Source organism: Rhinatrema bivittatum, chromosome 4 (assembly GCF_901001135.1).
Source record: "Rhinatrema bivittatum chromosome 4, aRhiBiv1.1, whole genome shotgun sequence".
NCBI classification, from domain to species: Eukaryota; Metazoa; Chordata; class Amphibia; order Gymnophiona; family Rhinatrematidae; genus Rhinatrema; species Rhinatrema bivittatum.
The window spans coordinates 227,979,070-228,123,248 of record NC_042618.1 but is presented as its reverse complement, the minus strand read 5'-3'; the positions used below and the strand labels follow the sequence as shown (position 1 = coordinate 228,123,248).

At 44.8% G+C, this 144,179-nt stretch overlaps 1 protein-coding gene across 1 annotated transcript; it reads left to right on the top strand.

Moving 5' to 3' along the window:
- Window positions 1–53,101: 53,101 nt before the first annotated feature.
- Window positions 53,102–136,219, top strand: LOC115090565 (cystine/glutamate transporter-like). The gene is made up of 12 exons (XM_029599808.1): window positions 53,102–53,443; window positions 54,769–54,895; window positions 57,134–57,249; window positions 58,424–58,549; window positions 77,761–77,860; window positions 90,158–90,202; window positions 95,473–95,596; window positions 100,450–100,553; window positions 104,717–104,813; window positions 105,861–106,010; window positions 134,292–134,466; window positions 134,592–136,219. Exons 1-12 carry the CDS (start codon window positions 53,236–53,238, stop codon window positions 134,654–134,656), a joined length of 1,437 nt encoding a protein of 478 aa, XP_029455668.1. The 5' UTR covers window positions 53,102–53,235; the 3' UTR covers window positions 134,657–136,219.
- The last annotated feature ends 7,960 nt before the right edge of the window (window positions 136,220–144,179 follow it).

Below are 144,179 nucleotides of genomic sequence, written 5' to 3'. Positions count from 1 at the left end.
CATCAAACCTAGAAATGGCATTAAATTGCTTAAAATCTATACAAAACCTGGTTGAGCAATCTGTCTTTGGCACTACCACTACTGGATTAACCCTCTTGCTCCTTGAATCCTCAATCACTCCAAGTTTGGGCATTATAAGAAATGGAGTTTGAATGTTGCTATCACATTAATAATGATAAATATAAATGCTTTATATGGCCTACCCTACGCTGATATAAGCTTATGATCAGGACGGTGCTATAAACAGAGTAGGAAGAACTGACTGCTAGAATTATACTCAAAACTTTGCTAAACATGGTAGAGAGAGCTAAAGTGAATATAAAAAATTATAACTTTTATGTAGAAATTATAATAAAGCATAATCTTTGTTTGTTAGAAATCATTTAGTCTGTTTACTAGCCTAGGTATGGGGCAAATGAAAACTGGTTGTGTCAGATGTTAAATTTATATGTAAACGCGGAAACACCATTTTCCAAGGAGGAGTCAGCGTATACCTCCTGCTGGACAGGGAGCATGGAAACAATGTTACCAGTTCGGGTAAGGGAACCTGGAGTTAAGAACCAGGCACACCGCAATAACCTGTGGGAAGAGATGGGAATGAAGAGGTGGGATCCCCTAGAACACCTGCCACCATTTGATCCAATAGTTAATGAAAACCCGCTCCCTAATGCCCCCCGTACTTCCCCCTCCTTATGCAGCAGGCGCATTACCCTTAAAAGATGCACCAGTAGTGCTAGTACAAAGGCAAGAAGGGGCAGGATTGATAGTAGGAGGGCCGGATGACTCTGACCACGGTCCTGACATATGGGACAAGGTAGAAGAAGCGACAAGTGAGGCAGAAAGAGAGATAGAAGAAGAGGAGGAGTGGAGAATAAGGGAGAGAGAGAGAGAACCTCCCGTATTAGAAAAGGAGGTATAAAATCCTTTTCTCAGAACCCCAAATTTAGGATCTACAAGGAAGGCTAGAAAACTGAAGAAACATGAGGTACACATGTGTCCCCTTAGGGAAGTACTGGTAGGAGGAAGGAATATAGGGTACGTCAGTAGCCCGCTCACTAGTGCAGAAGTCAGAAGTTTCCAGAAGAAAATGAAATCCTTGCTGGAAGAAAAAGCTATGATTAGAGCAGCCGGAATGAAAATATGGGAACGGGAACACCAAGGAGATGAAGAGCCCCGTGGGGAACAGAAATACCCCTTCAGGATCCAGGGTGGAATCAGAATTTACCAGAAGATAGGAGACATATGAGTGACTTACAAAACCTAATAGTAAGGGGAATAAAAGAAGCAGTCCCTCGTAGCCAGAACGTGGAGAAAGCATTTGAAATTCAGCAGGAATGTGGCAAAACTCCGTCAGCATTCCTGGAAAGAGTTAGGGCCCGGATGAGGCAGTATTCTGGTCTGCCAGGGGATGATCTCCTTAGTCAGGGGTTATTAAAAATAAATTTTGTCACAAAAGCCAGGATTCAGAGGAGGATGGGACACTAATCAAGCAGGGTGCTATCAGTGTGGACAGAAAGGGCATTTCAAGAGAGAATGTCCTCAGATAAGGAGAGAAGAAAGAGTCTTCTCGGTGATGGAAGATGAAAGTGAATAGGGGAGTCAGGGGTTACTTACTTTTAGGTCCTGCCGAGAGCCCTTGGTAAATTTGGAGGTAGGACCAGAAAAAGAAGAAAGAATCTTTTTAGTAGATAAAGGAGCTGCTAGATCCTCAGTTGTAAGCTTACCAGCAGGGGCCAGGATAACACCCAATAAACTAATAGTTTCTGGGGTGAAGGGAGAACAATTTTCAGTCACAGTGCTGGAAGAGATGAATATAGAAAGCCAAGGAAAAAGAGTGAAAAGAAAACTTCTCTATATACCAGAAGCAGGTTGTAACCTGCTAGGTAGAGATTTGTTGACCCAATTAGGACTCGGAGTACATATTCAAGTGGAGGGAGACCAGATGGTCGTCCACATGAATCCACTTACACCCGAAGAAGAGGCTGAAATAGAACCAGAGGTCTGGGTGCGAGACGGCAACAGGGGAGGGTTAAATATAGCACCCTTGCAGATTAAGCTGAAGGAAAGGGAGGAGGTTGTGTGCAGGAGACAATATCCCATTTCCCTAGAAGGGAGGAAGGGTTTGCAGCCAGTGATCAATAAGCTGTTACAGGATGGGCTAATCGAGCCCTGTATGTCTCCATTTAACACCCTGATTCTTCCCGTATGAAAACCAGATGGCACTTACAGGCTGGTACAGGGTTTGAGGGAACTAAATAAGATTGTACAAGTGCGCCATCCAGTGGTTCCAAATCCCTACACATTATTAAGTAAAATCCCTAGAGAAAATAAGTGGTTTACTGTAATTGATCTACAAGACACATTCTGGGCGTGCCCACTAGCCAAGGACAGCAGGGACATGTTCGCATTTGAATGGGAGGACCCCACACAGGGAGAAAACAGCAGTATAGGTGGAAAGTGCTTCTCCAGGGGTTTATGGAATCCCCAAACTGTTCGGACAGGTTTTAGAACTGTTATGAACTCTGCCCGCGGGTCCCCCCCGCGATCAGGCTCACTTACCCACGCTGTGTCTTCAGCCGACGCGGCAGGACGTCGCCGTCGGCCTTCCCACGCGGCCGGAGCAGCGGACTGAAGTTTCTTCTGCGGCCCAGAGGCCGCCCTCCATTGTCCTCTTCACCGCAGCCGGAGCCGCGGACTTTCTGCTTCTCCCACGGGACCCGGGAACGCCCCCGAAGTCATCTTCCTCTTCGCGGCGCTAAGGCCGCATCCCCGGGCTGGCCCGGCAGCTGGAGCCGCCCCCGGGGCTCCCCGCAGTGGCTGGAGCCGCTGCCGACGTCAGGACCTGCTCCTCAGGCCCTGCCCTGCTTCCTGCGCAACTACGTCAGTGCAGGCCGCTGTCCGCGGTCCTGCACAGCTTCCTGCTCTGTCCTAGGCGCGCGGCCACGTCTTCCTTCAGCATTTAAAGGGCCAGACACAGGAAGTGTCTTGGCCCCACCTTGGTGACTGTTTTCTGTACCAGCCCTATAAAGGGCTGCTTCGTCAATTGTCCAGTGCCTTGCATCTTGGTGACTTCGCTCTGGAGGCTCCTGCCTGCCACAGCCTGTGTAAGGTCTTCTTGTCTTGTGGAGCTCCTCATCTTGTGATGTCTTCTCGTCATGCCATGTCATGTCTTCGTGCCTGAGGTCCTTGTCCAGGTGTCCTGGTGTCTTGATCTTCTACGTCCTGGTGTTCCTGCCTTCCTTGATGTTCATTCCTATGCCTCGTCTTCGCTCTCGAGCCTTCTGGTCCGGTAGGCCGGGGGTCCCTCAGATGAAGTACTACTGAGTGGACTAGCCTGCTGGTGGATGGTTGTCCTGTGCTCCTGAGCCATCATGTCCTGGTTGTGTGTTCCTGCGCTGTCCCGCTCTCCTCGTGGTCCATGACCAGTCTGCAGGGGCTGTGTAGGGTGCGCAGTGGGACAGGGTGGTCCGCGACTCAGTCCCGCGGGTGGCCTGAGTAGGGCGCCCTAAGAGACAGTGCCAATGTCCGCCTTCCTTGCTTCTCATCTCGTCTGGATTCCAAAGTTCCTCATTGTGTCTGTACTTCAGCGTCATGTTTCTGATGTCGTTGCATCGACCCTGGTCCGGGATGCCGTTGCATCGACCACTGGTCCGTGATGTCTTCGCATCAGCCTTGGTGTCAAGTCTCGTCTGCGATGTTGTTGCATCGATCCTGGTGTCACGTCTTCATAGTCCTGGTGTCATGTCTTCAACCCAAGTCTTCATGCCATGTGATGTCGTCGCATCAACCCAAGTCTTCGTGCCATGTGATGCCGTCACATCAATCTTCTTGTCTTCGTGTCAAGGTCCGTCTTCCCTCAACCTCAGGCCAGGCCTGCTGCTCCATGCTGCTCGCAGCAGGTCCGAAAGGGCTCGGAATGGTCGGAGGACCATTCACCTTCCAACATCTTCGGATGTTGGCCTTGGGAGCTTGCTGGCCTGGCGGAGGGTAGACCGTCAGCCATGTGGAGCCACTGTCAACCCTTGGCTCGGCCCTGAAGGTCTGGGTTGGGCTGAGGCCCAGGGGCACACGAAACACCCCGCTTACGTAACAAGAACAGGTTTTAGAAGCGTTCATTCTGCCTAGAGGAGCACATTTATTGCAGTATGTTGATGATTTGTTAGTCTCAGGCAAGAAGAGAGAAAATGTTAGGAAGACCACAAATCTGCTGCTTAACTTCCTGAGCCAGCAGGGGTTACGGGTTTCTAAAATGAAGCTTCAGTACGTAGAGAAGGAAGTGAAATATTTAGGACATTTGATTAGTGAGGGACAGAGGAGGATAAATCCTGAAAGGATACAGGGAATAACAGAACAGCTGGTACCAAGTACCAAGAAGGGATTGAGGAAGTTCTTAGGACTGGTAGGATACTGCAGGCTGTGGATAGATTCATATGCCCAGAAAGCAAAGCCTCTCTACGCAAAACTGGTGGGGGATGGGAATAGTGTGCAATGGACAGCAGAGGAGGAGCAAGTATTAGAAGATTTAAAGAAAGATTTAATTACTGCCCCAGTGCTGGCTCTGCCATTGCTCGAGAAACCTTTTCATTTGTTTGTAAATATAAATGAGGGAGCAGCATTAGGAGTTTTAATACAAACATGGGCAGGAAAGAAACATCTGGTAGATCTGGTTTCAGGGGGGTGGCCAGTTTATGTTCAGTTGGTTGCCACGACCGCTCTGCTAGTAGAAGAGAGTAGGAAACTCACGTTTGGGAGAGCACTGATAGTGAGCACTCCACATTCAGTCAGATCAATTTTAACACAGATGGCTCACAGATTCTAGAATACTGAAGTATGAAGCTATTTTAATGGAAAGGGATGATCTGGTACTAACCACAGATGCATGCATAAACCCTGCAGAGTTCCTCTTGAAAAGGGAGGGAAGGGAAACAGATGTAACCCATGATTGCCTGGATATAATTGAGTACCAGACGAAAGTAAGGCGGACCTGTTTGATAAGCCCTTATACACAGGAATGAGGCTGTTTGTGGATGGCTTATCTAGATGTATTCAGGGAAAGAGGCACAGCGGGTATGCCGTGATAGATGGAGAAACCGTAGAAACAGTAGAATCAGGAAGACTGCCTAGTACGTGGTCAGCTCAAACTTGTGAGTTGTATGCTCTAGACCGAGCATTACAACTGATGGACAAAGGGGAGGGAACTATATATACAGACTCGCAGTATGCTTTTGGTGTAGTGCATACCTTTGGAAAAATTTGGAAAGAAAGGAGGCTTATAAACAGCCAAGGTAAAGAGCTGGTATATGAAGAACTAGTCATTCAAGTGCTGGAGCATTTGATGCTTCTGCAGGAGTTGGCAATTGTTCATGTACTGGGGCACCAAAAATCTACTACCCCAAAGGCAAGGGGTAATAGATTGCGGATGAAGCCGCTAAGAAAGCGGCAGAACAAAAAGGGTGCATAAGTCTGTATACATTGATACCTGCCCTGATCCCGGTTAAAACCATGCCAATATTTACTGAAGAAAAACAGACAAAACTCAGAGAGATAGGGGCAATTCAAAGTGAAGCAGGGGCTTGGCTCCTTCCAGATGGACACCAGATGTTGAATAATCAGATCACACGAGAAATGATGGCTATTCTGCATCAGGGGAGCTCAGGCTATGTGTGACATGATCTTGAGAAAATATGGCTGTATAGGGATCTATACAGTAGCAAAACAAATATTTGATAGATGTTCAGCGTGTCAAAAGATAAACAAGAAAATTCTAAGAAAAACCTTGCCGGGAGGGAGAGAACCTGGCCTGAGGCCCTTCCAAAGTGTGCAAGTAGATTTCACTGAATTGCCCCCTTCTCAGAGAGTTAAGTTCTTGTTGGTGATAGTGGACCACCTCACGGGATGGGTGAAGACCTTTCCCATGCCGTCAGCCATGGCACAGGGAGTTATAAAGGTCTTCCTGGAACAAATCATATCATGGTATGGGTTGGTAGAAAATATTGACTCAGATCAAGGTTCTACAGGGAGTCATGGAAGGGCTAGGGCTCAAATGGCACACACCTTGGCATCCCTAGCCATCGGGAATCAAACTTTGAAACAACAAATTTCCAAATTAATGCTGGAGACTAAATTGCCCTGGACTAAGTGCTTGCCCCTGGCCTTGCTAAGGGTAAGGACCCACCTCAGGAAAGATGTGGGAGTATCTCCCTATGAAATGATGTTTGGCTTGCCATATTTAGGGGGAAAAGAGATTCCCTCCTTTGAAACTAAGGATCTATTTTTAAGAAACTATATACTGGCACTGTCCTCTTCTTTATCTTATCTAAGGTGTAAAGGACTACTGGCACAGACACCCCCATTGGACTTCATGGTGCACTGGTTTCAGCCAGGAGACTGGGTGCTGATAAAAGTGTGGAAAAAATCTAAGCTGCAACCCAAGTGGGAAGGTCCGTTCCAGGTTCTGCTGACCACCGAAACCGCCATCAGAACGAAAGCAAAAGGGTGGACACACCACTCCCGAGTCAAGGGACCCTTGGAACCGTCTTCTGACTCCCGAGTTGCCTGTCCTCCCTGCTGGATTGTGGAAACCACAAATGATCTGCTCAAGATAAATATTACTAAGAAAGACTGAACGAACTATTAACCTATACATGGATGATGACGAGTTGCTAGATTCTCTCTTGGGTTGGGATTCATCGCTAGAGACCCTCTTGAACTGGGACCTTTTCAGTTGGAATCCAGCCCAGACGATAATCCCCTCTGGGTTCCCGTAACCAGGTTTGACACTATATGTGGGCCTTTGATTAATGGGTGGTTGATTGGGCCTTTATACACTGTGTGGCAGGGAAACTTTGAAGCAGAAACAATCAGGATAGATAGAGGAACAACGCCACTAATAAGGCCAGGAACAGGGGCATTGGTGACTTACTGGTACATCACATACCCGGCAGGAGACATCCTTGGTATTTCTTAAGGAAGCGAGGGATAAGGGAACTTTAATTCTTTGAAATAGTTCGTATGAATGGTTCACATCTTTTGGAAACAATCAGTAGGGAATTTTAAGTAAAATTGGTGGGAGGAACCTGTTGATGAGCCTATGTGGAACCAGGAAGGGTTGAAAATAGGGGTTATAGTTTTGTCAATAGCAATATTACTACTCATAGTAGTAAATTGTATGTGGGCAAAACTACCAGACAAGTTAGGATAAGAATTGTAGAACATCATTCTAATATTAGTACTGGCTGTGAAACGGCACCCCTGGTCATACATTGGCAATCGGCAGGGCATTCAGAAAATGATTTAAAATTCTTTGTAATTGACATGTTACTTCTACCCCCCCCCCCCTCCTCCCCGGGTGGTAATTTTTCTGAGATGCTGATTTGAAAAGAACAAAAGTGGATTTTTAAATTAGATTGCCTTCATCCTAAGGGTTTAAACAATGAAATCGAGTGGCAATATTTCATATAACCAGTCATACAATGCTCTGTTTTATTACTGTATTGTTTATCTGTTCTCTGATTGTTCAGATTTCTTCTGTTTTGATTGGTGTAAAAATCTCGCGCCAAAACTGTCTGCTTTAAATGCAGAGTTCTGTCAATCCTTCCCGCTCTCCTTGCCTTGTCAGCTGTATGAACACCATTCTGCATTTAAAGGTATGCTTTATCGGCGTAAATATTGACATTATGTACCCTCCCCTTTGGTATAGTTTCTACAAATGTGTAATTTTTGGTTTTTATATTTCAGTTTCATAAATTTATCCTGTCCCTCCCGACGCAGCCTTCAGGTGAAACACGGGGTCTGTGTCAGGGGAACCTAAAAAGAACTATTTCAGTTTTGGCATTTGAGCAATGGGGTTGCCGTATTGAAAATAAAACAAAATTATTTTTTTGCATGAATTCAAAGTTTGGACCTTTAAATTCTTTGCATTCCTTTGGCGTTTGACATTGATATATTTGGAGTGCAGTACTTTGCTCCGATTTCTTGTGATTTTGGATTTCTATACCAAGAAGAAACAGCCTGGAACGACACCAAATGCACCCAGATGGCCCTTCGGTTTCCAGCCCTGAAATCACAGCAACGGCGAACGCCTCCAATTTTCTCTCCAAGCGTGGGAAAGCACATTTCTTGCATCTCAAGGCAGGCAGTATTGCATTCCCAACATTTAGGAGAATTGGAAGGTTGTAAGGCTGTGCAAAATGTGTCAGGGGAAAAGGAAAGGCAGACCTACTCCAATCTAAAAATCACCAGATTGGACTTGTGGTGGTACTGTGGAGAAAGAAGATTGTGGGCAACGTTACCCCCCCCCCCCCCCAATGGGCTGGCACATGCGCAGTGGTACAATTGGCAATCCCCTTCACCCTGGCATTCAAAACAGACAGAAAAGAAGGAAGTAGGGTAAAAAGAGAAATACTTAAGGAAATTACGGATAGAATGGAAGGGAAAACACCGAAGGGAGAGGAAAACAAAGTAAGGGATCCTTTGATGAAGGAATATACTTAGATGCAATAGGAGTTCCCAGGGGGGTCCCTAATGAGTTCAAAACCAAAAACCCAGTAGCTGCAGGATTTGAGTCTATCATCCCATGGGTCACAATCAATAAAAATGTAGACTGGATCAATTTCATCTATTACAACCAGCAACAGTTCATCAATCATTGTAGGGAGGCGGTCCGAGGCATAATTGAACAGCTTGCAGCGACAATTAGAATGACCTGGGAAAATAGAATGATCCTAGACATGATGCTAGCAGATAAGGGAGGGGTATGTGTAATGTTGAGAGGAGAATGTTGTACATATATCCCTAACAATACAGACATAAGAAGAAGAAAGAAAATGCCATACTGGGTCAGACCAAGGGTCCATCAAGCCCAGCATCCTGTTTCCAACAGTGGCCAATCCAGGCCATAAGAACCTGGCAAGTACCCAAAAACTAAGTCTATTCCATGTAACCATTGCTAATGGCAGTGGCTATTCTCTAAGTGAACTTAATAGCAGGTAATGGACTTCTCCTCCAAGAACTTATCCAATCCTTTTTTAAACACAGCTATACTAACTGCACGAACCACATTCTCTGGCAACAAATTCCAGAGTTTAATTGTGCGTTGAGTAAAAAAGAACTTTCTCCGATTAGTTTTAAATGTGCCCCATGCTAACTTCATGGAGTGTCCCCTAGTCCTTCTACTATCCGAAAGAGCAAATAACCGATTCACATCTACCCGTTCTAGACCTCTCATGATTTTAAACACCTCTATCATATCCCCCCTCAGTCGTCTCTTCTCCAAGCTGAAAAGTCCTAACCTCTTTAGTCTTTCCTCATAGGGGAGTGTTCCATTCCCCTTATCATTTTGGTAGCCCTTCTCTGTACCTTCTCCATCGCAATTATATCTTTTTTGAGATGCGGCGACCAGAATTGTACACAGACCCGGATGGATCAATCACTAGGACCCTACATGGACTCACTGCATTGTCTGAAGAGATTGCTAGGAATGCAGGAAGGGAGGAAACCCCAGTAACAGAAAGGTTTGAGAGTGTGTTTGGAAAATGGAAGCATGTGATAGCACAAATATTGATCACCTTGGGAATAGTAGCAGGAGTCTTGGTTGCTGTAGGCTGTTGTCTTATTCCTTGTGCGAGAGGCCTAACAGAAATTGATTGAGACAGCACTGGCCACAAAGATGCCCTTGGAGCCAATGAAATTGCTAGAGGAAAATATGGAAATGACTGCTGAACAAAGAATATATCAGGAATTGGTAGGAGAACAGGGAATTTACCAGGAGATGAAAGAAATAGAGTCTAAGGAATCTGGTGATTACAGAGGCCCTGAAGAGGACCCTGAGAGGCACATGTGTATATGTGTGTGATAGCAACAAAAAGTATAAAAATAAAGAGGAGGGACTGTAAGAAATGGAGTTTGAATGTTGCTATCACATTAATAATGATAAATATAAAATGCTTTGTATGGCCTACCCTATGCTGCTATAAGCTTATGATCAGGACGGTGCTATAAAAAGAGTAGGAAGAACTGACTGCTAGAATTATACTCAAAACTTTGCTAAACATAGTAGAGAGAGCTAAAGTGAATACTGAAAATTGTAACTTTTATGTAGAAATTATAAGAAAGCATAATCTTTGTTTGTTAGAAATCATTTAGTCTGTCTGACACAGTCATTGCAGAAAAAGGGAACTTAAGCTGTGCAAAACTGCTGGAAGCCGGCTAACCAGAAGGCTTCATTAAAGATAACAGAATCAAAACACATTCTCCAGAAATTCCCTCCTATAGAAACACAATACCTGAGTAAAAAACCCTTTGTCATTAAGACATGATGCTAGCAGAAAGATAAACAGGCCTAAGTAACGAACCAAAGTGTACATTTGCCTGCACAGCTCCTGAGAAGTTACCTCTTTCTGCAGAAACTGTTAGCTATGATATTAAGAAACATTAAGAAAGGCAATGTTGAAAGCAGCCCCCATACCCTCCCCGTCTCTTGTTCCAGAGGAAACAGGTGCAAGCTGCTAGATTTAGGGAAGAACCGAGAAAGCAGCCCCCTCCTACCCCCCTCTCCTAACCTCCCCCTTAAGCCCCCTCTAAATGTACCAAGACACAGAAAAACAAGTTAACTGGAAGGCTTAAAAGAGGAACTAAAATGGGTATATAAGGCCCTCTGCATCAATAGCATTACCGACACCTGCTGGTGTTGGATTTGTGTGCATCCATTTGCAAATGCTGAATAAAGACTTCTTTTGCTGAATATTTTATTTGTTCACTGTCTTATCATTCCCAAGAGGGAATAGTGTTGTCTTACTTCCCACAACATCTCCTCAATTTGTTCCCATATTTCCCACCTCTTGGCCACTGGGAGTTTATATTGTTTCTGCTGAACTATCTTCCCTGGTGTCGTAGCAATCTCATGCTGGACCAACTTGATCTGCCCTTGTATGGGAGAGAATACATCTCCAGCCTCTTTGACTAACTGCCGTAACTCGCTCTGTTGCCTGTTGGTTAGGTTTTCCCCAATCATTATCTGGCCAGGGTTCTAGAGAACCCCGATCTTGGGACCTAATTCTTCCTCCACCCTCCCCTTCCACCCCAGGTAACTAGCAGGGCCTCTCTCTCCTTCCAAGGGTTTAGCACATTTATATGGTAAACCTAGGTCTGCCCCCGGACCTGCAACACTTCATAATTTAACTGTCCCAGCCGCCTCCTTATTTCAAAGGGCCCTTTCCACTCAGCTACCAGTTTATTTGGTGAGTCAGGCACCAATACAAAAACTTTCCCTCTGAGCTGGAATTCCCATTTCCCTAACCCCTTTGCTTTTCTTGTGCTTGCAGCAGACTGGTCTGAGCCAAGTGTGACAGATGCGGTCCCTCAACTCGCTCACAAAACTGGCCACATTTGTTTCCCTCATCCTTCTACTTTCCCATATCTCCTTTACCACATTTAATATGCCCCTGGATTGTCTCCCGTACAGCAATTCGAAAGGTGAGAACCCAGTCAAAGCTCTGGGCACCTCCAAAACTGCAAAAAGCAAATGTGGTATTAACTGATTGCAATTTCCCCCATCTCCCTGTATACGCCTCTTCAGCATGGTTTTTAGGGTTTGATTAAATCTTTCAACCAGGCCCATCTGTTTCGGGGTAATATACAGATGTTTTCAGAAATTTCAGACCAAACTTGCTCCAACAGTTTTGACATAAAGTTGGTACCCTGATCTGTTAATATCTCCTGTGAAAATCCTACTTAGAAGAATATTTTAATTAACACAGTTGCAATTATGTCCACTGAGATGTAGCATAAGGGTACTGCCCATGGGAATTGGGTAGCATAATTGTGCATTACCAGAATATATTGGTGTCCCCTTGCGCTCTTCTCTAGTGGCCCAATTATTTCCACAGCCATTCATCTACAAAGGTCCGTAGCCACTGTAGTGGGACCAAGAGACCTTTCAGGGACATCTGTATTTAGACTTCCTGGCACTCTGAGCACGAGGCACGGACCTCTGATGGGTTCCAGGCCAGAAAAACCTGGCCAACAGCCAGTTGAGGGTATTCTGTCCCCCTAACTGTCCGGCAAGGGGATGGGAATGAGTCAAAATTAACATTCCTTTCTGAAAGATTTTTGAGACCAACAACTGCTTCTGTACCATCTACCCTTCAAGTCCCCCATGTATTCGGTATAATAAAGCATTGTCCAATTCAAAATAAGGGTACTGTGGGGAAGCAATTTTACTGACTTCTCCCCTTTACTGTCTACTCCCTTTCTCAGGGATCTGAGAAATATAGTCCAGTGCTTACAGGTTCTTTGCTTGCATTGGGGTGCCTTAGATTAGGCCTTGCCCTAGTATTCAGGTTCTTACAGCTGTTACAGCCTCCATGGAAAATCCTGGCTGCCTACCCCCACCACAGACAGTAAGGCCTCTGAACTATTTACTTATTACTCAATATAAAATCATGTACCAGATCTACCCTACCTTTCCCCCCATCCCCACCCCATTCATCTGAACAAAATTTGGAAGGGTTGCATCGATAAGGGTGCCGGTATGCAAATCCGTGGTGGGGCCTGTCAATAAATTGCTTTTTTCATTTGCAATTTCTATGGGTATTACTGGAGCCAACTGTGAGAACTGATAAAACTTCACCAAAAGCAACAAACATGAATTTGTCAACCAAGAATTGTGACTATAAAGGAGGAAAAGACCTCAGAAGTAGATGGTTGATGAATAAACTCCTAGCTGGGGACTGATAAGCATCAGTCAGAAAAACCTTCTTATTAACATATGACTCGTAAACATAATCCAATAAAACTCTTCATTTTTTCTTTTTTGCATGATTTTACTTTTGGTAAAATGAGTTATCACACTATTATTAAATGATTGATTCTGTCTTTAGCATGTTTAGTCTTTCTTGAAAAATACTTAGAGCTGAATATTAAAGGTTTCAGAATATTGTGTCCCAGAACAGAAATGCTGAGAATCCCTCACTAGTTTTGAACAATTCTGTCTCCAGCGCATGATAGTAAATACTCATCGGTGTCTTTGCCCTGACATTTTTAAAGTGGAGCCAGCAAGGAAGGCACAGCTGGGCGATTACCCATGCCACTTTCTGTGTTAAGGGCCCAAGTGGAAGGAATAAATGGGGTCCAGGGAATGCCCGGCCTCAGCATATCTGTAGGGGGCAGGGGTGGGGAGACCTGGGAAGGCCCCAGTTAGTTCTGGTGGCAGTGGGGGTTGGGGTCAGGAGGGGCATTGGGAGGCCCTGGCTTACTTGCAGAAAGTGGAGGGCAGAGGGGCCCAGGGAGGCTCCAGCCAGTTCTGACAGCAGTAAAAGGGGGGGGGGGGAGCAGAGATGCCCCACTTTCTTTTTTTTTTGGGGGGGGGGAGAGGTCTTTTATAAATTCAATATTTCAGTTCAGCTAGCAAACCAGAATAACAGAAATCTTAAACAGACTGAAACCCTTAATAAAAAAAAAAACCCGAAATGAAAAAATGAACCTAAACTAAAAATTCCCCCTGCACATCCCTGTTCTTAAGGGACAGTAACACGACAATCAGTTTTCATGAGAGAACTCAAAGCCCCGAGTATTTATAACTATCTATCCCAAATAGTCAATTTCTTATCATTTTTACCTTGCTTCCATGTAAAAAAAACCTCCTTTAACATTGGGTGCTTTTCTACGGTTCAAATAATCTCAGGTATCAGGCACCCAAATCTCTTTCTTGTTTGGTAACTGCTAGTTCTTTGCCTCCCAGAGGTGCCATACCCTTGGATTTCTGCAGGCCAAATGAATGACTTTGTGTTTGGTGGATGAACACGTAGCTGCCATAACTTTGAACATATTTCAATTTTTTTACGTCATCTTTCATCTATCCTCCCTCAAGGCATGTTTACTCTGTTACAGGTTTTCATATCATCTGCAAACAGGCACACTTTATCCTTCCCCAGTGTTGAATGTATTTCAAGAGGACTGGACCTAACACCCAAAAAACCAAGGAGCCCCTGCATATCCATACATTGTGGCCTCCCGAGCAGCACATGAATGAAACAATTCAAGAGCTTCATAAAATATAAGCATTTGGAGTGCTGAAACTAATGGCATTTATGTTGTACGTATAGCCCCCTTTTTGCTGGGTGTCCTGAATGCAGGGGTGCACGGTTGTCCTGGGGCCACAAACACCCTTTCTCTCTCCCTTTCTCTCTCTCCACAGGCCTTGGGTGCCGGGGTCCTTTCTGGTGGTGGTGGGGAGGATAAACCCCCAAGGCCTGAAAGGCAAATGGGGGTGGTAGGAAGGGAGAGAAAAACAGTCTTTCAGTCTCTTTATCTCACAGATATACTCAAAATTGGGATGTCCTTGCTTTAGGGGCACCTTGTATTCTCACAAATGACACTGGACATTTTACTGCAGCCAAAAATATCTTCAGTCCAATTAGCAACAACAATCTCCAATTCAACTTCAGATGGCAGGCATTAAGAAACAGAACCAACCCTTCTGAGGGATAGTGCGGCCTGGGATCTCCAACCTCTTTCTCTGAAGTTACTGTGGACCTCTAGGTTAGAAGTCTCAAAAATTGCAAAAAATCAAAATATTTTCTACTTCTCACAGGCAGGCACTGGTGGCAAAGATTCCTCCCAAACAAACCTGGAATAAAATCTTCTCAAAGTCTACGCACCTCTTCTCTGGAGAGACACTACTATCTATTCTTTTGTATTACAGACAGAGAATCACAGCAATTTATCCTGATCTACTCTAGGCAGGATTACATCTTCCGGAGGCAGGACCAGGCTCCACTCAAGATCGAAATTCTTCACATAAATAGACTCTCCCATAAAAACTCTTAGAACATAAGTTTTGCCATGCTGGGTCAGACCAAAGGTTCATCAAGCCCGGTATCTTGTTTCTAGGCTCTAGGAGGTAGTGGGTATCCTAGCCCAAATCTCTTTTGCACAAGGTCTCCCAACAGTCTAGCTTTCTTCCTATATAATCACCTACTTTATTATTATTCTTTTTCTCAGATGTAGTTTTTTTTAAAGCTTTCAAGGCATTCTACATCACTCTCGCCAAAACCAGCTTCTCAGAGGAAGTGGTGTCCAAGTCTGAACTTGTGTGATGCAGTATGCCATTGACTAGACTATGCTCAGGGGATCCAGATAACGGTGCTCTGAGGATGGGGGGCACCCAGTGGCTGCGGTCACCACCTACTCCCCAAACCTGGATTTGCTGCTTGTCCCGGGGTGGAAAGGATCCACTGCTGGGATTGGGCACAAGGCTCAGGCATACCCAGCAACTGCCACCAATCTGACCTGACAGGTCTTGGAAAGTTTGCATCGACAAAGGTTTGTATGCATACCTATAGTGGAACTGTCAGTATATTGCTTCTTCTGTTTGCAGTTTATATGGATATTACTGGATCTAACTGTGAGAAATGATAAAACTTCACCAAAAGCATCAAACCTGAATATGACAACCATAAATTGTGACTATAAAGGAGGAAAAGACCTCAGAAGTACATGGTTGGTGAATAAACTCACAGCTGGGGACTAATCAGTCAGAAAAACCTTATTAACATATAAATGATAAATATTATCAAATAAAACTCTTAGGGGCAGATTTTAAAAGCCCAACGTGCGTAAACGTGCACATGTTATAAAAATGGGCGTAGATTTGTGCACGCCGGGTTGCGTGCACAAATCTACGTCCGCGCGTAGGTACTAAAATCTGGCCCTTAATTTTTTTTATTTTTACATGATTTTTCCTTTTTGTAAAATGTGTTATCACAACATTATTAAATGATTCTGTCTTCAGAGTGTTTAGTCTTTCTTGAAAAATACTTAGAGCTGAATAGTAAAGATTCCACAATATTGTGTCCTAGAGCAGAAATGCCGAGAATCCCGCACTATTTTTAAACAATTCTATCTCCAGCACATGATATGGAATACTCATCTCAGTCATTGCCCTGCCATTTTGAAAGGGGAGCCGGCACGGCAGGAATGCCCGGGCGATTACTCCTGCTGCTTTCTGTATTGAAGGCCCCCATGGAAGGAATAAATGGGGCAGGGGAGTGCCCAGTTCTAGCTTATTTACAGGGGACAGTGGTGGGGAGACCCTGGCTTATTTGCAATGGGTGGAGGGCAGAGGACTCCAGGGAGGCTCCAGGCAGTTCTGACAGAAGTATGGGGAAGGAGGGGAGCAGATATGCCCCATTTATTTTAGGGGGGTGGGGGGTCTTTTATAAATTCAGTATTTCTGTTCAGCTACCAAAGCAGAATAAAAGTAATCTTAAATAAACTGAAACCTTAAACCCCGAAATGAAAAAGTGAACCTAAACTAAAATTTTCCCCTGTACATCCCTGATCTTAAGGGACAGTATCACAACAATCAATTTTCATGAGAGAACTTAAAGCCACAAGTATTTATAATCATCTGTCCCAAATAGTCAATTTTGTTATCATTTTTAACTTGCTTCCCTGTAAAAAATACTCCTTTAACCCTGGATTCTAAAGCATTTTACCCACATACTTCAGAAGGTACAGATCTTCCTTTTCTATGGCTCAAATAATCTCAAGTATCTGATACCCAAATCTCTTTCTTGTTTGCTAACTGCTAGTTCTTCGCCTCATAGAGGTACTATACCCTTGGATTTCTGCAGGCCAAATGAATAAGAACATAAGGAATTACCATACTGGGTCAGACCAAGGGGCCATCAGGCCCAGCATCCTGTTTCCAAAAGTGGCCAATCCAGGCTACAAGTATCTGGCAAGTACTAAAACACTAAGTAGATCCCATGCCACTGATGCCAGTGATAGCAGTGGCTATTCTTTAAGACAACTTTATTAATAGCAGTTAATGGCCTTCTCATCCATGAAATTATTCAAACCTTTTTTAAACCCAGCTACACTAAGGGGCGGATTTTAAAAGGGCCGCGCGCGTAAATCCTTCCGTATTTACGCACGCAGGGCCCTCGCACGCCGGCGCACCTATTTTGCATAGGCCGCCGGCGCGCGTAAAGCCCCGGGACGCGCGTAAGTCCTGGGGCTTTCGAAAAGGGGAGGGAGGGGGCGTGTCCAGGGGCCTCCCCGAAACGATGCAGCGTTTCGGGGGCAGGCCCGGGGGCGTGGTCGAGGCCTCCGGACCACGCCCCTGGGACTGGAGGACAGAGCGGGGCTGCCGACAAAGGTAAGGGGGGGTTTAGATAGGGCCGGGGGGGTGGGTTAGGTAGGAGAAGGGAGGGGAAGGTGGGGGGAGGGCGAAGAAAAGTTCCCTCCGAGGCCGCTCCGAAATCGGAGCGGCCTCGGAGGGAACAGGCAGGCTGCGCTCGGCTCGGCGCGCGCAGGTTGCACAAATGTGCACCCCCTTGCGCGTGCCGACCCCGGATTTTATAAGATACGCGCGGCTACGCACGTATCTTATAAAATCCAGCGTACTTTTTAAAAATCTGCCCCTAACTGCACTAACCACTTCCTCTGGCAACAAATTTCAGAGCTTAATTGTGCGTCGAGTGAAAAATAATTCTCTCTGATTAGTTTTAAATGTACTACTTGCTAACTTCATAGAGTGTCCCCTAGTCTTTCTATTTATTATCTGAAAGAATAAATAATCGATTCACATTTACCCATTCTAGACCTCACATGATCTTAAAGACCTCTATCATATCCCCCCTTAGCCGTCTCTTCTCCAAGCTAAACAGCCCTAACCTCTTTAGCCTTTCCTCATAGGGCAGCTGTTCCATGCCCTTTATCATTTTGGTCATTTTTCTCTGTACCTTCTCCATCGCAATTATGTCTTTTTTGAGATGTGGAGACCAGAATTGCACACAGTACTCAATGTGTGGTCTCACCATGGAACGATACAGAGCCATTATGACATTTTCCATTTTATTCACCATTCCCATCCTAATAATTATTACTAACATTCTGTTTGCTTTTTTGGATGACCATATAGCTGCCATAACTTTGAACATATTTCAATGTTTTTACGTCATCTTTCATCTATCCTTCCTCAAGGCATGTTTACTCTGTTACAGGTTTTCATATCATCTGCAAACAGGCACACTTTATCCTTCCCCAGTGTTGAATGTATTTCAAAAGGACCGGACCTAACACCCAAAAAACAAAGGAGTCCCTGCATATCCATACATTGTGGCCTCCCCAGCAGCACGAATCAAATAATTCAGGAGCATTATAAATTATAAGCACTTGGAGTGCTGAAACTAATGGCATTTATGTTGTACATATAGCCCCCTTTTTGCTGGGTGTCCTGAATACAGGGGTGCACGGTTGTCCTGGGGCCACAAACACCCTTTCTCTCTCCACAGGCCTTGGGTGCCGGGATCCTTTCTGGTGGTGGTGGGGAGGATAGGCCCAAAAAACAAATGGGGGTTGGAGGGAGGGAAAAACAGTCTTTCTGACTCTTTCTCTCTCAGATATACTCACAATTGGGATGTCCTTGCTTTAGGAGTACCTTGGATTCTCACAAATGACACTGGACATGCTGGTAGTAACAGAAATCTCCAATTGAGCTTCACAAATTTAAAAAATGTACAGTACTACTTTTCTCAGATCTGCAGAGCTGAGTCAGTGTCTCTTCAGATGGCAGGCATTAAGAAAGAGAATGAACACTCCTCAGTGATAGAGAGTGCGGCCTGGGATCTCCAACCTATCTCTTTCTCTGAGGTTACTCTGGACCTCTGGGTTAGAAAGTCCGAAAAATTGCAAAAATCAAAATATTTTCTACTTCTGACAGGCAGGAACTGGTGGCAAAAATTCCTCCCAAACAAAGCTGGAATAAAATCTTCTCAAAGTCTACGCACCTCTTCTGGCAAGACACTATTTATTATCTGTCTATTTTTTTGTATTGCAGACAGAGAATCACAGTAATTTATCCTGATCTACTCTACTCTAGGCAGGATTACATCTTCTTGAGGCAGGACCAGGCACCACACAAAATCAAAATTCTTTCCAAAAATACTCTCCCCAAAAAAACTTTTAGAACATAAGTTTCGCTGGGTCAGACCAATGGTTCATTAAGCCCAGTATCCTGTTTCCAGTCTCTAGGGGGATAGTAGGTGTAGTAACCCTATGCTCTTTTGCATGATGTCTCCCAATGGTCTACCCATATATCACCTAATTTATTATTATTGTTTTAGTCAGATGTAGTTTTTTAAAGCTTTCAAGGAATTCTTGATCACTCTAGCCAGAATCAGCTATTCATCCCTGCCACTGGAGGAAGTGGCGTCCAAGTCTGAACTTGTGTGATGCAGTGTGCCATTGACTAACCATGCTCAGGGGATCCAGATGATGGCGCTCTGAGGATGGGGCGTGCCAGTGGCTGCCTAAATATCTGAGGCCACCACCCACTCCCCAAACTTGGATTCGGTTCTTGTCCCGGGATGGAAAGGATCCATTGCTCGGATTGGGCACAAGGCTCAGGCATACCCAGCAACTGCTACCAATCTGACCTGACAGTTCTTGGAAAGTTTGCATCGACAAAGGTTTGTATGCATACCTATGGTGGAACTGTCAGTATATTGCTTCTTCTGTTTGCAGTTTATGTGGATATTACTGATTTAACTGTGAGAATTGATAAAATTTCACCAAAAGAATGTTATGCATGCTGCCCACGGCGCAGCCCTCTCACCTTTCCACACGGACTCCAGCGTCTAGCTCCTCGTCACTGGCGGCGGTGGGCCACCAGCTCCGACCTCAGGTTCCCTCCAGTACCTCCGGTCCTGCCATGTTGCCCAGTGCTGCCAGCCAAGATGTTCCTTTTTGTTGGGCCTCTCCGTGTGGCCCTCGGAGAGACGCCGCCATCAGTGCTGCGCCCCCTTCTTAGGCACGCACGCATCAGTAATTCTTTTAAAGGGCCCACGGCAGGAACCTGGCTGCGGGCCCGGATGCTGACGTCAGACTCTTCAGCGTATAAAAGCTCAGGCCTCGCTCCATAGCGTTGCCTTTGCAACAGGTCTCCTCGTACTCAAAGTACTCGTTGCTGATCCTAGAATCGCCTCATTGTTGTGTTCCTGTTTCCTGTGGTTCCCGGTTCCTGTTCTCCTTGTTCCTGCCTCATCTATGTGTTGGACTGACTCTTTGACTTTGACCACCGCTACGCCTGACTACTCTTCAGATTCTCTCCAGCCCCAGACCTCCACTATGCCTGACTACTCTTCAACTTTTCTCCAGCCCTGACCTCTGCTGCATCTGACCAAGCCTGCCTTCTCCTTGCGCTGACCATTGCCTTGTTTGACTACGCCTGCCTTCTCCGTGCCTTGAACCTTGCTTTGAACGACTACGCTACAGACTCCTCTGTGTCCAGAGTCCTACATTGCTTGCCACAACTCCACTTGCCACCGGCTCTGATCCTAGCCTGTCAGTGACGCCTCCTCTCGCCTATCCTCTGGACGTGGACTTACAAGGCTTCCTTTGCTTGAGCGCCTCCAGCTATTCATTGTTCCTTTGGTGCTTAAGTTCCAGTACCGAATCCAGTCCAGGGTAGGACTATGCCATCTACTGGCTGCTGTCTCTGGGCTGAATCACTACTCATCTCTAGTTAACCTCAAGGCCCACCTAAGTCCTGCCGGCCCCAGCACCCAAAGGCTCAACCTGAGGGGAACGAGGGCTGGTATAGGTGAAGCTCCAGCAGCCTCTAGCTTCAGCCCACTCCACCTGCTTATGGTGGAGACCTGTAGCCCCTTGCCTATGGGTTGCGTCAACCCCACCTCAGCCCAAGGGTCCACCTCCGACGCAACAAAGCATCAAACCTGAATATGTCAACCATAAATTATGAATAATAAAGGAGCAAAGGACCTCAGAAGTAGATGGTTGCTGAATAAACTCACAGCTGGGGACTGATAATCATCTGTCAGAAAAACCTTATTAACATATGAAAGATAAATATTATCCAATAAAACTCTTAAGTTTTTTTTTTACATGATTTTCCTTTTTGTAAAATGTGTTATCACAACATTATTAAATGATTCTGTCTTCAGAGTGTTTAGTCTTTCTTGAAAAATACTTAGAGCTGAATAGTAAAGATTCCACAATATTGTGTCCTAGAGCAGAAATGCCGAGAATCCCACACTATTTTTAAACAATTCTATCTCCAGCACATGATATGGAATACTCATCTCAGTCACTGCCCCGCCATTTTGAAAGAGGAGCCGGCACGGTAGGAATGCCCGGGCGATTACTCCTGCTGCCTTCTGTATTGAAGGCCCCCATGGAAGGAATAAATGGGGCCGGGGAGTACCCAGTTCTAGCTTATTTACAGGGGACAGTGGTGGGGAGACCCTGGCTTATTTGCAATGGGTGGAGGGCAGAGGAGTCTGGGGAGGCTCCAGCCAGTTCTGACAGCAGTACGGAAAGGGAGGGGAGCAGAGATGCCCCAATTTGTTTTTTTAGGGGGATCTTTTATAAATTCAGTATTTCAGTTCAGCTAGCAAACCAGAATAAAAGTAAACTTAAACAGACTGAAACCTTGAATAAGAAACCCTGAAATGAAAAAATGAACCTAAACTAAAAATTCCCCCTGTACATCCCTGTTCTTAAGGGACAGTAACACAACAATCAATTTTCATGAGAGAACTCAAAGCCCCAAGCATTTATAACTATCTATCCCAAATAGTCAATTTCTTATCATTTTTACCTTGCTTCCATGTAAAAAAAAACTCCTTTAACATTGGGTGCTAAAGGATTTTTCTACATACTTCAGAACATATTTATTTTATTTTATTTATTTACCAGGTTTTCTATACCATCATTAAGATAAGATCCATTACAACGGTTTACACAATGTTCAAAAATCAATAAAAGTAAATAAGAGTTAAAATACAGTAAATAGAATAAATACATAATAAATACATTATAATAAAATATATTACTGTATTACATACAGATCTTCCTTTTCTATGGTTCAAATAATCTCAGGTATCAGACACCCAAATCTCTTTCTTGTTTGGTAACTGCTAGTTCTTTGCCTTCAGAAAGATACTATGTACACTTGGATTTCTGCAGGCCAAATGAATGATTTTGTATTTTTTGGATGAACACGTAACTGCCATAAATTTGCACATTTCAATTTTTTTGACGTCTTCTTTCATCTACCCTCCCTCAAGGCATGTTTACTTTGTTACAGGTCTTCATATAATCTGCAGACAGGCACACTTTATCCTTCTACGTCCAAAAAACAATGAAGGACAAAAAACTACCTACACTCACAACTACCTACACTCACAACTACCTACAATAAATAGCAAAAGAGAGAAAAATTATAAAGTTTATACAAAAGTTCTTTTAATCAGTTACAGAAAATTCTTACAAAATGTCTAATATACAGTTACATACTTTATTATTGCTGGATAGTATCCTCACCCCCTAAAACCATGATAAAAGCAACCATCAACATACACACACACTCATACTTGTTATTTTCTGGTATGGTAGTGAACCCTGAATCGTGGTGAGAGCTGTCTCCACCCAAAGGGAGGAGCTCTGTGGGGACTCACCATGATAGGTGTGGCCTCAGCTGAGACGGACACAGATAGCAATGAGACTTTATTGTACTGGAATGTAGATGAAATACCCACAGAGCGGGAAGATAGACACAGTCCAGAGTAGTAAGGTGACTCAGTGATGATATCCCTGGTAGTGGCCAGCGGAGCGGGGTACGCTAGGGAACTCCTCCTGGAGATGGTACACTTCTCAGGGTAGATCCGGTAGTGGCCCGCATCACCGGATACGCCGAGAATCGACACAGTCGAAGGAAGGGAAGCACAGGAGGGAAGCTCAGCTGGAGAGAAAGTACGCACTCTGAAGTGTAGAATATGATTTGCTGAGGCAAGCACGGAAGTGGCCCGAGGCACAGGGTACACCGGAGGTTCCATCAGCAAGATGGTGGTAAAGCGAGAAGCGTACTCACAAGGCTGAATCGAGGCTGACTCAACATGAGTAGATGAATTCTCCAGGCAGGAAGGCCCTCCGAGGAGCAGATAGCCAGAACGCAACAAGGCCCCTGAGGAGCGGATACCTAAAGCGTCCAAGTCCAGGGGCGGATTGTGGGAAAATAGTAGCCCGGGGGATTTTTCTCCATACTGGCCCATGGGTACCCAATTACATATACAATTTGGTGAGCCACCAAATACAGAATAAAGGGACCATAAAATATACACAGAAATACACAGACAAACTAAACTGGAAATCACAACAAGTTAGACTGTATGTAATGCAGCAATGGAAAAACAGAAAATACTATCATTCCTCATAAAACATCAAACAATAAAATCAAGAACTATAAAACATCAATCACAATAGGAAAATCATACTAAAAATATATATTTCAAAACTGCTGATGAATAGAACCTCCAGTAATTTAACTCATATACAAATTTTTGAAAATTTCCCTAACACCAATAAAATATTTCAAAAACAGCAGACATCAAATAATAATCAATAATTAAAACTAATAAGGATAGAAAAAAATCCCCGGTTCTCCATACCTGGGAACTTTTAATTCCAGTCACCTTGAGATGGTCATGAATTAGTTGTTCTCTAGCACAATGGTTCTCAACCTTTTTTCTGTCGGGACATACCTGACTGATGGCTCTTACATGCGTGACACACTGAACACATGACCATCATAGGGCTAAATGTAAAAGTACAGTTTGCATCCACAGGAACCCCCCTGACCCACAATTATGGATGTAAAGCAGAATTATGACATTCCCCGTACAACTCATCTTACAAAATATATATTGTGGTTTTAGTGTCATCTCAGTAATAGCAACACAAACTCCAACTACCAGGTTCAATAGCCCTACTTATGAAAAGACAGCAGTTTATTACTATTGCATGTCCTCTTGAGAAAATACAACAAATAAGACTGATACAGTAAAATACGTCACCTCGGTCACATACATAGAACTGACCTAACATACTACCAGGATCTGCAGTAATGCACATAAACTAATCCGCACACAGTTACACTTGTATTATGGAATGCACTCAAACAGTTACAACCCTACCTATGAAAAGGTAACACTACAAATATTAAATCAGGCCCTAAACACCAATACACTTCCTATTAGGAAAACAGAACTAGTCAAACAGCTATAGATCCCAACACAGAAATAATTGTATAACTATACTAATAAGCATAATAAATGTTTCCCAACAACTATGAACAGAATAATATCCAACAATTAAAAACTCATAAAATGTATTTAAAATTCTCCAAACACCAATAAAATATTTCAAACAGCAGACACATCACATACTACCCAATAATTAAAATGGTAGTCAATCAAGAAAAATGAACTTAAAAAGCCACCTTTACTTACCCTCTCCAGCAGTTCTCCTACTCCTTTCCCTTGCAGGCCACACCAGAAACAGCAGTAGCTGCTAAAGCTGTCCTCACAGTCCTCTTCCTTAGGGACACAACCAGTCTCTTCTCTTTCTCACATGCACACACCAGTCACACCCTCAGGACCAGTTTCTGTCTCTCACACACCAATCATCTCCTCAACCAGTCTCTTTCTCTCTCACACACACAAGCAATACATACCAATCATTTCCCTGATCAGTCTCTCTCACACATACACATGTCACCTCTCTGGCCAGTCTCTCTCAATCACACAATGCTCTCACTCTTTCTTACTTACACACAGGCTTTCAATCACACACATGCTCTATTTCACTTACACACAAGCTCTCAATCACACCCATGTTCTATCTCACTTACAAACAGACTCAATCACACATATGCCCTCTCTCACAGCCACAAGCCAGCCAAAAACATGCTCCATCTCTCTCGCACACACACATTTGACACACACAAGCACCCTCCCTGACTCATATACACCACACACATACAGAAGCACCCTCCCTGTCTCACATACACATTACACTCTCACAGAAGCACCTTGCTTTCAGACTTGCAGCACTTTTCACTTTTACTGAAAGTGATGCTCCCAACCGTTAATTAAGAAAACCACATTCCTATCAGAAGGCGAAATGACACCCTTCCTTCAGGTTCTGTCCTCCCAAGGGACAGCCACCCACACCGTACAGCTTCTCTTGTTTTACGCTTTCAGGCAATAAAGCAAGTGTCTTTCTTCAAACTATCAGTCGTATGATTATTCATGTGGGAGATATGGAACAGAAAGACATCCTTAGTCAGCTTCCCTTTTAAATGGGAAGATTCCAGTCTTAGTCATTTAAAAATATACATTTTCTAAAGGTTTAAAAAAAAAAAAAAAAAAGCAAAACCTTTTCAGATTGGAACTATTCTAGTCATCATGCTTAAATTATGCTTCAAAAAAAACCCAAGCAAACTCCACCTGGCGTCAGTATCTTAAATTTGTGATTTTGCTGAGATGAGCATTTTAAATACTTTATTTTTTTTTTTTTTGCTTTAGTATTTGTCTCTACCCACTTTGTTAAATTTTATTTTCCAGAAGAGGGATGCTTCAAATTCAGTAATTTCATCTTTCATCCAACTTTTCAAAAGTTGCACTACCAGTATTAAAGTTGAGGTATATGTATTATCACATTTCATTTTTTTAAACTGGCAGATTCCTTTCTCAGATACATATCACATACACATACACAGAAGCACCATTCCTTTCTCACATACTCACCACATACATACCACATCTCACAAACACACAGAAAGAAGATCAGTGCAGCCGGTCTAGCTGATCACGTGATCGAAGAAAGGAAGATCATTGCAGCCGGAGACCAGGCACCGAGACTTAGGGGGTGCCGCGGCAGGCAGCCAGCCAGCCAGCCCTCGACTCGCCCTGCCTCCCCCGCCAATGCCACCCTCCCGACGCCCCCTTGGTGCTCCAGCAGAGGGCCCAGGAGCGATCTGCCGCTCCCAGGGCCTCGGCTGCCACTAACCAAAATGGCGCCAGTGGCCTTCAGCCGCTACCATGTGACAGGGGTATTCCCTAGGGTGGTGAAGAGAGTCAGAGACCAAAGCATACCAGGGTCAAAGTAGGCAGCAGACTAATGGAATTGGAGACAGGCCAAGGTTGGGGCAGGCAGCTAACATGGATGGTCAGGTCCAGGCAAGAGATCAGATCTAGAGAGTCAGTCCAAGGCTGGACGAAGATACACAGAAGAAATCAGACAAGACAAACAAGACAAGGCTGCACAAGGAAGGCTGGACGAGGAAGGCTAGAGAAGACAAGGCAGGATGAAGCAAGGCTGGAGAAACAAGGCTGGACAAGGTAAGGCTGAAGAGACAAGGCTGGACTAGGAAAGGAATCAGGAACACTGTAGCAACACACATTGCTACTAGGCAGGAGATCCATTGCTGAGGCAATGACAGGGGGCATGGGCCACATGAGTAGGAAAGTCCTGCTAACATCATCACGGGATGCCATGATACCTTTTCTTCCAAAGGCCCCTTAAATATAGGTGTGCACCTAAGGGAAGGGACCAAAGGAGCTGGAAATTGGCAGCATCCAGCCATAGGAGGCAGTGTCCCAGCTACAGAGGAGCATGTATGACAGTACCCCCCTCCCCCAAAGCCCCCTCCCTGTCTTCTAGGCTTGGATTTATGGGGGAATTTCTTGTGGAATTCAGATATGAGTTAGGGGAGCTTGTAGAGTGGAGGCTGGTTTCCAAGAATACTCTTCGGATCCATAGGTTTTCCAGGAAATAAGATACTATAGCTGGTTCAGAATCTTAAAAAATCTGAAATTTCCTAGACCTCGAATTGAATGTAGCAACTTCGTTGGTCTGTCGAGGCAGTCTGCCTGGCCAAGAGAGAATTGCCGGTTTCAACAAAGAGACTTGGAAAGCATTGTGAATCCGTGAGATGCTGGCAATTTGAGCTTGTAAGTCACAAGACCCAATGGTTACTCAATAGGAAATGGACCCACAAATCGTGGTGCAAACTTTAAGGATGCCATCTTCAACTGTAGGTTTTTAGTGCTGAGCCAAACCAGGTGTTAGCGTTCAAGGGATGTGCTAGTCAGTTAGTGGACCCTTGGACCGGGCTGCCAGGGTTGACAGAATGGCAGGCCGGGAGGCGGAGTCAGAGGCTAGGTAGGACTTAACCCGGGACCCGGAATCCCCCCAGGAGGAGCCCGTAGGGACCCAGGCCCTTGGGACTTAGGCTGCGAGGAGGAAGTTCAGAGACAGATCAGAGGCAGGGCCAATGCTCCGTGGACAAGGTCAGGGCAACAGTCCAATGGAGAGAGTCCTGTAGCAAGACGGGGTCTAGGCCGGCAGCAGGCAGGCAGGGTGCAGAAGCAAACCGGGATCGAGGCAGGCGGCAGGCAGGCAGGCAGAGTACCGAAGCAAACCGGGATCGAGGCAGGCGGCAGGCAGGCAGGCAGAGTGCCGAAGCAAACCGGGATCGAGGCAGGCGGCAGGCAGGCAGGCAGAGTGCCGAAGCAAACCGGGATCGAGGCAGGCGGCAGGCAGGCAGGCAGAGTGCCGAAGCAAACCGGGATCGAGGCAGGCGGCAGGCAGGCAGGCAGAGTGCCGAAGCAAACCGGGATCGAGGCAGGCGGCAGGCAGGCAGGCAGAGTGCCGAAGCAAACCGGGATCGAGGCAGGCGGCAGGCAGGCTGGCAGAGTGCTGAAGCAAACCGGGATCGAGGCAGGCGGAGGGCAGGCAGGCAGAGTGCTGAAGCAAACCGGAGTCGTGGTGGGCAGCAGACAGGCAGACAGCGTACTGAGGCAGGCCGGAGTCGGGAACCAGGAAGACAAATGAGAACGTCACTGAAGCAGGTACAGGAACGGAAGGCAACTAGTATTCAGAGAACCTCGTTGAAAGGCGTTTAGTCGGAGACTGGACGCCAGTTAAATGCGGTCCGGGGCGTGACGTCAGCAAAAGGGGCCGTCCTGAACTTCCGGGTGCTGGACGCACATAAGGGCCTTCCTCGCGCACGCGCGAGGCAAGAAGGGGGGCGGAGCTTCTGGAGGCCTGGACGGTGTTCTCCATGTGGCGAGGCAGTGGCCTGGTGGCCTACTGGGCCGGGGACCCAGCGCGGTCCTCCGTGGACCGAGATGAAGGTAAGCGGACCCGACTCCGAACATGGGGGAGGCGGTCGGGACCGCAACACCAGGTCTCCTGGGCAGAGTTGAGGTGCTGGACAATGTTTCTTGTCTGCATGTTTTTTAAAACATTTCACCACTTGCTGTAGGAGAAGGTGTGTCTTCTGCCAAAGTTCTTGGAGCTCCTGTCTGGTCAGGTTAGTTACCAGGCAAGGGACAGAAATTGGAATAGGTCTTGGCATACGGGGATGGCATCCGAACACTACGTAAAAGGGTAATGACCCTGTGGAACTGTTCATGTGGTAATTATGGCAGAATTCGGCCCAAGGGAGGAGAAATACCCAGCTATCCTGCCATTGCCATTGCCATTCCACACATATTTGTGGAAAGGCTTTGAGACTCTGATTTATTCACTTGGTTTGTTCATTGCTCTGAAGATGGTAGGCTGAGTTGAAATACAATGTAATCCCAAATTTCTTGCACAAGCCTTGCCAGTAACAGCCCATGAACTGAACTCCCTGGTAGGGGTGTGAATCGTGTGATCGATCGTCTTAACGATCGATTTTGGCTGGGGGGGGAGGGAAATCTGATCGTCGTGGGGTTTTTTTTTTTTTTAAATCATTAAAAATCGTAAATCGGGGGAGGGCGGGAAAACCGGCACACCAAAAAAACCCTAAAACCCACCCCGGACCTTTAAAACAAATCCCCCACCCTCCCAAACCCCCCAAAATGTTTTAAATTACCTGGGGTCCAGTGGGGGGGTCCCGGCGCGATCTCCCTCTCTCTGGCCACGGCTGCGTTAAGAGAAATGGCGCCGGTGGCCCTTTGCCCTTATCATGTGACAGGGCAAAGGTAGCGCCGGCGCCATTTTGGTTCCTGACTCCCGACGTCACGCGTGCAGGAGATCGCCCCCGGACCCCCACTGGACCCCCAGGGACTTTTGGCCAGCTTGGGGGGGGGCCTCCTGACCCCCACAAGACTTGCCAAAAGTCCAGCGGGGGTCCGGGAGCGACCTCCTGCACGCAGGCCGTATTGCCAATCTTCAAAATGGCGCCGGCGCTACCTTTGCCCTCACTATGTCATACGGGCGACCTGACCTTTTCTGGAACCTCAGGTCTAGCTGTATGGCTAGGCTAATTAATCCCTCCAAGGTCTGGGCAGCCAGCTCATCTTTATTGCACTCCGAGAGTCCTTGCCTGACAATTGCAACCAGGCTGTCACTGCCCCACTGAAGTTCAGAGGCCAGGGTATGGTACTTCCTCACAGACCGAGGGTCTTGTCTAATCTGCAGGAGTTTGGATGCCTTGGAAACCGCGCAATTTGGCTCATCAAAGCTTTGCTGGAATTCTTGCAGGAAGCGAGTTAGATTTGCCAAGAGTGAATCATCCTTTTCCCATGCCAGGGTGGAACTGCCCAATAGCAAGAGAATATAAGTCACCTTGACTTGGTCTGTCAGAAACCAGGGTGCCTGCAATTTGAACTGCATCTGACATTGATTTAGGAAAACGCTACATTTCAGTAGATCTCCATTGTACCTCGGGGGTGGAGGCAGGTGAAATGTGAGAGTAGTAGATCATATTATGGGTGCCAAAGTAGAAATTGGAGCAGAAGGTGCCACCATGCCCTGAAGGTACCTGGCCATAGTGTTCAGCTGATCCTGCTGCTGGTGTAACTGGTGTGCTAAGCCAGCAATAGAGGAGGCCGGAGGCAAGCCTGTTGAGTTCAAGGTCTCAGCAAACTGTGATGGGTAGTAAGGGTGTGAGCCCTTTGTGCTGTGGCATAGTTGATGCGGCCTCACAGGTGAACCTATGAGGCCTACACCAACAGCTGGCAAATGCACCCTGTAGCAGGACAGTCTGGAGCTTCACCTTTACCAACCACCTCCCCAGCAGATTGAGCTCTTGGGTTCTGGTGGCCAGCAGGACACAGGCGGGTCCCTAGAGCAGTGAAGAGAGTCAGTCCAAAGGCACACCGGGGTCAGGACAGGCAGCAGACTAATGGAATTGGAGACAGACCAAGGTTGCACAGGCAGCTATCATGGATGGTCAGATCCAGGCAGCAGACAATCAAGGTCAGGTCCAGGCAAGAGGTCAGATCCAGAGCAAGGGTGTAAGAAGACACACAGAAGACACCAGAGAAGATGTACAGAACAAAGCTGGACAAGGAAGGCTAGAGAAGACAAGGCTGGCTGGAAAGACAAAGCTGAACGAGGCAAGGCTGGATGAGACAGGGCTGGACAAGGCAAGGAATCAAGAACACTGGAATGCTGTGGTAACATGCACTACTACTAGGCAGGAGGCCCATTGTGAGGCTATGGCAGGGAGTGTAGGTCACACTTAAGTAGGGAAGTCCGGCTGACATCATTACCAGGAACCGCATTACCTTTCCCGCCAAAGGTCCCTTAAATATAAGTGTGTACCACGTGCGCGCCTAAGGGAAGAGCCTGGAAGAACTGGAAGATGGCAGCATTGATGCACAAGCCGCGCAAAGCAACCCCAGTCACAGGAGGTGGCATCCCGGCCACGGCAGAGCTGGTGTTGCTTTGGGGGTGAGTGAGGTATCTTGCGGGGCATTCCTGAGAGCCACTGACTATGACAGGCACCTAGTATTCTTGCACCAGCTCGGGATCCCTCTCACATTAATGTCTCTCCAATGAGATTTCATCTGACTGGAAGAAGTCTCTGCTGTCACTATCATGGGTGCAGAACCAAACAGGCAATAGGATGCACATTCCCTATAGTTTGCCCTGCCCCTGAAGGTATATCAATTTGCTCACAAACACAGAGATCTAGGTGACTCCCAAAATGAACAAGAAACTTGAGGTAGGTTTCCTCTCAGTAGAAATCTTACCAAGATTCCTGATTGAAGTCCCTCATAGCTGCTCCAAGCATTACTCCCTCTCTGAAGATTCAGTGACTCTGACCTTGAGTCCCAGATCCCATCACTAAAGAAAGCCCAGAACTTTCTGCCCTCTTGGTTTAATTTCTTCAACTAAGCTTCAGGCACTACCCTTTGGGATATATCTGACTAGCAACACACTCTTCCTCTGACCCCATTGTGTGTGCTCTGGAAGTCCCTTACTAGCATGCTGCTAGTAAGGGACTTGTGTATATTCTTACACATATATTACGATGTAATTTATTCTATAGATAATTATGACAAGACACTGTCCTGAATTACACCCAAGTTACTGGAAACGCTACCCACAGCACTTTGTTATGCTTGACGGACCGCAAATCCATCCTGCGGCCTGTCATGCTTACCTCCAGCTTGGGCCTGTAGTTGCCACTTCCCAATGCTGGGGGCCAGCCTCCACGGTGAGATGTGGTAGTCCTCCGGACTCCTGTGGGGATTACCTGACATTGGCCTGCCTCTCCCAGATGCGGCGGGAAGCCATGCTGCGCTCCTTCTGTGCAGCAGGACACCAAAACCATAGGACCTTGCTCCCCTTGGGGCGCGTGCGCCAATCTCCTGCTATTTAAAGGACCAGCAGTGGGAATCCTGCTGGGGCACCTCCAGATGGCATCACAGCCACCAGGGATGTTCCTACAATGTCTCGGCAATAGGTTGTCTTGTCCTGAGAAGTGCATTGCCTCTGTGTTCCTGTTCCTGATTCTTGTTCTTGGTTCCTGATTGTGTTGAGTATGTTCCTGAGTCCCTGTGTCTGGTTCCTGCTTCCTTGCAATCTGGTTTGTCTTCTGAGCTCCTGTCTTCGTGGTCAGTTCCTCCTTTGTTTGTCTTCAGTATCTGTCTTGCTCCTGTGGTCCCTCATCTTTTCTGCCCTTCTTCGTTCCTCGTCTCTTGGATTGGACTTCTGGTTTTTGACCTTGGACCGGCTCCTGGCTTCATCTCAGATTTACCTTCTGGCTTTATTTTTATTTATTTATTTATTTAAGAATTTTTTATATACCGGGGCACGTTAAAAACATCACCCCGGTTCACAATGTAACGTAACGTAGCAACAGGCTTTACAATAATTTAGAATAGATAAGCATAGATAAACATTATTTAGCTTTACTATAAATTAGAATAGATAAACATTATGACAACTGTTCAACTTGGGATAGGTGGTTTATCAGGTGATTACGTGATAAACTCTTAAGGAGAGTAGAAGAGAAAGGGTGAATGGAATATGGGCGGGTAAGGAGAGGTAACTCTTAGGAGGGTAGAAGAAAAATAGGTTCTTTAACTATTCACAAGGTGACAGGTAAGAGGGCGGATATGGAGGGGTAGGAGGAGGATGGGGCTGTTGAAATGGGAGGAGGAGGATGGGGCTGTTGAAATGGGAGGAGGAGGAGGGGGGGTGGGAGGAAGGGGAACAGGGATGTGGGAGGGGGCGGGGATAAGGGGGGTTCATGGTTGTTAAGCATTAAGGTCCTCAGCTTGGACCTTAATGCTTCTTGACCTCTGCCTGCCCCTGGCCATGGCTTGTTCTTGCTCCTGACTGAACTTCGCCTGTCCAAACCACTGCCTGAACCACAACATCGCTTGAATGCTGCCCTCCTAGACCTCAGCCTGAACCTGACTACGCTTGCTCTTCCGGTGCTGGCCCATCGCATCCTCATCATGACTTATCTTCACCTGCCCAGCGGCCTGCACCTAAGTCGGTTGTGTTCGTGCCTATTCTCGCCCTCGCTCCACCCTCTCTACCTTTGTGGCGACTCCCTTCGGCTCAGACAGACAGATGCAGCCGCGGCTTCTCCCCGCATCTTGGTCCCGGTATCCCCAGGCTGGCTTGACGCTATGGATCCGCCATGTTCCTGATGATGTAAGGGTGTGTGCGCACTCCAGACTTTGTACCAGCAAGGGCGCGAACCTCGGGGGCGTCCCCCCGTAATGACGTCATCCATTTTCAGTTTAAAAGGTCTTTGTTTGCTAACTACTAGCGAGTTAGCAAGGAACTCCAACGGGACTTGCTTCGGCAGTCCACGCTACTTGCAACTACGTTCCGAGTCAGCAAGGGGAATTCTTCTCCACTGCTTGGCCTTTTCAAACTTACCAGGAGTACCCGCTCCTCGGGGCTCAACTCTCTCTGTTCTTGATTTCATATTGTTGGATGGGATCCGGTACTCGCTCCTCGAGGGCCTACGTTCCCAAAGACTCCTATAGCCTGGAGGCGATCGCAGACGTGAACACAGTGAGTCCTATTACAGACAGGAACTGGTACTCGCTCCACAAGGGCCATTGTTCCTAATCGCTAAGGCTCCCTTCAGTCTAAGACGTTATCGCAGGTACGGAGATCGTGAGTTACCATTGCAGATTACAGATAGGAATCGGTACTCGCTCCACGAGGGCCTATGTTCCTAATTCCTTTCTCATACTCTCTTCTTCCTCAGAAGATATCGCGTACCTATATCTTATGGATTACTATTACAGATTAACAGATAGGAACCAGTACTCGCTCCACAAGGGCTTACGTTCCTAACTCTCTTCTAGCCTCTCTTCTATTCCAGAAGCCATCCCATACACAGTTATTGTGAGTTCTATTTCAGACTGCTTATAGGAACCAGTACTCGCCTGCAGCTCCTGTTCCTGAATAATGAAGACTCTCTGTTGCTAAAGAAGACATTACAGAGATCAACAATTGTGAGTGTATCATCTACCACTGGTTATGCCCAGCATACCCTGTCTACTCACTACTTATAGTCTCTCCTGGGGGGATATGATAGAGGTGTTTAAAATCATGAGAGGTCTAGAACAGGTAGATGTGCATCGGTTATTTACTCTTTCGGATAGTAGAAAGACTAGGGGGCACTCCATGAAGTTAGCATGGGGCACATTTAAAACTAATCGGAGAAAGTTCTTTTTTACTCAACGCACAATTAAACTCTGGAATTTGTTGCCAGAGGATGTGGTTAGTGCAGTTAGTATAGCTTCTGGGATTGGATAAGTTCTTGGAGGAGAAGTCCATTACCTGCTATTAAGTTCACCTAGAGAATAGCCACTGCCATTAGCAATGGTAACATGGAATAGACTTAGTTTTTGGGTACTTGCCAGGTTCTTGTGGCCTGGATTGGCCACTGTTGGAAGCAGGATGCTGGGCTTGATGGACCCTTGGTCTGACCCAGTATGGCATTTTCTTATGTTCTTATGTTCTCCTTACAGCTCAGCAGCACAGAGATCGTAGTTCCAGTATCAGAGGGACTTCAGCCCTGCCGGGCACATCAACTCACTACTGCCACCTCTGGTGGTTCTACTTCCAATCTAATAAAGAACTATCTGTGTTTGTCTCAATACTCCAGCCTAGCCGGTGGTCCCTCTCAGGATCTCCACTTGAGGGCGCTGTCATCTGCCATTGGCCCAGGGATTCACTATTTCTACTAACACTAATAAGAGCGGTATTATCATCTGCCACTCTGTGGGAGCCAACCTACATCAGACATTACTCCTCTCTCTCTGCGGAAGCTGATCCATATCAGATAGCTATCTCCCCGTGGGGATCATACAGGTTGCTGGCTCATCTTTCTACAGGAACAAAGCATAACAGTTGCTACTCCTTCCCTCTGGAAGAGCAGAGCACTAACAGATTGCTACTCCTTAGCAAGATCCATAACAGAGTGCTAACTCCGCCCCCTGGTGGGGTGATCGCTAACAGATTGTTAACTCCTCCTTCAACGGGAGTATCCAGCAGCCAGATTCATAACATATTACTAACTCCTCCCCTCTGGGGGAGCAGATCTATAACAGATTGCTAACTCCTTCCCTCTGGGGAGCAGGTCTACAACAAAGTCGAGCTGGTCCCCGCACCCGAGGACTCAACCTAAGGGGAACGAGGACTGGTATTGGTGAAACTTCAGTTGGACCTCTTCTCCAGTCAGCTCTGCCTGCTGATGGTGAGGACCTGCAGGGCTCCTCCCTGCAGGCTGCACCAACTCACCCTCGGCCCAAGGGTCCACTTCCGCAGCACACTTGCTGTAAAAACAATGAGACCAATTTTCAAAGAGTTTGGGCTCCTAAATTGGCCCTTTTGAAAATTTACAGGGCTGAGTGCCTAATTTAAACTCCTAGTTTAATTTAGGGTTGCCAACTGGCTCCAGATTTTTAGGACAGGTTGATCCTGCTTTTACTCACCTGCATGCAGGTACTTATAGCCTTGCTTTTCTTAGGGAATGCAATAGAGAAATCAGAATAAGTCCCAGCATGCAGTGGGGTAAAACCAGGACTGGATCAACCTGTCCTGAAAATCTGGAGCCAGTTGGAAACCCTGGTTTCATTAGGTCCCAAAATTTAGGGTCCTAAAAATTGGGTGGCTACGGGGGCGGAGTTAGGGCAGAGAAACAAAGTTAGGAGCTTAGCAAGGATTTTCAGAACTAGGCAATAATATAGTATATTAAATCAAGGAAAATAAATAGCAGGCCTATATTTAAGAGTTCATCTTTTTCTGAATTTATGCCCCTAGTTTCCTAAATTTAGGCTTCTAAGTTAGGTATCTGGTTTTAAAAATCAGGGCTAAGCTCCTAACTTAGTTTCCTCATTCTAATTCCTCCCATGTATCCACTCACTTTTTAGGAGTCTAAATTTAGGAGCCTAGTGAAACTGGGAGCCCTAGTAAATTTTCAAAGGAGCCCTTGCTTCTACTCCATGGCTTCCTCACAGTCTTTTGGCCTCTGCCCCCTCTGGCAGTTTCCTGGTCCTCCATTCATTTGTCTTCTGGCAAACGCCTTTAGCTTTGTTTTCTCTCAGTAACGTCTTAATTTGTCTCACCTTCATTCCCCAATTGCTAACACATTCCTCTGTGGTCATTACTACCTTTCTCCTGATTGGTTCTAGGCTAAGACTCCCTGAAAGTACACATCTCAGCAGCCTTTTGCTTCCTTTTCCTCCTGGGCCTGCAAGCCTCAGCAACTTCCTGCTCTTGTTTTCGTAAGGCAGCATTTCACCTGGGGTTCTTTTTATGGTGCCTACTATCTTCCTGGCACGCTAACTGTCCTGTTTCTTCAGGTTGCTTCTGATTAAACCCTTAAGACATAAGAACATAAGAAGTTGCCATTCTGGGTCAGATTGAGGGCCCATCAAGCCCAATATTCCTTTTCCAACAGGTGGCCAATCCAGCATACAAGTACCTGGCAAGTACCCACACATTAAGTAGATCCCATTCTACTAATGCTGGTAATTCCCTAAGTTGGTGGCTATTCCCTAAGTTGATTTGATTAATAGCAGTTTATGGGTTTCTCATCCAGGAAATTGTCCAAGCTTTTTTGAACCCAGCTACTCTAACTGCCTTTGCCATATCATCTGGCTATTAATTCCAGAACTTAATTATACATTGAGAGAAAAAATAATTTTCTCTGCTTTGTTTTAAATGTGCTACTTGCTAACCTCATGGAGCGCCCCCTAGTCCTTGTATTATCTGAAAGAGTAAATAACCAATTTACATTTACCTGTTCTAGTCTTCTCATGATTTTATAGACCTCTATCATGTCTCCCCTCAGCCATCTCTTCTCCAAGCTGAACAGCCCTAACCTCTTTAGCCTTTCCTCATGGGGGAGCCATTCCATTCCCTTTATCATTTTCGTCACCCTTTTCTACACCTTTTCTAGTGTAACTGTATCTTTTCTGAGATGTGGTAACCAGAACTGAAAACAGTACTAAAGGTGCTCTCTCACCATGGAGTGATACAGAGGCATTATGACATTCTCTGCTTTATTCACCATTCCCTTCCTAATAATTCCTAACATTCTGTTTCCATGATTTTTCCCAGCACTAAAGTCAGGCTCACCAGTCTATACTTTCCCTGATCATCCCTGGAGCCCTTTTTAAATATCGGATTACATAGGCCACCCTCCAATTTTCAGGTATAAAGGATAATTTTAATGATGGGTTACTAATTATTACTAACTAGCGGAACCCGGCCACGCGTTGCAGTGGCAGAGTCAGGTTCTTAACCCTCCCTCCCCCTTCATCTTGCTCATTTACCTCAGTCACTCATCCTCCTACCCCTTGGTCACTCACCCCCCCTTCCCTCCCCTGTCCCCACTCCAACTCTCTCCCCTCACACTCACCTCTCCCCTCATTCTCCCTCCCCTGACACTCACCTCCCCCCTCATTCTCCACGCTGTGGCAGAGCCTGGTTAAGTTGAAAAGACAGAACAGAGCCCCCCACTGTTAAACACGCGCGGCTGAAAATAAGTACGGCCCCCCACCGTGCTCCTCCCCGGATACCTGTGTAAACTGCCAGCTGTTGATGAGGGTGTTTGCTTGGGTTTGTTCCGCCGGCTGCCATGTAGCAAAATTTCTCCGAGTGCCATGTAAGGTAAGTACGTCAGTGTTGAGGTGAAAGTGGCGCGTCAGGATCCCAGACCTAGTAAGGGCAAATGTCCACTGAGGATATGGCGCCGACGGGCTCTTGCCCTTACTATGTCACATGGTGTACCAACGTCATTGTTGTCTCCGTATAGCATAGTAAGGGCAAGGGCCGTTGGCGCCATTTTTGTTGCTGGCATCCGACGGCCCTAATGAATGCGATGTGTCCCGGACCGTTCCTGTGCTGCCGGTGGAGAAGCGCGGACTTGTTTCAGGTGTAGTGTGTGTTCGGAGTGCGTGGTCATTAATTAGAACAGGCATGTGCGTGGGTGGGTCGAAGAGGGTTTTTTAATTTCATTTCGGAGGGTGTGTGAAATGCGTGGCTTCCCAGTGTAGCAGCCTGGAATTCGTTGTGTTTTGGTGTGTTTTGGGAGGGTGGGTGAAGTAAGTGACATTGGCAGGCGTGTGTGTGTGTGTGGGGGGGGGTGATGAGTGTGGATTTCTGTGTGTTATGAGGGTGTGTGAATGAAAGACAATAGCCCTGTCTGGGGGGGTGGGGGGTGTGGTGTGTGAGTGTGTGTGAAAGGTGTAAGAGGTTGCACTTGCGCTGACAGCCACCAGATGTCACTGTTTTGTGTAACCAATTTTTAAACTTGTATTACCTGTCACAGGTGTGACCTATATGTAATGTAAGTGTATAAGATCCTTCCCGTATGGGAAGTGAATGTTGTGTGCAAATTTGAACGCATTCGGTTAAGTGGTTGCCAAGATTAGTGACGAGGTACAAACTATTTAACATTTTTATTTATATAGATAGATCTGAAATTTCATTTTTAATTCTTTCAGAACAATGGGGTGTATATCATGGAGTCCAGGTGATTTGCTACTTTTCAATTTGTCATTCTGGCCTACTACTTCCAGGTTCACAGTGATTTGGTTTTGTTTAGGAAACAGTGAAGCAAAGAATTCATTTAGTCTTTCTGCACTGGCCTTATACGCCCTAAGTGCCCCTTTAACCCCTCGATCATTTAATAGCCTAAACAATTCCTTCACAGGCTTTCTGCTTTGGATATATTTTTATTATGTATTATGAGTTCTTGCCTCTATGGCAGCTTTTTTCAAATTCTCTCTTAGCCTATCTTATCAATATTTTATATTTAACTTGCCAATGCTTATGCTTTTTCCTATTCAGATGAATCCTTCTTCCAAGTTTTGAAGGAAGTTCTTTTGGCTAAAATAGTCTCTCTCACCTCACCTTTTAACCATGCTAGCAGCCATTTGGCCTTCCTTCCACCTTATTTAATGCGCAGAATACATGTGAACTGTGCTTCTAAGATGTTATTTTTAAACAATGTCCACACCTGTTGTACACTCTTAACCCACTATAGCTGCATCTTTTTCTATTTTCATCATTTTCTCAGTATCCCTATTGAAAGTTTAGTGCTAGAGCAATAGATTACTAATTGTCCCCTTCCCAGTCATTAAGTCAAGTTTGATCATGTTATGATCACTATTGCCAAGTGGCCCCACCACCATTACCTCTCACGCCAAATGCTATGTTCTGCTAAGAATTAGATCCAAAATGGCTCCTTCTCTTTGGTTCCTGAAACAATTGCTCCATAAAGTTGTCATTTACTCCAGCCAGGAACTTTACCTCTCTAGCATGCCCTGAAGTTACATTTACCCAGTCAATATTGGGGTAATTGAAACTTTCCATTATTACTGCATTGCCAAATTAGTTAGCTTAAGAACATACGAACATAAAAAATTGCCATGCTGGGTCAGACCAAGGGTCCATCAAGCCCAGCATCCTGTTTCCAACACATCTCTTCTCCAAGCTTAAAAGCCCTAACCTCTTTAGCCTTTCCTCATAGGGGAGCTGTTCCATTCCCTTTAACATTTTGATCATCCTTCTCTGTACCTTGTTATGGTTTTGAGGTGTTTGGTGGATTCTTAGGTTCTGCAGTGATGGCCACTCCCATGGGGAGGAGCCCCCCAGGGAACTGCAGTACCAGGCTAGACTCAGATGCACAAACACAGAGATAGTTTTTATTGTACAGCTTGTAGAGTTCACCAGAGGTGGCAGTAGTGCGTAGATTCCTGCAGCAGCAGTCTTGGGTCCTCGGCTGAGGAGACCCGTCCCACAATGGTGGTATAGGGAGCTCCGATGCAGATTTCCAATGAGGAGCTGTAGGTAACAGGCACCAAGGAAGACAACTCAGGCCCTCGAGGAGCGAGGACCTGGATACTGGATAGGCACCTGGAAAGAAGCATAGGCCCCCGAGGAGCGGGTACCCAAGTTAGTAGAACCCCGGAAGGTAGAGAGAGCTTTCAGCAGCAGAAAGAAGCGGCAGAGCAGCTTAGACCTGACGAATCCAATCCCTGCTAACTCAAGGTCAGTCAGCAAATGGGCAGACTAAATACCTGGATGGTGTGACGTCACTCGAGGGGGATGCCCCTGAGGTTCGCGCCAACGCTGGAATAAAGACGTGGGTAGCACACGCACGCGCATCCTAGGAGGCCCTCAGGTGAATCATGGCGGAATGCCTTGCCATAGCCATTCCGGGGACGCCGGGGAGTGTGGCAAGCAGACGCGGCGGTTGTCATTTTCCTGAGGCTGGTGGAGAAGGCGAATATTGAGGTGAGGCATGTGGGATGAAGTCGTCTGAGTCCGACAGACTTTCTTCAGTGCAACTATATCTTTTTTGAGATGTGGTGACCAAAACTGTACACAGTACTCAAGGTGCAGTCTCACTATGGAGCGATACAGAGGCATTATGACATTTTTCGTTTTATTCACCATTCCCTTCCTAATAATTTCTAACATTCTGTTTCCTTGTTTGACTGCTGCAGCACACTGAGCTGACGATTTCAATGTATTATCCACTATGATGCCTAGATCTTTTTCCTGGGTGGTAGCTTCTAATATGGAACCTAACATTGTGTAACTACAGCCTGGATTATTTTTCCCTATATGCAACATCTTGCACTTGTTGTTACGATCCCGGTCACTAGCCTAGTGACCGGGCTCTTACCTTCCTCCGTGGTGCCGCGAACCGCCGGGTTTCTGGCCTCCAGGGCCGCATGGCAGCGGCGTCTCCTCGTGGAGACGCCGTCAGAAACTCCTCCCCCCAGCCCTGGTACGCGCGCGCGCGAAGAGCCGTGTTTTGAGGCGTCTGCACCAGGATGTGCAGACACGCCTCTTTTGACGTCAGCTGATTGAGCAGGGGATTTAAGCCGGGACTTTTGAAGTTGCAATTCGCCTTGCAACGAGGTTTCTCTTCGGAGTGCTAGTTGCTATCGTTTATCTGCCTGCCTGGTTCCTGACTTCTGCCTGCCTGACTCTGGTATCGTTTATCTGCCTGCCTGGTTCCTGACTTCTGCCTGCCTGACTCTGGTATCGTTTATCTGCCTGCCTGGTTCCTGACTTCTGCCTGCCTGACTCCGGTATCATTTGCCTGCCCGGTTCCTGATCTCTGCCTGCCTGACTCCGCTCTCTGCCTGCTTGTACCCCGGTTCATATCGCTTCCTTGGATTCTTCTGTTATCACCTAAGACCCAGCGGTCCGGGTCCCTACAGGCTCCTCCTGGGGGGATCTCGGGCTTCCAGGGCGAAGACTCCTAAGCCCTAGTGACCCGGGCCTCTACAGCTCCTCTGGAGGGGTCACGGGTTCCCAGGTGAAGATTCATCGTTTCATCTAGTCTGCCTCCCGTCCGTCTCCCTCCGGCGGTCGGCCCAAGGATCCACTTCCGGATTGGTCAATCACAACAGTTTGCAAGGCCATGGATCCGGCAGATCTCGCTGGGCTTCAGGTCATTCCTGGGTTGGCACAACGCCTGGTGCAGCAGCAACAGGTGTTGGATTCGTTAGTAGCCACGGTTGAGCGCATGGCTACTCGAATGGACAATGAACCTCCTGGACAGGCTCCGCCTCCGGTTCCGGCTCCAGTAGTCACATTCCAGACTCAGACCCAGCTGCCTGCTCCTTCTCGTTATGCTGGGGATGCCAAAGCTTGCCGTGGTTTTCTCAATCAGTGCTATGTGCGGTTCGCTCTACTTCCCAATCAGTTTCCTACTGATGCAGTCAAGGTGGCGTACATTTTCTCCCTGCTGGATGACAAGGCACTGAATTGGGCATCTCCTATGTGGGAGAAGAATGATGCCGCTCTCTCGAGTCTGGACCTCTTTGTGGCTGAGTTCAGAGCCGCGTTCGATGAGCCTGCTCGCCAAACTTCAGCGACTTCGGAGCTCTTGCAAATTCGCCAAGGACCACGTACACTGGCGGAGTACGCTCTGGAGTTCCGCACCCTGGCGCTTGAGGTGGGGTGGCGAGATGATGCCCTTCGGGGGATTTTTCTTGAAGGTCTAGCAGGCCGGATTAAAGACATTCTTGCTGCCAGAGAGCTCCCTGAAGATCTCAATGCTCTCATAGAGCTTGCGGGACGCATTGATCAGCGGTTGCAACAGCGGGCTAGAGAGGTACGCCCACTACAGCGCATGTCGCCACTAGCGCCGGTCTCGTCTAGACCTCTTGCCTCTGTTCCCCGGTCTACGGGGGCTACCGCAACACCATCTTCTGATGAGCCAATGCAGCTGGGAAGAATTACCCTGACTGAGGAGGAGAAGCGCCGCCGCAGGACCCAAGGTCTGTGTTTGTATTGCGGCGGGAAAGGACATTTCCTGTCTAATTGCAAAGAACGGCCGGGAAACGCTCACGCCTAGGAGTAAGGGAGGAGTGTCCCCTGGGCTGTTTGAACGCTGCTCCTCAATGTACGGTACCGGTAACTTTAAAATTTCCCGAGGAGTCTTTTGAAACTCGGGCTCTGATCGACTCAGGGGCTGGAGGAAACTTCATTGCTCAGTCTCTGGTTGAGCGCCTGCAAATAACTACTCAACCTCGGGAGCCCTCCTTGCGAGTCACCTCCATTCAAGGGACCCCATTGGCCGGGAGTATCTCCTTGGTTACAGCTCCGATTTCTCTCCAGACCGGCCTGTTCCACAACGAGGTGATCTCTTTCCTGGTCTTGGAAAAGTCGGTACATCCTATAGTTCTTGGCCTACCGTGGTTACAACAACACTCTCCTATAATTCACTGGGACAATTTACAGATTGCTCAATGGAGTCCACAGTGCTTCCAGTCCTGCATTACTACTACTGGGAGTTCTCCCATCACTCTGGCACATGCGGGGCCAATTCTTCCGGCGGTGTACAGTGAGTTCTCCGATGTATTTTCTAAGGAAAAGGCGGAGTTGCTGCCACAACACCGTCCCTTCGACTGTGCCATCGAGCTTCTTCCCGGTACTACACCACCCCGGGGTAGGGTGTATCCGTTATCCCAACCAGAGACTAAAGCCATGTCCGATTATATTAAGGAGAACCTCGCTAAGGGGTTTATACGTCAGTCTAAGTCTTCTGCAGGGGCAGGATTCTTTTTTGTAGCCAAAAAGGACGGATCTTTACGTCCTTGCATCGACTACCGTGGTTTAAATAGGATTACTAAAAAGAACCGCTACCCGTTACCCTTGATCCCAGAACTTTTGGACAGACTCCAGGGGGCTCGAGTTTTTACCAAACTGGACCTAAGAGGAGCCTACAATCTAGTGCGCATCCGTCCTGGGGATGAGTGGAAGACTGCTTTCAACACCCGGGACGGGCACTACGAATATCTGGTTATGCCATTCGGCTTGTGCAATGCTCCTGCCGTATTCCAGCATCTCATGAATGAGATTCTTAGGGAACTGCTAAACACTTGTGTCATTGTTTATCTGGATGATGTTCTCATATTTTCGCAAGATTTGGATTCTCATCGCCGACAGGTCCGGCAAGTTCTTCAGATTCTCCGAGACCAGCACCTTTACGCCAAACTGGAAAAATGTCTCTTTGAGCAGGACTCTTTGCCTTTCTTAGGGTATATCGTGTCTGCCACAGGATTTCGCATGGACCCAGAGAAGGTTTCGGCCATCAAGAAGTGGCCTCAGCCTACAGGATTAAAGGCGTTGCAACGCTTTCTGGGCTTCGCCAACTTTTACAGACACTTTATTCCAGGATACTCCCGGCTGGTGGCACCTTTGACAGCCTTAACAAGGAAAGGAGCGGATGTTCGCCACTGGTCTGCAGAGGCTTGTAAAGCGTTTCAAGATTTAAAGGACGCGTTTCTGTTGGATACTTGCCTACGACACCCTGATCCGTCACGTCCCTTCATAGTGGAGGTAGATGCGTCCAGTGTGGCGGTAGGTGCAGTACTTTCTCAGCACTCTAGTGCAGGAACTCTACTCCCATGCTCGTATTTCTCGAAGAGATTCACTCCTGCCGAAAACAATTACGGTATCGGCGATAAAGAACTTCTCGCCATCAAGTTGGCGTTTGAGGCATGGAGGCAGTGGCTAGAAGGAGCTCAGCACCAAATCACGGTGTACACTGACCATAAGAACCTGGAGTTTCTTTCCCAAGCCCAACGCCTCAATCCCAGGCAGGCGAGATGGTCATTGTTCTTTAGTCGGTTCGATTTTATCCTCAAGTACCGACCCGCCGCTAAGAACATCCGAGCCGATGCTCTGTCCCGTAACACCATCCTTGAGGAAAGGAGTGACTCTCCACAGTATATCATTGACCCAGCCAGGATTTCTCTTGACTGCACTAGTGTATCTCAGCAAGGACGAGTAGTAGTACCTCGACGAGACCGAAGGAAGGTTCTGGAGTGGGCTCACGACTCCCTTACAGGAGGTCATGCCGGCCGAGTAAGAACTCTCACTCTCTTGAATCGATTCTACTGGTGGCCTCGGGTACGTCAGGACGTTCAGGAATACGTGGCATCTTGCCCAGTATGTGCCAGGCAAAAGCCACTTTCTGGTCGACCTTGGGGCCTGCTACAACCGTTACCCATTGCCACAGAACCATGGACACATATTGCCACAGACTTTGTGGTAGATCTCCCTCCTTCAGAGGGTAAGACTGTAATTTGGGTTATTGTGGACCGTTTTTCTAAAATGGTACATCTCGTACCACTGGACAAACTGCCTTCTGCACCTGAGTTAGCAAAGCTGTTCGTACAACACATCTTTCGAGTCCATGGTCTTCCACAAAGTATAGTCTCTGACCGTGGACCTCAGTTTACAGCTCGCTATTGGCAAGCCCTTTGCAAACAGTTCGGGGTTCAGTTGAATTTCTCCACCACTTTTCACCCCCAAAGTAATGGACAGACGGAAAGAATGAATCGGTCTCTCAAGTCTTTTCTCCGCAGTTTCATTTCTGAGAAAAGAGATAATTGGGTGGCGTTGTTGCCTTGGGCAGAATTTGCATATAATAACCATGAACACTCTGTCACGGGCCAATCACCTTTTCAAACGGTTTTTGGTCGTCATCTCAAACCTCCTGTCCCAGTTCCAGTGGAGGTGGCATCTCCTGCGGCTCAGTCAGCAGCGACTCAATTTCGTCACCTATGGTCGTCACTTCAGCATCGTCTTTCGTCTGCAGCACGGAAAGCACAGACAACAGCGAATCGTCATAGACGGGCTGCTCCGACACTACTACCTGGTACTAAAGTATGGTTAAGTACCAAAAATTTGCACTTTTCAGGCTACTCTCGCAAGTTGGCTCCTAAATTCTGTGGTCCATTTCCAGTGGCAGAACGTATTGGATTGGTATCCTACAGACTTCGACTGCCATCATCATTGCGCATTCACAATGTATTTCATGTGTCCCTGTTAAAACCTGTGGTCCACTCACGTTATCATCACCTCACTCCGGATGATGTCTCAGCATCATCTCCTGGGGATCCGGTCTATCAAGTACACGAGGTACGGGACGTACGATTTCACAATCGTCGGTGGGAATATTTGCTAGCCTGGGAAGGCTGTGGTCCTGAGGAGGATTCCTGGGAACCTGCGCGGAACATCCTGGATAAGACTCTGCTGTCCCAATTTCACTTGGACAACCCTGGAAGGCCCGGTCCTTTAAAGAGGGGGCGTAAAGTGGGGGGTACTGTTACGATCCCGGTCACTAGCCTAGTGACCGGGCTCTTACCTTCCTCCGTGGCGCCGCGAACCGCCGGGTTTCTGGCCTCCAGGGCCGCATGGCAGCGGCGTCTCCTCGTGGAGACGCCGTCAGAAACTCCTCCCCCCAGCCCTGGTACGCGCGCGCGCGAAGAGCCGTGTTTTGAGGCGTCTGCACCCGGATGTGCAGACACGCCTCTTTTGACGTCAGCTGATTGAGCAGGGGATTTAAGCCGGGACTTTTGAAGTTGCAATTCGCCTTGCAACGAGGTTTCTCTTCGGAGTGCTAGTTGCTATCGTTTATCTGCCTGCCTGGTTCCTGACTTCTGCCTGCCTGACTCTGGTATCGTTTATCTGCCTGCCTGGTTCCTGACTTCTGCCTGCCTGACTCTGGTATCGTTTATCTGCCTGCCTGGTTCCTGACTTCTGCCTGCTTGACTCTGGTATCGTTTATCTGCCTGCCTGGTTCCTGACTTCTGCCTGCCTGACTCCGGTATCATTTGCCTGCCCGGTTCCTGATCTCTGCCTGCCTGACTCCGCTCTCTGCCTGCTTGTACCCCGGTTCGTATCGCTTCCTTGGATTCTTCTGTTATCACCTAAGACCCAGCGGTCCGGGTCCCTACAGGCTCCTCCTGGGGGGATCTCGGGCTTCCAGGGCGAAGACTCCTAAGCCCTAGTGACCCGGGCCTCTACAGCTCCTCTGGAGGGGTCACGGGTTCCCAGGTGAAGATTCATCGTTTCATCTAGTCTGCCTCCCGTCCGTCTCCCTCCGGCGGTCGGCCCAAGGATCCACTTCCGGATTGGTCAATCACAACACTTGTCCACAATACATTTCATCTGCCATTTGGATGCCCAATCTTCCAGTCTTGCAAGGTCTTCCTGCAATGTATCACAATCCTCTTGTGATTTAACTACTCTGAATAATTTTGTATCATCTCCAAATTTGATAACCTCACTCATCGTATTCCTTTCCAGATCATTTATAAATATATTGAAAAGCACCGGTTCAAGTACAGATCCCTGAGGTACTCCACTTTTTCCCCTTTTCCACTGAGAAAATTGACCATTTAATCCTACTTTCTGTTTCCTGTCTTTTAACCATTTTGTAATCCATGAAAGGACATCGCCTCCTATCCCATGACTTTTTAGTTTTCTTAGAAGCCTCTCATGAGAGACTTTGTCAAACGCCTTCTGAAAATCCAAGTACACTACATCTACAGGTTCACCTTTATCCACATGTTTATTAACTCCTTCAAAAAATTGAAGCAGATTTGTGAGGCAAGACTTGCCTTGGGTAATGCCATGCTAACTTTGTTCCATTAAACCATGACTTTCTATATGTTCTGTGATTTTGATGTTTAGAATACTTTCCACTATTTTTCCTGGCACTGAAGTCAGGCTAATTGGTCTGTAGTTTCCCGGATCGCCCCTGGAGCCCTTTTTAAATATGGGAGTTACATTAGCTATCCTCCAGTCTTCAGGTACAATGGATGATTTTAATGACAGGTTACAAATTTTTACTAATAGGTCTGAAATTTCATTTTTTAGTTCCTTCAGAACTCTGGGGTGTATACCATCCGGTCCAGGTGATTTACTACTCTTAGGTTTGTCAGTCAGGTCTACCACATCTTCTAGGTTCACCGTGATTTGGTTCAGTCCATCTGAATCATTACCCAAGAAAACCTTCTCCAGTACGGTACCTCCCCAACATCCTCTTCAGTAAACACTGAAGAAAAGAAATCATTTAATCTTTCCATGATGGCCTTATCTTCTCTCAGTGCCCCTTTAACCTCTCTATCATCTAACGGTCGAACTGATTCCCTCACAGGCTTTCTGCTTCGGATATATTTTAAAAAGGTTTTACTGTGAGTTTTTGCCTCTACGGCCAACTTCTTTTAAAATTCTCTCTTAGCCTGTCTTTTCAATGTCTTATATTTAATTTGCCAATGTTTATGCATTATCCTATTTTCTTCTTTTGGATCCTTCTTCCAATTTTTGAATGAAGATCTTTTGGTTAAAATTGCTTCTTTCACCTCCCCTTTTAACCATGCCGGTAATCGTTTTGCCTTCTTTCCACCTTTCTTAATGTGTGGAATACATCTGGATTGTGCTTCTAGGATGGTATTTTTTTAACAATGACCACGCCTCTTGCACACTTTTTACTTTTGTAGCTGCTCCTTTCAGTTTTTTTCTAACTATTTTTCTCATTTTATCAAAGTTTCCCTTTTGAAAGTTTAGCATGAAAGCTGTGGATTTGCTTACTGTCCCCCATCCAGTCATTAAATCAAATTTGATCATTTTATGATCACTTTTGCCAAGTGGCCCCACCACCATTACCTCTCACCAAATCCTGTTCTCCACTGAGAATTAGATCTAAAATTGCTCCCTCTCTCGTCGGTTCCTGAACCAATTGCTCCATAAAGCTATTATTTATTCCATCCAGGAACTTTATCTCTCTAGCGTGTCCCGATGATACATTTACCCAGTCAATATTGGGGTAATTGAAGTCTCCCATTATTACCGTACTACCAATTTGGTTAGCTTCCCTAATTTCTCTTAGCATTTCACTGTCAGTCTCACCATCTTGACCAGGTGGACGGTAGTATACTCCTATCACTATAGTCTTCCTCGACACACAAGGGATTTCTACCCATAAAGATTCAATTGTGCATTTAGTCTCATGCATGCAGGACGTTTATCCTGTTGGACTCTATGCCATCCTGGACATAAAGCACCACACTGCCTCCCAGGTGCTCCTCTCTGTCATTGCGATATAATTTGTACCCCGGTATAGCACTGTCCCATTGGTTATCCTCTTTCCACCATGTCTCTGAGATGCCAATTAAGTCTATGTCATCATTCACTGCTATACATTCTAATTCTCCCATCTTACTTCTTAGACTTCTGGCATTAGCATACAAACATTTCAAAGTTTGTTTTTTGTTTGTATTTTCATTCTGCTTTTTAATTGATAGGGATAAGTTAGAATTTTTTAGCTCAGGTGAGTTTTTAGTTACAGTTGTTCCAGTATACCCTATGCTGCAGGGTATTGCCATACCAACTACAAGATCCATTTCTGGGTTCCTACACCTCAGACTGGTTCATCATCATCTTCGGTACAGACATCCTCGGCGTATCCCGCTCTGCGGGCCACTACCAGATCTTCACATCTGTGGTATCACCCTGGGCATACCCTTTGCTCAGAACTGTACTTATTTGCAATCCCTGCTCTATGGGATTTGCTTTTCCTTCCTTCATAATAAAGTCTATCATACAGCTGTGTCCTACATCGCTGAGACCACGCTCATCGACGGTGAGGCCCACAGAGCACCTCCCTGTGGGCGAAGACACCTCTCATCTCGACCCAGGGTTCACATGTATACAAGAACATAACAGTAGTATACTCCTATCACTTTACTCTTACCCAACATACATGGGATTTCTTCCCATATTGGTTCTACTGAGCATTTAGTCTCTTGTACGATCTTTATCCTGTTGGACTCTATACCATCCCGGACATAAAGTGCCACACCCCCACCAAATTGATCCTCCCTATCTTTGTGATATAATTTGTAACCTATTATAGCACTGTCCTATTGGTTATCCTTCTTCCACCAGGTCTCTGTGATGCCAATTATGTCAATCTCATCATTTACTGCTATACACTCTAACTCTCCCATCTTACTTCTTAGACTTCTGGCATTGGCATACAGCCATTTCAAAGTGTGTTTTTTGTTTGTATTAACAACCTGCTTTTCAGTTGATAGGGATAATTTGGAAATCTTTAGCTTAGGTGATTTTTTACAGATAGGCACATGGACTATGTTTGCTTTTATTGGAACCTCTCTGTTGGCATGCCCTAACTCTCTTGTTTCATTAGTATTCTTCAAGGATACATTCCTCCAAACCATGCTCTGCTGAGTGGCTGTCAGCTTTCCCCCTTGTTCTACTTTAAAAGCTGCTCTATCTCCTTTTTAAAAATTAGTGCCAGCAGCTTGGTTCCACTCTGGTTAAGGTAGAGCCCATACTTTCAGAAAAGTCTCCCCCTTCCCCAAAAGTTTCCCCAATTCCTTACAAAACTGAATCCCTGTTCCCTGCACCATCGTCTCATCCATGCATTGAGACTCCGGAGCTCTGCCTGCATCTGGGGACCTGCATGTGGAACAGGAAGCATTTCAGAGAATGCTACCCTGGAGATTCTGGATTTCAGCTTTCTAACTAAAATTCTAAATTTGGCTTCCAGAACTTCTCTCCCACATTTTCTTATGTCTTTGGTGCCCACATGTACCATGACAGCCAGCTCCTCCCCAGCACTGTCTATAATCCTATCTAGGTGAAACGTGAGGTCCGCCACCTTCACACCAGTCAGGCAAGTTACCAGGTGGTCTTCAAGTCCACCAGCCACTCAGCTATCTCCATTTCTAATAATTGAATCACCAATTATAATGGCCGACCTAACTCTTCCTGTTATGCTCAGGCTTGTGAACCCTTGGGCCAACGGGAGGATGGAATACCTTAGGAGGAAGATCCGTAGGTTCTCCCATTGGGTGGCGAGGCAGGAACAGAAGACGTGACTAGCTGGCCCTCGGCACTGGAGACAGAGGCAACTCTGGAGACAGACGAAGAGTCGTGACGTCGAGGAAAGGAACTGTGTCTTCGCCACTGGAAGCCCGCGGTCCCCCAGGAGGAGCCCATAGGGACCCAGGCTGCTGGGACTTAGGTGGACCTTTGACAGGTCGAGTGTTCGGTGCAAGGGCTGACTGGAGCTTCACCCCTGGAAGCCCGCGGTCCCCCCAGGAGAAGCCCATAGGGACCCGCGCCACTGGGACTTAGGTGGGCCCTTGGAGACGATGGTCAAGAAGAAGTCCAAGGTCAAGTGCCAGAGGATCGTCGCTTACCAGTCCGAGGTCACACACCGAGGGATCACCACTTGCCAGTCCGAAGTCACACACCAGAGAATCACCGCTTGCCAGTCTGAAGTCAAACACCAGGAATTACCGCTTGCCAGTCCGAAGTCAAACACCAGGAATCACTGCTAGCCGATCCGAAGTCAGGAACCAGGAACACCAAGACAAGACAGGAACAAGGATCCATAGTAGAAGAACTCACCGAAGCAAGCAGACCTGACTAACCCAAAAGTTGCCAAGTCAAGGAATGAGCAGAGGAAGCCTCCTTTTGTACTTCCTTTGCTCTGGATCATTGGCAGCAGCTGTGGATAATTAAAGGGCTTAGGTCCCTTTAATTCTGGTGAGGAGGCGCGGCCTTGCACCTAAGATGGCGGCGGCCATCTTGAATTCTCGACCTGCGGGGGAAGCTACCTGACGCCGCAAAGAGGGAGCAGGAACGGCTCCCAGCCCAGGGAGGAGGGTTGGCCACGCGTTTTCGACGCGCTATTACCCCTTACTGTATAAGGGGTAAAAATAGCGCGTCAAAAACGTGTGGCCAAACGCGGGCTAACAGTGTGCTCCACCGGCCTGTATGTTTGCCTGCTGCTTAGACCTGGCCTCTTGCTTGGACCTGACTATGTTTGCCTGCTGCCTGGACCTCACCTCTTGCCTTGCCCCAGACTACGCTTGCTTGCTGTCTGCCCCAAACTTGGTCTGTCCCAGTACCTCCAGCTTGCTTCTTGCCTTGACCCCAGCAACCCTTTGACTCTCTTCACTGCCCTAGGGACCCACTTAAGTCCTACCGGACGCCAGAATCTAAGGGCTCAACCTGCAGGGTAGGTGGCTGGTATAGGTGAAGCTTCAGTCTGTCTCACCACTGGGCGCATTTTCCAGCTGTCAGCATGGCCTTGTAGGTTCACCAATGAAGCTGCGTCAAGAATGCCACAGCATGAAGGGCTCACTCCCACTCCATTCATCACAGCTAGCTAGCCAGCCCCACATTTGAAGATTACCATCAGTCTCAGATGTCTGGTTTGCAGAGCCGTGGCTCATGGGGGATGTCCCTGTACTGCAGCACACATACAAGTCTCTGTTGTCTCAGGCTGTAATACAGCAGGCAAGAGACTTTCTTGCGTGCAGGGACTTTCAGTATACTGAAGTTGGTCCACTAGGCTGTAGGGAGGTGCAGGGATTGATGGCTTGGGTGATGTCTTCAGGTGTTAATGGGTCTTCTTCTTCTGCCAGCCACCTCCCTGAGCCCCTCTCCCTTGCTGCTTTTAAAAACCAGGACACACGTGTGCAAGAGCTCATACATAGTCAAAAAGGAGCACGAAAATGGGGTCTCTCCTTCATCTCAGACTGCTAGATCCCTCTCTCTCTGGTCCTCATGATCTCCAGAAGCATGATACCTGGTCTTGTGACATCTTGACCAGAGCCCTGTCCTGGCTGTGATTGGTTGGCAAATGAATAATATCTAACCAGGAATATATGAGAAGTATCACCAAACTTGTGGGGAGCCAAACTGATTGCATGGATGGAAGGGGGACTGCAGCTCTCCTGGTCTAGGATGTGCTGTACTTAGGAAAATTGTGAAATCTAACAGGCCGATACAGAAAGAAAAGCGATAGAGCGGGCAAGCGCCTGCTCTCCTGGCAAGTGTACAGGCCACTCTCCTGTGCGCGCGATTTAGTATGCAAATGAGGGCTCATGGTAAAAAGAGGCACTTGAGACACTAGCGCATCCCTAGCACCTCTTTTTTGACAGGGACAGTGGCTGTCAGCGGGTTTGACAGCTGATGCTCAATTTTACCGGCATCGGTTCTTGAGCCCGCTGACAGCCACAGGTTCGGAAAATGGACGCCGGCATAACTGAGCGTCCATCTTCCGACCCGCGGGCCGCCGGCCAATTAAAAATTTTTTTTTAATTTTTAATTATGTTTTACTTTTGGGACATCCGACTTAATATCGCTATGATATTAAGTCGGAGGGTGTACAGAAAAGCAGTTTTTTCTGTTTTTCTGTACACTGTCCCGGTGCCAGCAGAAATTAATGCCTGCCTTTGGGTAGGCACTAATTTCTGAAAGTAAAATGTGCGGCTTGGCTGCACATTTTACTTACTGAATCGCGCGGGAATAACTAATAGGGCCATCAACATGCATTTGCATGTTGCGGGCGCTATTAGTTTCCGGGGGGGTTGGACGCGCGTTTTCGATGCGCTATTACCCCTTACTGAATAAGGGGTAAAGCTAGCGTGTCAAAAACGGGTGTCCAAATGCGGGTTAACAGTGCGCTCTGCCGGAGTGCACTGTACTGTATCGGCCCTCAAGTTAGAGATTTTTTGTCTCAGTTCTGCCAGGTTCCAGATCACATATGCACCTCTCAAGGGATGAGCTTTTGGGAATTGTTGAAACCCCTACATGAGGAAGTCAAATACCCCGTGAGCTGGTTCTGAAAAAAATCCCCAGGGCTGATATTTTCCTGCAATCTGCCCCTGTGTATATCCAAATGCACTACATCAGAGAAAACCTGTGTAATAAGACAATGCTTTTTTAGGTGAGTTAAAAATAATTTTTACTAACTTTTCACTTCCGACTTTCAAGCTCAGGTCAGGAACATGGCCAGATTTTGCAAAGCTCCCTGACATAATCTGAATACATGATGGCATTTGTGGGGAGGAAACTTCAAGTCTAAACAGCAATCTGGTAGTGTTGACATTGCAGTATTGTCTTAAAATGGTGTAGAAAATTAATATTTAAGGAATGCATTTCTGTTTCCTGGATGGACTAATTATTCCTCCTATATCCTGTTTGTTTATTTGACTCGTAAATTAAACAGCAAGATGTTACTTTCAGATTTTGTGTGTGTGTGTATATCAACTTTCCTGTCCAATCAGAAGTGATGAGGGCAGGATGTAGACTTTTTACTTGTTATGTGCACTCTGTATCTTCTCATATAATATTCCCTTTCTTTAATGTTGCATATTTTTGGGGACTGCTGTCTAATAATATCTCTTTCTTTAAAAAGTCCAGTCTCTGATTGGATTGCAGTAAAGGCGTCATAATTCTCAGCAACAACAGAAATTATTTTCCTTGTGCCAGCGAAAATCTTGGAATCCCAAACCCTTGCAAATCATGAAGAACTGTTTCCATAAAGAGAAGAAGGAAGACGAGGCAGTTTATCTGAGGAGGAAGATCACCCTGCTGAGAGCCATCACAATGACCATTAGCAGCATCATAGGGAGCGGCATCTTCATCTCTCCCAAGGGAGTGCTGAAAAATTCGGGCACCGTGGGTATGTCTCTGCTCGTCTGGTTTGCCTGTGGCATTCTCTCCATGTTTGGTGAGTTTTGCTTTTATCCAGTGACATCTAGGAGGATGCTGACTTCTACTCTCCGTAAACAAGGTGGTAAAAAAAAAAAAAAGATCATCCCCCTAAGAGACAATATTAAACAAAACTCGTGACTAGCTTTTCTTTAAGAACTTCATAACTGTATGACTGGAGTATTTGCAGCGGTCGAACACTGTTTTAATCCTAGCAGGTCCACAAAATATAAGTTTTAGAAAAAGTATTTCACGGTGACAGATTTGAGCAGATAACAGGGGGGGGGCGGGGGGTGGCTTCTCCTGGCACAAATGCACTTCGGAAGGACCGTGTCGGGAGTTTGGGATAAAATACAATGCTGATGCGTGATGATGGCTTCACAGCACGCATCGAACATAAGTAAAAACTGGAACAATGTTGGAAAGAGCTCCCCTTGAAAACGTTACGGAAAAGTAGTAGTATTGTGGAAAAACTCATAGTGCATAAACCGTTTTGTTTTTTTCTAAAAACCTGTATCTTGTGATTAAAAGAATGTATATTGCAGTACACGTGCTGGAGTCATACAGTTACCAGGTTCTTAGAGAAAATCTAGGCACCAGTTTTGTTTCATATCGTCTCCTATGGTGATGATCATTTCTTTAGGCAGGATTGTTGTTATGCAAGCTTTTTTTTCTTAATCTGAAGGACTTCTTTTTGATTAGCGTGATTTTTCGAAATAATGCATATTAAGGAATTGTGAAGCGCTCTTTACACTTTACCAGCTTGAAAATGACCTTAGCCCAATCAGGCTCACGTCATTTTTACAAGGCAAATTCCAGGACCACGACTGGCCTTCACACCGTTTGTAACTGATTAGTCTTTTAGAACAAAAGTTGTAGCGCCTTCGGATGAACGGACAGACAGACATAACCTGGAAAGTGTGCGCTGAGATTCGGAAATTCTATTGCGGACTTTCATTCCCTCGACCTAAGCTCACCCGTTCTTCTCCGGGGTTAAAAGTGCATGCATTACTTTTAACCACACTGGGGAGGGGGAGAGGCAATTAAAAAACAAGCAATCTTTTTACATGAATAAACACTTTATCCATGCAAAAAGTTTTGAAAATGACCCTCCCCGAGTATAGTAGGCTATGCCTTGGCTTCAATACTGAGATTGTTTATAACATTAGATCATTTTTGATGCTTACTTCCTTTTGAACACAGATCCCCGATTGTAAAATAGATGGCATTTAACAGGAATTTCCAAATTATTCAGCGTATTGCAAGTAATCTCTCTCCCTAGAATATTCTTGCATGGCAGCTGTTCCTTGATCCGTGCATCACATGCATTCTGATGTTTCCTAGGGGCTCTCTCTTACGCGGAGCTTGGAATCACCTTCACAAAATCTGGAGGCATCTATATCTTCCTTAAGGAGACCTTGGGAGCTCTACCGTCTTTTCTGTACCTGTGGTCTGAGTTCATTGTCACTGGGTGAGCCATCCTGCTATTTCACAGGAATACCCAACCTCTCTCAGTAATGTAAATATGAATGGATTGGCAAGTCAGAAACGTTTTAAATAACTAAGTAATGTAAGGTTAAAAAAAAAAAAAAAAAGGCATGGTTGAAAATTAGTCACTGAGGCAGGTGAATTATATAAGACAAAGAATTTGGGGAGTAGATTTCAAAAGTGGTAGCTGGCCTTTACCGGCTTCTGAGTTACATGGAAAGAACTCAAAATTAACCCTCTACTCCCACATAGTGGGTGAAAAGTATGGCTGTGTTTCACAATGCATGTATTTATTTATTTATTATTTACAGTATGTCGTTATTTTGATTTCTTGCTAGCCTACTTGCCAAGGATCAAGGCGATTTGCAATTTCAAACATATATAATATAACACTATCACACCAAGACAAGAACAGCCAATTGTAAAATAAACATATAACAGTTTTCTTCGATCAGATACATTTAATAAAAATGGCATAAAAATGCGGTAAAAATGATATAAAATCAATTAAAATAGAAGTGGATGTACCATTTAAAAGGATGTTAAATCCATAAAAGCTTGCTTAAACAAAAATATTTTTAGTAAACTTTTAAAGGTCTTAGAACATTTTATCTGCATTAACAAATAGGCATCTCTTGGGTTATGTTGAGGTCTGGGGCAAAAGCTGTGATGGTAACTTTTAAACAGGTGTGCGGGTGCACATGTGTATGCATTCGTCAGCCTGCGACCAGGGACGGGGCCATTTTTATAACATGCACACATATATACACGCATGTTATAAAATAGCCTGGCCGCACGCACAAGTGTATGCAATTTTAAGTGGATGCATGCAAATACCGCTTCTACCATGTAAGTGGGGGAATTTTAAAAGACATGCACCAATATCATTGCCTGTTTTCCCAGTTCATTCCCAGTTAACCCAGTTAAGGGATAGGACTTCCAACCCCCCCCCCCCCCCCCCCCAGTTTAATAGCCCTCCTTCCCTCTGTTAGCCCCGACCCTTAAAACCCTGCTGATCTGTTTAATTTTTTTTTTTTTTGTTTTATGATTTACACGCCATCCATAGCAGAATAAAGTTATGCAGCAGGGGAACCAGGCACACGCCTGTGTGCATAAGTTATTTATGGAAAGATTTGAATGTGAAATCCGTGAACGCCCATGCCCTGCCCAGACCACACCCACTCCCCGCCCCTTCGATGGAACTTTTCCTTTGCGAGCAGCAGCAGGAGGTACACACGCACTTGGGTGGCTTTTAAAATCCGCTCAGCGTGCCCTGGCCCAACATATTCGCATTATCTCCTGGTTTTGGCACACGTCAGGCTTTTAAAATTCACCTTTATACTTGTATAGAGGATCTTCCATTAAATAAGTTTTTGGTTTTTAGGCATTTGCCAACTTCTAGAAACAGCAGATGCAAATGTTTATTTATTTATTTATTTATTTATTTATTTATTTATTTAAGGCTTTTATATACCGACTTTCTTGATACAAATCAAATCAACTCGGTTTACATTGAACTAAGCAGAACAATAATCAACCAATTAACAAGTGGCACTTTAGAGGAGCATAAAAATTTTATGCTAAAGTAAATATACCTACAGCACCTGAATGTAATCCACTTTGAAGTGGCTGGAAGGTGGAATATAAATCTAAATAAACAAATAAAATATACATCACTATGTATCCACATATCATTAGGCAGATTTTTCCAGGTAGTTTCTGTTTGAAAAAAAAAATGCCTAAAGTTATATAGGTTCTGTGTGCCCAGATATGTCACCCCCGAACAGCTCACACGGAAGATTTAAGCATAATGATTTATTCATCAATTAAGGGTATAATTCACCAGGTTTGCTGAATAGCTGTATGGGAAGGTCAGGCAAATATTTGAAATACTGAACAGAAACCTTACAAGAGGCTGAACAGTGGTGAACTGGCCAATAATAACCATATCATGAACTAGCTGGCTGGGGGTGGAGGGAGAGATAGAATAGGCAAAAAGAAAAAAAAATTAACTTCGTTTAAAATATAAAAGCTTTATCTTTTAATAAATATGGAATCCTAGGTGGGTGGTTTTTAAAAATAAGATTAGTGGTGTACTGTGTGTGTGTGAGTGCAAGTGTACAGTATAGGTGCAGGTAGTGCATGCTACTGAGAGTGATTGTGCGGAAGAGGTACGAACGCATGATGTCTTATGACTAACTAGTCAACAATGTTTCCCCAGACCTGCCAACCGTGCAGTGATTATTTTGGCCTTTGCACACTATTTACTGGAACATTTCCTTGCACCGTGTGCAGCGCCGGCTCTGGCGGTGAAGCTTGTGGCCCTGCTGGCATTCTGTAAGTAGCAAGCAGCTGAGACCTGCTATTCTGCAATTCAGATAGAAAGGGAGGACTTTTGCATACTGGAGGCCAATTCAGTTAGGACCCGGAAGACCCATTTAACACATTTTCGTCAGTTCTGAAAGATGTTTGAGAGCAAAAGTAAACAATAATTTCGAATGAAACAAAGTATGCTGTTTCATTCAGCCTTGGGAAAGCAACTGCTTGGTTAGATAACACATTTTACAACTATTTCGGTCTCCCGTTATCTTATGAGCATCTCTGCAGGGCTGACGAGCAGTAAGAGAACCTTCAGACAATTGCCCCTTCTAGAGAGAGGGCAGGAGGATGTAGACAGCAGCACTAGCTAGGTGGGCATTTTCCCCAGCTCATCACCAAGGCTTATTTCATGTTAAAATTCACCTTACAGGCTTTACTTATACTGGGTCACACCATTTAGAGTACTTTGAGTAACCAAGATACTTATTGCCATACAGTTTGCACTTTTTTCTTTGGATTACTTTTCTTTGTACATACTATGAAACTTAATGAAATGTACCTTTTTTTTTCAAATGGTTTTAATGCATGCTTCTGTTGAATTAGATCTTTTTGCATAATATAATATAGAAAATGTTTAACAACATCTATTAGGATGGGTTGCTTGGGCTTCTTTTGAGCATTTGGATATTTGAGGAAAATTTTCGAGATTATACAAATGGCATTTAAAAGATAAGTTGAATTGCAGCGGGCACTTATATATAGTTGGGTAATTTGTTTTTGTAAGTGTGTATTTTTAGAGTTTTTTTTCTTGCATTAAAATTAGTGGTAACATTGGTGCATTAAAGAGTACAATAGGTGTTAGGTTTTATAAATCAGGAAAAGTAGATGAGGTTAATCTCATGCTCAAATGAATGATGCCGGTTGAAGCCCATTGCGGGCAAGAGCCTGTGGATTATGTTTTTGAGCATTTTTCAATCTGATACTTTTCCTTTTAGTTGGGTTGGTCCTTCTTTAGGTGTTATTATACATCTTTTAGGATCACATTCATAAGCCACAATGCATGAATGATGTTTTTTTCCAGATATATATATGTGTGTGTGTGTGTGTGTGTGTGTGTGTGTGGAAGGTGGGGAGCTGCAGGGGAAATCCAATGTCATTGCAGTGAAGGACTCTCTGGTCTCACATTCTCTAGATGTAACCGTTGCCTTGAATTGCTGGAGCGTCAGCTGGAGCGCCAGGTTGATGAATTTCTTGTCCTTTACCAAACTGACGGCTCTCGCACTGATTATTGTGCCAGGGATGATGGTCCTGAGCAAAGGTAAAACACTTCAGTGGTGGTCTCTTAGACTATGTGGCGCCCCCTCTCCAAAGGTAACCAATAGATTCATCCCTCTGTTTTATGAATGGGTATAGGGAAGTGACAGAGACCCTTTCAGCGCTTGCTACGGGGGTCATTTTCTAAAGGGATCGCATGCAAAAAGTCCCTTTTCGCGTGTGATAGCTAAATCGGAGCGGAGTTGGGGTGGAGTCCGCCCCGGAAGGGGAGGAGTCGGGGCGGTGTCGGAGCGGACTCCGCGACGACTTCGCTGACGGCGAAAAGGTAGGACACTTATCGCTGCCAGTAGCACGCCCAATAACACCACCTTTCACGGAGGCGCTATTGGGTGTGAAAGCCGGCAGCGATCGCACCGCGGTGGTGTGATCACTGCTGGCTTTTGCAGGCCCGCCCCCCATTAGCGCCGGGATTCACTATTCTCGAATAGTGAATCCAGGCCTAAATTCTTCAGAATACAGCTCGCTGCCTCCAAAAACCAAAGCAAGGCAAAACCTCTAGCCTTGCTCAGTCACCACTAAAACCTCTCCCCTTCCCGAGGATCTCTGCGTTCCCTGTCCAATCAGATAGGGACACTAGGGCAGCATCTTTCAAAACCCTAACGCCCTCTGCAGAGATCCCCCACTGATTTCTCCTACCCCCCCCCCCCCCCCCCCCGGCTCTGAGCAGCCCGAGGTTTTGCCAGCCCTGTCAGCCCTGTTCAAAACATGGAATGGATCTTTCCTTTAGTAATTTGTCTGAATCACAAGCTTCTTACATAGGGGGTGGATAGAGTTAACATATCTGAATTATGCTCACTCATTATTATGTCAGCACATTAGGAAACAGCTTTTGGAAGAGCCGTTACTCATTTATTAAAAAGTTATACTGCTCCAATCCCCATGTCTTATCATATAAAATCATTCTGTGACTATTATTTTTTTTCTTTTTTTCCCCTTTTAATGAGTTCTATAATTCATAAATTATAATGATGCACTCAGCCTATAGAAGCATAAATTATTTTCAATTGGCTTACATTTTCTTTTAAAATTATTATTTGTACTCTCCCATATAAGATAGAGTAGATAGAATAAGGTAGGCAAGTTCTTCCTCTAAATCAAACATTAAAAAGAGCACATTGAATTCTAACAGTGCACTGTTATACTAATGACATGCAAGACATTCCAGAGTTTTGAGATCCCTAGTGCTATCTTAACTCTTAACTTTAATTCAAATAAAGAGAGGAAAAAACAAAAAGAATCTTTCTTCTCATTTGATACATATTAGCTTTTGCAAGCCAGAACCTGTTAATAGATATAGACATGAAATGAAGATAGATTTATGCACCTTTCTTAATTAATTAGAATGACAATAAACATTTCTACAGTACAAAGATAGATATAGCAGCAATATTCTTATCTAAGTATTTAACTAATAAATCTAGAGCAGAGAGCAACATTTGAAAAAGGGATGATATCAGATTATTTTACTTTTAGCCCTGGACCAACAGGCTATACGGAAAAGCAACAGATCAAAAAAGTGACAAACAGGGCAGCTGCACCTTTCCCTGCCAGCACATCATGCACAATGTTTTCCCAACATAATGAGATAGGAAATAGGATACAGATATAGGAGAACAACTTTAAACATTAAAACAAGATAGTATTTTACAGTTTAAAAGTCTAGAGATTTTGTCTATCCTGTCACCATTTGAGCTTATTATGAGAAAAGAATATGTTTAAAAATATGGACAGATAAAGGGCATTCTTAATTTCATGTTTAAAGTTAACAGTTGTAACACAAAGATAAAACACTAAAATTCTTTTATAACTGCAGTCATTGATAGGTATTTGAGAAACAAAGGCTGTATAACAAATTTATAATTTGACAGTTCTGCTATTAGTAGGACAACCACCAGAACTTAACAATATTACAAGATGATAAAAAACCATCATAACTGTTCAATTATAATAGGAACAGAATTAAAATTATTTTGAACAAATTGTTTTGCTTGTCACATTGATCTAAAAGAAAATAATTTACGTATAACCTCTACAACCATAGTAGGAGCCTTCACCTGGTCAATGCAAAAATTTCAACTACTTCATTCATTCAGTCTCCTATCTTTTATGCATCACAAGCTTAATTCTGACACTAAAATCAAACAGTATTGCTTTCTTTTGCAACACAGCAGTGCAGAAAATTATTTTTCAGATATCTCAAATTGTTAAAGTAAATAGAGCTTTAAAGGCTTACGAAAGCTACATCTTAAACAAGACATTTTATTTTATTCTTCCTAATAAAACTCACACATACTCAGTGGTCAATCAAGATTTTCATGAGAAGCAAAAAATATTACACACATTAACATCAATATAATTCCAATAATAATTCCAATTATATTTAACCATGTGGCCAAAACCTGCCAATATTTTTCATATTTTTTACACATGAATTCATTCTTACAGATCACACTTTCATACACACAAACACTATTTCATAAGGCAGAAATCTCTGGATTTACTGAAGTCTCTAGAGATATGCGTTATTAGGGTATAGGAATCCAAATATTTTCTTTTACACTCTAATCATTAGTTTGTTTATTGGTACAACATTTTCCTAATTTGTTTAAATTCTAATTCTTATGTCCTATATGTAGATGGGATCCAATCCTGTTTGATCATGACATTTCTTATTGTTAAGCCTACAAGCAAGCAAGGGTAACAAAAATACAACAGAGAACAAAAAATCCTTGAAGCAAAAAGGATTTCAAATAGCTTAATCATAAAAAGGCATAAACTAGAACATTATTTGGGATAAAAAGACATTCTTCTAATAAAACTAGCTATTCAGTTTTTACCAGAAAGCACAGGGAACCATAAATAATTTTCTCTACTCTTAGCTTAAAGCATTAAATAGGCTTTCAGAATAACCATATTAGTAGATCATGAGAAATTTTTTTTTTGACAGTTTCTATTGCCTGAGCTGCATGGAACAGCACAAATTGGGGTAGATTTTCAAAGGGTTGCACACGTAAGATACACGCGCAACCCCCGAAAACCTACCCCTGCCTGGGCATGCGCGCAAGCCCCGGGTCGCGTGTAAATCCTGGGGTTTGCAAAAGGGGGCGTTCCGGGGCGGGGCCGTGGGCGGGGTGCTGGCCCAGGGGGCGTGCCGGGGCGGGACTGAGGCCTTCGGCACTGCCACCGTGCCGGGGGATGGAGAGCCGGCGTGCGCAAGTTACGCCTGCCCAGAGGCAGGCGCAACTTCTTCGATAAAGGTTAAAAGGGGGATTTAGGTAGGGCTGGGGGTGGGTTAGATAGGGGAAGGAAATGGAAGGTGGGGGGAGGCGGAAGGAAAGTTCCCTCCGAGGCCGCTCCGATTTTGGTGCGGCCTCGGAGGGAACAGAGGCAGGCTGCTCGGCTCGGCGCTCGCAGGTTGCACAATTGTGCACCCCCCTGCTCACGCCGACCCTGGATTTTATAGCATTTTATGACATGCGCCCCCCCCCCCCCCCCCCTCCGGATGTCGGTGTGACCGCGTGTCATTGACCAGGGTCGGGGCGCCCGGCAATGATGTCACCTGCCTGATTTAAATAGCCGGCCCGCACACACCCGGCCCTTTTCCCATCCCAGGCCGGCATGATTCAGAGCAACGTGATTCAGACTGGTGCGATTCGGGCCAGCGTGATCCGGACCTCAATCGGCACCTCGGCTCTCTGCCCATCAGCATTCCCTCGCAATCGGCAAGTATAAAAATTAAAAATAAAAAAAAAAGAGAGGGGGGCGCTGTCGAGCTCGCGCTGTGAATGGACGTGTGAACTTCGAGCTCCTGATATCGAGCCCTCTCCGCCTTGATTTCTATATGAATTGAGTCACAGCAGGACATAATTTTTTCTACCTGTCGTTCGCTGAAATACTTGCCATGGCAGCAAAGAAAAAAACAGCGGACTTAAAACACTACAGCTTTCATAAACAGCCGCTGGAGTTACCACTGTTGAGCGAGCCGAGAGCCGTGGCAGCACCCGATGACGCAGATGGCGGGGATGTGACCTCGGAACAAGGCCCACTCTAGAGATGTGAATCGTGTCATCGATCGTCTTAACGATCGATTTTGGCTGGGGGGGGGAGGGAATCTGATCGTCGCGGTTTTGTTTTTTTTTTTTTTTTAAATCGTTTAAATCGTAATTGGGGGAGGGCGGGAAAACCGGCACACTAAAACAACCGTAAAACCCACCCCGACCCTTTAAAATAAATCCCCCACCCTCCCGAACCCCCCCCCCAAATGTTTTAAATTACCTGGGGTCCAGTGGGGGGGTCCCGGTGTGATCTTCCACTCTCGGGCCACGGCTGCGTTAATAGAAATGGCGCCAGCGCCATTTTGGTTCCTGTCCCCCGACGTCACGAGCGCAGGAGATCGCTCCCGGACCCCCGCTGGACCCCCAGGGACTTTTGGCCAGCTTGGGGGGGGCCTCCTGACCCCCACAAGACTTGCCAAAAGTCCAGCGGGGGTCCGGGAGTGACCTACTGCACTGGGGCCGTATTGCAAAATGGCGCCGGCCGTATGGCCGTATTGCCGTATTGCAAAATGGCGCCGGCCGTATATTTTACGATTTTTGACGATAAATCGGGGGAATTCCTATTGTATCGCGCCTCTAACGATTTTTAACGATTTAAAATATATCGGACGATATTTTAAATCGTCAAAAAACGATTCACATCCTTAGCCCACTCTTCCCTGCTACCGATACCATTAGCCTAGATGAGCTCTGTGGATGCTTTATGGAGATCTGGGCCAATCTTCGCCAGCATCGCAGTGAGTTACTTGCTTCCATGGCAGATCTTAAAGAGGACATGGCGGCATTAGGGAATAGAGTGGATGTCCTGGAACAGACAGTAGAAGGGCAGGCAGTCAACATGGCGTCCTGCACCACGCAGTGCCAATCCTTACAAAACGAAAACCAGGCGATCCTTGAAAAATTGGAGGATATTGAAAACCGCTCTCTACGGAACAACTTACGAATTCGGGGCATTCCAGAGTGATCTCTATAAAGACACAATGGAGGTAGCCCAGAAAATATGCATTTTTTTTCTCACTGAGGCCTCATCCACCTCACCTCCTGACATAGCAGCAAACCCACCGCAAGTTGCGATCGAACATACGCACAGAGTGCTGGGACTCCGGGCGGATAATAAAACTAGGGATATAATTTTCTGCCTTCGAGATTTCCCACAGAAGTCGCAAATTTATGCAGCGACACGGAAGCAGCCCACGTGGTCCTGGGAAGGCCTCACCATTGCAATATATCAAGATCTAGCTCCAACTACTTTGAATAAACGTTATGAGCTCCGCGAAGCCATATGATCCCTGAGGGAAGCACAAGTCTGCTACCGTTGGACTTTTCCTTTTGGCCTCTCCTTCTCGGCGTAAGGTGTTACCTACAGGGTGAGAACTCTGGAAGAGGCAGTTGAGGCCTTTAAAGCCGCGGGTCTCCTGATTACTTTTCATCTACCTTTGAAAGACGCAATTCTACCGCAGAGGGCCGTCATCGCACGCTGGCAAAGAGTGACAAATGGTCGTTGTCGTCTTCGCTGCCAGTCTGATGAACCGGGATCATCCCTGAATGATCAAGGCTGACTAACTTATTCTTTACTTTTTCTTTGTTCTTGTTAACTCTTTCAGCATTTTTCTTACTATGTCTGAGATAATGTCCGTGGTGCACATTGGATTCACTATTGTTCTCTGTTTAGGTTACTGATTGATAGGAAGTATTTTTCTATTTACCATTATACTGCTGAATAATTTCTATTTCCAGGTTAACTGTTTATTCTTACTGTTACATGCGAGTGAAAGGGAGAGGGGGCTCACAAGGGGCTGTGTTGATTGCATGTCATTTCACACGCTCGCTCATGCCCCTCATGGGAGGGTGTTCTGCCAGATAGGTTGGGCAGACTATTGGTTAATTTTGGGGAAAAACCACCTAGCACAAGCACTTAAATGTATTTTCTATGTGACATCCTACTTCTTGCTCTCTATTCAGGATAGTGGACTTGTATCTTCATGTTGTCTTATTGTATTGTTATTATTACCTTATGGTTAAACTATTTTTAAATGTAAAGGGACTACAAACCTACAGAAAACGTCAACTTCTTTACCAAGAACTACGTGATCTTCATATCGATATAGCAATGCTTCAGGAGACCCATCTGAAAAAAAGGCACGAGAAACTACTCAATCACCCTAACTATCCGTCTCAATATTTTGCCTCTAGTTCTGTGAGAGCCAAGTACATGGGAGTTGCTATCCTGGTCTCGGCAAATGTGGTCCATGAAGTGATTCATACGTACGCTGATCCGGAAGGCTGTATTCTAGTACTTACTATACGGATAGGGTCTGAGATATTCACATTTGTTAATGTCTGCGCTCCCAACACTGCACAAGTTTCCTTCCTAAGACATCTCGAAGATCGCTTAACCCGAGATGTGGATCACCATTTATTGATCGGAGGTGACTTTAACTTCTCACTTAGACCTAGTTTAGATTCCTCTAGTGCTGGAGCAACCAATACGAGAGCGGCCCGTAGATCTCTTCTTCACCTTATGGATAAATGGATTGTTACTGATCTCTGGCACCAACGATATCCACATTCCCGTCAATATACTTTCTACTCACACCCTCACTCCACCTATACCTGTACTGATTATTTATTGGTCGATAAAAGTCTGCAGAATTATGTCAAAAGGGTAGAGATAGAACCTATTACCTGGTCAGATCATGCTCCTGTATGGCTTGATTTCATTGTCCCGGATGTGACCAGAGGCACCCACTACTAGAGACTTAATGAGAGCCTCTTGGATGATGACAACTATGTTAAAGTGGTTGACCAATTATTATTGGAATACTTCCAGAATCAAGATTCATCGGAGACTTCTCCTACTATGATTTCGGAATGTTCCAAGGCGTTTGTCAGAGGGGAATTTATTTCCAGAGCCTCATATTGCAAGAAACGCGAGGGAGAAAAATGATTTCATATTCTCCAAAATATCAAGACCCTCTCTCAACAGCACATGCTCAACCCCATGCCTTCAATATTTAAACAGCTAATCATAGCACGTCAGGCACTCCAAACTCTAGATGCTGACGATATTGCACACGCTTTAAACATCACCAAACAACTCTACTTTGAAGACAGGAACAAAGCGGGACGGCTTTTGGCACACCGTCTTAAAAGAACACTTTTTCGCAATAGTATAGCTAAAATCAAAAATCCTCAGGGTGTTATACAGACCAACACCACAGACATTAGTGAATGTTTTATTCAATTTTATGCTGCCCTCTACAGTGCACGCATGGATATTTCTCAAACAGCAATTGATCAATATTTACAATCCCTTGATCTCCCTGCATTGACCACCCAACAACAACAGATGTTGGATAATCCCATTTCTCTGATAGAAGTGCAACAAGCTATTAAAGCTCTCAAATCTGGTAAAGCTCCAGGACTGGATGGTCTCACCAGTAAATATTATAAGACCTTTTTTAACACTTTAGCTCCGCATTTGGTAGCCACATTTAATGTTTTGAGAGACGGAGTGACTTTAGGACCTCACTCTAATACTGCATGTATTTCTGTCATTGCTAAGCCTGGGAAAGTCCCTTCCCTGTGTGGGTCGTATCATCCCATTTCTTTAATTAATCTTGATCTTATGTTATTGGCGCTCATCTTGGCAGAACGCCTCAACGCGATTCTCCCAGGCTTGGTGCATCCAGATCAGGCGGGATTTATACCAGACCGCTCCGCATTGGACAATGTTCGACATACCATCGATCTTATTTGGTGGGCTCACAAGGAACGCATTCCCAGTGCGCTTCTCACAGTCGATGCAGAGAAGGTGTTCGACATGGTGCACTGGCCATTTTTATTTAGCACTCTTTCTAAAATAGGATTTGGTGATTACTTCCTGCAGTGGCTGCGACAACTGTACCATCAACCATCTGCTCAAGTGAAGGTCAACGGTGGTTATGGAGCCAGATTTACAATTGCCAGGGGCACCCGCCAGGGATGTCCACTCTCTCCTCTGCTCTTCGCCCTTTTCCTTGAGCCTTTCACCTCCGCCATATGTTCAGATATCGGTGTCCAGGGAGTACATCTGGGAGCGCAACAATACAAAATGACTTTATTTGCAGATTATGTCTTGTTCACTCTCACACAACCTCGAACCTCTCTACCTGTGGTGCCGGAGGCTATCCAGCGGTTTAGCTCAGTATCTGGCTACAAAGTGAACCTTGACAAATCTGAAATTCTACAAATTAACATTCCACCTGAGGACGCCCATCTTTTACAGTCGCAACTCCCATTTCATTGGGCCAGTAAACCTATGAAATACTTAGGTATTTTTCTCTCTGCGGACATGGATCAACTTTTCCATTTAAATTATACGCCTCTACTAAAAACCATAGATTGTGACTTACTTCGCTGGTATCAAGATTCTCACTCTTGGTTAGGGAGAATCGCCATCATAAAGATGAATATTCTTCCACGCCTCTTATACTTATTTATTACTCTACCTATACACCTCTCCGCCAGCATCCTGAAATCCACACAGAAGATCTTTGCATTCATCTGGAGGAAACAGCCACCCAGAATCTCACGCACTGTTCTTTACCAACCAAAGGCGAATGGAGGTATGAGTGTCCCTAATCTCGAGTGGTACTACGCCGCTGCTCAGTTGAGGGCCATTCTTCATATACACAATTGCATGTCGCACCCTACTCCTTGGCAGTGTATTGAACAACGAATTTTAGGAGACATTTATTTATTTATTTATTTATTTAGCATTTTTCTATACCGACTTTCCAATAACAGAATTACTGATCAATTCGGTTTACATTTTAAACAATAACAACAATGACAAGTAAATGTCTTACAATGAACAGGTCGAATTAACTTGGATTAAGATATATGGGGGTAATAACATAATTAACATGTACGGAGCCTAATATAGGCTAGAGGTTGGGTTTTGATAATAGACTGCCAAAGATCATGTGATTTCTAGAGAAGATCTATATAGTTCTCTAGCGTGTTACCACTGAGGGGATATTGGCAGGGATATTTCGCAGGTTGATGTTATGGGAAGGCTTGGTTGAATAACCAAGCCTTGGTTGAATAACCTTGGTTGAATAGCCTTGGTTGAATAACCAAGCCTTCCCATAACATGCCACTCTCTGCGATATTCTGGCAACCAAGGGCCTCCTGGAGATGTACCACCTCCGCTTCAAACTACTCTTCGCGTATGGTCGCATTGGCGGGAGAAGCTGGTAGGCAATTCATCCTACTATTTCTCTTCGGCCCTATTTCACAATCTTCATTTCCCAGCGGGACTCCCTAAGACAGCCTTCTCACTTTGGAAGAAATTAGGCATTACAACTATGGGTATCTTAATTCACCAGGCTTCTGTTATACCTCTGCCCACTCTATTGGAGCGATACCCGGAGACCTCTTTCCTTTTTCTCGAATACACGCAACTAGCTCATTTCCTTAGGGTGGAGCTATCCTCATCTCATTTGACTTCCAACAAAACCTTGTTTGAGACATTTTGCACACATCCCAGAGTCGTGAAGGGGGCTGTCTCCAAGCTATATAAACTTCTCCAGGGCACGCACTCAACAAAGCTTCAATGCGAGCTTAAATGGGAACGGGAGTTGAATTTCACATGGCGACTGGAAGTGTGGGAAGATATCTTTGCTATGGCGTGCAAATGCTCTCCCTCTGCGCACTTACAGGAACAATGCATGAAAATCCTCTACCAGTGGCATTATGTGCCAGAGCGCCTACACAAGCTGTACCCAATCTCTTCCAATGCATGTTGGAGACAGTTGGTCAGACGGGTTACTACCTACATATATGGTGGAGCTGCCCAATGGCGGCTGCATACTGGGCAATGGTGACAGAGTGGATAGCCCGAGTTCTGGGTCAGGACGTTCCCACCAAAACCACCATAATACTTCTGGGAAAACCCATAGAGAACTTGCTCACTCATCCCCGCAGATTTTGCCAAGTATTTATTGTAGCATGCATAGCGTTAGCCTGCCATTGGAGGAGCCCCAATACACCAACGCTTAAGACCATTGTGAGACGCCTACATAACCTCCGACAGCTGGAATATGTCACAGTCCTCCAACATAAATGCCTTTCTGCTTATCAGGCTGTATGGTCCCCATTTGCTACATGGTACCAGTCTTCTGATCATTTGTCACTTTGAATCAGGCCACTTAATTTTCTACTAGTCGCCTTTACATTTTTGTGTTATGCTTTCAGTATGTTTCATGAGGATTGATATGACAATCAATGCAACACCGATAGACTCTCTTTTTGTTATGGAATGTCGCAGTCTTGACACAGATCACTCTCACTGTTACCGCTCAGACTCATTTTTTTGTCCACATCTTTACTCAAGCTAAAACTTAGGATGTATTCTTATCATGTCTTATAGCTAGTTGCCTTATGTCTGGAGTAAGATGTAGCTGATGCTAGTGCCTTTAGTCATATTATGTTATGTTTACATTACGCCTATTTACAGATGGGTGGGAGGAGGGTTGGGGATGATTTTTGTTATTGGTTAAAAACTGTTGATAATGTTTATTTTCTATAAATGTTCTGCTGTGGCTTGTAATATTATCAATAAAAGCATTCAATACAAAAAAAAAAGAAAGAGAAAAGAGGGAATTTTGCGTCCCGTTGCGAAGGGGAGGGCATGATCGGCGGCAGCAGGCTTTCCAGCCAAGCCCGAGTCACGTAGCTGCCGATGGGCTTTGGGAGGGGTCCCAAAAAGAGCCAAGTTCATGAGGGAGCCTGAGTCAGCGCAGTCAGCATGTGATGCGGACCCCCTCATTAGGGAGGCAGAGGGCCTGATTCTGCCCCTGCCCCCCCCCCCCCAAGACTGTACTAAGTCAGCATCCAGGCCTTCCTGAGCCCCACGAGATACCGTGTTCCCCAGTTTGCCTGACACGTCTGTCTCATGCCCCAACAGAACCCTTCCGCTGAAGGAACCGCGATAGTGCCTCCTGGTGAGATGAATGGACAACCACTCGAAGGACTGGACCCTAGCAGTGCAGGTCCACCCTGCGATGGATCCAGCTTCGCAGGCTTAACTTTGTGACCCCTACCCATCGGATTGAACGCTACATGGTTGAGACCAGTGATTAGTTCTTCCCCGCATGGCCCCTACTGGCTCCCCATGCCAGTATGGGCCCCCACAAAGCACTACCTTCTGATGATTCAGAATTATTCAAGTGCGCAGCCAGCGCTGGGCCACCCAACCACATGGTGCCCGAACCTGTATTCCGGCAGCAGGACCTATGTCTTGGCGCCACAAGCATGGGGAACTTGGCCTATCCAAGCCTGGTACGTGGGTCAATGCACTCAGGAGTCTACATCCCAGAGCTCTGGTATGCTCGATCCTCCCTTTTGACCACCAAGGCCACAAGCTTATGCAATGGCTCATGCTCCACTTCCTCAGCAAACTCGGCCTATCACAGCAGCGGCTCCCGCAAGTTCCGATGGTACATTACATGAAGTGAGCAATGCAGAACACCCGAGTGCCGCGGCCATTCCATCTTCCGACCCTGGAGTCGGCCTAGGTGAGTCTGAGGATGCAATTGTGGGTGAAGCAGCCGGGGTCGCATGCAAAAGATCAGGCACAGATAAGGGCAAGAGAACTAGGAAGGGGAGCAAGTGAAAGAGTAAATCCAGATGGCAGGCCTGCTCATCATTCGAGTCCTTGTCGTCCGAATCATCATTGGATGAGAACCAAGGAAGGACTGACAAAGCAGAGGATTCATCACGAGGGCCCCCCGTGCTGATGTCGCTATCAAAGTTATGGGAGAGTGTCCCCAGATCTCTTTGAAAGAAGATCAAAAAGTAGACCTACGTAGATATTTTCAGAATTATGGAGGGCCAAAGGCCAGGAAGAAACAGGAAGACAAATACCAAGCGTGACCAGACACCCAGCGTAAACAAGCTTTTCCACGGAACATAATCAATTGGATGAGGGCATTGCTGTGGATGACAAGCAGGTCGGCCGGGATGATCCCTTGCAGTATGGTCCCATGCTAAGCTGCCCAGATACCATTCTGGAAGCTTATTGCAAGTACGATGGCTGGGCCCAGCTAAATTATGATGAGATTTTTAGAGAATAAATGGAGGAGAATTGCCATATGTCATGGGGTACACAGGACATCGGTCTCTGGCTAAGACAGATGAAAAGTAAAGCTGCAGACGCTGGCGCTACCAGTTGACATTCCGTCAAAGCGGGACACCATGCAATGCCGCCTGGACAGGTCGCCACCAGTGCCTTCAGCAATAGCACTTATTGGCGGTACAACAAATCATCCTGTGGCTTTCAAGGCTGCAAGTTTAACCTTTTAGATCCTGCTCATTGAAGGAATTGTTTCCTTCAATGAGCAGGTCTAGTTAACTAGACCCAAATATGGTATACAAAAATTTGCAAGTAATTAAAAGTATATGAAAAAATGTTCCACTTGTGGAACGTTGGTACCTAAAAGGTAGCCTGCTCTAGCTGCCTCGCCCCTCACCCAGCTATGAAATACCAGAAGAACAACGGAGGTAGTAATAGTAGGCTTAAATGAGTATAACTTTCTTCCTTTAGCATCATCTCCCATAAAACTGGATGCCATGCGGCCATGACAATCTATATCCCAAGAGGAAAGCAGCAAAGAAATTACTGGATGGTTTTCAGCACGGTTTCCCCATACCTTTTCAGGGCGATATCGAAGGCACACATGCATCGAACATCTCTTCCACGGTGAAGCATGAGGACCTGGTTCAGCGGAAGATTGATTCAGAATTGGCCATGGGCAGAATCACCAGACCTTTCGAGTTTCCCCCTTTTAGCAAAATGGTGATCTTCCCATTAGCCGTCATCCCAAAAAAGGAACTGGGCAAGTGTTGCCTAATTCAACACTTGTCTTACCTGCATGGGGCATCAGTGAATGACCATTTTCCAGCAAGGCATGTACAGTGCAGTATATGTCATTTGACAGTGCCATCACCATACTCTGCGAATGTGGCAGAGGGGCCCTCATGGCAAAACCGACTTAGAGTCCGCTTTCCACCTGCTTCCAGTCAATCCCAACAGTTTCCCTTTACTGGGTTTTTGTTTCAAAGACGAGTACTACTTCAATAAGTGTATGCCAAATGGATGTTCTGTATCATGCACATACTTCGAGTTGTTCAGCTCATTCCTTCACTGGGTCACCGCTCAGAAAGCCGGTCTGCAGACCATAGTCCACTATCTAGATGACTTTTTGTTCGTGGGTCCATCTGATTCACAGACATGCGCATGCCTGTTGTCCACATTTCACAGCTTAGCCCTCGAATTTAGCGTGCCATTAGCCCAGGAAAAAACCAAAGGCTCCTCCACGGTGATCAAATTTCTGGGAATTGAACTGGACTCCACCGCAATGGTATCTCATTTGCCTCAAGATAAGCTGGATAACCTACACTGCTTGCTCAAATACACGCTGTACGCTAAGAAATTGACCTTAGTTGAGATGCAATCCCTCATTGGCACCTTAAACTTTGCATGCCGGGTCCTACCGATGGGGAGTGCATTCTTGAGGAGGCTGACTGCCAGCACAGCAAAAGTAAGCCATCCAAATCACTATATTAGAATCACAAGGACTGTGAAAGAGGGCCTGGTGATATGGTCATCCTTTTTGAGCATTTTCAATGGGATATCAGTATGGCCAGATCCCCCCATATCCAGTCACGATCTGGGCATATACTCCGATGCATCCAGGGGCTTCGGTTTCGGTGTGTATTGGCAGGGTTCATGGTCAGCTGAGCCATGGCCATCATCCTGGGTAGAATCGGGCCTGACTTGCAACATTACTTTCCTAGAGCTCTTTCCCATGCTTGTTGCCTTGGTTATATGGGACAGGCTGTGTAATAAACACATAGTATTCTGGTATGGCAATATGGCCGTAGTACAGGTCATAAACCAACAGTATACCAGAAGTCACAAGTTGGACGAGCTGCTAAGGGAAGTGGTACTCACCAGTCTTTACCTTAATACAGTCATACGTGCGAGCCATGTTCCTGGAATGCACAACAGCATCGCAGATGTTTTGTCAAGAGCTAAATGGAATCTGTTTTATAAACAGGTACCCGGAGCAGATAAGGAGGGAATCCCGGTGCCGGAGTGTTTGTGGAGTATTGGAGCACTATGACACGAGACCTCCTACAGAGATTGGTAGCCCAGGCTACATGAAATGCTTATCACAGATCTTACATGGCTGTGTCCGATTTGTTGAAGGAACATGGCTGGGTCAGCGACCTGTAAAGGAGGGGTGAATTGCAGAATACATAGCTTGGGTCAAAGATAGGGGAAAATCCAGAGGTGTGGTGGTGAATCAGCTTGCCGTTTTTTCTTCCTTTTCCAAGTCCCAGGGTTGGGGCAACCCTACCAAGGGTTTTCTGGTTAAGAAAATGTTGGCTGGGTGGACTAGGAAGACAGGGCCATCGCACGATGCGAGACGCCCAATCACACATAACCTGCTCATTCAGCTGGGGCCTGTTTTACCATCTGTTTGTGCCTCTTATTTTGAAGTCACTCTTCCGCACCACCTTTTCTCTGGCTTTCTTCGGCGCTGCGCATTAGCGAACTGGTGGCCACTTCCAAAAATGACACGGGTTCCAGAGGTTTATCGATGCAAAACACCAAGCTATAGGCAAGCAAAACATGGAACAAGACAGTTTGCCTTGGAAAGTGAATTCTTTATTAATAACAATTAATCCAAATTAAAGGGAAAACTGCCTGACTCAGGCCTAGTTTCGCCTGATCAGCTGCATCAGGGGCTGTAAAACAACAATCATGATTTTAATAAATAAACAATATATAAATCATTTAAAAAATGAATATAAATCACTTAAAAAATAAAAACACATTTTTATGAAAATAAAATGTGACATCACAGAAAAACAAAATTAGACATCATAAGAAATTATATATATATATAAAATACCACAGATAAATAGGAGATGATAAAATCAACACATATGATTAATGAAGACAGAGATTGAATATATGGAACACCTACTTACATCACAAGGGGGTCATTTACCAGACGGATCGCACGCGAAAAGTCCCTTATCGCGTGCGATACCAAGATGGGGGCGGAGTTGGCCCCTGAAGAGGAGGAGTCGGGGCGTCACCGGGGCCGACTCTGCGAAGACGCCGTGGACGACGAAAAGGTAAGGGCCTTTTCGCGTCCTATTTCGCGCCCAATAGCTACACCTTCTATGGTGGCGCTATTGGGTGCGAAACCGGCAGCGATCTCACCGCGGCAATGCGATCGCTGCCGGCTAGCGCAGGACCCCCACCCCCGTTTTGGCCCCCGCCCCTCATTACCTAAAGTATCGCAGGCCTGCGATACTTTAGAAAATGAGGCCCAAAATCTTACATGGAGTATGTAAATGACAAAACAATTGTTACCTCAGCTGTCCAGATAAAGTCTTAATGTGTTTTAAAATTCACATTTATATCAAGATGGCAGTATTATTTAAAAAGGAATCAAATATACAACTTTAGTTATTTTATGAATTAAGGGAACAATACAGAAATAAATAAAATGAACCTAATGATAAAGCACATAGGATAAACTAATCCAGAACATCTCATTTCTATAATGAGGCAACTTGTTCATATGTAAAAAATATAAATTATATTACCGATGGAATATATTATGTTAGTGGATGATAGTTACACAATTCTTCATTTTTGTAGCACTATAATTATAGCCAATTTGTCCTCTGTAAATCTAAAATATTTAATTCAAAATTCAAGCGGCAGTAAAAGACTAAGGGCCTTATTTTCTAAGGCTATCGCACGCCTGCGCTACCTACATCGGGGCGGAGTCGGCCCCGAAAGAGGAGGAGTCGGGGCGTCACTGGGGCCGACTCTGCAAGGACGGCGCGGACAGTGAAAACGTAAGGGCCTTTTCGCTGCCTATTTCACGCCCAATAACTACACCTTCTATGGTGTAGTTATTGGGCGCGATCCCGGCAGCGATTGCACCGCGGAGGTGCGATCGCTGCCGGCTAGCGTAGGACCGCCCCCCCCCCCCCCCCCCCCGTTTTGGCCCCCCGCCCTCATTTCTGCATTTTTCTAAAGTATCGCAGGCCTGCGGTACTTTAGAAAATGAGACCCTAAGATATCCTACGTGGTATTTTTAATTATGTATTTCATATATAAAAAATATAATTTATTATCTTTTATATATAACAAAATAAAAATCAAAGTCTAGCAATCAAAACTACAAACTAAACCCATTGTCAAGCAGTGCTATGAAGATATAAACATATTTAAAGTAAACAAAGGAAAGTTACCTACATGTGGCATATAATAATACTAGCTGTTAAGCCCGTAACAACGGGCTACATTTAAAAAATGTTTTCAGTCCATTTCCTTCCCACTCCCTCCCCCTCATTCTCCTTCCCCCTCATTCTCCCTCCCACTCCCTCTCACCTCCCCCCTCTAGTCCCTCTCACCTCCCTCCTCTAGTCCCCCTCCCCCTCACCTTCCCCCCTCCCCTCACTCTTCCCTCAGTCACTCTATCCCTCCCCTCAGTCACTCTCCCCCTCCCCTCAGCCACTCTCCCCCTCCCCTCAGTCACTCCCCCTCTCTCAATCCTCTCCCCTTTCAGCTCATCCACAACCCCTTCCCTCGGATGGCGCAGACAGAAGATCTCCGGGGGGGTGGTCCATCCCTCGCATGCGCTGCTGCTGCCGCTACTGCTCCTCACCGCTACTGCTCCTCGCCACCGCTGCCGCCGCTACTGCTCCTCCCAGCACTATTTTTTTCAGGCATGCTCCGCTCTGACCGACGTGCTCGCCCGCGCATGCGCGGTAGAGCTGCTCTCTACTGAGCATTTGTGGCACGTCGGTCAGGGCTCCCTTATCTAGAAGATTATTCCAGTCACCACTTTTCTCTTGTTTTTATCTCTTTAAGATACTGCAGTTCCTTAGATAAGGAAGACATATAACAACTTATAACCTCATGACAAGTTAATTTTAAAAAAGCATTATCTAAGGACTACCACGGTATTAGTATAACAGTTGTTTTAATATAAAGCAGCTATGACCTGGTATACTGCCACAATGTTCAAACATTAAGACTAATTTATTCCAAGTTCAAAAGCAGTTTAATCGAAAACATTATCACATAGAAAGAAGTATATCACTTAGATACTAATCCGGTGTCTGATAATATCGCTGTCAAAATTGGGATAGACGCTGTCCATTTACTGTACCACAGTTTACACAAAATAAATTTTTGATCGTTTACACTAAAACAAGCGATATTAAGTCCTACTAAATGTGGAAACCAAAATTACTCTAAAGCTTATAGGGGTAGATTTTTAAAACTTATGCGCGTAAAGACAGCATGAAAAACTTGCTGAAGTCATATCCTACCCACTAGCTGTCAATCATTTTAGCTGTTGTGTTCCACACTCGTGGAAGGCCACGAGCGCGGCCCCCTACCTTGCCCGTGACGGCGACCTGCCGCGGGAACTCCGGGGAAGACCCCTAACCCGATGCCCGTCGCTTCAGCACAGGTCCCCGCTCTGGCCGCTGGGTGGGGAGCCGTCCCAGCTCCTCCCTCACGGCATCCTGCAGCATTTCCTCCTCGGAGGAAATCCAAGATGGCCCCCGCCATCTTTAGGCACGAGGCTGTGCCTCCTCATTAGATTTAAAGGGACCTGATCCCTTTAACCAGGTTCAGCTGTTCCCTATGAGCCAGAGCAGAGGAAGTATAAAAGGAGGCTTCCTCTGCTCATTCCTCGACTTGGCAACTTTTGTGTTAGTCAGGTCTGCTTGCTTCAGTGAGTTCTTCTACTTCGGATCCTTGTTCCTGTCTTGTCTTGGTGTTCCTGGTTCCTGACTTCGGATCGGCTAGCAGTGATTCCTGGTGTTTGACTTCGGACTGGCAAGCGGTGATTCCTGGTGTGTGACTTCGGACTGGCAAGTGGTGATCCCTCGGTGTGTGACCTCGGACTGGTAAGCGACGACCATCTGGCACTTGACCTTGGACTTCCCCTTTACCATCGTCTCCAAGGGCCCACCTAAGTCCCAGCAGCCGGGGTCCCTATGGGCTCCTCCCGGGGGGACCGCGGGCTTCCAGGGGTGAAGCTCCAGTCAGCCCTTGCACCGAACTCTCGACTTCCTGACCTCTCAAAGGTCCACCTAAGTCTCAGCGGTCCGGGTCTTTACGGGTTCCTCCTGGGGGGACCGCAGGCTTCCAGTGGCGAAGACACAGTTCCTTTCCTCGACGTCACGACTCTTCGTCTGCCTCCACAGTCGCCTCTGTCTCCAATGCCGAGGGTCAGCTGGTCACGTCTTCTGTTCCTGCCTCGCCACCCGACGGGAGAACCTACGGATCTTCCTCCTAAGGTATTCCATCCTCCCGTCGGCCCAAGGGTTCACAAGCCTGAGCATAACATTAGCGAGTGACCATTGGCATCTATCTGAATACAATCTATATTAAATCTGAGACTGTCATTTAGAACACCTACTTAGAATGATAGAAAATTAAAACAAAAGGTACTATATTATTGAAAATAAAAATTAAAAATAAAAATCTAAATATCAAACCAATTTGAAAATTAAATTGTATGAATTTGATAGTGAATTTAAAATCTAAAATATAGAGAGTGCTTAAGAAGATAATATCTAAAAAATATATTTTTGTGATAGGAAGATGGGTGTGTTTCATGGTAATAGTCTATTTATTGGATGGAGGGAGAGAGAGAGAGAGAGAGAGAGACTATTTATACAATCCTTGTTGTAGTTAGCTATTTATGCTACTATAGGAGGCCTACCTAGTAACTCGAGATGAGGAATAGGTAGTAATGTAGGGGTTAGGGGCCACTTTGACCTGCAGAGTGAGACATACGAACAGAACAGTGCACTCTTGTGAAGATTTGATGTCCTTTGGAGTGAGGAAACTCACATCACAATGAGACTCTCTACCTGGGTAACATCAAGCTAGGATGAGAGAACATTGTACAAATGTAAGCTATCAGCACGCTAAATAAATATTTTCTGGTGATCGTGTGTCATCACAGAAGGCCTCCTAAAGAAGCCAAAATGGCCTTGTTGATTTCTTTTCCATAATTATTCTATCTGTCTCATATAGGTCAGTTTGAAAATTTCCAGGATGCCTTTGATAGCAGCTCCCTGACATTTGACAGACTTCCCCTGGCTTTCTTTGCTGGCATGTTCGCTTACTCAGGCTGGTAGGTAATATTGGCAAGATGTTCCCTTTCTGCTGTGTTGTGCTTATTGGTGGCACCTTTGCGTCCTCAAAAGTTCATCTTTTCTTTTCGGTTTTATATTAGTATGTACAAAAAGAAACAGCATGTCACACTACTTCTGAATTGGGAAGCATAAAAATGAGCACAGGCTTTAACATTATATGATGGGAGTTTTTCTGATTAGCCCACAGTGCCAGCAGTGTGCACAGCCATTTTTACTGCACAGTCATTGGAACTAATTGTCAAAGGCAAACTACATTTGAAAACTGCCTACAATGGAGAGATGCTAAAAGAACCCACATACATTTGCACCTGCTATTTGTATGGGTGGTGGATTGGGGAGGAAAAATCAAATGAACACTGTCTGTTTCACTCCCCCGACTTAAAGATATTCCTGGGAATGCTTCTCTTCAATGAGGATAAAAAGGAAGCAGCACACCATGAAAGCTGGCATCTACTGTTAGCTGCAGTAAGGGGAACAATTTTCAGCCAGAGGAACCTACCCCAGGAAAATGCTTTTGAAAAAATGTCTTCAAAAGCAACATTCCAACATCAGTGCTGGCTTCGGGGTCTGGAGAACAGGGCAGTTAGCTAGGGTTTCATGCAACAAAGTGGTGTCACCAGCCACGGTCAGCACCAACACATATCCCTGTGGTGTGTGCATATGTAGTCAAGCACGTTGCACCTCAAATTATGCCAACCCACATCCAGCCCCAGCACGGGTGATCGAGAAGAGCAGCAGGAGCCCTAGCCACTGTAACCTTTGTTCTGGCCCCTCTGTGCCGGTCCATGAGTTTTTAAAATGCTTGAGGGTCGGCACTGATGGTAGAGGCTCTGATGCCAAACAGGTATTTTGCCTGGGGAGCATGCAGGGGGAACGTGGGAGATGGCCAAATATGGGGAAGTAAGGGAAAAGAAGGAGACCGATACCGCATCCAACACAATCCCCTCTCTCTACATCCCTCTCTCCTCAGATCTCCCTTCTTATTTTTTATCTTTATCTTCCCATCCTGTGATTGCAGCCAGGACCCGAGCTCAGGCTGGAAGGGAGGGTCTGCAGTCAACAGGAGACCGGAATGTGTCTTCCCTTTTGTGTGGCAGCAGTGGCACTATCAGCAGGGTGGGGGCAGGCAGAGACACACACATGCTTGCGCTGCTGGGCCTCCTCCCCCAAAGCATGCACTTCCATTTTACAGAAGAATTCATAATTGGATGATATCAAGAACATTTCGTTTTAGGATGCCCTTTTTGAGGGCAGTTTTCAAAGGGACCTAGCTGAGTAATTTAAGCAAACTAACACAGCAAGCGCACTACTCTAACCTAAAGAGGTCCATCTCATCAAACAAACCTGTACATCTACCCAGGCCCTACAGGAGAAGAGGAAGTGGTGTCCCACTTAGAGCCGGCAGGGGAAGAGACAGCCATGTCCCACTTAGACCAGTGGGGGAGCAGCACCTGTGTATCTTGTGTCTGTTATGTCATCTGCGGCTTGAGTTATGCACCATAAAACACATCCATATACTCAAAACTTTAATATACATATGTATTCCCCTTCTTACTTTCCTTGCCCCTTCTCCCCTCCTCCAGGATTCAACCATACCACGAGGAACGCCCAAGGAGGTAGATTTTCAAAATGTCTGGTGGTCTAGCCTCCTACCTCCCAAAGTTACATGGGTAGACCCTTTGAAAATCTAACCTTATTGTCTGGGTCTTATAAAATGGTTGAGATTGTACCGGCTTCAGGACTTCCAGGCAATAACAGCCCGAAATATGCTGGATCCTGATCATGTGACATTGCGATATCACAGTCTTAAAGCTTCAGTGTCAAACCCAGCTTGGTTCAGGCAGCTCAAGAATACTCCAGAGACAATCGGTTCCCAAAAAGTGAGATTTACTGTCCTAGTGACATACAGACCCACACACATTCTGTCACTGTCCCCCCACTCTTATTCTCTCTTCTCACTTTTCCCCCTCCTTACACACTCTTGCTCTTTCCTCTTTCTGTACCCCCAACACTTACACTCTTGCTGTCTCCCCGCTCTTGATCTCCTCTCTCCCCCGACTCTTGTCCTCTTCTCTCTCTCTCCTCACTATTGCTCTCTCCCTTTGCTTGCCCTTACCTTTCCATCCTTACACTCTCTTTTCTCTCTCCCCATAATCTTGCTTTTCAATAGGGCCACTTCTAGTACAAATGGTGCTCTGGGCCAATATTTCTGATGTCTTCTCCTCCCCCAGTCCTTGACATAGATTGGTATGGAGGGGGTACATTCAAGCTTTCTCTGCCCCCCCCCCCCCATAAATTTGCATGCGAGGAGGGGTGGATTCTCTCTTCCACCCGCCCCTACTCACATATTCTCTCATACACGCTTGCTCTCCTTTCCTCCCCAACAATCACATATTTCTGAATTTGAGTTCTAGTCCTGCATGGTATGGGGGGTGGGAAGCTAGGTATGTAAGGGGAAACAAAGTGACACTGCTACAGGTCATAGCCCATCCCCACAGCACAGCCCCTGCCATTGCCTTTAAAACAGCTATAAAAGACACAAGAAAAAGTCCCAAGGGCCTTCAGTGCATAAAGAGACCGCCGACTAATTTCAAACACCCATTAAAATGATTTTAAAACACCATTCAACCAATTGTTCCATATGGGTGTGAAGTCAGGGCAGAATCTCAATATAAACATGGCTCCTATAGTTTTCCACATTCCACATTCCCAAACAATGCAGCCAGCCCTTACAACTCACTATATAAAACATATCCAGAATTGCACGGCAGCTCTAAAAGGCGTATTGTCTATTGTATGACTATCTGCATGCATAAGCCATATGTCTTACAGTTGCTTGTGGGGTAGTGGGGATTTGTGCAAGGGTGAGGGTTGTATGTGTGTGTATTTGTGTGGAGGGGTTGTTGGGGTGGGAGGTGTTATAGGATATCCCACAGTCTCTTACACCCTCTCCACCGCACTTGAGCCCATGATCTCTCCTAACCTTAAACTCTCCCCCCCCACACCCTCTCCCACATTCCCCCACCAGCTTTTTCAGCCACTTCTCTTCCTGTTTTGCATGCTTCCCCACCGTCTACTTGCTCTCCCTCCCCTACCTCACTCCACTCCCACACTCTCCTACTTGCTTGTTCCCCAATTGCCCTCCCTCTCCTTTCCACTCTCCCACTCACTCTTCCCTCCACTGCACTCAACCCCATGTTCTTCCCCCACTATTGATTCCTCCCTCACCCTCCAATGCTCTCTCTTTCTCCATTTCCTACTCTCTCTCTTCTACTTGACCCTGGGAAGAAGGGAGAAGTGGTGATTGTTGGAGATTTTAATCTGCTGGATGTAGACTGGAGAATCCCTTCTGCGGAATCTAACAGCAGTAGAGAGATAGTGGATGCCCTGCAAGGGGCTCTGTTCAAACAAATGGTAATGGAGCCTACGAGGGAAGGAGCTATACTCAATTTAGTGCTCACTAATGGAGATAATGTCTCTAATGTCTGGGTGGGCGCCCACCTCAGCACCAGCGATCATCAAACTGTATGGTTTCATATCATTAATAGGATATGGAGAAGTCACATGAAGACCCGGGTTTTGTGTTTCAAAAACACAAATGGGAAAGTGCCTGGAGAAAGAACTAGAAGGCTGGGAGAAAACGAGAGATGTGGAAAAACAGTGGGCCAAACTAAAAGGAGCAATTACCGAAGCAACTAATATATATGCTAGAAAAATAAAAAAAAGCAAGAAAAGAATGAAACCTATCTGGTTCACAAAGGAGGTGGGTGATAAAATAAAAGATAAAAGAACAACATTTAAGGATCCCAAAGGAAGGATCACAAGGAAGAATATCTGGTGGAACTGAGGGAGATAAAGTAATCAAGATAGCGAAAATTTAAGTGGAAGAAAGGATTGCCAAAGAGGTAAAGCGAGGTGACAAAACATTTTTCAGATACATCAGTGAAAGGAGAAAGGTCCAAAGTGATATACTGAAATTGAAAGGTGAAAAGGATCAATGGGTTGAGACAGATGAAGAAATGGCAGAAATATTAAATGAATACTTCAGTTCGGTGTTCAATAAAGAAGACCCCAGAGAAGGACCATCGCTAGTTAACAAGAAACTGGAGGGGAGTGGAATGGATGAAACTTGGTTTACGGAAGAGAATGCATGGGAAGAGCTAGGAAAACTGAAAGTGGACAAAGCCATGGGGGCCTGATGAGATTCATCCCAGGATACTGAGAGAGCTCAGAGATATGCTGGCAGCTCCGCTGCATGACTTGTTCTATAGATCCCTGGAAACAGGAGTGGTGCCTAGTGATTGGAGAAGAGTGACGGTGGTCCCGCTTCACAAGAGTGGGAGCAGAGAGGAGGCTGGAAACTACAGGCTGGTTAGCCTCACCTCAGTAATAGGAAAAGTATTGGAGTTGCTGCTGAAGGAAACAATAGTGAACTATCTACAAGCAGCAGAATTGATGGACCAGAGGCAGCATGGTTTCACCAAGGGAAGGTCCTGTCAGAAGAATCTGATTGACTTTTTTGATTGAGTGACTAAGGAATTGGATCAAGGAACTATGCTCGATGTCATCTACTTGGATTTTAGCTAAGCTTTTGATACGGTCCCGCACAAGAGGTTTGTGAATAAAATGAGAAGCTTGGGAGTGAGTGCCAAGGTGGTAGCCTGGATAGCAAACTGATTGAAGGATAGAAGACAATGTGTGATGGTAAATGGAACTTACTCTAAAGAGAGAATGGTGATTAGCGGAGTGCCACAAGGGTCGGTGTTGGGACCAGTCCTGTTCAATATCTTTGTGAGCGACAGCGCGGATGGGATAGAACGTAAGGTTTGTCTATTTGTGGATGATACTAAGATCTGCAACAGAGTGGACACGCCGGAAGGAGTGGAGAGAATGAGATGGGATTTAAGGAAGCTGGAAGACTGGTTGAAGATATGGCAGCTGAGATTCAAATCCAAGAAGTGCAGTCATGCAGATGGAGTGCGGAAATCCGAAAGAAATGTATTCGATGGAGGGTGAAAGGCTGATGTGCCCGGAGCAGGAGAGATACCTTGGGGTGATAATGTCTAACGATCTGAAGTCAGCAAAACAATGTGACAAGGCGATAGCTAAAGCCAGAAGAATGCTGGGCTGTATAGAGAGAGGAATATCGAGTAAGAAAAGGGAAGTGATTATCCCTTGTACAGGTTCTTGGTAAGGCCTCACCTGGAGTACTGTGCTCAGTTCTAGAGACTGTATCTCCGAAGGGACAGAGACAGGATGGAGGTGGTCCAGAGAAGGGCAACCAAAAAGGTGGATGGTCTTCATCTAATGACTTATGAGAAGAGATTGAAGAATCTAAATATGTATACCCTGGAGGAAAGGAGGAGCAGGGATGATATGATACAGATGTTCATATACTTGGAAGGTTTTAATGATCCAAAGTCAACGACAAAGCTTTTCCGTTGGAAAAAAATCAGCAGAACTTGGAGTCACGATTTAAAACTCCAGGGAGGAAGACCCAGAACCAATGTCAGGAAGTATTTCTTCACGGAGAGGGTGGTGGATGACTGGAATGCCCTTCCGGAGGAAGTGGTGAAGACCAAAACTGTGAAGGATTTCACTGTGGATCCATAAAGCCTAGAGGATCATAAAGCCTAGAGAATGGGAATGAAGAGAAGAGGCATGGGGGTGGCTTGTGGGAATGATGGCTACAACCTGGTGATTAATACCCTTATTCAATAAACGTTCACATGGTTAATGCGACTCCAACATTGCTCTATGCTTCAACGGCATGAGGAAATGTGGAAAAGAGGACTTGCATTCAGGCAACAACCAACAAGTCTGCACAGTCTGGGTAAACAAATAAGCATGGGAGTAGCTTGCTTGTTGCAGCAGTTACTAACCCAAACTAATTAAGCCTGATACTTAACTTCAATGCATATCCAGCATTGATTTCTGCTTCAACGGCAAGGGGAAATGAAGATAAGAGGATTTACATTCAGACAACAACCAACAAGGACTGAATTGCACAGTCTGGGTAAGCAAATAAGCGTGGGAGTAGCTTGCTTGTTGCGGCGGTTACTACCCCTAATCAATTAAGCCTGATACTTCACTTTGAATGTATATCCAGAGCAGCTCGCTGTTTCAATAGCAGGGGGGAATGAAGAAATAAGATTTACATTCAGACAACAACCAACAAGGACTGAATTGTACAGTCTGGTTAAACAAATAAATGTGGGAGTAGCGTGCTGTTGTGGCTGTTACTGCTCCGAACCAACTAAGCCAGATGCTTCAATTTGAATGCATATCCAGCGAAGCTCGCTGCTTCAACGGCAGCAGGGAATGAAGAAAAGAGGATTTATATTCAGACAATAAACAACAAGGACTGAATTGCACAGTCTGGTTGAACAAATAAACGTGGGAGTATTTTGCTTGTTGAGGCGGTTACTCAACCAATCAAGCCTGATACTTCACCTTGAATGCATATCCAGCGTGGCTATCTGCTTCAGCGGCAGGAGGGGAATGAGGAAAAGAGGATTTACATCCAGACAACATCTAACAAGGCATTGATCTGAGCAGTATGAGTATACAGACATCGGGGAAACTTCTCGTTTCGAAGGTTACTACCCTCACACATTAAGCCTTACACTTCACTTTGATGCAGCTCCAACACTGCTCTCTGCATCAGTGGTGGGGGTGGAAGGAAATTGGAATCAAAAAGTTACCAATAAGGGCCCTGAACTCAGCGGTTGGGGTAACAGAAAGGTATGGGAAAATAAGTGTGAGAGCTTGCTGGGCAGACTGGATGGGCCTGTTGGTTTTCTTCTGCCGTCATTTCCATGTTTCTATGTTTCTATTTGTTTCTCCACTCTTACCTCCCATGTTCTCAAGCCCCCATACTCTCTCTCCCTCTTAGCTCTGCTGCTGACTACACAACAGACAGTTGGTATTTGGAGGCTACAAGGCAGACAGCAGCAACTGCTAAGGGCTGCAGAGCATGGAAAGCCATGCTTCCTCAGAGTCTTTGTTGGTAGACTCTCCCATTTTCTCCGATGCCAGATTCCTTATCAGTCCATGGGGCCCAGGTTTCCACTAGCTCTTCATTTTCTCCAGCGCCTTGAACCAATCCAGCGGGTGATGCCACTGATTCATGAGGCACCCCTTATCTCTCAGCACCCTGGGCAACTGGCTAGCTCATCCTACCAAAAGACTGGACCTGCTCTCCACTCCCACCCACTCTTGCTCTTCTCTCTCTCACACATGCACACACACTCTCTCTTGCTCTCTTCTATCTCATACTTGATCTCACCCTCATAGATGTAATCTTTTGCTCACTCCTATCTGAATCCCCATCCTCACTCATTCACTCTTGCTCTGTCCTCCCTCTATCCCCTCCCATACAATTGCTCTCCCCCCGCATTATGGCTCCCCACACCCCACCATTCTCTCTCTCTTTCTCTCTCTCTCACACAAACACACACACACACACACAAACTCTTACTCTCTCCCCCTCACCACCACCACTCTCACACTCTTGCTGTCTCCTTGTGGTCCTTGCAGGAACAGAGAAAGTGTTTCCCCTTGTGACCCTGGTCTTTAGGTCTATATGGTCCATGCTTAACTTCTAATTAATTTTCTCTTTAACCTCTATCTATGTAAATCAGTGGTTTGCAATTGACTCAGTGGTGGAAGGTGGAAGATGGAGATTGTGCTTTTAAGCCTGGGTAATGTCCTAGACCAACATCTGCTACTATAAAAGGTGACTTGCAGTGAGGGTGCATTTTTATCTTTTTAATTGGGACAGTTTTTAGGCCAACTTTTGCTTGTTTCCCTTGTGGTTTTGCCTCCTGGTGCAGAAACCCTGGAAAATACATTTTTATATGGATGTAGTAAACTTGATACACTACACTTAGGCTTAAGGCCTAGCTTTTTTTTTTTTTTGTGAAGAGCCCATAGGAGGAGTTATGAGGACACCACCAAAGACAACAGCTTACATTGGAAATCTCATCACTTATCTTAGCCTCAGAATGGAGTAAGTGAGTAATTTTCTAAGCGGAACTGTGCTGTAGGTGGTAAAAGCTACTGCTGCATAAAGATCACTCTAAAAGCATTCCAGAGACTCACGTTGATTGGTGCCAATTTACTCCTATTAGGGATACATAAAGTAAAAAGCAAAAAAAATAACAGGTGCTGCTTTCTAGATTCAAAAGAAAGGGTTGAGCAGATGGTGGGCTGGGCTCCAGCTGATCCTTCTTTCTGAGCAGGGAAATCCATTTCTTCTCTTAGGATTGATCAGGCGTCCTCTTACTGGATATGGCTGCCTCTTCAGACCCACAGCATTTTCTAGCACAGGTGAATGCACACCCTGGGAAAGGATTCAGTCCACATTTAGGATTAGCAATTCCAAAATTTTCAAATTTATTAAATAGTAAAACACACAAGCTTCCACAGCAAATAATTTCATTATAACCAGTGGCAAAATAAAACACTTTGGGGTAGAATTTAAAAGCTGCGCACGCGCGTCCATGTGCATGTGCTTCCCAGCGCCCATTTATGGATGCACAGATTTTATAACATGTGCACGCCGGCGTGCGCATGTTATAAAATCAAGGGGCCACGCACACATATGCGGGCCGCGCGCGCAAGGGGGCCTAATTTTAGAAAAGTATGCATGGCGACGAGATCGGGCCTCTCCCAGTTCCCTCCCAGTCCGCTCCAATTAAGGCAAATGGCCACTATACCGACCACCTCCAGCCCCACCTCTCCCCGACCTCCCCTGCCCCCCCCCCCCCCCCGGACTGCCCCTTTCCTTCTGCACATAACGGGGTTAAGCGTATGGCCGGGCTCCTTTGAAAAAGCGCACAGCGTGTGCAAGGCCCGGCCACTCACGTAACCCCCGTTTTTTACGCATGCTGGGGATTTAAAATTCGGCCGTCAATTAGTAACAACACAAACTCCTCTACCTAGAGAATTCAGCATAGTGCATCTGAGAAAACCAGTCAGTTATTCAGTTCTGAGGCCAATTCTGAGTCTTCCAAGGCAGGCTGATCTGTATGGTGTCATCCCCATAACTCCTTCCAGGTAATCTTCCAAAAGAACTAGGCCTTAAGCCTAGGACTACTATATAAGATTTACTTCCTCCCTGGAAAAAAATGTGCAGCCTCCACTGGTTTCTACAGCAAGGAGAAAAAAAAAACCCCACAGCAAGCAAGCAAAATTTAGTAAAAGGCTATCTCAGCAAATGAAGAAGAAGCAGCTTACAGTTTTTTACTACTAAAGGTCACTCTGACGTTGCCCAGGCTTAAAGGCACAGTTTTGCTCTAACACCTTCCAGCACTGAATTAGATGCAAATCATTGCTTTGCATGAGTAGAAATGAAGTGAAAATTAGGCAGTGTTTAAACATTGACCATATAGACCTAAAGCTACACTTTTGAGACCAGGATCAAACAAATACTGTCAAAAACTGCCCCTAATAAACAGCCCACCCATAGATGTGGTTGCAGCTGCGACAGCCGCTAGTAGAGCTAACGGTCTACAGATCCCCTTTTTTCTGATGACCCCTCTGATACATAAATAAATACACTCTCTGTGCTCACTCACATTATCACTCAAGCTGGCTATCCAGCAAGAGCAGTCAGCTCTGGTCCCCGAGCACAGCAAACATGTCTGGTTTTTAGGATCTCCACAATGAATATGCACGAAATAGATTTGCATGAGCTGCCTCCATTGTATGCAGATCTAGCTCATGCATATTCATTGTGGATAACCTGAAAACCAGACCTGTTTGCAGCATTCAGGAGCCAAAGTTGATCACCCATGCTGTAGATCATTTTGCCAAGCTTAATTCAGAGACAACAGTGGTGGTGAGTGGTGATTTTAATTCTTCTAAAAGTTGCAGGTCTGTTTTATGAAGTGTCATCCCATTACCTTGCGGGAAGTCCGAACTGGTGTTATCTCAGAGGCTTCTGCTGAGCCTTTTGTAATAAATAGTTGGCTCTTTAGTTCAATTTTTCTGACTGTGGGTGTGATGGTTCAGTGGAGATTTCATGTTTATTTATTTTATTTATTTATTTAGGCTCTTTTATATACTGAAGTATAGCATCCTGCCTTCACTCCGGTTTACATGAGAACAACATAATACATACAACAACATAATTCATACAGATAACCTTAGAACGTTGTGTAACATAACAAAAGAAATTGAATATGATTAAGAGATTACTTAATAGAACTATTATAATGTTACTGGAATACGAAAATATGAAGTTAACGAGGCAAGGGCAGCACAGTAGATTGTGTGGTTGGCGGAAAGGGGCTTATATAGGAGACCGGGGCATGGTGGGTGGGGTGGTGCGTGACTTAGAAAGACTAGGAGGGGTGGGGATGGAAAGGCGAGTGGAAGAGGAGGGTGTGACTAAAGAGCGGGATCGGAGATGTGTAGTGGTTCGAGATAGATGTATGTTCCTTAGCCCACGCCGTCTCTGAAAGTTTGGCTGAATAACCAAGTTTTTAGTTCTTTTTTGAAGGATTTGATGTAGCAGATTGATCTTAACTGTAGGGGTATAGAGTTCCATAAATTTGGTCCTGCTATGGAGAATGCTCTGTTCCTAGTGTTGGTGAGTTTTGCGAGAGAAAGCGAGGGTATTTTTAGGTGTAGTTTATTGGCTGTTCTGGTCAGTCATTGAGGTTTGTGTTGTTGGATGATGTCCTTGAGTGCGGAGTTGTTGGCTTTGTGTAAAGCACTGTGAACTATTGTTAGAGTTTTGAATTCTATTCTTTGCTCGATTGGGAGCCAGTAAAGAGTTTTCAGGACAGGGGTGATGTGTTCTGATTTCTTTTTTCCGGTTAATATTCTTGCTGCCACATTTTGTAGTAGTTGTAGAGGTTTTAGTGTAGTTTTAGGTAGGTCAATCAGGAGGGAGTTGCAATAATCAATGCTGTTGAAGACGAGCGATTGTAGAACTGTTCTGAAATCATGTTGGTGGAGAAGTGGTTTTAGGTGTTTGAGGAGGTGAAGTTTGTGAAAGCCTTCTTTGGTTTTGGTTGCGATGTTCTTTTTTAAGTTGAGTTCGTTGTCGATCCAGATGCCGAGGTCCTTTGTTGATTCTTTCAGTTGGATGTTGATGTTATCTATTTGTAGTGAGAGTGATGCAGATGATAGTGCTGAGATGTTTCTTCCTATGAGTATGCATTCCGTTTTGTTCATGTTGAGGCATAACTTTAGGTGGTTCAGCATGTCTCTGATAGCGATTAGGTATTTGGTTGCAGTGCTAAGTGCCTCTTCTATTGTGGACGTTACTGGGATGAGGAGTTGGATGTCATCGGCATACATGTAGAATGTTACTCCGAAGGTTGACATGAGGTGACAGAGTGGAAGAAGATAGATGTTGAAGAGCGTGGCCGAGAGTGCGGATCCTTGTGGTACTCCAGTTTCGAGAGGCAGGGAATTTGAGGATTTGTTGTTAATGGTGACCTTGAAAAATCTGTCTTTTAGGAACAATTTGAACCAGTTGAGGGTTTTGCCAGAGAGACCGATGCTAGTCTTGACAGTAGGCAACTGTGGTCCACAGTATCAAATGCCGCAGAAAGATCGAGTAAGATTAGGATGTGGCATAGGTTGTTGTCAAACCCCCTTATTATTTTGTTTGATAGGTTGACTAGAAGAGTTTCCATACTGAGGTTTTTTCTGAATCCATGTTGAGTGGCATGGAGAATATTGTTGCTCTCAAGGTGTTCGTTAAGTTGTTTTAGTGCTGCTTTCTCGGTCATCTTTGCGAGTAAGGGGAGGTTTGAGATGGGTCTGTAGTTGTTTAGATCTGCAGGGTCTAGGTTCTTCTTTTTTAGAATGGGAGTGAATGTTGCGGTTTTTAGTTCGGTTGGTAGCTCACCTTCTTCAAGAGATTTGTTGATGATGGCAGTGCTTGTAGGTGCTATGATGTGTGCCATTTCTTTCAGGTTGCGTGTAGGTATAGTATCAAACTCGTGGCGTGCAGGGTTGATTTTTCTTAGCATTTAGCTAAGAAATTCTTAGCATGTAGAGGAAATTAGCATGTGGAGGAATTAGCATGTAGAGGAATGTAGCATGTAGAGGAATCTAGAGCATGTAGCATGTAGAGGAATGTAGACGAATGTAGCATGTAGAGGAAATTCTTAGCATGTAGAGGAAATTTTAACAAACATTTCACATCCCAAAAATTGACTTAGGGCTTACAAGGGAGTCCTGAATAGATTTACAATTTTCAGCTATCAGCAATGTAGCTTCATCTTTATGTTTTAAAATGTTTTACTTTGCAGGGGTCAGGCAGTCTATTTTCGGGAAGAACTGGTAAACCCTAGAAGGTAAATCTTCTGCATTCTCTTAATTAGAGGAGTGTGATTTCAGCTAACAATGAACTCCATGAATGTCATCTAAATCTGAAGAATAATGTCCATGTGTAACCTATGGTTTACTTCTCAGGGAATTCTGTGCACCAAAATTTAAAATTCTGCAAACTTTATTTTAGTCAAAATAACAAAATATACATCTCAGTCTTTGAGTAATTCATGTAAAATGTAATACAGAAAAGTTATTACTCAAAAGATGCAGAGTTTTAAATATTTTGAGCAGAATCCCCTTAGAAGTACACTGTAAGAATGTCTCTTCCATCTCTCTCCCTATTCCCCTGGCCAGACCTCTTTCACTCTGCCCTCTCAGGCACCAACTCCTCTGCTCCCTCCTGTCTCTCCCCTCCCCCTCTAAGCTCAACCCTCTTCCACTCTATCTCCAGTCCTCAGCCCTCCACTCCCACTCTCATACCCTCTCATACCCTCACACAGGCTCCCTCTCTCTCGCACACACATACTTCCTTACACAAGCTCCCTCTCTCTCTCTCTCTCTCTCACACACATACACACAAACACACACCCTCTTACAAGCGCCCTCTCTTTCATACACACACACACACACACACACTCTCTCTCTCTCACTCTCACACAGGCTCCCTCTCTCTTGTGCACACATACACACCCTCACATAGACTTCCTCTCCTTCTCACCCATACACACCCTCACAGGCTCCCTCTCTCTCTCTCATACACACACACACACACACACACACTCCCTCACGAGGTTCCCTCTGTTTCTCTCTCTCTCACAAACACCACTTCACACAGGCTCCCTCTCTCACACACAAACACGTATCCTCACTCCCACACACAAAACTACTCTCTCTCACATCCTAACTCACACACACAGGCTCTCAAACTTTTTCTTACATACATATTCCCTCACACATACACACACAAAACCTCTTTCTCATGCACACTTTCTGTCTGTCTTATATAGATTCAGCTCTCTCATTCTGCAGCAGGCACAATGGGCTCAGCCTGCAGAGATCTTGGACCTCTTGCTTCTTTCTCCCTCTGGGCATAATCTTTGGTTGCGAGCAGGATGGGCTCTAATCGTAGCTCATTGGGCGTCTTCCATCCTTGGCCACAAGCAGGATGGGTTCCCCTTGTGGCCTGCCGGACCTCTTGCAAAATTCAGTGTGAAATAATGAAATTCTGCACAGGAGGGGAATTCTGTGCAAATTCTGCGCTGTGCAGTTGCGCAGAATTCCCCAGGCTAATTAGATTGGTACTGCAGCACCCCTTGTGCAATTGTTAATGTTTGTTGTTGTTTTATCTGAACATGCTACAGTTTTTGGTTGAGTCAATCCTTAGAGAGCTTGAAACAGGCAAGATCTCGCTCCAGCATGCAGCCCTAGAGACCGAGTTCCCTGTGAGCTCCGGGCAGGGTAATGCAAACGAATTTAACTGAAATCGTCTTGTTGAGGCATGGGGCAAACTATCTTTTTGTGAATCCCATGGGATTACATTAGTCCACTGTTTAGTGAAATCTCAGTGTATGGGGAACATTGACTGATGTGGATAATCTGATTGTATCAGACAGGAATTCATACATTTGATGTACTGGCAGTTTTGGGATTTGCTTGAATTATGAACAACTGCCTCCTGTCTGGAATCTTCATCTGTTGTGTTATACATGTACAAGAAAATAAACAAGACGGTTGGAGTCAAATGGAGTAAATCCCATGGTTTTATTTTGGAGTTGCATGAGAGCTTGGAGAAGGGACTATTGAGGAAGGTACACCCAAAGCCTATCCCCTTGAGAAATCCTGCTGATTCTGAGAGACAGTGTAGCGCAAGTTACAACATGGGTAAAGCAGCAGTACAATAATTGTTTTTAGATAATTCAGTTCGCTGTAAAAACAATGGCATCTGTGTTTTGTGTCCTGACTTTTATTTAATTCTGAAAGGATATTTGTTTCAGTAGGGGTCATAGCCACATAGGCCCGTTGCCACCAGGTGTACAAACCATGTAATTGCACAGGGCGGCATACCCGGTGGAGCAGCATCGGGAGCAGGGAGAGGCCTGCGAGGCCGCCAGTGGACTCCATCTCACCAGCGGCCTGGAAGAGGAATCGGTCTGTGAAGCCACCAGTGATGTGGGCGTGCGTTTATGGGAACCTGTCTGGTGTGTGCGAGCATGCGTGTATGGGAACCTGTCTGATGTGTGCGTGTGTGTGTGAGCATGTATGGGAACCTGTCTGGTGTGTGCTTGCGTGTATGGGAACCTGTCTGGTGCGCGCGTGTGTGTGCGCGTGTATGTGTGCAGGAACCTTTCTGGTGTGTGTGTGTTTGTGTGCGTGTGTGTGTGAACTTGTCTGGTGTGTGTGTGTGTGTGTGTAGGAACCTGTCTGGTGTGTGTGTGTGTGTGTGTGCGTGTGTGTGTTTGGGAACCTGTCTGGTGTGTGTGTGTGTGTGTGTGTGTGTGTGTGTACGGAAACCTGTCTGATGTGTGTGTGTGTGTGTGTGTATGGGAACCTGTCTGGTGTGTGTGTGTGTGTGTGTGTGTACGGGAACCTGTCTAGGGTTGTTTGTGTGTGTGAGAATGGGAGCCTGCCTGGATGTGTGTATGTGTGTGTGAAGAACATTTGTGCTGCCTCACTAATCCATATCTTACTCAGGATGACTGGAAATAAAAATTTGTCAGTATGGAGAGCATGAATTTTCCATCCTTATTAGTTTTACTTATTGGATGTCTGTGTCTACCATCTTGAAATAATTTATTGTTGTTTGGGAAATGTTTTAAATTTTGTATGAGCTCTTAATTATTAGATGTTATTCTATCCCTTAGATCATTATAAAAAGAATATTTCCAAGAATTATTTTATAAATATGATTGATTTATATTCCTTGATTTTATTGTTTGATGAATGGTTTATGAGGACTGGTGGTGATTCTTTTTCTCCATTGCTGCATTGCATACAGTCTGGCTTGTTGTGGTTTGCAGTTTGCAGTTTCGGGTTCAGTTTCTGTTTATAGTTTATAGTCTCTTTATTCTGAATTTGGTGAGTCTGTATTCTGCAAGTTTAACTGAGATGAGGTATTCTGTGTTAAAAAAAAATGAGGAGGGGGCAGCACAATAATTGTTTGCACAGGGCAGCAAAAATGCTAGCACTGGCCCTGCAGCCACAGGAGGCGGAATGGTGGCTGGTTGAAATGGAGTTAGAGGAATGGAGGTCAGTGGGAAAGAAGGTGGCCTGAAGGAGCAATGGGACAAAGTAGGGCGAGAGACCTGGTTGCCTCTTCCCAAATGACCCTGTGTGATTGGCTGCTGCAGTCTCCTTTCATGTTGGTGGGCCATGGAAATCCGCCACTCTCTTTTTTTTTCATCCCAATTGTAAGGCTGTCTAGGCCTCACTATAGGTTATACTATGGAAATTTCCAGCAAGGAGATGAGAGTTAGCAGAATTGTTAAAGGAGAGTCCTTCCCCCAAAGGGAATGAGTTTTGGAGGTGGTGTAAAATACGACTCCATTCCATTGAGTCATAAAGAGAGGTATTTTGGAGTATCAGTCTTGGAGCTAACTTTTGAAGAACTCAGAGCAAGGGTGAAAGAGATTTTCCATTGTGTTGATTCACTGGAGAGCATATCCATCTCCTCGGTAAGGTCTTAGACCAGCTAGAAGAATTTGGACCCTCGCCCACAGGGACACCTTACCCTTCTCCAGAAGGTGTCCTTGTGGCAAGGACACAAAACTAACTAAATAATGCTTAATACAAATTCCCTAATGAATCATCTCAACATAAAATGTTGAACAATTACTCATGCTCCCCCTAAGTAACAATCTATTCATTTTATCCTCCACGTTTTGCACTATCAATCTTTCTAGTATTGACCTGTATTACAAATGTATCACATTGAATTTTGTACTATTCTCCTTTCAAGTATTGACATGTTTTATGAATGTACTGAATTTGACTTATGAATGCGCAGGCCCGAATGATGAATGTCGCCTAAGTAGTCGAGTATCCTTGATCTATGAATGCATGTATAATGTATATTGTGAACCGTTGTGATCTTTACTGGAACGACGTTATATAAAACGCTTAAATAAATAAAGTCAGCAGTCAGTGAGTTGAGAGAAGAGGGAAGAGATCCTATTTTCCATCTGGGCCTGAAGGAAGAGAGAGGCTCAGAGGAAAACCTGAGAGGGAGATTTTTTTTCCATTGCTATGATTTAAGAAGATTATGAAGTTAGGTGAGTAACTGCCTTGGAGTCTTTTAGGACTTGCTTAAGAAACTGTGGTTTAAATTTAGACAGTGGATGGTTTCCTGACTTTTTTCTTATCTGTTTTCTAGATTTTACAATTGGATTCTTTAATACATTTTTTCTCTCCATTTGGAGAACACAACTTTCTGGGTGTGGACTGTTATTCTGGACTGTGTTAATTCCCCTTGGACCCTGTAGCAGAAGCTGTGTCCCACTGGACAAATCCTTATCTGGTTCTGCACACAGATTTTCCCAAAGGTGGAGTAAAAGGTTACACAGTGGTACAGGGCTGGCTGCAACATGAACACTATGACAGAGCATTTTCTTATGAGGGTGGGGGGAGTATCAGGTCAGTAGGGATGTACAGGCCAAAAAAATTTGTTTCAGTTTGTTTTTGCATTTTTTTGTTTTCATTTTTCCATTCATTTATTATTTAGGTTTGGTTTGCTTCTAAAACTAAATTGCTTCTAAAACTAAACTAAAAAGAATCTCGTTGAGGCCTTCCAACCCCTTCCCCTCACCTCCCAAGAAAGCTGTAGGACCTGGGCCTACTTGGCTGGGCTGAGCTGAGCCGAGCTGAAGCCTCCCTGGGTCTCTCTATCCCGCCCTCCCATAGAAAGTTGAAGGGCCAGGGCCTACCCAGCTGGGCTCAGTCAAGCCCAGCTGGGGCCTCTCCAGGCCCCTTTAGCTCCCATAAAGTTCTGTAAGGTTTTCTTTCATTTTATTTTTAGAACAAATTGAAACGGGAAATGGGGTTCAAATTTCCTGTTTTGTTTAAAAAAAATGCCTCATCTCCAAAATGTGATTGGTAATGGAGAAGAACTAATCAAAAAATTGGGGAAAAGATTGAATTCCACATTTTAGGAATCTGCTTTGGCCATGCAGTGGTGTCGTATCCTCTGTTTTTTGCAGTTCTTTGCAATTTTGAATCATTTTCCTTTCACAATAAATTGATACAGAACAAGAGGAACTGTACATGATCTGAGTGACCATCTTCTCTATTTTCCATGTAGAACTATCCTTCTGACTGTGATAGTGTCTCTGGTTATTGTTACTGCTGGGTACATTCTAACCAATATCTCCTACTACACGGTCCTTACAGTTGAGGAGATTTTGACTTCAGATGCCGTGGCTGTGGTAAGTTATAATATTTTGATCCGTGTTTCATGGAGTGGCATAAATATATCTGGAACCGATAAGAAGCCGCTTTATCAGTGGTTATTTGTGTGTGTTTTTGAGGGTCTGGAGATTTCTTCCTGTTCAGTTGGAACCAACTTGTACTGTGAATCATTTCCACAAGCTTTCATCTGAAATTGTCTGGGAGTTTTCTCATTTTATAACAACCCCCCCCCCCCCCCCCCCCCCCCACACACACACACACACACACACCATTTATTCCAGTCCAAATTTCTGAAAGCAGATATATGCACAGAAGTCCGCTTTGAAATTTCCCAGGTTCGCGGAGAAACAGTGCCAACAATAGAGATGTGCAGAGGCAAAATTTCTGTTTTGCTTCGTTTATTCATTGTTTTTAGATCACCTCCATTTGTTTGGTTTATTTCAAACTACATTTTATTTTCGTTTATTTGTTCAATTTGTTTTTTCATTTCCCATTAAAGTCAATAGGGGAAGCAATGCAGCATACTTTGAGCTTTCTAATCAATCCTAATGAAATTTGTGGGTAGACATCTTCAGAAGGGGGAAGAGAACGCAAAGGCACTGAAAGTGGCATGAATAAGCCTAAGGCACCATAAAGGGGCAAAAGGGTACCAGTAGTAGCAGAGGTTCTCCAAGGCACCGTAAGAAGAGCAAAGCAGCAGGAAAAGTGGCAAGAACAACCAAGGCTGCAAAAGAGTGCACCAATAACAGTGGCATGAACCCCAAAAGGCAGCACAAGAGGAGCAAGCTGGCACCAAGAAAGGCAATGTACAAACTAAGGCACCAGGAATGGGAAACAAAGCAGCAAAGGCGGCAGAAAAAACAAACAGTTGCAAGAAGACTGCAAGACAACAGTATGCTGGTCTTCCTCCAGCAAGGATGGCGAAATATGGAAGCCATCTCCGGAATTATACTTTCGAGACAGGAATTTAATGCATATTTGTTTGATATTCTATAATTAGTTGGTTTTTTTTTTAACTGTTTTGCTGTAAGCTACCTAGAACACTGGATTGTGTGGCATATAAGCCTTTTTAAATTAAATTAAATGTGCCAAGCCAACACCCACAGTGGCAAAAACACACCAAGATGTAGCGTCTGGAGGATGAAAGCAAAGCTGAGTGGTAACAAGACCTCCAAGGTGGCATGGATAGCAGCAAGGCAGAGTTTCAGCAAGACCTCCAAGGTGGAACATCAGGATGGAAACAAGGTAGAATGGCAGCAGAAGGGCATAGCATCAAGGAAGAGTGACAGAAAGACCCTCAAGGTATGGTATAAGGTGGATAGCAGCAAGGGCAAGAGACATCAAGACCCCCAAGGAGTAGTATAAGGGGTTTGGCAGCAAGGCATAGTGGCAGCAAGATCTCCAAGTTGTAAAGTCTGGAGTCTAGCAGTAAGGCATTTCCAGATTAAAGCAGTGCTTTAGCCACAGAAGTAGCATTTTACAAAACTACCCACCTGATACATGCTTACTACCTATTTGTGCCCAGGAATGCTTCTACTTAGTCCTGGTAAACTTACATGCAATGTTGTGGAAGAGTTTGGACTTGCACACAGTTTTAAATTTTCAAAAGCATATACATACATTTTCTCTTAAATTCTCCACACATATAATAGCGATTATGTGTGTTTAAATTTGATGGGATAATTTTCAAAGCTGACTTATGTGTGTAAGGCCCCTTTCAAATTTGGTGTAACTTATGTACATTTTGCTGCCTAATTTAAGTGGGCTATTATTTATTTATTTTATTTTATTACCCCCACCAAATGATCATTTTGCTTTTTAAGGCAGGTACAATGACAATCTGAGAGCAGTAGAGGAAATTCAGGGCAATAAATACTGGAAGGCTTTTGGAGATTTTACAGGGATGGAAGTGCTAGGGATCCAGGGATAAATGTGCCCATTGGCTAAACCTAACCCATCCTTATCTTTTAAATTAAATTAATTCCCTGCATGTGAAATTTGCCATTTTGATAATGCTGGAAGAAAATTATCTTCTTTTGTGAAATTTCACCTGTTCTTACCCATCAGTATGTCTCAGTCTTATCTTGGAAGACTACCTGGGGTGGAGCAAAGATAATTTTCTGTGCCTAGGTGGTCTTCCTGCTGAAATATTCACCTAGAGAAGGGGTGTTCAATTCTGGCCCTCAAGAGCCATAAACAGGCCTGGATTTCAGGATATCCACAATGAATATGTATGAGATAGATTTGCATTCACTGGAGGCTTCATATGATCATTTTCCAATCATATGATCATTTTCCATTTGATATCCATCTAGGTTATCATTCCTTATCTTTCCTATGAAACTAGGGGACGTATAAAAATAACCCCCTCATATTAATGAGCTGCTTTGATTGCAATGCATGCTTACATTAATCTTTTTTTATTTGTTATTAGCGATGCTTATGCATTTGTTACTGCAGATTTAACGCACATTAAACCCCAAATTTGGCGTTTAACATTAACGCATCTTAGTAAATAAGAACCCCCTCCCCAGTCTTATATGACCCCTGCAGAGTTTAAACAGAATGAACAGAAGCATCAATGAAAACTGTTGGTGGTGATTCAGAGGAGAAGACTTGTTTAATCATATGTAGTGACTATGTCCAACGTTAAGGTTCTTCTAGTAAACAGTCCATAAGATGATAACTGGGATTTCAGGGATTTGCATTCCTTTGGCTCCCCAGACTTTTTTGCTGACTTAGAATTGCAACTGAGTGAATAGCCAACATATAAAAATGTTAAAATGATGTTACTATGAGCTGCTAAAATTTATCGTGGCAAAGATGTGGAAAAAAACATTCCTTCTACTCCCAGCTGGAGTAGTTTCAGGAAATCTGGTTTATGATATCTATGGAAAAGTTGACTGCTGAATCAAGGGAACGATATATTTGAACTGATGTGGCTACTGAGTTGTGAACGTGACTGCGATGGGATAGCACGCCTTACTTAAGGCGCCTCAGTAAATATCACTTTTATGTCAGCACATTAATGTGAGTTGAAAGCACATTGGTCAGGCACATTTTTATCAAACTTTAGTAAATAGATCTTCTAGTTAGAATTTTGTACTGCCTATTCAGAAAATGTAAACACATGGGGCAATTATTCAACACCACTTAGTCGGAGAAGTTGGGGCTTATGTCTATATACTGCCTTGTTCAGTGGCCACCATGTAGCTGGATAACTATTTATCTGGAGATATAGGTGGCTAGAAGGTGGGATGGGGGCGTTCCATGGAGAAGCTACTTATCCAGCTAAGTTAATTGGATAAGTGACAATATTCAGACTTATCCAGCTAAATTAGACAGATAAGTAAGACTTGCTTATTAAGCAAGTCTAAAATTAGCCGGATAAACGTATTCAGCTAACTCAAAGTTATCTGGGTATATTAAGTGGTATGGCCATGCCGCTGAATATCCTGGACAAATTAGCCAGAAAATGGCTGAATATTGACCTCATGAGGCATTTGAGTATAAAGCTATATTTTATCCCAACAGTTTGTTGACATTAACTCATAAAACATTTGTTCCCGTGTATTCATGTAATTTGGAATTTCACTCAGAAGCAGATCACTTATGGGAAAATTTACTAAGCTATGTTAAATTAGGCAGGTTACCATTTAGCAGGGTATGTCCCAAGATAATGACATGGAGTCACACATTAAACAAGGATCGGCATGCTAACCAGACCCAGCCCCGTGACTTTGGGCAAAAGAAGCTTGCAGCAGGTAGGAAGGGTCCAGTCCATGCATGTGGGGCCTCTCTGCCCCTCAATGCTCCCTCCCATTCTCCCACATGAAGTCAGCTCCCTTTTGACGCCCACCTCTCAGCATGAATCCCCACCTTCCAGGTGCTCTCCTTAAATCCCCTTTTGGCACACCCCCATACCAAAGATACCCCCTCAAACCTGTCCCTGTTTCCAGGCAACCCCCTGTCTCCCCAGACAACCTCCTTTCAAGCATCCCCTTCCACCATAGGCCTAAACTTCCCCATCTCCTGACTGGCAAGCCAGGAAGGAGGAGAAGTGCCTACCTGCCTCCTCCGGCTTCCCATGCTCTTATTAAATGGCACTCTTTGATTCGCCGGTGCCCTGTCTCCACAGGATGAATCGGAGGGCTAAAGGTAACTGTAACTATTATAATGCACTAAGAGACCTATTTACTAAGGAGTGCTAATGTGAAACTCCAAATTATTGGTATTGCATCTTAGAAAGCTCTCATGGAGAGACAGGGAGTGATGGGGATCTGGGGGAGAGGAGGTCTTTGATGCTTCAGCTGGGAAGAAGGGGGAACTGGTAGTTACCCTGGAGTTGAGTTTGTCTGTTTGTTTATTTATTTAAACGACTTCTATTCCACCTCACACAACTCCTATTATGGGCGGAACTCACCATGTCTTATTGGGCACTGGGAGGACTACAAGTTCAAAGAAGTTGTTTCTAAACTCGGTTTGCACTGCCAGAGAGTTACTTTTGCCCGATTATTCAAGATATTACCTCAGCTGGATAATCGGAAAAGACAAGTTTGCAAATGCACAGGGAGTCTTACCTACTTATTGTAAAGAAAACTTAACCACGATGATGCTGTTTGGTCACCATGTGAGCTCAATGCAAAGACATTTTGTAGGTAGTGGGAGAGGCTTTGTTTGCCTAATAATATTGAAGCTTTGTATTTATTTTTCTGACTTCTGTAATTATTCTTCTCATATAACTACATCTGACGCTCCTCTGTACAGTGGTGTATTTATGCCTAATATGCAGGTTGGGATTTTTTTTTTAAAGAAGAGATATAAAATGATTTTTATAGAGAGCTATTCTTAATTGTGTTTCTCTTCCCAGACATTTGCAGATCACATTTCTAAATGGCTTGCCCCTGTGATCCAGATCTTGGTTGTCCTGTCCTGCTTCGGAACTCTTAATGGCGGTCTCTTTGCCGGCGCAAGGTAAGAGTTCAATTTCTGTTATGCCACCATTATGTGTGGTGCACATTGCCTAACACTAAACAAAAATTAAGCAAACCAACTCTAATAATGACAAACAGTTTTAAAGCTTCTTTAGCAAACTTGATATCAGATGATTACCTGTGCTGTACAATGTAAGCTATTGTCTCTTGCCAACATTATATACAAATTATTTTTATTACTTTTTGTAAATGACCTTGAATCTGAATTGTGGAACTTGTAAGAACTCAAAACCTCCCTTTCTCCATCACACCATTGCCAGTTTAGCAATTAGTGGCCCTTCTGCTGCCACACTCATCCCTGTAGCCTGATGAAATCTTTGGGGCTATTCTTCCTGGCAGACCTAGTTTTACTCTTAAGCATGCCCCTATTGTGCCCATCCCGCACTGGCGATAGTGCAGTGTATAAAATGTATTGAGGATCTGCAATGATGCCTTCCTTGCAGGACCTACCTTTCATTTTGAAAAGTATAGTAACACGGTAGATGATGGCAGAGAAAGACCAATATGGCCTATCCCAAGGCCTCTCAATAAACCGAATAGCCACCAATATCAGTGTGGCTGTTTCCTGAACATCCAGTCTCCTAGGTCCCTGTTTCCTTCATAGACAGCACCCTGCCACCATCAACCTGTTGCACCAACCTGGTCAATATGAGGAATGGGTAGCTTGCCAGACAGACCCAGCTACGTCAGCACCTGTGTTTCCACTAGGACTTTTAGATATTACTGTACTTGCAGCCTGTCAAGCTGACCTAGTTGCGGGGTTGCATGCTAGGACTTCTAACATTTCATATTACCCACTTTGCCAATCATTCTGGCAGGACCAATACTTGTTAAATCATTTGAGCAGGGCAACTAGCGCAATTTATGTGGCAGTCTCAAAAACAAAAATCAGTCTGCTACATAATTTCGTTTTTTTGTTAACTAAAAGTTATGTAAAAATGGGGGCCAGCCCGATGGCTTAATGTCAGTGCTGCCAGAGGCCTGGGTACTATGCCCAAGCTTCTGCGGCTTGGGCTAGCCAGGGTAGGAGATCCTGCAGTGGCAGCATTCAGAGGCTCAGGGAGGGACTCCCAGTCACATCAGCCTGGAGGTGACATCTCCTGGCCCTACTAAGGGTGCCTTCATACTGGACTCCATAGTGAGCCACGTTCTTTGGCTCCTGACCAAGGACTGTCACTGCAGTGGGTAAGTTAAATGGGTGGGGTAGGCTCAAAATAGGAGAAAAAATCCCTAGTGGTTATGAATAAAGGCTCATGGCACCATTACCTTATAGAAGCTGATTGCAATTGAGCTGGAAACCCAAAACAGCAGGAGAAAACTGCCAGATTAAAAAAAAAAAAAAAAAAAGCTTTCAAAGAAATTAAGCGAACTAGAACAAAACTGCTTATACTTAGTATACTGTAGATATAAACTGACAAAGAATGATTTTAATCTGCAACCAGTGGTGTCAATTCAAACAGGAAAAAGGCCTCTGTGATGACAACCATTAAAATACTTTTTAAGAAAAGGTTCCACAACCTGGAAAGTCAAAGATCAAAAAAACTTCTTGCCCTCTATTTTAGGTCTCACAGGCAGAGTTGGAGCATCAGAAGGTTGCACAGGGGGTAGGACCCCGCAGTTGCACTCAGATAAAATACAATTGTCATATTTGTTCTAAAAGAAACTGACAATTTCCCAAACTGTAACAAATAATATTTCAAAATCAAGAACAATATGTTCTTAACATAATAATTTAAATCAGGCAATTAAAGAGCTTATCTTAGTGGGGACATTAAGCCCCCTCCTAACTTTTGTTGAAGCAAAGTCATGTCTTGTGCTGTTGAAGATGACGGACATTCACCATCTTGTTCTCAATGGAAAAAACACCTGCCAAATTCTAAATGCTCCCTTGTTCCTCTGTTGATCTTGGGTCATTTTTCTCCAATATCAATTTCTTAAAGCAGGGTTTGGCAATGAGGAAAGGTTAAAGAGGTTAGGGCTGTTCAGATTGGAGGAGAAATGGCTAAGGGGGGGTTTTGATAGAGATTTATAAAATCACGAGTGCAATAGAAAGAGTAAATGTGAATCGGTCATTTACTCTTTCAAATAATACAAAAATTAGGAGACACTCCATGAAGTTAGCAATTAGCACTTTTAAAACAAATGGGAGAAAATTCTTCCATTCAATGCAGAATTAAGCTGGGTTTAAAAAAAAGGATTGGACAAGTTCTTGGAGGAGAAGTCCATAAGCTGTTATTAACCAGATAGATTTGGGAAAAGCCACTACTTATCCCTTGGCATTGGCAGCATGGGATCTATCTATTGTTTGGGATCCTGCTAGGTAATTATGACCTGGATTGGCCACTGTTGGAAACAGGATACAAGGCTTGATGGAGCCTCGATCTGACCCAGTATGGCAATTCTTCTGTTTTATGTTAACTGAGGGAAAGGCCCCCCCAGGGGGATTGAACAATCCTGATGGGGGCACACTGGCTCCCAATCAGGGAAGAAAAAATGGCTATGCAATTGGGTCTCAATGCCATGGAGGTACTGCAAGCTCAGGAGGAAGGGAGCTACCACAACCTAGTGACATCATTGTAAGCGTGCCACAGCTTAGCCATGCATCTCTTTTGATGGGCCAGGGAGAGGAGCTACATCTGCTGTGACAGGCCCACATGAGGAGATGCTGATTCTGGGGTGGAACCGGCCATGAGAACAGTCACTGCGGTGTTCCACCACCCAGGAAGAGCTGCCACCCTCAGGCCTCAGCCTGGGAGGCATTCTCGCTGCTGCCAGGCCCCTACCCAGGGAAAGAGATCACAGCTGTTACCTGCTGGGGGGAAAAGAAGGGGTGAAGTTGAGGAAGGAAATGAGCAAAGAGGCCATAGAGAATGAGGAAGTGGAACAAAGAGAGGGAGGAAGTGAGGAAGGAAGAATAAAGGGTAAGAAAAAAAGGTTAAATATACAAAACAAAACATGAGAAGAGAAAATAAAAAAGATGAGCAAACTAAGAAAAATACAGAAATAGAAAAATAAGATAAAAAATTGTGAAAGCAGTGAGAAAGCAAAAAAAAAAAAAAAAGTTGCAGAGGATGGGATGGAGTTTCTCTCAGCACCTAAAGAATTATGGCTAGCACCTGAGTTCTTTTGTTTGGTTGGTTTTTTTTCCAGCCCTTACCATTGTGGTGTGAGGCCTGTGTGTCTGAATGTGATATGGTCTCTGTTTGTCTGGTGTGCTTTGATCTGTGTCTGATATGGTCTGTCTGCCTCTGTCTCTCTTTATGTCTAGGTGTTTGCCTGTTTGTCTGTCTGGGTGTGTTATGTTTGTGTCTGTCAGTGGTGTATCTGTCTTCTATCTGGGTGTGACGGTCCTGTGCTTTTGTGTCTATGGGTGGTATATTTATGTCTTTGTGCCTGTCTGGGCGTTGGATTTCTGTCTCTGTGTGGGGTGTCTTTGTCTGGGTATCTGTTTGCTCTCTCTCAATCTAGGTATGAGGAATCTGTTTCTGTCTGTTTGGTTGTTGGGTTCCTAACTCTCTGTGCCTATGTGTGTATGCATTAGCTTATTCCTTTCATCAACTTGAAGAGAAACAAAATGGGGGCTTTGAGCCACTGGTAGGCATGTGGCTCAAAATGATTGCTAACCCCTGTTCTAAAGTTCCTTTTACATGACCCTATAGTAACAGTGTGACTCAACAACATATGCATTTTCTGTTTGGGCATGACGAGTTGAGAGACCTCCTGTAGATGCATCTGGCTTTCGACAAAACAGGAAAGACGACAGCTGCTACCTGCAACTTGAAGTTAAATCTCCATGATGATTCAGCCTTAATTATTTCCTTGTCATAACTGATTGTTAGGTTGGCAGCATATTTTATAAACTCATTAACAGGTGTTGTTGAGAATGATAGGCCACTGTTGAGCTCAGAGTCACTCTTCATGTCTGCCAACATGTCATAAAGCCATTTCAGTTGCTGCCGCACTGTTAAATTCTATTTTAAACCATGCAGAGGTGAAAGGTTATGGTCTTGGTTGCAACTCTTATTGGAATCCAACTTTTCACATTCCTTTTATGAGAAATTCCTATGGCATTAACATTCTCCCTGTCCTGGCTTTGATCAACAGAAGGCATGATAGTCTGAATCTTGCTTTGTCTTCTGACAGAGAAACGTTTGTGGCATCGCGGGAAGGACAATGGCCTTCGCTGTTCTCCATGATTCATATTCGAAGACACACACCTCTTCCAGCAGTGCTGTTGAGAGTATGATAATTTAGATTTTCTTTTTTTCATTTTATTAGAGATTTACAATTGGGATGGGGACAGAATGAGGAGGGTGAAAGCAGGGGGGGGGGGGCAGTCTGTGGCTCTTATGAGGTACTTACCTGCCAGCTTTGGACAATTCCAAACAATGATGCTCTGGCTAGATTGTCCCTGCATCTCATTCTGCTCTGCCTCTGCTAAATTATATAAAAGCTTTATTGCATTACCTTACAAGATCTCTGCTATTTGATCTTCTTTCTTTAATTTCAAAGTACTCTTCTGTCTCTTAGCCCCAAATCTCAGGCACAGGCAGCGTGCACTGATCTCTAACACATTCATGTTCTCGCAAGGGTTAGACTGGGGTCAGCTGCAAAGTAACATGTTTTTCTAAACCAGTACTGGGGGGGGGGGGGGGGGGAGAAATACTACGAGTCATTTTGATGCATGATATTGCTGGCCATTAGAGACCACACTAATATCTATAGCACACAAAGACAATTATCAAAGTCATTTTATGTATGTAAATTGACTGCAAATTTCCCTTCCTCAATACGACTAAAAGTATGCACATTGCTCTGCATATAGGAGAAGCATTTATTGGTGGGTGGGGTTTGGGTGTAGATTGTATTTTTGAGTCTACACACGTAGATTTTCGATGAAAAACAATCTGCACTAAAAAGCAGGTGTGGAAATTGGCAGGTCCTTTCTCTTTGAAAATTGGTGCATAATCCAAAGGTAAAAGGTATTTGCCGACATTGTCCCGGAGCAGACAGCCTGAAAATAAGTTTCCCCCTACAATTATCAGTAGTAGTGCATTGATCTTGCTCTCTTATCTTGGAGAAGCTTTAGAATGACGACAAATAGGGGCAAACCTCACTGAATGTAAGGAGCATGCAAAGCAGGTCCAGACGTTTAAGTATCTGGAAATAGAATTCTAGGTTGCAGTCAAAGCACCATTTCAGGCAGGTGAGAAAAGTTGGGATGTCGCTGTTGCTGCTGCCAGCCGGGGAAAGTTGATGATGTACAGTACATGCTTTTGTCTTGCAGGCCCCTCTGGTTATGTTGCTAGTATTCTCCGGAGATCTGTATAACCTCCTGAACTTCTTCAGCTTCTCTCGTTGGCTTTTTGTAGCATTGGCAGTCACTGGTCTAATTGTCCATCGTTACCGGCACCCTGAGGTACCCAGGCCATTTAAGGTAATGAATGGCTGGCATAAGCCTTGGGAGATTTCAAAGGCATTTACTTGGGTAGATTGTTCTGATTTGACCCTTAACAGCGGCTAAAAGCATGCACGGACTTTCACAATGTGCCTACGTACTAGGGGAGGAAAACAGCACACATGGATTGGATTTCCCTATGGATGCGTGCACTTTTACCCCAGTCAGCTAGCTCCAGAAATAGCAGGTGCAATTGTAAGAGAACTGCTCCTATAAATTGCTCCTCACCATGGACCATATTTCAGATATATTGCTGTCTGGACTCAAATCAGAATCTGCAATAGAAATAAAGAAGAGTGCCAAGATGGGGTGAAGTACTGCCCTGGGAGTCACATGGAGAGCATTCACACTGTGTGGCTCGAACTATGCAGGCTGAAAAAAGTAAGGAGCTCACAGCTGCAAACCCAATTCGTTTTTCTTACATAGGTTTCTAACTCTGATAATTGGCAGATCAGATATCCCCTATGTGAGATTAGATATTATCTGGCCTCTTATGTCAGAGAGTTCCTGTCTGAACTCCCTTTCCTAATGCAGAAGTCCAAACATCCTAGTAAAGACCGAGGTTTGTTGCACTGCCCTGTGCAGGTAGGAATGGATGAAGTTAACAAAAAAAAAGAAATACTTTCATGCTGGTTTCTGATCAAAAGAGAGAACAAATAAGCAGTCAGTTTTACGGATGCAAAATGTCTTCCATTTAAGGACAGGGTAAACATTTGTGCGGCAATCCCCTTAAAATTCATATAGCTAAGAGAGCAATTTCTTTAGCAGTTGGGGGTGGGAATCCCTGCATTGCACAACATTTTTCAACATCAACATTAAAACAAAGCAAGGCAGTAGTAGCATAATAAAAGGAAATATTTTTTAAGAAATTCAGTCAGATTATGCATTTCTTTACCAATGCTCTACCTACATGTGTAGAAAGGTGAAGGTGCATTTCCTAAGTTGACCACTGGAGGGCATCAAGCTCTAAAATCTTTTCCCGTTGCAGACAGCAAAATGTTTTTGGTAAGATAAAAAATTCTCTATGGATGTTGTTCTTTGAGAAGCAGAGTTTGAAATCCTATACAGAATGGTCATTTTTCCCACTTGGGCAATTAAAATGGGAATGGCAGCTTCTGGGTTATGTCCAAGTGCTCTTGCAATCTTGAAGTGTTAAAAAGCAGAATAAAAATTTAAAAAAATCAAATCAAATACACTGTGGTGTAAATTTTTGGTAGTGCCCCTAAGTGCAAACGTGTGTGTAACTTTAAGTGGGCACAAAACAACCTGGTTTTCAAAAAACAGGCACCCACATAAAATGGATTATTTAAAAAAATAATCCATATTAAGCTTGTCTCCATCTGATACACAGCATATTTTTGCAAGCATTTGAAAAGGATATCTAGCTTTAAACTCAACACATTACAACAGTTCAGAATATTATCATTTCTTACTCATTATGAATTGGATTTCAGTACTGGGTTATGTGGCCAAATGTACACGTGCCACTTTACCCAGTGCAAAATGGAACTGAAAGTTATGTACATATATGGAATATATTTTGATGAGCAGTAACTGTTGTAAAAAAAACACTTTTTGAAAGGCTAGTGTCCACAAAACATTTTTAGGATGACTCAAAATAAGAAACTTGTGAATGTAGGTTTAGCCACCCCAGATCAGGGCTTTCCAGATTTTTGATGGTGATAACACAGTCATTTGGGGTTTCAAAATATGCATGAGATAAATTTGAATATACTGGGTCTCTAATGTATGCAAATTTATCTCATGCATATGGATTGAAGATATCCTGAAAATCCGATTAGCCATGGGGTCACAAGGGCAGATTTGGGAAGCCCTGCACAGATGCTTCATTAATATCCTCTGCCCTGCTTAGAGTCTGGCCCACAAGGGATCATTCACCCACACATTTATGCTACGATTATTTGCTTCCCAGATCCCTTAACCCCAAATACTTACTCCTGTGCAGAGCAGGAATATCTGTGGAATGTCTTTCGCCATGGGTGCATAACTCCACGGGCACTGATTTTAACAGAGTTTTGAATTCTGGGAGAATTCTGTGCCACTGTGCAATGCAGAGTTGGTGATGAATTTCCATGCCTTACAGCATTTCAGATTTTCATGCAGAATTTTGCTGCGTGGCTGTCTGCAATATGGTAAGTGGGCCCTTGCTTAATGGACTGATGGGAGACAAAACAGGAACTGTATCCACGGCATCTACCACGTGGAACCAGAAGGCGATAGTAGCTGCATCATCAGCCCACAAAGGTGGAAGGAGGAAGCGGTGGTGGCAGTGAAATGAGCCCTCAGGGGCTGGATTGAAAGTGGCAGTCGTGGCAATATGAGTCCACAAGGGCAGGATTAGAAGCAGGGGCAGCAGGGGCAGCAATATTAGCCCTCATGTGATGGGATGAAAGTAGGAGTGGTGACTGCTGTGATCCAAAAGAATGCAGCAGCTAGAAGGTAGGTGGGGTAGAGAGAGAGACCAGGTGATAGGAGAGAAACTGGGGTAGTCAGGGGAGAGAGAGAAAGAAACTGGGGCATAGGAGAGAGAGAGAGATTCTGGAGTCAATAGGAGAGAGAAGGACTGAGGCATAGGAGAGAAAGAGGAGCTGGGGTAGGAGGGAGAGAGGGATGGGGAGAGAGGCTGGAGGAGTTAAAGAGAGGGATAAAGAGAGACTGGGGACACAGGAGAGAGCATGGCTATGGGATAGGAGGGAGAGAAACAAATTGAGGAAGTAGGGGGAGAGAGAAAGGTTGAGAGTAGGGAGAGAGAAGCTGATGTAGGAGTAGGAGAGAGAGGAGAGGGAGAGAGGCTGGTGGGGATGAGAGTGAGTGGGGAGAGCGTGACAGGGACAAACTGGGTAACAAGGGGGTACTTGGTATGAGCTGGGGGACCAGAGTCTGGGGTTGGAGAATGATAGGAATGACTATTACTGTACTTCTGTACCAAAAAAATTAAAAATTCTGCACACAATATTTTAAAACTCTTCAAATTGTATGTCAAAATCATACAACGCAATCAGTGTCCTGTGAATATTAAATTCAATTAAACTACAATGTAGAAAATAAGTTATTACTTGAAGCACAAACATTTTTGGCACAAAAATTCCTCCCACCCCGGCATAGGATATTTTACAGACCAGTGCATCATTATCCATGCCTTCCATGACCTCTGTCAAGCAAATATCCAGATTTCTGTTTTACTATATAAAATAAACTAGTAATAAATCCTAATCTACTGTATACATAGGAGAAGATGCCTAGCAAAACCACAACATTCCATCCAGGGAGATAAGAGTCATAATCAAGAGGCAGATTCCAGACTATGGCTTTACCATTGTCTCCTGCCAAATGACTCACACTTTCTTACATGGTGTGCACTTACCACATTAATGCAAATGAATAAATAAAATAAATGTATTTAATTTATACTTCACTTTCTCAGGCACTTCAAACCGGATTACATTCAGGTACTGTGATCAATCAAATTAGACTCCCTGGGGTCAATAATCAGAACTGGCATGTTATAAAATCGGGGGTCGGTGAGCATAAGTGGGCGCACACGTGGGTGCACAATTGTGTACCCTGCATGTGCCAATGCTCACAGCCTTCACCTGTTTAATGTTTTAATGTTTAATGTTTTAACGTTTATGTACCGCCTTTACAATTCCCAACCCCCTACCCTAACCTCCCTTCCCCAACCAACCCAACCCCAACCCCTATCCCTAATCTAGCCCCCCCCCCCAAAAAAAAATTGTTTTACCTGCTGCGCCTGCCTAGGTTGCACGCGCCGGCACCCGGCCAGCACGCGATCCTCCAACACAGCTGCAAATTTAAGATCCTTATGTTTGTATTTAAGGCTATAAAAGGTGTAGCACCTAAGTGCTTTAATTCTGTGCTTAAGGTTTATAAGCCGGTGCAAGTCTTGCAGTTCTCCTTTCAAAAACTATTGGAAGTGCTGACCATTAGACAGGTGAATCTTTCTAAGGCAAACGAAAGGTTGAATAGTTGGGTCCTTGTTTTGGAATTTTCTGCCTGAAGAGCTGAAGGCTGAATCTACTGTTCTCAGATTCTAAACGTTATTCAAAACATACTTAATTAATACAGGCAAAAAATATATATATGCTGGCTAAGATTTTATTATGTTAACTAGTGCTAAAACGTGATTAGATTAATGTTTATATGTTATTTGTTTAAATGGTATTTTATGTATATTTTGTTTAATTATTTTTTGTGTTCTATTTTATGGATGTTTATTTTGTCATCTGCCTAGAAGGGAAGATAGAGCAGGTTCTACAATTAAAAAAAAATACATGAATGCTCTCATTGCTTGTGCATTAATCCCCTGAAAAAGTATATTAAAAAAAACCCTCAGAAAAAGACCAGACCAGCAGCCTCTAATTACAAAATCAAAGCACTGCCAAACACACAGGCAAAAAAATAGAGAGAAAACTTTCCTTAGGTCTGGATAAACCATTGATATATAAAGGCATCACAGTTAAGCAGATTGATTCAAATTGTACCACCATTTGTGCCATTACTGTTGCCCCAGTTATTTCTAATTTGTTGCCTGAAATAGCAGATTCTGTCCTCTTGCAACCTGCTGAAGGGAAGCATAGCCTAGACCCTGTGAAATCTATGAATTGTAATGACCCTTTGGTAACTACAGCTATAAAGCTGAATTATATTACACAATGTTTGAATTCTGGCAATACTAAAGCAGTTGTTCCCTTTACTACCTGCCAGCCCACAACCATGGTTCCCTCAGAGTTAGATAACTCTGAATTTAAGACATTAAAACCTGCACCTGAACTGAAAAATCAGGTCTCTACTTCTTGTACAGACACACCAATCCATCAAAATAAATTACAAATCTTTTACCAGCAAAGGCTATCTCAGACCTTGATTGCAATGATCTTGTGACTCCCCTGCTCTGTTCACATCCACCAGACTATCTGAAACCAAAAGGCCTGATTGACTCAGGCAAAGCTCAGCCATCATCAACTGCAATCCAGCAGCTACTAATGAGACCTTTAGAGAAGCATCAGAGAGCAGCATACTTAATCTACACACACAAAATTCAGATTCTGAGTCTAACCTTTGTGCCCAAGACCTGCTTCAAAATGATATGTCTATTACAGATACTGTGATGAAGGTAGGGGAACTACATACCTTTTTTCTGCCATCTTGCCATGTGAGGACACCTTCAATAACCTTTACAAATTCCTCTCTGCTCTTTCACCAGAACCTCTGTCAGTTGCAGCTAAGCCTCAGCTTCTGAAAGCCACTGCTCCTGCAGATCTAGCCCAGAAGGGGCATCCTAGCTCAAGAGAGTCTCCTGCTCCACATGTCCAGACCTAGGAGAGCCCTACCTCAGATACCCAGTGCTTACAAGGAAGCCCATGTCCACACCCTGCACCCAGCCACCAAGTGCTATGCACCAGACGCTGGTCCTGTTGCCTCACTTCAAAGAAACCCTGTGCCAGTGGTTACACTCTTCACCCACCCTGTGCCAGTGGTCTAGTCATCCAAAGATTCTCAGCCAGGGGCTCCAAATTCCACATATTAGGGGGGGGTCAACCCTTCACGCACTCTATGCAAGTGGTCTCATCCTCTAAGGATCCTGAGACAGTGGTCTTACATCTCAGTCATCTTGTGCCAGTGGCTCTGCCTGTTGAAGAGGGCTCCAGCCCTGTTCGTCAGTCCAGGAGGGGGCTCCAGCTCTGACCCAGCCAGCCCAGCAAAGGGCTCCAGCTTTGTTCCAGTCAGCCCAGGATAGGGCTCCAGCCCAGATCCAGCCAGCTCAGCAGAGGGTTCCAGGACAAATCCAGTCATCCCAGCAGAGGGCACCTATCCACAGCCAGTTCACCCAGCAGGGGGCACCCATCCATAGCCAGTCTGCCCAGGAAGGGGCACCTGTCCTGACAAACAGCTTCCCAACCAAGCCTCCCCTTGCCAATGCCTACCTAGGTATAAACTCCATAGAAAATGGGACCCAGGAGGAAGGAGTCTTAAAGGGGGGGGGGGGGAGATACTGTTATGATTTCAGCTGCTATGCAGCTTCACTATACCCTGACTATGATGCCTCCAGTGAGCCCTGCTCAGAAATGTCCTCACCATCTTGTCTCTGTTCTCATGACTCAGCCTGTCTTGCAGCCTCCCCTCCACCAGGGGATCTCAACGAGCATACTCTGCAGGCTGGCCATCTTCTCCTCTCTGTTCTTGCCAGTCCCTGGTCTCTGTCCTATGTAATCCATCTGTGTTATAGCCACCTTGTTGGTTCATGGAGTTATTTTGGCTCCTTGTCCTGGCCTCTGAATTTTTTGATACATTTCCTCTAGTCTTGCCTTATGGCTTTCAGGTCTTCTGCTCCTAGCCTTGCCTTGCCTTATGACCATCCAGCCTTTCCGCTCCTTGCCTTGTAGCTTTTGGGCCTTCTGCTCCTTGCCTTGTGGCCATCCGGCCTTCTTACTCCTTGCATTGCATCCATCCGGCCTTCTCGCTCCTTTCTATGCCTTGCCTTGTGGCCTTCAGGCCTTCTGCCCCTTGTCTTGTCTGTCTTGTGGCCTATCTGGCCTCATTCTGTTACCCAGTGGCCTACAGGCCATATTCCAAGCTGCCTTCGGGCGTATTCATTCTGTGTTCTGTGTTGCCTTGCTCAGAGCTTTAGGAACATCCATATATTAGGTTTGAAGAAATAAGTGGTTCTTTGAGGTTTTGGATATACCTTGTTTATCAAAGGAAGATATTAAACATCTTAACAATTCTATAACATCCTTAGAAATTGAAACGTATTATAATGTCCTTACCAAATTACAAAACACCAAGACCAGATGAGTATGGAAGAGAATTTTATAAGAATCTGAAGTAACAACTGGCGTCCAACTTGACTGCTGTTTTTCAGGCTATTTTAGAGAAGGAACTTTTACTTTCTAGTTCAAATTAAGCACATTGCAGTATTACCAAAGAAAGATAGGGAGCCTCAACTACTGTCTTTACTTATTAATCAAGATAGCAAATTATTAGCGAAAATCTTAACAAAGAATGAAAGCTAAATTTCCAAATTAATCCATTCTGATCAAGCAGGGCCAGTGGAATTACCAGGCGAACTAGGTGTTCGCCTGGAATGCTACAATTTTGGGGGCAGTAGTCTAGTGCTTTCACTGGCCCTACTCAAATGTAGAAAAAACACTCCAACTTTTCCTGGCAGTAGGACTGTGGCAATTGGGCCTCCTCCTTCCTGTCCATGGGGACCAGAATAGGAAGTGAGTGATGGACCCATGCAAGCAGGAAGAAGGAGGCCCAATTTCAGTGCCAGAAGGAGCCGGAGAAATGGGCCCTGCAGAGGATGAAAAAAATAGCAGGTCATGATGGCAGAACAGCATCAGCTGAGCCCACATGGATTGGAGGAGCAGAAGCAGCATCGGCATTCCTCAGGAAGAAGAGCATGTCACCGTTCACATGGCCTAAGAGCAGGAGCAGTGTCAGCACTTGCAGGTCCACCCAGTGGAAGAGAAGAGCAGTGGCCAGGCTGTGTGACCAAAGAACAGAAGCACTTACTGGGCCTGCGCGGTTGAAGAAAAGCAGAAGGACCCGCTGGGCCTCTATGACCAAAGAGGAGGAGCAGCCACTAGGTCCTGCCACTAAAAAAGAGCAGGAGCAGCCGCCAGGCCCTGCCCCTGAAGAGAAGCTGGAGCAGCCACTGGTCCCACCACTGAAGAAAAGAAAGAGCAGGAGCAGCAGCCAGGCTGCACGTCTGAAGAGAGAAACAGAGGCAGTCCCACAGATGGGAGAGAAGGCTCCTGATGCCATGGGGGCCCAAGGATGAGGCTGCTGTTGCTGCTGCTGCCTGCATCTTCCATGGGGAAGGGGAAGAGTGAGTGTATATATGTGAGAGCATGCACAAGAATGCATGTGTATGTGAGCATATGTGAATGCATGTGTGAGAGTGCTTTATGTGTGAGCATGTATGAGAGAGCAAGTGTGTTTGTGAGAGCAAGAGAGTGTATGTGTGAGAGAGACAGAGCATGTGTGAGTGTGAGAGAGCAAGAGACAGCTTGTGTGTGTAATGTGTGTGAGAGAGCATGTGACAGGATATGTGTGAGGTAACGTGTGAGTAAACGTGTGTGTATGTGTGAGAGACAGGAGAAAGTTTGTGCTCACCCAACCCCCACTAATCCACGATAATCTCATAGTGATTGGAAATCAAAGGTTCCCAGGTATGGAGAGTGGAGGAATTTTTGTTATCATTAGTTTTAATTATTGAGTGTTATTTCATGTTTGTTTTGAAATATTTTATCGGTATTTGGAAACTTTTTAGAAATTTGTATGAGATTTTACTTATTGGATATTCTATTTGTCAGCTGTTTTGAAATATTTATTCTTTTTATTAGTATGGTATTACTATATGATTGTTTTATAGTGTTTTATTTTGTTTGATGTTTTATGAGGGATGGTGATGTTTCTGTTTTCCATATTTGTACGGTATATACAGTTTGGCTTGTTGCAGTTTCCAGTTTGTGTTTTTTTGCATTTTTCTTTTTTTATTCTGTATTTCTTTAGGCTTCGTCAGTATTCTGCATACTTGACCAAGGTGAGGTATTCTGTTAGTGTGTAGTTTCTGTGTAGGGATCTCTAGCAGCCTGGCTTGAGTATTTTGTTTTCCTAATTGGAGGTGTATTGGTATTTTGGGACTGGTATAATATTTGCAGTGTTGCCTTTTCATAGGTAGGATGTTACTGTTTAAGTGCTGGAATTTAGTACTGTTGTGTGTGGGAAGTTTAATATATTGTAATTGTAATTCAGTTTATTCATGGCTTTCTGAAAGCCAAATCCACACCAAACATGTGTTATAATAGACCTAATACCATAAGAGTTCCAAAAGTATTTTTTTCAGGGTTTTCTGGTTGGCACCATAATAGTGAATGTTGTCATATTTTTATCTCAAAATGTCCTTTTCATGTAAAATCTGTTATTATAAATGCCTACTTTTTAATTGTGTGTGGGGAGGTCAGTGCCAGGGAAGGGGAAGAGGCCAGGTTATAAGGTTCATCTAGGGTACCTAATACCCTTGCACTGACCCTGTGTTCAAATAGGTTTTCTTGCAGACACAGGCAAATACTAATTTTAGAAGAGTAGTGGCTGCACTACAGCAGGTTACTCTATGTGATGCAGGGGCCTTAATTATAGGCATAGATGCTGAAGGATGGGATTATTTATTTTGGATGCTACATAAATTTGGCTTCAAGAGTGAATTTGTAGAATATGTTAAAGTGTTGTATCACAATCCTATCGCAAGGATTTTAATTAATGGAGATGTCACATTGAAGAAGTTAAACTTCTTTGAAACTCCAGATAAGGATGTTCTTTATCCCTGTTGGCGATCAAGTTAAGGGAAGCTTTAAAAGGCATCAAGGTTATTGCGCTGGGAGTGAACCCTTGGCCTGGTGCAGGATCAGTACGGCCCTCCGGTCGGACCCGGAGAGCGCCTGCCACCAGGAGGCTGAGCACAGGAGGAGACAGAGGCTAGCTGGAGCTTCATCGATAGCATCCCGGGGTTCCCTCAGGTTGAGCCCTTGGTTGCCCGGGCCGCCTGGTCTTAGGTGGGCCTCGCAGGGTCTTCTAGAGAGAAAGCTCAAGGGAGCGCCCACTACGAGCAAGGGTGTGCAGTCGGTGTTCAGACAAGGAAGTCCAGAGGTCGCAGGAGGCCAGAATAGAGTGTCCGAGTGTATAGCAAGAAGTAAGGCCAGAGTCTTAGTGCAGAATGGTCAGCCAGGCAGGGTCGGTAACAGAAGTCAATCCGGGCATAGTCAGGTCAAGCAGGGGGTCAGGTTCCAGGTGGCAGACAAGAGTAGTCGAAGTTCCAGGCGGAGGTCAGGTCAGGCAGCAATCAAAGAGTAGTCGGAGTTCCAAGCAGAGGTCAGGTCAGGCAGCAATCAAGGAGTAGTCAAGAACAGGCAAAGGACAGTACCGTGAGATCAGTTCGAATGGTACTACCAGGGATGGAGAGACGAAGGAGCAGGAGACGCTGGGACAGGAGACACAGGAGACACTGGAATGGGAGACGCTGGTACAGAGAGAGACTGGAACAGGAGACACGGAAGCAAGACACTGGAATGCAGGAAGGCAAACTAGAGACACCGGAGTGTACGACCCGATTGCCAAGGCCCCGAGCTAGGGGCCGGGCTGGTGTATATATACCAAGCCTACGTGACGTCAGGATCGGGCGCCGCCCGAGGTTTTCCCGTGCTAGGGTCTTTAAATGAGCAAGAGTTCGACGCGTGCGTGCCAGGGGGCTGGGCCGATGCCGAGGAGGACGCCGAGCCCCGGCGCGAGGAGAGCTGCGAGGGAGTAGGCTGCGATGAGTCTGGGGATGCTCGTCGGAGCTGTGGCCGAGCGGAGCTGGGAGTCAGGGAGGAGCAGGTAGGCAGTCATGCCACGTGAGCGGGCCTAGCCACGGAGCCAATGCAGCCGGGAAGCGCAACGAAGGTAGGAGGTAAGGAATGCAAATTGAATCTTTTTGCATATGAAATCTGAATCAGCAATGTCTATTTCAGTTATACTAGATATATTTAATTCATTTAGTGCATTTGCTGGACTTGTGGTAAGCTTTAAAACATTTGAAGCCTTACCTATTAATTCTTCTGGCCATCAACTTTGGAAGGGGTTATTCCCATTTAAATGAGCTGAACAGGAGAAAAATATTTAGGATTCCAGTTAAATGGCAAGATTTATATAAATTAAATGTGTACGATGCTGGAGAAAATATATAAGCATAGAACTATGGCAGCATCTATCTTTAACTATGATGGGTAGAAGTGCTTTATTTAAAATGGTTCTTTTTCCTAAAATATTCTGTTTTACAATTATTACCATGCAATTTGCAAAGGAGTGATATTCAATAATTTAACACAAATCTTTGCAATTATCAGTGGAAGAAGAAAAGTCTCATATAACACTTAAGAAATTGCATAGGAGAAAATATCTAGGAGGGAATAAATCTTCAGAATTTGAAACTTTATAATGGAGCCTGCCAGCTGTGAATGATTTAGCACAAATCTTTGCAGTTATTAGTGGAAGAAGAAAAAGTCTTATATAACACTTAAGAAATTGCATAAGAGAAAATATCTGGGAGGGAATAAATCTTCAGGATTTGAAACTTTATAATGGAGCCTACCAGCTGTGAATGATATCTGATTGGCTACTGGGAGAAAATAAATATGCTAATATTGATATTGAAAAAGATATGATGGCCTATAAATATGTTTTATGGGATGGGTGGTTCCTTGCTTAGGGAAATCAGAATGCTCCATTGATTAAACCAGCTTGATTAGCTTGCAATTGCATGAAGAAAAATTATCTTTGTTTTCTCAGTATTCACCTTTGATGACTTTAGCGGGAAATCCAAAGTTTGAACCTGGTAGAGAAAACAACATTTTTAAATTTTGGCATAGACAAGGTATTAGGCAAGTATCATTTATGATAGCAAGTAGTCTCCGTCTGTTATCTTTTGCTGAGCTGAAAGGAAAGTTTGAGCTGCATAATAGTCAGTTGCTTGCTCACTTGCAAGCACAGCATTATATATTTTGTATGAAATATACTCTAACACAGACACTGAGAGAGAAAGAATGCTTAAAGTGCATCAGTGTTGCAAACGTAAGAATAACATTACAGTGTGATATAGCCTAAGTAGAAACTGTCTTAGAATTACAAAGTAATCACTGAGCGGATAGCCTGCAAGTTGAAATGATGGTAGATATCACCTATACAAGCACCTGCAGTTTCAATGGATTCACATATTAGAGAAATGTAATTGAAGGTCCTCTACTATATGGACAAAATAGGCTTTACAGGATGTGATTTATGGAATCATCTAGCTGAACTAAATGTAAGACTGACAAAGATATGTTTATTCATAGTTTCTACTCTTGTAGCAAGATAGTGGTTTTGGCAGGAAGACTTTGGGGAATATGGAGAATTTTTTAAGTGAGTATGCCTTGTGATGGTGCAAGAGCATCGTTGGGTATAAGAATGATGGAAGATATTGTACAATAAATGCTTAATTGACTTGATAGTAGTTTTGAAATGTATATTCATCAAATGGATAGAGAAAGCAGGGCCCAGTCTGTGGCAAAGATTAATGTTGGAGATCTTTCAACTTGAGAAATCGGTATGTCAGCAGGAAACTACTGAAGATTTTTAAAAAAATAATTTCCCTTTGGAAGCCTTGCATTATGAGTCTGCCAGTTGAAACTCAAACTCAACTGACTCTTGAGTCATCATATCAGAGATTCCAATGGTCTCAAAGATATTGATGATTTAATGTCTATTTGCTGAAGAATGTCACGCTGCAGCAGGCTATGATTAATATAATCAATATGTTTGACTTTGGGTTAAATGTAGTACAGCTGGAAATCTTATAAGCAGTGGAAGTGGTGCTGTGTAGGAATAAGTATGGATGAGTGGATGAGTGTGTGTTGGGGAAAGGCGGGGAAAAAGGGCACAGAGGCGCTCATTACCATAGTTTTACAATGTCTTAAAGCTTTATAGTTGAGGTTAGTAAATGATCTTTCTTGTGAGTTCTCTACCTATGCTGTTCTACTATGTGTACATTTTATTGTAATATTCTCCTGTGATGTCAATAATAGCCATTCACAAACAATTTACATGATTATTGTGTTTGAAAATGAAATGAGTGGGGGAGTGGTGAGAGAACACAGAGATTTCACCTGTGCCAGATTCAGGGGCAGAGTGTATGCTAGGAGCGCCCAGTGACATCATCGAGAGACGCTGAGTTCATCTACAAATTCTCCTGACCTGCAGTGCACAGCTGCCGGCGCGCTGCCGAAGCCGCGTGCTTAAGGGACGCAGCCCTTTGGAAAACTTTGTAGGTGTCGTGCTGCCCTTGAACTGAGTAAGTTCCTGCTCTTCCACATATTTTGTTTGGCTGTTATATGGGGAAGAAAAGGAAAGCATCCTTAAGGCCTCTCCCATCTGGCCCTACTGCTCCTACTTTTAAATCCTAGCCTGCCATTACTACTTTTATGATTCTATTTTGTTTATTTATCTGATTTTTATACTACGCTTTTCGGCACTTCAAAGTGGATTATGCCCAAAGACATTCAACAACAACACGAGGCATCTCAGCTTGGCTCCCTTGGGGCTGCTGGTGGAGGTTGGGGGGATCCTCTCTCCCTTAGCCCTGATGCTCGGTCTCCTCCTGGGCTTACTGGGAGGCCTCAGGTACTGGATGGAAGTCACTTGTCTGATGAGGTTTATGATGCTGTTCCAGATGATGGGAGGAATCTGGGTCCCAGTTAGATTGACTATAGTAACTTTAATGTTATCTCCGCTTCCACTTCTGTTGTTTTGACACAACCAGTGATATCTGACTTTAATTTAATCAAGCCCACTGTGATAACCATGGACTCTATATGGTCTGCTGTCATTGGTTTAGGTTCATTATCAGGGAAAACTGATTCTGTGCTATCGAAGTATGAAATTGTATTATGCGATCTGAACTTGAAAGGTTTGGATGAGAAAGTTAGTTCACTGACTTCTCAATTAAAGGAACTGCAACAATGTCAAAATTCCCTGATTAAGGATAAAGAAAGGTCTAATCACCAAATTGAATTCTTGGATAATAATTCAAGGAGATTATATTTGAGATTTCTCAATTTTCCTAAAATATATTTCATATCTCCCCATAATTTATTAAAACAATTCTTTCAGGAAATACTTAAAATACTGAAAGAATTATTTCCAGCTATTTCAAAAGTATATTGTCTTCCTGAAAGAGTTAAAAATGAAGGCAGTAGTAATTCTATAATGGTAAATTTAACAGATGATATAGATTTAACTGCCTTCTTGCAGAACTCCCAGCTGGATATTAAATCTCTTGCAACCTTATTAGTGGTTTTTAATCTGGAACCTGAAAAAGATATGAAATTGAAAATGTATTTTAGAGTTAAATTTTGTAACTTTCATGGAAATAGATGTTAGGGTTTGTGGGTATGTGGGCCCTGGGCCGAGGTGAGAAATGGTATCACCCACGGGGAGGAGCCCCGTGAGCCTCACCGTCGGGAGGCGAGGTCTCAGCTGCTGGGTGTGTAGAACAGCAGGTACTAGAGAGAGAAGAGAGAGAGAGCAAGCTGGAAGGACAGAAGAAGCTAGAGAAGATGGCCCCAGGGGGTGGAGCCATGGAGCGCCAGCGCCAGGTGCTGACGTCAGATACAGCTCAGAAGTCCTTGAGTCTCTGTAGAGAAGTAGAGCGACACTGCCCGTGGAGCAATTCAGTAAAGTCACACAGACACAGAGGTGACATGGGTCTGTGAAGTGGGGTATACCCAAAGAGGATTCCTCAGTAGAGATGATACGGCAATGGTCCGCAGAGCAGGGTACACCGATGAGAGTTCCTCAGTAGAGATGATACGGCAATGGTCCGCAGAGCAGGGTACACCGATGAGAGTTCCTCAGTAGAGATGATACGGCAATGGTCCACAGAGCAGGGTACACTGATGAGGGTTCCTCAATAGAGATGATATGGTAATGGTCCGCAGAGCGGGGTACACTGATGAGAGCTCCTCAGCAGAGATGATATGGCAGTGGTCCGCAGAGCGGGGTACACCGATGAGGGTTCCTCAGTAGAGATGATACGGTAATGGTCCGCAAGCAGAGTACTCACTGTAGAAGTAGCAATGGTTCCAGAGGAAGCCCCAGGGAAAGTGGCAGGCAGTGGTCCTAGGCACAAGGTCCTCTGAGGAGCGGATAACCAGAGACCAGGAAAGGGCCCCCAAGGAGCGGGTACCCAAGACATCTCACACCGAGGAAGCAGGAGCTGGAACGGGACGTCCGTAGTGAGTGAAGTGGATTCAGCAATGAGGGAACTCGTTGCCAAGTTGTAGGCAGACAGGGCCAGCCAGCTTAAGAGTCCACGATGAATGATGTCATACGGGGGGGACGCCCCCAAGATTCCCGCCATGATGTGCATAAGACTGGTCCGAGAGTGTGCGCGCACGCCTAAGGAACTCTGAGGGCAAGATGGTGGTCGGCAGCATCCACGCCGTCCAGGGAGGCCTGGGAACAGGGGCAGGCAGGCCGGCGATAGTTGGTGGATGCCGCCTTGTCTACCCAAAGGAGTCAGTACAGTGAGGCAAGACGTGAGCAACAGCGGCTGCAGCCATCTGCGACCGATGGGCGTAACAATAGAATCTTAATTTTTGCTGATGTGGCAAGAACCACTCAATACAGATGCAAATCTTTTCTTTCCTTATGACAGAGATTTTAGACTCTGGGTGCTTTTCCTGTAAGTGTCATGTTAAGTGAGGAAGCAATAAGTTTGTGTGTTACGTACCCGGTCAATAGAAGGATTCTTGTTAGTTAGAGATTTGCCACCAGCTGAAAGTTGAGCTCTGTATTTAACTAGTACCAGCTAAAGTTTTTAAGGTCGGATTTTAAAACCCCAGAGGGTAAGGGATCTGGGAATAGGAAAAAGAGATCATACAGGAGGGAAATGAAAGAGGAATTTTAGGCAGGATGGGTAGAGAGATAAGGAATGGAGGGCAGAGGGAAAGGGAGGGGAGGATGGGGATTCAGGGAGGATAAGCAATGGGAGGAAAGGAGGAAGGGGTCAGGAGTGGGATGGAGTGGGTGGAGGAGGAAGGATCAGAGGTGGGAAGGTGGGAAGCAAAGGAGTATTGAGGATGGTATAGAAGGGAAGGAGGAAAGGGCCGAGTACTAAGGATGGGTGTAGAGGAGAAGGAGGAAGGGAGATTGGCATGGGGTGCAGAAGGAAGGAATACACATCCTCTCATCACACCTTCATCCCCTCTTTCCTTTATTCCTTCTTCCAAAGCCCCCTTTGATCTCTCACTCTTCCTCTTTCACTTCCTTCCCCCACCCAATCCCTTCATTCATCCTGGTTCACTCCCTCCCCCCTCACACAAACCCCTCACTCACCCAGTTCACTCAGTTCCCTCCCCCCATAATCCAGTTTACTCTTTCCTTCCAGTCCACGCTGTCCTTTTCCCCTAATCCCTTCCCCATGATCACTTCATTACTATCCTTACACCCAATCCCTGGTTCACTGTGTCCCTCCCTCTTTCCCATACGATCCCCCAGTTTGCTCCCTCCCTCTTCCTTGCCACCATCCTTAGTTCACTCCATCCCTCCCTCCTCCCACAATCCAGCTTATTCTCTCCTTCCTTTGCCCCATTCCCGGTTCACTCTGTCCCTTCTCCCTACCCTTGTGATCAGTTTACTACCTTCCTCCCAGTTCATGCTGTCCCTCCTTTTCTCTCCCTGTGATCCCAAGTTCACTCCTTCCCTTCCCCCATCCCCAGTTCACTCAATCCCTCCCTCATCCCCATTTTGTTCTCTCCCTCCCCCCCCCCCCACAATGTTGCCAAGTCACTCCCTCTGTCAGCCCCTGGATCTTCTCACTCACCACTGATTAAGTTAAACAGGAGGAGGAGGAGGACACGGGACCTTTGTAGTGTCTCCTTCTCTACCTCCCATGCAGGGCCCCAGCGCCACAGTTTGAGTTATGACATTCAAAGCTCAATTCTGGGGCTTGGCAGGGGAGGAGGAGGAGAAGGGGGGCGCCACAGAGCTCCCATTTCCTCCTCCTCCTCCTGTTTAACTTAATCAGTGGTGATCTGGGGATCCAAGGCAGGCGGGTGGGAGGGGACAATGCAGCAAGTGCCGTCACACTGCCACCAATGGATTTTTTTTTTTTTTTAAAGTCCCTCTCCCGTGGAAATTTGCTAAGCAGGAGGGGGAGCAGTAGGCCGAATATCTGGAGGGTTATGGACCCTGCAGCCCCCTCCCTTCTGACACCTATGCCAGTCAGGTTTTCAGGATATACACAATGAATATGCAGTAGATAGATTTGCATACAAATGGAGGCAGTGCATGCAAATCTATGTAATTCAAATTCATTGTAGATATCCTGAAAACCTGGCTGGCTAGGTGTGCCCCGAGGACTAGGTTGAGAGCCTTCGCTCTGTTGGAACCCATAAATTAAAACATTTCTTCTATATTGTGTATAGACTGAAGAGTTTCAGTAGTGCCTTTTTTTGCCTGAAATTCCTGAGTATGGGTGAATTGATGACTAAGTGCAGATACAGAGAGGTCCATATTGAAAGGCTTTGCCTGGGTAACTTGAGAAACTAAGAAATGAAAAGTTTCCCCCACTACATTTTGTACCTTTTGGTACCTGAACAAAGTTCAGCTGGATAAAAAGAGGTGATGATGGGGTCATTCTGGGAACATGGCTAAGTTTTGTTTGGTAAGTTCTGACATTCAGTACAACCTGGCAAAAGTCAGCTAGGTTAATTTGGTTGGAAAAATAACTGTCCTGAAGTTACCTAGAGAACTTTATCCAAGTGTATTCAGCAGGTAAGTTCTGCTGAATATCCGGGGAAACTTACCCGGGTAAGTTTCCCTCTCTCCAGCCTATTGAGTATCAACCTCACAGCATTTATGTGTAACCAGCTTCCTTTTGCTTTTTTCCTGCAAGAGATTCACCTCGAGGCTTTGCATCCACATACAGACTTCTGCAACTGGACCTCTTCCTCCTCGGCACTTGGCCGATCCCCTCGGCTCTTTAACAAGCTAGACACCAACTCTGCATTTCCAAAGGATTTTATTTAGAGTCATTTGGAATGAAACAAATACAGGGAATAGCAACTTCTTGCTGATCTGGTCACCAATATACATATCAGCACAGTACATGTTTCCTTTTCCATTCCATGCCTTTCAACTACATCACCGTTACATTTTCTTACCAGCAGAGTCTTCCCCTGTTAACCCACTGTCCCAGCACTGATACTTTAACATACAATAAAGTTTGAATTATTTGGAAATTAATGTTTAAGTTTGGTATAATATTTACAAATTAGAGTAAAATGCGAAAGTTTTTTCTGATCTTTGTCATATAGGTTTGGTAATAAACTGGCATGGTGGTGTTGTGCTAAAATATGCCTTTTTCTGGAGCATCTTCTAGAAAATTAATCTGAGACATGTCTCCAATGCTGGAGTATGGCATGGGATGGGGTTTTTTTTTAGCAGCTGGTATCGTGCAGTAATTTTTGGACAATTTGTGGAGGTGGGTGTCCTGCAGGAGACTTGGCATATCCACTTTTCTTTGCCATTTCTTATTTTCTTCCTATGGAGGAAATTTTCAAAAGGCTTAAAACTGTGTTTTACATGTGTAAATGCAATTTATGCATGTAAGTGAGCTTTTGAAAATTTCTGCATTATATGCCCTTGAATTGTCAATATGCTTTATGTAACTGCATTTTAAGTGCGTAAATGGGCTTTCTGAAAATTGCTACAATAGTATGTTATACACATAACTCCTTTCAAAATTACCTCATTAAATTCTTTCATTCTTTGTTTTCTTTTCTCTCCTGTCTTTTGTTTTTCTTAAACAGTTTTGATCTCTGTGTGCTAAGACCCTTTAAGGCCTTATTCTCACCCTTTTGTGCAGATGAATATTGGTTACATATTAGAGATGTGAATCGTGTCCTCGATCGTCTTAACGATCGATTTCGGCTGGGAGGGGGAGGGAATCGTATTGTTGCCGTTTGGGTGTATAAACTATCGTGAAAAATCGTTAAAATCGTGAGCCGGCACACTAAACCCCCCTAAAACCCACCCCGACCCTTTAAATTAAATCCCCCATCCTCCCGAACCCCCCCAAATGCTTTAAATTACCTGGGGATCCGGCGGTGGTCCAGAACGGCAGCGGTCCGGAACGGCCCCCTCAATAGAATCGTGTTGTCTTCAGCCGGCGCCATTTTTCAAAATGGCCGCCGCAAAATGGCGGCGGCCATAGACAAAAACGATTCGACGGAGGAGGTCGTTCCGGACCCCCGCTGGACTTTTGGCAAGTCTTGTGGGGGTCAGGAGGCCCCCCCAAGCTGGCCAAAAGTTTCCTGGGAGTCCAGCGGGGTTCCGGGAGCGATTTCTTGCCGCGAATCGTTTTCGTACGGAAAATGGCGCCGGCAGGAGATCGAGTGCAGGAGGTCGTTCAGCGGCGGTCCGGAACCCCCGCTGAACGACCTCCTGCAGTTGATCTGCCGGCGCCATTTTCCATACGGAAAATGGCGCCGGCCATACGCGTATGGCTGGCGCCATTTTCCGTACGAAAACGATTCGCGGCAAGAAATCGCTCCCGGAACCCCGCTGGACTCCCAGGAAACTTTTGGCCAGCTTGGGGGGGCCTCCTGACCCCCACAAGACTTGCCAAAAGTCCAGCGGGGGTCCGGAATGACCTCCTCCGTCGAATCGTTTTTGTCTATGGCCGCCGCCATTTTGCGGCGGCCATTTTGAAAAATGGCGCCGGCTGAAGACAACACGATTCTATTGAGGGGGCCGTTCCGGACCGCCGCCGTTCTGGACCACCGCCGGATCCCCAGGTAATTTAAAGCATTGGGGGGGGGGGGTTCGGGAGGGTGGGGGATTTAATTTAAAGGGTCGGGGGTGGGTTTTAGGGGGTTTTAGTGTGCCGGTTTTCCTGCCCTCCCCCTTCCCCCGATTTACGATTTTTTAACGATAAATTGGGGGAATTGGTATTGTATCGTGGCCCTAACGATTTTTTGACGATTTAAAATATATCGGACGATATTTTAAATCGTCAAAAAACGATTCACATCCCTATTACATATGCAGACTTTATTCACTGGCTAAGTTTGAACCAACCAAGCAGATGGGCACAGTGAGGGAGCATGCAAGGAACCCCCTCAGAGCACCTTAAAGGACCGAGTGCAGCTATCTGTACCAGTCCTCCTTAAGTCTCCACCCAGCAAGGGATTCTGGGATAGGGTGGATCACTGCAAGTGAGGATAAGAGACCAGGGCTAGAGGGATGAGAGGCCCAGGGAGAGCGAGTTAAGTCTTGAGATTACATAAGAACATGCCATACTGGGTCAGACCAAGGGTCCATCAAGCCCAGCATCCTGTTTCCAACAGTGGCCAATCCAGGCCATAAGAACCTGGCAAGTACCCAAAAACTGTCTATTTCATGTTACCGTTGCTAGTAATAGCAGTGGCTATTTTCTAAGTCAACTTAATTAATAGCAGGTAATGGACTTCTCCTCCAAGAACTTATCCAATCCTTTTTTAAACACAGCTATACTAACTGCACTAACCACATCCTCTGGCATCAAATTCCAGAGTTTAATTGTGCATTGAGTAAAAAAGAACTTTCTCCGATTAGTTTTAAATGTGCCCCATGCTAACTTCATGGAGTGCCCCCTAGTCTTTCTATTATCTGAAAGAGTAAATAACCGATTCACATCTACCCATTCTTGACCTCTCATGATTTTAAACACCTCTATCATATTCCATCTCAGTCGTCTCTTCTCCAAGCTGAAAAGTACTAACCTCTTTAGTCTTTCCTCATAGGGGAGCTGGGCATTCCCCTTATCATTTTGGTCGCCCTTCTCTGTACCTTCTCCATCGCAATTATATCTTTTTTGAGTTGCAGCAACCAGAATTGTACACAGTATTCAAGGTGGGGTCTCACCATGGAGCGATACAGAGGCATTATGACATTTTCCAATTTATTCACCATTCCCTTCCTAATAATTCCCAACATTCTGTTTGCTTTTTTGACTGCCGCAGCACACTGAACCGACGATTTCAATGTGTTATCCACTATGATGCCTACATCTCTTTCTTGGGTGGTAGCACCTAATATGGAACCTAACATTGAGTAAATATAGCATGGGTTATTTTTCCCTATATGCATCACCTTGCACTTATCCACATTAAATTTCATCTGCCATTTCGATGCCCAATTTTCCAGTCTCACAAGGTCTTCCTGCAATTTATCACAATCTGCTTGTGATTTAACTACTCTGAACAATTTTGTATCATCTACAAATTTGATTACCTCACTTGTCGTATTTCTTTCCAGATCATTTATAAATATATTGAAAAGTAAGGGTCCCAATACAGATCCCTAAGGCACTCCACTGCCCACTCCTTCCCATTGAGAAAATTGTCCATTTAATCCTACTCTCTGTTTCCTGTCTTTTAGTCAGTTTGTATAATCCATGAAAGGACATCGCCACCTATACCATGACTTTTTACTTTTCCTAGAAGCCTCTCATGAGGAACTTTATCAAACACCTTCTGAAAATCCAAGTACACTAAATCTACCGGTTCACCTTTATTCACATGTTTATTAACTCCTTCAAAAAAGTGAAGCAGATTTGTGAGGCAAGAATTACCTTGGGTAAAGCCATGCTGACTTTGTTCCATTAAACCATGTCTTTCTGTATGTTCTGTGATTTTGATGCTTTGAGCACTTTCCACTATTTTTCCTGGCACTGAAGTCAGGCTAACTGGTCTGTAGTTTCCCGGATCACCACTGGAGCCCTTTTTAAATATTAGGGTTACATTAGCTATCCTCTAGACTTCAGGTACCATGAATGATTTTAATGATAGGTTACAAATGTTTACTAATAGGTCTGAAATTTCATTTTTTTAGTTCTTTCAGAACCCTGGGGTGTATACCATCCAGTCCAGGTGATTTACTACTCTTCATTTTATCAATCAGGTCTACCACATTTTCTAGGTTCACCGTGATTTGGTTCAGTCCATCTGAATCATTACCCATGAAAACCTTCTCCGGAACGGGTATCTCCCCAACATACTCTTTAGTAAACACCGAAGCAAAGAAATAATTTAATCCTTCCGCGAAGGCCTTATCTTCTCTAAGTGCCCCTTTAACCCCTCGATCATCTAACGGTCTAATTGACTCCCTCACAAGCTTTCTGCTTCGGATATATTTTAAAAAGTTTTCACTGTGAGTTTTTGCCTCTACGGCCAACCTCTTTTCAAATTCTCTCTTAGCCTGTCTTATGTCTTACATATAACTTGCCAACGCTTATGCATTATCCTATTTTCTTCTGTTGGATCCTTCTTCCAATTTTTGGCTAAAATAGCTTCTTTCACCTCCCCTTTTTTTTTTAATTTATATTTTATTAATTTCAAATAATTTCACAAAGATACAACTTTGCTTAAGAAACATGATACACTTTTGTGTTTATCAAGAAACCAAAACAAATTTCAAAAGAAACTCTATAACATTATCTTAGTATCCATTAGACCCCAAACATTAGGGGGTGGAGAAATTATCAAGGATATAAAACAAGAAACACTTATAGGAAATAACCTAGCGGGTACTTAGCTATAATCTAATTATTTGTGTGTCATTCACTGATTCCAACTGTTGTTCCCTGCTTCCTTGATTCTATAAATTTTTTCAACTGTTCTGGAGCTGTAAACACAAAATTATCTCCTCTTATTTTAACTAAACATTTAGCAGGATATCTTAAATGAAAAGAAGCCCCAATATTCAGGGTTTCTTGTCTTAAGGCTAAAAAACCTTTCCTTCTCTCCTGAGTGATCTTACACAAATCAGGGAATATTCTTATTGGCTGACCCATAAATGGGTTATTCGCTTTTTTGAAATACTTCTTCATGACTGCACTAAGATCAATTTCAGTCAAAAAAGTAACCAATAGTGTAGTTCTTTCAATAATTTCATAGTGAGATGATTCAAGGTAATCTGTGAGGTTTTCGAGATCCATCGGTTGTATTTGTACCTGAGATTTTGCGTTAGTTGGCAAAAAGTAAACCTTATCCATTGGTGGGGTTTGATCAGAGGCATATTCTAAATTTTCTAGGAGATATCTACTCAATGTAACACGAGGCAATTCCCCCACCACTTTTGGAAAGTTTAAAAAACGCAGGTTTAAATGTCTCAGTCTGTTCTCTACGAATTCCACCCTCTTACTCAAGAAATCTCCATCTTGAATAAGGGAACTTTGCACTTCTTTAATTACCTTTATATCCTCTTCCATTTTCACGAATGTTTCCTGATTTTCTTTTATTTGAACATTATTCTTATTAGAATAGATCTTTGTTTTTCCCTTCCTTTTCGCCGGCATAGCGATTGTTTAAAGGAAAGCTTTTTCAAGGAAACAAGACGCCGAGCAGCGCAGTGTTAGGGTCCCGCCGCCATCTTAACTCCGCCCCCCCTTCCCACCTCCCCTTTTAACCATGCCGGTAATCGTTTTGCCTTCTTTCCACCTTTTTTAATGTGTGGAATACATCTGGACTGTGCTTCTAGGATGGTATTTTTTAACAATGACCACGCCTCTTGAACACTTTTTACCTTTGTAGCTGCTCTTTTCAGTTTTTTTCTTACAATTTTTCTCATTTTATCAAAGTTTCCCTTTTGAAAGTTTAGCACTAGAGCCCATGGATTTGTTTACTGTCCCTCTTCCAGTCATTAATTCAAATTTGATCATATTATGATCACTATTGCCAAGCGGCCCCATCACCGTTACCTCTCTCACCAAATCCTGTGCTCCACTGAGAATTAGATCTAAAATTGCTCCCTCTCTTGTCAGTTCCTGAACCAATTGCTCCATAAAAATGTCATTTATTCCATCCAGGAACTTTATATCTCTAGCATGTCCCGATGATACATTTACCCAGTCAATATTAGGGTAATTGAAGTCTCCCATTATTACCGCACTACCAATTTGGTTAGCTTCCCTAATTTCTCTTAGCATTTCACTATCAGTCTCACCATCTTGACCAGGTGGATGGTAGTATACTCCTATCACTATAGTCTTCCCCGACACACAAGGGATTTCTACCCATAAAGATTCAGTTGTGCATTTAGTCTCATGCAGGATGTTTATCCTGTTGTACTCTATGCCATCCCGGATATAAAGAGCCACACCTCCTCCCGAGTGCTCCTCTCTATCATTGCAATATAATTTGTACCCCGGTATAGCACTGTCCCATTGGTTGTCCTCCTTCCACCATGTCTCTGAGATGCCAATTAAGTCTATGTCATAGAGATGTGAATCGTGTGATCGATCGTCTTAACGATCGATTTCGGCTGGGAGGGGGAGGGAATCGGATCGTCGCAGTTTGGGTTTTTTAAATATCGTGTAAATCGTGTAAATCGAAAACCGGCACACTAAAACATCCCTAAAACCCACCCCGACCCTTTAAAATAAATCCCCCACCCTCCTGAACCCCCCCCCCAAAATGCCTTAAATTACCTGGGGTCCAGTGGGGGGGGAGGGCGGGAAAACCGGCACACTAAAACAACCCTAAAACCCACCCTCCCGAACCCCCCCAAAATGCCTTAAATTACCTGGGGTCCAGAGGAAGGGTCCCTGTGTGATCTTTTACTCTCGGACCTCGGACCTCCGTGCGTTGTAGAAACAAAATGGCGCCGGCGCTACCTTTGACCTGTCATATGACAGGCCGGCGCCATTTTGGTTTTTTGTCCCCCGACGTCAGGAGCCTAGGAGATCGCTTCCGGACCCCCGCTGGACCCCCAGAGACTTTTGGCCAGCTTGGGGGGGCCTCCTGACCCCCACAAGACTTGCCAAAAGTCCAGCGGGGGTCCGGAACGACCTCCTGCAGTCGAATCGTTTTTCCATACGGAAAAACGATTCGTGGTAGGAGATCACTCCCGGACCCCCGCTGGACCCCCAGGGACTTTTGGCCAGCTTGGGGGGGCCTCCTGACCCCCACAAGACTTGCCAAAAGTCCAGCAGGGGTCCGGAACGACCTCCTGCAGTCGAATCGTGTTGCCAAACGGCCGGCGCCATTTTGCGCAAAATGGCGCCGGCCGTACGGCAACACGAATCGACTGCAGGAGGTCATTACGGACCCCCGCTGGACTTTTGGCAAGTCTTGTGGGGGTCAGGAGGCCCCCCAAGCTGGCCAAAAGTCCCTGGGGGTCCAGCGGGGGTCCGGGAGCGATCTCCTACCGCGAATCGTTTTTCCATACGGAAAAACGATTCGACTGCAGGAGGTCGTTCCAGACCCCCGCTGGACTTTTGGCAAGTCTTGTGGGGGTCAGGAGGCCCCCCCAAGCTGGCCAAAAGTCCCTGGGGGTCCAGCGGGGGTCCGGAAGCGATCTCCTAGGCTCCTGATGTCGGGGGACAAAAAACAAAATGGCACCGGCCTGTCATATGACAGGTCAAAGGTAGCGCCGGTGCCATTTTGTTTCTACAACGCACGGAGGTCCGAGGTCCGAGAGTAAAAGATCACACCGGGACCCTTCCTCTGGACCCCAGGTAATTTAAGGCATTTTGGGGGGGGGGTTCGGGAGGGTGGGGGATTTATTTTAAAGGGTTGGGGTGGGTTTTAGGGTTGTTTTAGTGTGACGGTTTTCCCGCCCTTCCCCTTCCCCTCCCCCTTCCCCCGATTTACGATTTTTTGACGATAAATCGGGGGAATTGTTATTGTATCGCGGCTCTAACGATTTTTGACGATTTAAAATATATCGGACAATATTTTAAATCGTCGAAAAACGATTCACATCCCTACTATGTCATCATTCACTGCTATACATTCTAATTCTCCCATCTTACTTCTTAGACTTCTGGCATTAGCATACAAACATTTCAAAGTTTGTTTTTTGTTTGTATTTTCATTCTGCTTTTTAATTGATAGGGATAAGTTAGAATTTTTTCGCTCAGCTAAGTTTTTAGTTACAGGCACTTGGACTACTTTTCTTATAATTGGAACCTCACTGTCGGGATGCCCTAATTCTAATGCATCATTAGTATCCTTTGAAGATAACTCTCTCCGAACCTTGCGCTGCTGAGCGACTGTCAGCTTTCCCCTTTTTTCTAGTTTAAAAGCTGCTCTATCTCCTTTTTAAAAGTTAGCACCAGCAGTCTGGTTCCACCCTGGTTAACGTGGAGCCCATCCCTTCGGAAGAAACTCCCCCTTCCCCAAAAGGTTCCCCAGTTCCTAACAAAATTGAATCCCTCTTCTTTTCACCACCCGTCTCATCCACGCATTGAGACTGCGGAGCTCTGCCTGCCTCTGGTGACCTGCGCGTGGAACAGGGAGCATTTCAGAGAATGCTACCCTGGAGGTTCTGGATTTAAGTTTTCTACCTAAGAGCCTACATTTGGCTTCCAGAACCTCCCTCCCACATTTTCCTATGTCGTTGGTGCCCATATGTACCATGAGAGCTGGCTCCACCCCAGCACTGTCTAAAATCCTATCTAGGTAACACGTGAGGTCCACCATCTTTGCACTAGGTAGGCATGTTACCAGACGATCCTCATGCCCACCAGCCACCCAGCTATCTACATTCCTAGTAATCGAATCACCAACTATGACGGCCGACCTAACCCTTCCCTCCTGGGCAGTAGGCCTTGGGGCGATATCCTCGGTGCGAAAGGACAATGCATCACCTGGAGAGCAGGTCCTTGCTACAGGATCCTTTCCTGCTGTAACAGGTTGATGCTGTCCGATCATGAGACCTTCCTCCTCCAAGGCAGCACCAGGGCTGCCAGTCTGAAGTTGGGAGTTGGCTACTATGTCCCTGAAGGTCTCATCTATATACCTCTCTGTCTGCCTCAGCTCCTCCAGGTCTGCCACTCTAGAGTCCAGAGATTGGACTCATTCTCTGAGAGCCAGGAGCTCTCTGCATTGCATGCACATGTACAATTTCTCACTGGCGGGTAAAAAATCATACATGTGACATTCAATGCAAAAGACTGGGAAGCCCCCCTTTTGCTGCTGGACTGCTGCTTTCATCTCAAATTTGTTCAGTTCCTACTTAAGTTTTAGGTTGCTATGGGAGTAGGACTGTGTCTAATTAATGTCCTTTAAATGTATTAGTGAATTCACTATATGTCTATTAGTGGCCTCCACGGGAATGATCAAACTCAATAAGGTGTTGTTTGTTTTTTTTTAAAGTGGCACCTGCCTATAAATTAAGGGATGAGCTAGGGGTGTGTGGGCGAGGGGGTGGGAGGGTTGGGAAATACAGTCTAACTTCAGTTAGTCAGCCAGAGTGACTCACTGCTCTCTTGATTAACAAATATTGGTATCTAATCAAACCAAATCACACTACCTCAACACCTTTCCAAGGTGAGTAACTGAAATGAACTTTTCAACCTTTTTACTTAGGTATACACTGCTCCTAGCTTATTTCTAGCTTCTGGCTACTTTTTCTTTTTTTTAATATACAAACACTTTAACTTCTACTTACTAGCTGCCTTTCAGACTGACTATTTAAAAATACAAACAGTCTAACTTGTTTATTCGCTGCCTTACTGACTATTAAAAGCACAAACACAGAGACACACTAAATAATATTACCAAATAGTTAACTTTGCCCCAATACTTTTAAAAAAGATAATGTCCCAAGCAAAAACTTACTGATTCCTTTCAGCCACCAGCAAGGTGATCCTCTCCTCTCAGTGCTCCCACTTATAAACTGTAAGTTACAACTATTTTGTTGAAGTGCACAAACCAACTAACTTGTGGTGTTTACTATTGCTTAACAATAAAGAAGCTTATAAAGATTGTTGCCAGAGTCCAGCTTGGAGTCTGCTCTCTGGCTAGTCCTGACTTCTCGGCATCATAGGCACAAAGAGATCTTCATAGTGTAGTAGGGTGGCCAACATTTCCACAGACCTGGACTGGACTCTTGAGGGGGAGGGGCCCTCTCATTTGCATAAATTTTCTCCCAGTGCCCTTGAGCTGGCATTCATGCTAATTATTCCTCAGTTCCTGTTATTCATGCTCTTACATACACACATTCTCTCTCTCTCTCTCCCATACATGTAGACAAGCACTTGCTCACTCTCTCTCCCTCATTTAGACCGGGACTCCTCATATGAAATGCACTTGGGACTCGGTGACAAGTCAGAGACGGAATACAAGTCTGATGCCCTATCGCCCTGTGTCTTCACAGCCTGCCTGCAGTGTTCCTCCATGCAATCCCAGCTCTTTTAATCTCACCGACAGTCACACATGAACTCCTAGTCCTGGTCTGCACCTCTTGCCATTGGCTGCATGGTACCATGCCTGATTGGCCGATGCATCTGCCCCTTATCCCAGGGGAGTGAAATGACTGGCAGGAATGCTGAGAGATGGGTGTCTTCCTCTTTTAGCCGCTTTGATGAGGAGGGTTGGAGTCTGCTGATCATCCCGCTCATTCTGAATGCTAGGTTAAGCATGGGTCCGTGTAGCAGACCAGACATTACAGTGTCCAGTTACCTTTTGTAACTGGACACTGTACAATTAGTTTAAAAACCTAATTTAAAAACTGGTCTGTGCAGTCCAAAACTGGACAGTTGGCCACCCTATGGTGTAGAATTGCTGCAGCTATGAAACATGGAGCCTCTTACACTGATACAAATGCTGAATGAATTAAGCCCTGTATATTTTGTTCATCTCTTTCCAGCTACCCTTGTTCATCCCAGTGATCTTCATCATAATCTGCCTCGGCTCAGTGGCAATGTCTCTTTACTCTGCCCCTGGGAACTGCAGCATTGGTGCTGCCATCATTTTAACTGGTGTTCCAGTCTATTACCTCCTGATCTACAGGCCAATACCTCCTAGATGCCGTGCATTATTCAGTAAGTAAGATTATTGGTGCTGAAGCTTGGATTAGAAATATATTTGTGTTTGGGATTTTTTTAAAGCTCATTGCAGCCTGTTACCTGTAGGACTCTAAATGACTGTTATGTGTGTTCTATTACAGATGATCTCACATTCAAATTGCAGATCCTGCTGGAGGTGGTCTCCCAAGAAATCTGCACCTATTGATTGCAAGCAGTTAACCACAACTCGTTAAAGTGATCAATTGCTTAGCTATTTAGAGAAGGGTACTAAAAATCCAAGTACAAAAATGGTAGCATTTTATTTCACACTTCTGCTGTGTAAATAGTCAATATTTCAATGTCCAATCATTACTAATAACCATGATAATAAGAGAGCTGAGTGTAGAAAGTGGTCAGAACATGGAGCTGTGTTCCTGGAGCACCCTGTTTGATTCCTGCTGGTGCAAAAGTAGGATTAAACAAAGAATATTAAAGCACGGTGGAGATTTATCTGGAGCTTTAAGAAGGATAGAACAACGTTTTATTTACAATTGGCGAACTATTATTCCATCGGGTCTTAATGAGTCCATCGAATGGCATGCATTTTTTTGATGAGGATCAATTTGAGGTTGTGGGTAAATTGATTGGTTGACGGGTGTATATAAAGTTTTGAGTATTCAACATTGACACTCGACTTCTGACGCAGAACGTTGCGTCTGAGAACGCGTAAGTATGGCGGTGGTGGAAAGTTTGTGGTTAGGAGTGCTAAAAAGTAATGGTAAGTTTGTATTGGGAATATAACTCTTTAAGAATTATTTATTATTGTTTTTGAATAGATATAATGAAGCATAACATGCAAGGATCCTGTATTTAATTTATCTGGAAGTGTCGTTTGAATTATGAAGAATTTAAAGATTGGAATAAGTGGCGGCTTTAGTTTGTAGTATTTTGCACCACTAAGAGCTGTGAGTAAATTACGTTATATGGGGGAGAATAAAATGGGGATATAACAATAGAGTGGAGTTTGTAGATAACGGTTTTGTTGTTCATTGTAGATGAAGAAAAGTAGTGGTTAAAAGTAGTTTTGGGAAGGTGTGTTTACAGCAGAGAATAAACTTGGGTCATATTGATGGTATGATGAAATGTGGTGAAGACTGATGATTTATGAGAGGTAAGATTCGATTTTACAGAGTACTGATGAAAAATGTTGATCGGTTACTGGAGGTAAAAATTTGTTTTTGGGTTTTTCAGTGTAAGAATAAGAATAAAAGTCTTAAGAGATATGATCTGCCACGTGAGATATGAGTCCCTGAGGAAGCCTCACTGAAAGGCGAAACAAGGAGATCCTTTGTTGGACAGACAAACGGGAATATGGGAATATAATTGATATGAACAACTTGAATAAAGCAATAGTCTTATACATTTGATATTGTTATATTGATGAAACTGTATGTAGGTAATTAATTGTAATTTTGGATTATTCAATACTACTTGTGCATGCAGATGGTTTTAACATGGTTTGTGTGTGATTGATGGATGAATGTGTGAGTTTAGATTTTAAATGTCTAGATAGGTGAATACCTTGTGATTTCTAATAAATGATTGACTATAATTTTTGTACATGTGATCTCTCTGTGATGTGATATGGTGCAAAAGTAGCCGACAGCCCTAGAGGTAATGTGAAAGCTGAGAGATCCTGGAACAGTTCAGGCTGTAAAGCTGTCACTTTTCTTTCCCATAGACAAATATTAACAGACTTGTCTGTACTGCACCTTCTTCTTGGTCTAACATAAAAAGATCTCCTTAACAAATGGTCTGGAGCAATTAATTTGCAGAAATAGCATGATACTGCAACACCAGGTGGCAGCATTGCATTTGTAATCAACTGGGATAAGGTCTCATACCTGGCAGAGAATGGCATTGCAATATTCTATGTCTGTGATAAGTTAGAGGCATTGTCAGTGTATGAATGCACACATGCAGCAGAATGTGATGTAATGAGTATCAGATAGTACAAGCACTGTACAGGATAATTCACATGCTTGCAGTCTCCCTCGGCAGCAGATCCTAACTCTGAATTTGAGCACAGAATGGTTAGAAGATTTGGTCAGGTTTTGCACATGAGTGATGGGTATAGGAAGAGAGTCTGGAGTCAGTTGGCAACCTTAAGTGCGTGGCACGGACACATGGAAACATAGGCCTGGAACAGATCTCAGGGGGTCATCTAGTCCATCTCCCCTGACTCCAGGTAGGATTCATGGTACTTGAATCAATCCCATGTACCTACACGAAGCGTGTCAAAGGCGGGTGCTGTCAATCCGTGTTTGTGGGACTGTGCTTGCCCTTGCTCATTGCTGGGACACTATCAGAAGGGAGACAAAAGATCTGCCATCCCAGCTGAATAGATCCTATGTAAAACCAAGATGGCCATAACAATCTTAAACCCTTTTGTGGTTGCTGTGATCATCTTTCAGTAGTTTTCGCCCCGAAAGCTGGCAAATGCTGAAACATTGGGCCAAATGTTGAGACATTGTATGGATTCTGGGTACAGCTTTTATTGATACGTGAAATATTTGATGAAGCAGTGATGGTGCCCTTCTAAGACACAGGATGTAAATACATTTTTCCTAGTACATATGAACTATTTTGTATTGGATGTTATGTGTTTTAATTGATATTCTGATATACTGGGCACTTTTTTTTGCTAAACTTTTTTTTTTTAAAGATTGGCTCTTTGAAAAGTAATTTTTTTCTGATACCCCTTGAGTTCCCTGTTTCCTGTCTTGTTTTGTATATGATTTGTTGGGATATTATTAGTAGTACATTTATGCTTTTAGATGTTCCATCTTTGAAGGTAAGTATTGTATTTGTGCACTCAGGGCCTGATCCCTCAACATAAGGCTTGCCATACTGAGTCAGACCATCAAGTAGAAGTGACTCGGTTATTTACACTTTCGAATAATAGAAGGACTAGGGGGCATTCCATGAAGTTAGCAAGTAGCACATTTAAGACTAATCGGAGAAAATTCTTTTTCACCCAACTCACAATAAAGCTCTGGAATTTGTTGCCAGAGGATGTGGTTAGTGCAGTTAGTGTAGCTGGGTTCAAAAAAGGTTTGGATAAGTTCTTGGAGAAGTCCATTAATGGCTATTAATCAAGTTTACTTAGGGAATAGCCACTGCTATTAATTGCATCAGTAGCATGGGATCTTCTTAGTGTTTGGGTAATTGCCAGGTTCTTGTGGCCTGGTTTGGCCTCTGTTGGAAACAGGATGCTGGGCTTGATGGACCCTTGCTCTGACCCAGCATGGCAATTTCTTATTTATTTATTTATTTATTTATTTATTTATTTAAAGTCTTTTCTATACCGTCATTTGGTGGGGACCGTCACAACGGTTTACATTAAGGCACATAAAAGTAATCATACTACAATTTGTCCGTTTACATAGGTGCCATAAGGTTCGGTAACATAGTTTGTTATCAGTGTTAGATGTTAAATGTGATTCATGTCCATGTCTTTCCTTCTCAGTTTTAATTACAAAGCTAATTTTACAAATGTAACTTATCCATTAGTTATGGTGTGCTATATCTTAAAACTACACACTTATTGAATTTCTGCAGTGTGTATGGTTGTTAAATTGTTCATGCTTTGCCCATTCCTGGCTTCTATTCTCCCTTCTCTTTCTGGAAGGCCTGTTTATGTTCTTATCCTGTTTCCAACAGTGGCCAAGCCAGGTCACAAGTACCTGGCAGCATCCCAAGGGGTAGAGAGATTCCAATCCGCTTATCCCAGGGATAAGCAGTGGAATCTCAATTATCTCACTTCCCCAGGCGAAGACCTTGAAGGGGGGTTCCTCAGATGTAACTCAAATTTAGTATTGCTCACGGTTTTCCTCAGTCCTTCTCAGTCTCACTCATTTCACAGATCCCAAGTTGGGAAGGGGATCCTCTGGAACCCGTAGCTTTCGATGTTCCTTTACCAGGGTAAGAAGAAGGGGCAGCCAAAATATTCCTCCCAGAACCTCTAACAAAAAGCCTCAAGATCTTTTCCCATTGACACAGAATGAGAGAAAAGCCTCTGTGAATTAGACACTGTGAGGGTAATTTTAAAAGGATTTACGTGCCTAAAACTGAGATTTACACACGTAAATGCACTTTACCCACATTAATGGCTTTTGAAAATTGCTACTATAGTATGTAACATTTACACGTGTAACTCCTTTGAAAATTACCTTCTAAATGTATGTTGGGTTCCATAGTAGGTGCTACAACCCAAGAAAGAGATCTAGGTGTCATAGTGGATAACACATTGAAATCATCGGTGCAGTGTGCTGCGGCAGTCAAAAAAGCAAACAGAATGTTGGGAATTATTAAAAAGGGAATGGTGAATAAAACGGAAAATGTCATAATGCCTCTGTATCGCTCCATGGTGAGACCGCACCATGAATACTGTGTACAATTCTGGTCGCCGCATCTCAAAAAAGATATAATTGCGATGGAGAAGGTACAGAAAAGGGCTACCAAAATGATAAGGGGAATGGAACAACTCCCCTATGAGGAAAGACTAAAGAGGTTAGGACTTTTCAGCTTGGAGAAGAGACGACTGAGGGGGGATATGATAGAGGTGTTTAAAATCATGAGAGGTCTAGAACGGGTAGATGTGAATCAGTTATTTACTCTTTCGGATAGTAGAAAGACTAGGGGACACTCCATGAAGTTAGCATGGGGCACATTTAAAACTAATCGGAGAAAGTTCTTTTTTACTCAACGCACAATTAAACTCTGGAATTTGTTGCCAGAGAATGTGGTTCGTGCAGTTAGTATAGCTGTGTTTAAAAAAGGATTGGATAAGTTGAAGTTCTTGGAGGAGAAGTCCATTACCTGCTATTAAGTTCACTTAGAGAATAGCCACTGCCATTAGCAATGGTTACATGGAATAGACTTAGTTTTTGGGTACTTGCCAGGTTCTTATGGCCTGGATTGGCCACTGTTGGAAACAGGATGCTGGGCTTGATGGACCCTTGGTCTGACCCAGTATGGCATTTTCTTATGTTCTTATGGTAAAACATTGGTCGTATTTGGGCACTGAGCAACACATTTTTTATCAGTGTTTCAATCAGAATTTGATTAGATTTCAGCCTGAATTTTGTGCAACTGAAAAGTACATGGCGGTGTCTGTTACCCCTGCTCCAGCTCCCAAGGAAGTATATATCTCACCTGTAGCATTACCAACATAAGAACATACCTATACTGGGTTAGTCCAAGGGTTCATCAAGCCCAGCATCCTGTTTCCAACAGTGGCCAATCCAGGCCATAAGAACCTGGCAAGTACCCAAAAACTAAGTCTATTCCATGTTACCGTTGCTAGTAATAGCGGTGGTTATTATCTAAGTCAACTTAATTAATAGCAGGTAATGGACTTCGCCCCCAAGAACTTATCCAATCTTTTTTTAAACCCAACTACACTAACTGCACTAACCACATCCTCTGGCAACAAATTCCAGAGTTTAATTGTGCGCTGAGTAAAAAAGAACTTTCTCAGATTAGTTTTAAATGTGCCACATGCTAACTTCATGGAGTGCCCCCTAGTCTTTCTATTATCTGAAAGAGTAAATAACCAATTCACATCTACCCGTTCTAGACCACTCATGATTTTAAACACCTCTATCATACCCCCCTCAGCCGTCTCTTCTCCAAGCTGAAAAGTCCTAACCTCTTTAGTCTTTCCTCATAGGGGAGCTGTTCCATTCCCCTTATCATTTTGGTAGCCCTTCTCTGTACCGTCTCCATCGCAATTATATCTTTTTTTAGATGCGGCAACCAGAATTGTACACAGTATTCAAGGTGCGGTCTCACCATGGAGCGATACAGAGGCATTATGACATTTTCCGTTTTATTCACCATTCCTTTTCTAATAATCCCAACATTCTGTTTGCTTTTTTGACTGCCGCAGCACACTGAACCGATGATTTCAATGTGTTATCCACTATGATGCCTAGATCTCTTTCTTGGGTGGTAGCTCCTAATATGGAACCTAACAATTCCATGTCAGAAGGAACAGACTAATTTGGTCCTGGTTGTATCTCAGTACGTACATGGATTTGCAGTAATGATTTCAGCAAGAAATCGCCATGCATCCACCCTGGTAAAACCAGGACAGGATTAGGCTGTTTCTTATGACATGTAATTGTGTGCATCCCTCCTTAGGCAGGTGTTGCGTTCATGGCTGCTCTACACCCTCGCTCCACCCTCTCTACCTCTGTGGTGACTCCCTCCGGGTCTGATGGACAGCTTGCTGCCGCGGCGTCTCTATGCCGCTTCTCCCCGGTGTCCCCGGACCGGCTTGATGCTGCGGATCTGCCATGTTCCTGATGATGTAAGGCGCGCACGCTCGCTCCAAAGTATGTACCAGCAAGGGCGCGAACCTCAGGGGTGTCCCCCTGTATTGACGTCATCCGCTTCCAACATAAAAGGTCTTCACTTTCGCTTACGATTTGAGTTAGCAAGGACATGCATTCCGGTCTACGAATCGGACTACGAATCGGTTACGGACATGAATTCAGACAAGGACAAGAATACCGACTCACTACGAATTTGTCCAAGCTACTCTGCCTCCTCGGACTTACCAGAGGTACCCGCTCCTCAAGGGCCTCACTCTTTTTTCTCTATTTCAGATTGCAGATAGGAACCAGTACTCGCTCCTCATGGGCCCATGTTCCTGAATACTCTGAAGATTCTCTACTGCCTGGAAGCTATCGCAGATACAGACATTCGTGAATTACCACTGCTCTCTCAGAGCTTTCCCTGGAACCAAGTACTCGCTCCTTGAGGGCCTAACTCTTTCCAGCTACTGAGCCTCTTTAAGAATCTATGTGAGATTGTCATCTACTACTGACTATGAATACAGCATACCCTGTCTACTCACTATCTATAGTCTCTCTACAGCTCAGCAACCCTGGGATTGCAGTTCCAGGGACTTCAGCCCTGCTGGACATATCAGCTCACTACTGCCACCTCTGGTGGTTCTACTAACCTTTCTAATAAAAGAACTATCTGTTAGGGATGTGAATCATTTTTTAACGATTTAAATTATCGTTTGATAATTTTAAAATCGTCATTAATCGGTAAGGGACTCGATACAATAGGAATTCCCTCGATTTATCGTGAAAAATTGTTAAATCGAGTACGGGAATTATTTCGGGGGAGGGCGGGAAAACCGGCAAACCAAAACAACCCCTAAACCCACCCCGACCCTTTAAAACCAATCCTTTACCCTCCCCCACCCTCCTGAACCCCCCCCAAAATGTTAAATTACCTGGTGGTCCAGTGGGGGGGGGGGGGGGTCCCGGTGCAATCTCCCGCTCTCGGGCCATCGGCGCCATTTTGGCTACCACTGATAAAAATGGCGCCGATGGCCCGATAAAAAAAAACCCACCCCGACCCTTTACAAATTACCCCTTTCCTTCTCCCACCCTCCTGACCCCCCCAAAAACCTTTTACATGTACCTGGTGGTCTAGCGGGGGGTCCGGGAGCCATCCCTTCAATCATAGCCTCGGTGCCGCTCCCTGTGACAAAGTATGGTGCTGATCGCCTTTGCCCTCACTATGTCACAGGGAGCGACCGATGCTCCCTGTGACATAGTGAGGGCAAAGGGGATCGGCGCCATTTTGAAACCAGTCCAGCAGCACCGGCACCGAGGGTATGATTGAAGGGATGGCTCCCGGACCCCCCGCTAGACCACCAGGTACATGTAAAAGGTTTTTGGGGGGGGTCGGGAGGGTGGGAGAAGCAAAGGGGTAATTTGTAAAGGGTCGGGATGGGGTTTTGTTTTATCGGGCCATCGGCGCCATTTTTATCAGTGGTAGCCAAAATGGCGCCAATGGCCCGAGAGCGGGAGATCGTGCCAGGCCCCCCCCCCCCCCCCACTGGACCACCAGGTAATTTAACATTTTAGGAGGGGGTTCTGGAGGGTGGGAGAGCAAAGGGGTCATTTGTAAAGGGTCGGAGTGGGGTTTTTTTTAAATCTGCTCAGACCTCACTAAAAAATTAACGATGTGAATTGGAATCGGAACTGATTCCAATTCACATCTCTAACGATCCGATTTTTTTCTCCCTCCATCTGAACCTGATCGTTAAAACGATCGGGCACACGATTCACATCTCTGCTATCTGTGTCTGTCTCCATACCCAAGCCTAGCCGGTGGTCCCTCTCAGGATACCCTCCTGGGAGCGCTGTCATCCGCCATCGGCCCAAGGATTCACCTATTTACATTCCTTTCCAGCTGAGTACCCTCTCTAGCACTCCGCTGGTACAGATTGCCAACTCAGCAGTCTATATCATAACCAGATTGCTAGTTCCACCTACGGAGCATATCAGATTGCTAAACTCCTCCCACTCCGGGAGCTAATTCCTACAATTCGCTGCTTGCTCCTCCCATCAGCATAGCAGATTCTAACAGGTTGCTAACTCCTCCCACTTCAGGAGCTGAGCTCAACAGCAGCACCAATAACTCCTTCTGCTTTGGGCTTCGCTCCACGTATGACCTGCGTCTCTTCTTCCAGGGCTGCAATTAGCCCAGTGGGAGGACAGGGAGCTTAGAAGGGGGAGCTAGGAATGTGAGAGAGAGAAAGTGGGGAGGTGTAAGCTGGGGGAAGAGAGAAGGACAGAGGGGGAGCTGGGGAAAGGAAGCCAGGTGGAGAAGGGTGATGGAGGATGAGATAGCCGCAAGAAGAAGGTGAAGTCATAGGAAGTAGCAATGAGGTTGAGAGATGGAGTGGTGGGAAGTGGGAAGATTGATGACTAGGGAGAAGCAGTAGAGGTGAGAAATAGGGGAGATAGAAGGAAAATTGAAGGTTGAAGGTTTTGGAGAAAGATGAAGAGGTGGTGGAAGAGGAAAAAGATGGTGATGTGAATGATGAAGATAACAACATGGAAAGAACCAAAAGTCTCTGAGGAGCTTTCCTTCCAGCCCTCTTGGGCATCCAAGGGCACATGTGCCATCTGGACAAGAATTGTGGGGTGAGGATATAAACAAAAAGGGGAAAGGCATGAGAAGAGCACATACAAGATGAAAGCAGAGGAGTGAGAGAGAACAACATAACCAGAGTCCCTAGCTTCCTGTGGCAGCTCAGGCCTAGATTCTGCTGCAAGAATTAGAAAATTATTCCATAATTCTCTGTCATATCTGCATACATTTTCATAGATTTGCATATTAAACATTGGACATTACTTTATTTTTTATAAACTTAAATAAAATTTCCTGACCTTTCTTATGTGTGTGTAATTTATTTTATTCTTTTTTTTTTTTTTTTAGATTTTTGGGGTGGAGGAAAAGGGATTATAGAGAATGGTCCAGGAAAGGAATGAAGGGGGAGTAGCATGGTAGAGGGGATTGAGGAAGGTTGGAGAGGGGGAATGCAAGACTGGGTGAGAGAGAAGGAAGAGGAGGTTCCCTTCTCTCACTCCCCCTCCCCACCTGATGCAGATCCCCTCTCTCACACACATACCCAGGGTGATCCCTTCTCTCTTTCACACACACACACACACACACACACACTCATCCAGCCCAACTCCTCTCCTCCCACACAAATTCCACCTGTCCCCTACCACCGCTCTCAGCCATTCCCAGCGGATCCCCTCTCACTCCCCACCCAACTCCACCTCCCAGCTGGGTCCCATACACAATTACATCCACCACAGCCTTTCTCCCCTGCCTTTGGTCCCAGATTTAATTTTGGAGTGCCCTAG

Coding starts and splice junctions, on each gene's coding strand:
- LOC115090565 (XM_029599808.1), top strand. CDS start 53,236: ATGAAGAACTGTTTCCATAAAGAGAAGAAGGAAGACGAGGCAGTTTAT. Junction 54,896..57,133: donor TCTGAGTTCATTGTCACTGG/GTGAGCCATCCT, acceptor ATGTTTCCCCAG/ACCTGCCAACCGTGCAGTGA. Junction 57,250..58,423: donor TGTGGCCCTGCTGGCATTCT/GTAAGTAGCAAG, acceptor CACATTCTCTAG/ATGTAACCGTTGCCTTGAAT.